Source organism: Sciurus carolinensis, chromosome 2, assembly GCF_902686445.1.
Source record: "Sciurus carolinensis chromosome 2, mSciCar1.2, whole genome shotgun sequence".
In the NCBI taxonomy this organism is placed as follows: domain Eukaryota; kingdom Metazoa; phylum Chordata; class Mammalia; order Rodentia; family Sciuridae; genus Sciurus; species Sciurus carolinensis.
Window position 1 is genome coordinate 167,993,260 of NC_062214.1, and position 144,179 is coordinate 168,137,438.

At 39.8% G+C, this 144,179-nt stretch overlaps 1 protein-coding gene and 1 non-coding gene across 3 annotated transcripts; both read right to left on the bottom strand.

Moving 5' to 3' along the window:
* Positions 1–19,032: 19,032 nt before the first annotated feature.
* On the bottom strand, positions 19,033–119,237 carry Dcaf5 (DDB1 and CUL4 associated factor 5). 2 transcript variants are annotated; one of them, XM_047539506.1, is made up of 9 exons: positions 119,125–119,237; positions 88,580–88,723; positions 86,379–86,415; positions 85,329–85,468; positions 83,031–83,160; positions 60,393–60,606; positions 39,650–39,716; positions 27,106–27,233; positions 19,033–20,838 (listed from the first exon to the last, which is right to left on the bottom strand). In XM_047539506.1, the coding sequence occupies exons 2-9, from the start codon at positions 88,689–88,691 to the stop codon at positions 19,072–19,074; spliced, it is 2,595 nt and encodes an 864-aa protein (XP_047395462.1). In that variant the 5' UTR covers positions 88,692–88,723; positions 119,125–119,237; the 3' UTR covers positions 19,033–19,071. The 2 variants fall into 2 exon arrangements, with proteins under 2 accessions (XP_047395462.1, XP_047395461.1); XM_047539505.1 differs by having other exon boundaries at positions 118,946–119,226.
* Positions 22,455–22,528, bottom strand: Trnam-cau (transfer RNA methionine (anticodon CAU)). Its single transcript has one exon. It is a non-coding gene; the product is annotated as a tRNA-Met (tRNA).
* Positions 119,238–144,179: the final 24,942 nt, after the last annotated feature.

Here is a 144,179-nt window from a genome sequence, read left to right on the forward strand (position 1 = left end):
CCTTCAGATACCAAAATTCACAGGTGCTCAAAATCCTTATGTAAAATGGTGTGCTACATGCATATATCTAGGGGCTGGGGAGATAGCTCAGTTGGTAAAGTGCTTGCCTTGCAAGCACAAGGCCGTGGGTTTGATTCCCAGCACCACAAAAAAAAAAAAAAAAAAAAAAAAAAAAAAAAAAAAAAAAAAAAAAAAATACATGCATATATCTGTGCACATTCTCCTCTATGGTTTATTTTTTAATGTTTATTTATTTTTGTAACACTAGGGTTTGAAACCCAGGGAACTCTACCACTGGGCTACACCCCCAATCCTTCTTTTCTTTTTTAAAATTCGAGATAGGGCCTCCCTAACTTGGTGAGGCTGGCCTACAACTTGGGATCCTCTGCCTCAGCCTCCTGAGTGGCTGGGATTACAGGCGTGTGTCACCGTGCCTGCCTCTCTTATATAGTTTAAATCATCTGCAGGCTACTTATAATACATAGTACAACATAAATGCTATGTAAATAGTTGTTATACTGTTTAGGGAATAATGACAAGAAAAAATATCTTACATATTTAGTGCAGGAGCAATTTTTTTAAGAAAAAAATTTTTTAAATATATTTCTTAGTTGTAGGGGGACACAATGCCTTTATTTTATTTTTATGTGGTGCTGAGGATGGAACCCAGGGCCTCATGCATGCTAAGTGGGCACTCTACCACTGAGCCACAACTCCAGCCCCAAGAAAATATTTTTTATCTGCCACTGATTCAATCAGAGGATGCAGAACCTGTGAATACTGGAATTAAGAAACAACCTAATACTCATATAGGAGAGGAAATCAAAACTAAAATTAAAATTTATCTAGAAAACAATCAATCAAGAAAAATATTTTAAAATGTTCAACATCTCTAGTAATTAGAGAAATGCAAATCAAAATTACTCTAAGATTTCATCTCACTCTAGTCAGAATGGCAATTTTCAAGAACACAAGCAACAATAAATGTCGGTGAGGATGTGGGGAAAAGGGAACACTCATACACTGCTGGTAGGACTGAAAATTGGTACAACCGTTATGGAAAGTAGTATGGTGATTCCTCAGAACACTAGGAATGGAACCACCATTTGACCCAGCTATCTCACTCCTGGGTTTATACCCAAAGGAGTTAAAATCAGCATACTATAGTGATGTAGTCACATCAATTCGTATAGCAGCTTAATGCACAATAACTGAACTAGAACCTACCTAGATGTTCTTCAACAGATGAATGAATAAAGAAAATGTGGTACATATACACAATGGAATATTACTCAGTCATAAAGAAGAATGAAATGATGGCATTTGCCAGTAAATGGATAGAGCTGGGAGAATATCATGCTAAGCAAAATAAGCCAATCCCCAAAAACCAAAGACCAAATATTTTCTCTGATATGAGGATGCTCATTCACAATAAGGGGGCGTGCCTAGGGGAAAATAGAGGTACTTTGGATTAGGCAGAGGGGAATGCAGGGAGGGGAGGGGGCATGGGGATAGGAATGATAGAATGAATCGGACATTATTAGCCTGTGTGCATATAGACTACACCTCTGCTGGGATTCTATATCATGTACAACTAGAAGGAGAAGTTATCCCCATCTATGTATGATGTGTCAAAGTGCATTCTACTGCCGTGTATAACTAATTAGACAGATTTTTAAAAAAGAAAAAATTATTTGGAAAACAATGAAAAAGGCTGTTTTTATTCATTCATTAATACGTCCCCTCGTTCGCTCATTCAGCATGCCTCTGTTCAGTGCTCGTGGTGCGCTGGGGACCACGGGAGGTGCAAGGCCTCGTCCATGTGGCCCTCACATTCTCATGACATGGGGCGACAAAATGCAAATCGGGGAACCTGCATTTAAAATCAAATGAATTTCTAAAAGTGGAAAGAACAAAGAAAGAAAGAAATCGGGGAGCCAGAAAAGCACCATGTGGCAGCGTGTGCCCCACAAACCAAGCGGCCTAAGGGAGCTGCTGTCGGATGGGGAGAATGGGGCGTGGTCAGTGGGGGCGGGCTAGCCAGCGCGAGGGCAGGAGGTCCTCCCAGAGAGGCTTTCGGGCAGATCTGACGGAGGCCGGCAGCCAGTCAGGAGAGCCAGGTTGGAGCCCTTGGAGGCGGGGTCGGTGTCCCCGCCGGTTTTGGCACCCGCGCCCAGGCCCACTGGTCTGAACCTGTGCTCAGGCCTGTCCCTCAGAAGCAGCCTGAGAGGAGGGACTTTGCCAGGGTGGGGGACAGTCCGTCTGGGGTGATAATCACCCTCGTTGATTCCGGTAGCAGGCTGGCTGCCTGGGAAGTGGGTGCATATTGCCTGGTGGAGTGGTGCAAGGGAGTCACTGGTCACTTCTCTCGGGTGGCAGTGATACCAGCACAGTGTCCAGCAGCCTCCTTCGCAGCTGCTGGGACGGCGCATGTGTGGTTTCACGTTACTTCACACGCTCATTCATTCTCTCATTGGCTATGTGCTGAGAACATGAGCTGCTTGGGGACAGGGACCTCAGGGGATGGCTCCCTGGAGCTGGTGGCTCCAGTGTGCATATGGCGAGCTAGCCAGCAAGCCATACCACTGGGAGCACTCGAAGATTCCCAGGAAGGAAGTCCAGGAGGAGCAGGTGAGGACCAGGTAAAGATGTGGTTCAGACTCTGGAAAAACACTGGAACCAGGGGTGAGTCATGATTCTTACCTCAGACTGAGATTAGCCAGGGGTGGTGGCACTCACCTATAATCCCAGTGACTCGGGAGGCTGAGTCAGGAGGATTGCACGTTGGAGGCTAGCCCTAGCAACTTAGTGAGACTGTCTGAAAACCAAAAATAAAAAGGCCTGGGGATGTAGCTCAGTGGTAGCAAGCCCTGAGTTCAGCCTCCAGCATGGCTGAGGGTGGTTGTACGTGTAGGGGGCAGAGGGACTGTAGTTTCAGTTATGTATTCTTTACTTGATTTTCAAGTAATTCTTTTTTTTAATTGAAGCATTTGGGTGTTTTTGGTTTTTGTTTTGTTTTCCTGTGGTGCCAGGGATTGAACCCACGGCCTGGAGCACGCTAGGCAAGCTCTCTACCACTGAGCTATACCCCCAGTCTTAAGTCATTCTTAACGTCTCTGTAGGGTAGATTATATTATCCCCATTTTCCAGATGAGGAAGCCTCAGCTCAGGGTTTAGGTAACTTGCCCAAAGTCACATGACTAATAGAGGACAAAGCTGCTCTCTCCAGGAGTCTCTGGCTTTCTTTCTGCCCTCTTACCTTCCAGGAGGCTCGACAGGCTGAGCTTTAGGATGCCTTTGTAGCCATGGACACTTGTTGGGGCCATGAGGCAGGATGGTGAAGAGCCCAGCAGGTGTACTGGGTGGCTGTGGACACTGGACGTCCTTGGGCAAGGAGGACATTTGGGCAGGGCCTTGCTCTAGAACATGGCTACTCTTTTGTGTGTGTGTGTGTGGTGCTGGGGATTGAACCCAGGGCCTTGTGCATGCCAGGCAAGACTCTACCAACTGAGCTACATCCCCAGCCCAGAGCATGGCTACGCTTGAGGACCACTCCAAAGCTGGCTAGAGTTCTCCTGCCCAAGGGCACATCCATTCAAATACAGGGAGGACCCTGTGAAAAGGGGACCATCAGCCAAGGGGAACAGTCCCAGACCTACCTGAACCGGAGGACCTGGGATAGCATACCTGGTGTGTCCCTGGATATTAAGACACCTTGCCTAGAGCGTGACACATAGTAGGCGCTCTATCACTGGTTGCTGTTATTATAATGAAGACTTAACTTGCTCATGCAGAAATTGAACTGGAAACTGAATTTCCTTCTAGGCTGAGACCAGGAGAGCTCTCTAGGGCCAGGGCTGTGGGAACCAGATGAATCTTCTAATGGGGGTTCTGTGGAAGCTCAGCCAGTAGTTCTATCAAATTAGCAGGTCCAGAGACACAAGGGAGCAGAGTTCTTCCTGAACCTGGACCCTGCCATCCCTCATCCCTTGGAAATCAGATTATGGGGAGGGCAGGGCCTGGGAGGACAGTGAGCTAACACAATTACCAACTCCTGCTTGTCCATCTCAGCCTGGGAGCAGAGCAGGGAGGAGAGCAGAGGGAAGGCCAGAGCTCTCTCAGGAAATGATGAATCCAAGAAAGTGGACAGGTTCCCTACAGGTGGGGCCCATTCCAGAATTGGTGGGCTCATCTCCATGGCGCTGCATGGAGTACCGAGTGAGGGGCCCCAGTCCTCCCCTGGAGATCAGTGTGGGCCTTCCTTCTATAGCCATGACGTCATCACCCCAGCCTCGGGCTCCCCAGGGATGGGGTGTTGGTTTCCATCAGGGCCTTGCCTTCTGCGTCATTATTGATTCAAAGGCAGCCAACTGACCTGCAGCCAAGACTGCTGATAGCTGGTCTTGGATTTGCCATAAACTGAACCCTGGCGGCGGGGAGATCCTTACACCCGTCTCCTCACCTGTGAACGAGGTTTATGATCCTGCCGTGGACACCGAGCTCCTGTTCTCAGCGTCTTTCCTTCTTTCCCCTTTGAGAGGCAGGTGGGGACCTTCCAGGTGGGCGCGGATGGATCCAAGTCCTCAGCCCAGCACCAGGCCTCCTGCCTTTGTGGCTTCTGGATCTGTAGGCCTGGTCCTGGCTGTGGCGGTCCAGGCAGAACCACCTTCAGGGGCTGCAGGAAGCTTTTCTTGCCTTATGCCCAAATGGGAACAAAACAGTGCGTTGCCTGAATGATGGCGACAACCACCATACCCTGGAGGAAGCCAGCCTGAGATGAAGCAGACACACTTGGACAGAGTCTAAAGAACTGCACAGAGAAAGACAGAGCCACCATAAATCTTTGGCCACCTTATCATGGCACTTTTCAGTTCTTCGGCAGCCAATGAGTCCTCATGGCAGTTTGAGTTGCATTTTCTTTCTTTCTTTTTTTTGGTACCAGGGATGGAACTCAGGGTCACTCCACCACTGAGCCTCATCCCCAGGCGTATTTTGTATTTTATTTAGAGACAGGGTCTCACCGAGTTGCTTAGCACCTCACTTTTGTTGAGGCTGGCTTTGAACTCATGATCCTCCTGCCTCTGCCTCCCAAGTCACCGGGATTACAGGTGTGTGCCACTGTGCCCTGCTTGAGTTGCATTTTATGTCACTTGCCACCACCAGTCTCCTTATGGACTGAGACTTTTTTCAGGCTTCAAAGTGCTGGGGCTCCTGGTGGGGAATTGTCTTCTGTCATTTCCACGCACCGACTGCGGTCATACCCTGTATGGCTCACTATGGACCCAGTCATTCTCTTTCCACAGGAAGGAAGACAGGGGATCAGTTTGGAGAATCCGCTCATTTTCCGATGATGTCAGTAACCTAAGGACCATCGGAACTTTTGCAGCTACACGACAAAAGCCCATCCACAGAGAACAGTGCAAACAATGCAAGCGGGTTCCCAGTTGACTCAGCTAGTGAGCCTCTGCATCCCCTTGGTGACTGCTACCAGTTTAAATTGGGTTTCTGTCACTTGCACCCAAGAGAGCTGACTCATAAAATCACTTTATTCACCTGTTTCCCAGCACCCAACACTGTCTGGCATGTAGCAGAATTTCAATCAGAATTATGATTACTTCCCACCATCTGAACCCTTTTACCAACCTCCCCAAACTCATGACTGTGTTAGCAGTTTTGGCTCTCTGGAGAAACAGGTTAGTATTTTGGGATTCAGCAAACATCTACCAGGTTCTACCTATTTAGGTTCAGTGCTAGGAGTTCATATATATATATATATATATATATATATATATATATATATATATTTCTTCATTTATTATCCAAAACTGCTCAAATTAATTTTACACCTACTTCCTAGAGAGAGAAACAGACTCAGAGTAGGAAGCATTTTAAAGCTGCACAGCTAACATGACAAAGTCAGGAAGAAAACACATGTTTTCCAGTCACACCATTGATCATAAACCTCTGGTCAGGTAACAGAACCCTGCAGGGCCTAAATGGCCCTCCCAGCTTCCACTGTGAGGAAAGTCTCAGTGGCAGTGTGGTGGCAGTTGTCTGTGCAGTGGAGAAAGCAGTCTGGAGACTGGCAGAAGGAGCATCCTGTCATTCTCCTCTGGAGTCAGCTCGGAGTCGGTTCCAGGACCCCCTGTGCAGTACTGGGTTTCAGACCTGAAGGGCCAGAGGCAAGCGTATGCCATTTGAGGGCAGTGGGCCATGAGCAGGGTCAGGTAGGTGAACCTCACCTAGTTCCTGTATGAAACCAGAAGCATAAAGAGGAAGTACCCAAGAGAAGCCATGTGAACATTCTCTCCCCTTCCTTTTAATCATCTTTATTGACATGTAGTTTGTGTATTGTAAAACCCGGGTGGATCATCTAAAGTATACAATTCCATGGTTTTTAGTTTATTTCCTCAGTTGTATAACCATTGCTACAATCTAAGTTTAGACCTCTCTTTTTAAAAAAAAATTTTTTTGGTACCAGGCACTCGACCACTGAGCCATATCCCCAGCCCTATGTTGTATTTTATTTAGAGACAGGGTCTCATTGAATTGCTTAGCACCTCACTTTTGCTGAGGCTGGCTTAGAACTTGCAATCCTCCTGCCTCAGCCTCCCAAATCACTGGGATTACAGGCGTGAGCCACTGTGCCCGGCTAGAACATTTTCATTAGCTCCCCAAACAAATCCCACATTCATTAGTGCTCACTCTCCATTCTTTCCCCAAATTCCCTTTTCTACCCAAGAAAACAATCTACTGTGTCTCCATAGATTTACCTATTCTGGACATTTCATATAAATGGAATCATATACTAAATAGTCCTTTGTGACTGGCTTCTTTCAGTTGGTGTAATGTTTTCAAAGTTCATCCACGTTGTAGCAGGAATCAGTACTTCATTCCTTTTTACGGCTTAATAATATCCCATTGTATGGAGGGACCACATTTTGTTTATCTATTTGTTAGTTGATGAGCACTTGGGCCACGTTCCACTTTCTGGGTATTCTGAATAGTTCTGCTGTGAACATTCATATAGAAGTTTTTGTGTGACCCTTTCTCTGATTTATGTGTTCACCCCTGTCTTTCTCATATAGGTGATAGCTCTGGTGTAAGTAGGAATATACACATTTTGTGTTTATGGAAAAAATGTGCATTCTTCTTTTGTGTGTGCCTTTTTCATTTACATGCATAATACTGTGTTTTCGTTCTTACTTTCATTACTGCCTTCATTTAGCAATGTGTTTTTAGGATCCATCCGTGGAATACCTCTGATCATGACTTCCAACAGCTACGTGGCCCCTGGAAGTGGGTCACTGCCACATTTTGCAATGTCTGTTTCCATGGGGGTGAATATCTTGTCTCCAATATCCAGTTCCTTGCTACCACTCCCAGATCCACAGTGGTCGCCCTAGTACATGTCCACCGCAGGACCCTGGTGGCAAAGCCTCGAAGGCATGTCCAGGAGTGGCTTGCTGGTTCATGGAATACGTGTGCACTTCCTGGGTAGCGCCGGCACGTGAACCCTCTTTCCCCTGCTGGCAGGTAACAAGACGAGGACCCCAGAAGTCGTCTTCATCTTTTCCCACACAGACGCTACAGCTTAGACGCACTCTTCATGCACCTTCAGGCCTTAGTGCAGAGATGCTCGCTGCCTGCCGAAGGTAAGAGGCAAACCCCGCTCTTCACTTCACGTCGCTCGGCACTTGCCGAGTGTCTAGCACATTGATTTCCTTTAAACATTCTGGTCTTACGAAGTGAAGTCATTGCTGTTGCACTGGGAATCGAACCCGGGGAGTTTCACCACTGAGCTACCTCCCCGAATGGGTTTTGTGTGCTGGGAATTGAACCAGGGCCTCGCGCACGCCAGGCAAGCATTTACCCCCAGCTACATCCCCAGTCCCTCTCCCCAGTCCTTTCCATTTTTTATTTTGAGACAGGGTGAAGTTGTTGAGGCTGGCGGTGAACTTGTCATCCTCCTGCCTCAGCCTCCCAAGCCACTGGGATTCCAGGTGGGTGCCACGGCTCCTGGCATCATAATTGGCTTTTCTTAAAGTGAAAGCCATACCCTACTGGACAGACCAAAGCTGAGAGTGAAGCCGGCAGTGCCTAGGCAGCGTTGGTACTGTCGCTGGGAGGGCTGGCTGGTGGTGGCGGGGAAGCAGTGACCGTGACTGCCCAGTGCTCCCTCCAGCTGCTGTCCCTTTGCTCCTCTCCCCAGCTTCTAGCGTTCAAGCTTAGCTCTGCAGAGAAGCTTCTGTGGCCGGCTTTACTTAGAAGTATTAAGGGAACCCTGCATTTCACAACACTAGCTGCATTTTTATGTATGTTCTCATAAATGCTGAGAGAAAATCGATTAGGAGAAGGAGATGACATTTTTTGGAGAAGTCACCAGGATCCCCAGTCTCTATCTGTCCCCTACATTTTGCTTAATAGAAGTATCATGAACAGTGGAGCCAAAGATCACTGGACTGGAAAGAAGACATGATTATGATGACAATAATAGCAGACTTGCCCCAATACTGGGGACGGAACCCGGGAATGCTCTACCACTGAGTTATGCACATCCTCAGCCCCTTTTATTTTATTTATTTATTTATTTATTTATTTATTTATTTATTTATTTATTTCAGCCCCTTTTATTTTGAGACAGTGTCTTGCTAAGTTGCTGAGGTTGACCTCACCTCAAATTTGTGATCCTCCTGCCTCAGCCTCCCTCCTCAGCTGGGATTACAGGCCTGTGCACCACACCCAGCCTAACAGACTCAGTGCCTTCTGCGTGTCAGTCAGTGTGCAAGGTACTTTATCTGTTTGTTTTCACAAATCCATACAATAACACTGAAAGGTAAGTCTCATCTCAACTTATGTGAGAAGAAATTTAGGTTCAGAAGAGTTAAGAAACTTGGTGCATGTCACAAAGCAGAGTTTCCCTAAGTCTTCTGTCTTTATTTTTGCAGATTGAATCCAGGACTTTGCACGAATCACTGAGCTACACCCCAGTCCCCCTCTGGCTTTAAAGACCATATTCTTTCTACCACCCCATTCTATCTGGGCCCCCCACCTTCCACCCGTCCAAGGCCCTTGTGTCTCCTCAACTTTTCTTCTGCTCTTCTGAGGTGGATGGACTCTGACTTCAAACATGAGGGAAGCAGGTTTCTGGAAACCAGGAAGGGGCTCAGGGATCAATGGGAGACAGTTCACGGAGTTGGACTAAGGTTGTTCGTTCCTCCCCTGCTGGGACTGAGGAGCAGAGCAGCTGGAGGTCAATACCCAGAAATAGGCACAGAGGATCTGGGGCACAAGGTCCAGGCCTGTGCAGAGCCGCTTCTTTATCTTGCTCTCTGAGTCAGGCCCCCAGTGTTGGCCCAGGGCAGGAAGTTTTAACAGCAGAAGCAGTCTGGGAAATCGGGCAGCTGAATCCCTCCTGAGCCCTAAAGTCATACTGAGGGCTGAGAGAAAGTCCCTGCGCTCTGGCCCGGCAAGTGTTCCCCCCACTCCAGTCTTGTGGCAATCTGGGCTCTTGAGCTGGCTGTCGTGGGGTTAGAAGAGAGGAAGCGCAGAAGGCTGAGTGGATAGTGAGAACACTCTGGAAGAACCCGGGTGCCCTCAGCCCGGCACTGGGGGACAGTGGCAGAACGCTTTGCTGCACTGGTACACACTCTGCAGCTCGCAGGACTTGGCAGCGGGGTGGCAGACCGCGCTCCCGCAGCCCCTGGGCTCAGGAACTACACAGGCTGGAGAAGCCCCCGACAGTCTCCTTCGGGCCTAGAGATCATCTTAGAGGTTTCCTGTTACCTAGGTTTTGAAGGTGGGAACCCTGGAGCTTGACAGAAGTGAAGACCTGGCACCAGGAACTCCAGGAACGGAACAGGCTTTCTCCCATCATGAGGTCACTCAAGCTAAGGACCTGGCCGGAGATCTCCATCCTACCTGTCAAGGTACAGTTCCTGGCCTTGGACAACTAAGGCGAGTCCTTGATCTTTCACTGAATTAGCAGACACAAGAGCCAGTTCCAATTAGAACAGAAAGTCTAAATATCTCTTCTGACACATGTGAGCTGCTCATCTTTTGTTGTTGTTGTTGTTTCAAATTTCTGTTTTTGTTGTTTGTTATTCTTTATTTAAACTCTGGGTTTTCATTTCCCAGAAGAAAAGAGTGGGGGGGGGGGAGAGAGAGAGAGAGAGAGAGAGAGAGAGAGGTGTTTGATCTCATGGAAAGAGTCTTGGGACTCACTCCTTTTATTCCATGTTTTCCTAGAAGATCCTTTAGAGATCCTCCACTGCAGGATGGACAGATGTGTCCTACTGCAGGTTTGATGGCCACTCAGGAGAAAAACGTTCCAGTTCTTCAACACCATCACGTGACCACATCGTGCCACCATCGTTTGAAGAAGGAAGGAGACCCGAATGTTCTGTAATTCCAGGCTGAGAAAGGAGGATCTCAATTGAGGGACAACCTCTTTAAAAGTCCCCTATTCCTGCTGGTAGGCAGAATAACAGTCCTTGGGACAAGAGTCCCCTGTGTTTCTCCTTTTTCTCAAAACCATGTCTTCCTTATTGGATCGGCATCAGGAACAAGGACCAAGGTTTTGGCAAGAGGAAGATGAGAAAGAGCAAGGTATGTTGGGGGAGAGCTCCCCCTGACCCAGAAAAAAAAAATAGCAAAGCAAAAGCCAAAGAAAGGAGGGAGGGAGGGAGACAAAGAGAAGGAGGAGGAGGAGGAGGAGGAGAAAGAGGAGAAGGAGAAGAGGAAGAGGAAGAGGAAGAAGAAGGAGGAGGAGGAGGAGGAGGAGGAAAAGGAGAAGGAGGAAGGAGAGGAGAGGGGAGGGAAGGGGAAGGGAAGCTCATCTTAAATGAAGATATGCTTGACTTCTTATGCCTATTGCCCCTGCAATTCAAGTTTGTCCCGTACGTTTGACTTTTTTTTTAACCTTGTACCCGGGATTGAAGTCAGGGGCACTCAACCACTGAGCCACATCCCCAGCCCTATTTTGTATTTTATTTAGAGACAGGGTCTCACTGAGTTGCTTAGTGCCTTGCTTTTGCTGAGGCTGGCTTTGAACTTGTGATCCTCCTGCCTCAGCCTCCAGAGCCACTGGGATTGCAGGCATATGCAATTGCATCTGGATTTTTTTTTTTTTTATTAAAAACAATTTTTTTAGTTGTCAATGTTCCTTTATTTAATTAATTAACTTATTTATATGTGGTGCTGAGACTCGAACCCAGTGCCTCACACATGCTGGGTAAGTGCTCTACCACCGTGCCACGACCCTGGCCCTTGATTTCTTTTTGAAGAGACCCCAGAGGCACACTCACCACTGGCCCTCTGCCTTTCCAGGGCTCCCATTCCTCCTCCCAGCTCGCCCCTCTTCTGCAGTCCAGTGCATCAACATCAGGAACCGCCTCCCCATCTTTCCTTCCTTCCAAGTGGAGCTCAAGAACTCACCTGTCCTGAATTCTTCACTTTGCGTCCATTAGCCTGGATGGTGAAGAGGTATAAGTGTAGTGTTTAGCAGGCGGAGGGTCGGAACGCTCACACCTCAGGGATAAAAAGTTACCTGCTGGTCTTAGGAAGTATTTGCCTACTGCACCCCAAATCAGGGGGGGAGAATCAGTAGGTTGAATGTAGCTGCTGACTACACTCAGGAGACCTCCTGAGGAACACAAGGAGTACCCCTGGTTTGGTGGAGGCCGAGGCCTGGGACATCGCCATGGGTCTCTCCATAGGAGAACCTTGGGGGAGTTGTGGGACATGGATACTAGGCTTTGTGCCCACTCTTGCCTCCAGTCAGCCAGACCTGAATGTTCACCTATGGGTGCTAACCCACCTTCCAACGAAGGCTAACCTTGATCAGCTCCTGACCATGGAATCCCAACCCAGACAACTGTTGGAGAAACAAAAGTCTGTGGCTCCCTCTCAGCAGGGATGTTTAATGCTGGGGTAAAGATAAGGAATATGAACTGCAAACTGCTTATCACTGTTAGTTTAGGAAAAAGATCTTACCAGGACCCAGAGAATATAGATCTGAACCAGTCTTCTTTGGGCCTGCAATTGGGCAGATTCTATTTTAAACTTGTCCTTCCTCTTGTTTTTTCTTTTCCTGAACAACTTGAAATATCTTTCATTCTTACACTCCCGCATACCTAAAACCTAAAGAAGTCAGCTCCCACTCTCTGATCCCTTTTATCTTTTCTTCCAGTCCCCAGCATGTTTATTGCTTTTCTCTCTGAAAGTCATCCAGAGGATTTATTTACATCTCCCAGATGCTGCAACATCAGGACAGCATTCAGCAACCCAAAGAGCTGGCAGAGGTACAGGACCTGAGCCGAGGCCCTTGTGTGGAGTTTCTAGGGGAAAGGGTGGTACCAGCTTGGTTGACTCTCTTTTATTTGCCAAAGGCTCTTCACAATTGAACCTGCCTCCTCATAGGCCATTTTCAATCTCTTGCTATTGCTGCATGTTGTAATCAAAGCCCCAGCCAGTCACACTGGGTGTGGGTGGGGAGATCAGGTAAGTCCCTTCCCCCACTAGGAACCACATCCAGGAGGCAGCAAGCTGTGAGGAGAGCACTAGCCTTGGAGGCCAGCCCACCACTAACTAGCCCTGGCCTCTCTATCTCCAAAATGAAGGAGTGGAACCAGAGGATGCAGCTAACCACCCTCTTCCCCCGCCTCCTCCAGGGCAAGCTCAAAAGGACTTCTTCAGGTCTTGGCTCTTCTATGCCTCTCTGCTTCCCCCGCCATGTGCTGGCTTCTTTTCTGGCTTATGGGTTTTATTTGAAAAACTTGTTCCCCTAAGTGTAATTCCACTGCTTCTTTCCCATTAGCAATGCAAAACCCTTCCCTCTTATTTCTCGGCCTGCCCTCTCCAAGTGCACGCCTGTGTTCCTGACCTCCAGCTCCAGCCTGAGGGTTAGGGGGTCAGTACTGAACTCTGACCCTTTCATCCCCTTGGCTTAGTCAGACTTCCCTATTGGCTTTTTATGGTTTAGCGTCTTCTAGAATCAGATGTACAGAGGATCACACACACACACACACACACACACCAATCTTGCATGGAAAACTCCGGTCAACACTCTCCTTTGGCACACACTGAACTTTTCCATGGCTTACCCCTTTCCTGATTCTCTTAGGACTGGCCCTGGGCCAGGTCAAAGCAAAGGCCAGAGTAGTTTGCTGTCCCAGCCGCTGAGGTCTGGGTCACCTCCAGCACCACCATATTAAGACTAGAGTTTAGTAAAATTTGTCGTTCCTCACCCCAACTCCTGCAGATTTGCTGTCATAAGCGAGGATTGATGAACCCTGTCATTTAAGCCTGGCTTTTTTTTTTTTTACTCTCCCAGCTCTCAGATGGAGTTGGCTCCCCAAATCGGAGGTAGTGCCAAAGGCCCCAAACTCAGCTTTGTCAGGTCCACTATAATGAAGATAATTTACTCTTTTTCTGTGGAAGTCTTGCTAATAAATATTAAGTTCTCTTTCTCTACTTTCCATGTTCCTTTACAGACCCCATACAAAAAAAGCCTTCTATGTGGGAGATACAGACAGCAGCAGGCAACAAGAGTGAAAAACGATGTGCTAATGATAGCCAACCCTTCAGTGCTTTTTATATAGCAGGGATTGTTCTAAGCTATTAAGTTATGTAGAATTTTAAATATATGTAGCTTTTTTGGGGGGGAGAATCTCATTATGTAGCCAGGCTTATACTCAAACTCTTGGGCTCGACTGAGTCTCCCACCCCCAGCTTCTCAGTAGCTGGGACAACAGGTGTGTGCCACTGCGCCCTGCTGTTGATTTTATAGTTTGTCTTCATTCAGTCCTCTGACAATGTGCTCCTGGTGTAGGCACTCTCCCCATTTTACAGATAAGTTTGCAACTCTGAGCAGTTGTGCACTTGCTAAAGATCTTGGTTTGCCAACTGGTTCTGGTGGGCACTATACAGATGTTTCAACTTGCTAGCAACCTATAATCCCAGAGGCTCAGGAGGCTGAGGCAGTAGGATTGCAAGTTCAAAGTCAGCCTCAGCAATTTGGCAAAGACCTAAGCAACTTAGTGAGACCCTGTCTCAAAGTGAAAAAATAAAAAGGGCTGGGGATGTGACCCAGTGGTTATGTTCCCCTGGGTTCAATCCCCCAATACCCACCCCCACCCAATAATAACTCATCAGAGTGGGATCTACAGAGCCCTTTGATCCCAGGGATTGTAATGGAAGAAGACAGATTTTAGAACTGAGAGGGATCTGTTTAGTTCCCAAAAGTTTGGGTGACTTGCCCAAGGACCACACAGACCGATTCATTGAAAAACAGGTCTAGGATTCTCTTGTTAGTTCAGGGCCATTCCCACTACATGGATGAGGCTCTTAGGGAAAGAAGTTAACCATAACTATCTAAGGTGGGGTCTTGGAGAGACTAGAAATATTAGAAAATACTGCCTCTGAGACATAAAGAGAAAATACAAAGTGAAAAAAAGAGATTGGGGCAGGTCCCCAAATTTTGTCACTGATCAGCCTAGGAATAATCAAGTAGGGAGATGTATGTTACCCTATGAAAGCCTATGCCAATCCCGTTGCCACACACTTGGTTTTCAGTGCATGTTTAAGTATGCTGTGTCTGGGCTGTTACACACTTTCCCGCCTCCCCCATGGTACTTATGCACCCTAGCAAAGAGGTCTGAGATAAATACTCCCGAACCAATACTGCATTTTTGTTGACCTCCATTATAAATTAGGGATATATTTGGGGATTTGGGTTGGAGAATCTTGATGACCACGAGTTTTAGACCAGTCCAAGTGTTTTAGACCATGCCAGTCCCAAGGCGTGCTGAATGCTAGTTAATATGAACCCAGGAAGCTCCCAAACCCACCCAGCTCTTCAGTTCTTCCATTGCAGTCTTCCCTCCTAACTTCCCTAGACCACAAGAGCTTATCTCATGCCTGAGGACTCTGCGAGGGCACCTGAGGCTCTTAGTGTTCTACTCTTTCCCTAGTTTTGGTAGGGTGCTGACAGAGGCAGATAAAGGCAGACTTGAAGTTGGCATTCTGTACTTCAGCTGGAGTCCATGAGTTTTCATGGGCTTTGGGCCCAGGAAAGGAATCATTTTCCAACTTGAGTAAATTTAAATAATTTTCTTACAACATGGTTTGCCTCTGAATGTCCATCTGGAGAAGCATCTTACTACCTTTGTATTAACAATAAAAGCAGTTAGGGTGCAGATAGATCAGATTTTTCATTTACATTTTATATAAGAAGCACTGATTCTTTTAACAAATTCAAAATTACTTTTATTTGAATTCATGTCATTTCATTCCAGCATGGGTGTGCTTAAGGACAAACGAGCACTATGACTGGAATACCCCACTGAGAGAACCACTGTCCTCTCCTGCTGCTGGGGGCAAGTCTGGGACTCACTGAGCCTCACTTCACCTTGGGTGTTTCCACCCTATTATAAGGCCTTGCTCAGGTCACGAGGGAAGAACAAAGTTCCTTTGGAAGTGTCTATTTTCCTGACAAGGGTATTAGTTGGCAAGAACTTTATGGTTAACCGCAGTAATCCACTTTACAGGCAGGGCACATAAGTTTTGCCACTTTTTTTTAAAAGGAAAAAAAGTCTGTGGGCTAGGGATGCAGCTCAGTGGCAAAGTGCTTGCATAGCGTGTGCAAGGCCCTGGGTTCAATTCTCAGTACTGCAAAAAGAGAAAAAAGAAAGAAAAAAGTTCACAATGCATGCCTAAGACAGGTCAGGGAAAGCAATTTGATATTTGGAAACATAAGAAATCATAATTGGGGTGAAGTGTTTGTTATGTCACTTTATTGCAATGCTCCCTAAGTTCTAATACAAGTGTAAAAAGCTGGGAATGTAGCTCAGTGGTAGAGCACCCCTGGGTTCAATTTCCAGCATCAAAAAAAAAAAAAAAAAAAAGTCAGTTCCAGATTTCACATCCTGAGTCCTGGTTAGCATGGTAAAGGAAACCAAATAGATACCCACCTTCCTACCCTACATTTTCTTGTCAGATGTGACCTTTGTCCAAATACCTAGAAGTGACAACCATTGTCATGGATGTGGAGTTTGTCTTTTTAGCCTTCATTAAGGTTTTGAATCAAATTTCCAACTGGGCAAAAATTAAAACAAGAATGAAAGGAAGAGGGGTGTCTAAGCAACCAAGTCTTCCCGGGAAGAGAAGAGGAAGACAAGAGAAGTGAGTAACAGGTTTATTTGCATATACATGAGAGAAGAGTTAACGCTGCTGGGTGAAGAGAGGCAGGGGTGAGGAGGTAAGGCTTCAGCAGAGGAAGGCACCTTGACAGACAACAAGACTCAGCTCATTAAATCAAGCACAGTTGCAAACTTCATTTGCCCCAAGCCAACAACTCATTTAACCCATTTACCTACTGTCCTCAAGAATCATTTACGAAACCAAATGGGAAATAAAGTGGAGAGACACAGTTTTACAAATTTGAACCTGCCACTTAAAACTTTATGTACAAGATGCAGAAAAAAACCCAAAAGGTACTTTCAAATAGTTCTTATTCTATTCAGTGCTATCTGTTCTGCTAGTAAAAATACCATTGTGAAAGAATTTGGGGATTAAATGCACCTCTAAATCTGGGGCCTTAATTCTACAACAGTTTAGGTAAAGGGAACCCAGAAAGTAGTTCCTGCCAGTAGTTTCTAGGACCACAACCACACATCATACAAGATCCCTGGGAGGAAAGGTGGAGTGGCCACAGAAACATCCATTTCTCAGCCTGCTCCAGTGGGTATGTCATGGGCCTGTCTCATGCAATGCTGGGAAGTCTCTCCCAAGGATGGCAGTCATCCCTCTAAAAGTGATCTTTCTTGGCTTCTAATATTAACCAAAATGAATTTAACTTCTCTTCTGAGTACCCAAATGAAAAAAAAAAAAAGACTTTTAATATGAAAGACCAAGTTCTGCATTTGGCAACTATAACTACCAATAGCTAGTTACAGGGGAGTTTTACTTCTTTTTCTCCAGGAATATATGTGGATTGTCTTTAGAGAACTCAGAAGAGGCTACTTGTTGATTAGATTAGAATCAAACAAAACATAAGGGCTGGGTGTGCTGACTAAGAAGGGGAAGAGAAACACACACCGAGTGGTTATATCTTTTTTTTTTTTTGTATATAAAGGATTAAAAATTTTCAATTTAATACATTTTGGAAAAGCAAATGTAAAATGACTTGGGCTTATAAAACCAGAATTTACAATTATTTGTGAATAGTCAAAGACAAATCATAGAACCATTTTGATTACAAATCCAAAGTAATTCTAATGTTGGTTACAGAATCACTGTCCCGCTCCCCCAGTAAGAGTCCGGCTGTTGAATCGCGTGTACCCTCACTCTGCTCACACTCCACCTCCCTCTCCTAAAACCGTGCTCGTGTGAACCCCAGTCACGTCACACATACATCAGGCACATCCGCCCTTCGTGAGGTTTAGTGACATGTCATCTCCTCTCGACTTGCCAACCACTCTCCTTTTCTGAAGAGCCATCTCCCCCAGAGCCTGATTTCATCCAAGTCTTCAGCCTCCACAGGTGGCCTCCCCTTGGTCCCAGTTCCATCACGACAGGTCCTCGTCTAAGGGGAATGCTGGGTCAGTGAGGCCACAGGAGTCTCCAGGTAGGTCCTTACGCCATTCTCAGCTGGTTCCTAGGTGTCTAGCACCTTAGTGCTCAAGAAAGTTACATGCTCTCTCTCCCTCATTTCTTGCCAGCATCCCACCCTTTGAGACACATATGCTAACAAGCATTTGGTCATTTCTAGGTCTTTCTGTCTCACACAGCCCTACCTTGATAACCAGGTGACTGTAACCACCACAATGCTGAGAACCTCTTGGACTTTCCCTCTCAATCATCATCTGCCTCCATGGAACTCAGTCCCTTCCGGGAGCCAGTTGTCAAACCAGAGGTTCCCCTCCCATACCCTATGCTTCCCAATGGACGTGCTGAATCTATCACCTTGAAATGCCTGCTGCCTGTGAAGTTCAGTCAGAACACCACAGTCTTTGTCAAGGGCAAGCCTGGGGAAAATGCCAGTCCCACCAATTCTGATGAATAGTTTTGGGTTGAATTAAAAGAACATAGTACCACATTCTGCTCTTCACTTCATTTACACACCTCTACCATCCACTTAAGTAGTTTGAGCACAAAGCTCTTGAGAGCTGTCTTTCCCCCTTCCTTCAATATGTCTTAACTCCATCACATGGGGCCAAGGAAGCACCTGCTGGCCTTTTGAGTGCCTCTTAGGAACTAGCACCTAGCTGGTTAATGTGTTATCCACAACTAGTCATATTTCATGGCCTCCATACAGTACATATTGCAGCATCGCTCGATTTGCAAACAGTGAAATTTATCAGGATCTCTATGCCCTTGAATCAGATCCTAAGTGCTAACCTCCATTAGCATTAAAAATGTTCCACTTTTAGTATGTCCACATTAAATGCTCAATGAAGAATGTTCTTAGAGAAAACATGGAAGATTTCTTTAAGAAAGGAACCATGCTTTCCTTTCCAGCACAGCCAGTGGGCTGGAGGCCTGCTCCACTCTCCTTTCCACACTCTCAGCTCAAGACTACAACTCACTGGCGGCACGATCTGATTGAACAGGTGCTTCTCGCTAAGACCAGAACACCTTCGACATGAGAACAGGGTGAGATGGCAAAAACTATAGACCCAGAGTTCCTTGTTGATGGACAACTAAAAGAAAGGTCTCATGAGACAATGAGCTCACACATGCCAGTGCACACACACGTCACACATCCCAACAAGGATTCACTTTCACAGAACCTTGCACAGGTACACTATGCTCACATCTCACTAGAAAAGGAATTATTTGGATTTCCCCCCTTTCTTTATACAGCACAAGCCAATGGCCAGTTGGACATTCAGACCCGTTGTTGAATGTTGAACAGAAGGGAGCAGCAGCAGAAACGAAATTTCAGGCCCTGGTTTTATGTGCCTTTAATACTTTTTTCCCTTTCCTCTGTGTTCACTAAACAAGATTTTTTTTTTTTTTTTTTTTTTTTTGTAAGGCTACTTTTTGTAGCTATTTTTCCCTTTGTATTTATCATGTTTTTAATTTCTTCTCTGAGGAGCAATTCTCTGAATCTGTGTCTTCCAATTCAACTCGGTGCCTTTTGAAGCCACTGTGGCCATGAACAGCCCTGCTGCTGTCTGTGGTGTCAGTGGGGTCCTCTCTTGTTCCAGCACTGGGAGTCTCACAGGTCATTTCAGACCCACAACAATCTTTGTGTAGGAGTGTCCCTGTCAGGGACGAGTTATCATGGTCAGTGTCTGAGTGTCCTGGGGAAGAGTAGGCCGCCACCACCTCTAGCTCCCCAAAGTTCTGCCCATTGTTATGGGGGTAAGGGGGCCGGGGGTGCAAGCGTCCATTGTTGTGGTTGGCACAGGTGGTTTCGAGGCTCCTCTCCTCACTGTCATCAGACTGGGTCCTCGGACAGTTTCCAGACCCACTGTTGAGAGTGGAGCCAGATGTCTTGGGTACAGGAGGAGAGGGTGGTTCCTCAGCCCGGCTGCTCAGGGCCTTGCTCAGGGCCTTTCCATTAAGCTTCTTGGTTTCAAAAGAGTGTTCTACAGAGCCACCATTGTTAGTGTCCTGAGAGGTACCCTCTGGTGCCTCGGTCCAAGGTTGGCTGCTGTGCTCATGGCCTGGGCCACTGCTGGGATTTCTAGTGGAAGTTCCTTCTTTAAAAGCATCCTTACTGCAGCCTTCAGGTGGCAGGTCCTGGTTCCTTGGGACCATGGCTGTGTTTAGACAGGCTTCCTTACTGGAGGAAGGTGCTGGGTTGTCTTTGTGACTGGTTCCTGCTCTCCCTTCATCTGCCTCTCCTGTCACCAGGGAAGTCTCTCCATCTTTGTTATTGGAGTAGGAGATATAGGAGTAGCGAAGCCATTTGTAAGCTTTATAAATCTTTCGCTCAACTGATTCTATGTCAGAAGTTGGTGAGGCCCGGCTTGGCTGAATCTCCAGAGTGGAAGCGCTCCGCTCAGGGGAGGAGGTAGGGGAGGAGGAAAGGTCATCCACTTTGATCTGAGGGTAATCACAGTTGTCTTCTCCAATGTAGGTGGTGGTGGGCTTGGTCGGGGCACTGGGCCTCTCTTCTCGGGGCATCTTTTGTCGCCGACGCATGGCGTTCCGCTGCCGGGTGGAGGTTCGGCGTTCATTCAGCTCCTCCTCATCCTCTGAGCTGCTGGAGCTGCTGGAACTGCTGGATTCCTCTTCAGGGCTAGGTGATCGTGGCCGGGGGAAGAGATCTGTGTCCAGTTCAACCTCACAGGCATTCTCTTCAGAATCAGACTCGTTGGACAGGGCCAGGAGGCGTTTGTCTTGGTAGCGCCGCAGAGCAGACAGGCGCTGTTGGCGAGAGGCTGCATCCTCACATGTGGGTGTTGGTGGGGTGGATGCCACTGCATTTGCAGTGGTGACCCTCAGGGGCCCCAGATGGAAGGCGTTGTCAGCAGACTCATCTACTGTGGGAGGTGGGGAGCGGGGCAGTGAGGCTGAGGACTCAGAGTCAGTGTAGCCCGAGCGCTCGCTGACCCCTGCGTGCAGCTGAAGGATGGTACTCTCACTGAGGTCGCTGTCTGAGTCAGAGCTCCAGCCCTCAATCTCTCGGCGTACCAGGGAGTCAAAGAAAGCCATCATCCGGGGGTCTTCTTGGACCGACTGGTTGGCATAGTCATGCGACAGGCCACTCCCGCTGTTCAGCACAAGGCTGATGTACTCTTCGTGGGTGTAGAGGCAGCGGGAATCATCCTCAATTCGGCCGTCCAGGTCTCCAGTACATCCTGGCTGCTTGTATGGGCTCCAGATCTGCATAGATGAAAAGCAAGATGATTTGAAGACTGGCAAGTGTGTTAAAAACTTTCAGCAGGTAGAAGCTGTGTACAGAGATACCACTTTTCCAAAGTGAAAACAAACCCAGCAGCCAGAACCGCTGTGACAGCTAACACATCAGCCTACAGTTCCACTTCTCAACTGCAGCATTTCCATTTTATTTTATTTTTTAGAGATGGGGTCTCGTTACATTGGCTCAGGCTAGCCTCAAGCACACAATTCTCCCACATCAGCCTCCCTAATAGCTGGGACTATAAGTGTGTGACACCATGCCCAGTATTGAACATTTCTATTTTTAGCTACTGGGAATTGCTTACTGGTGATTGATAAGAATAGCCAACTGCCAACACTGTAGCTCCTTCTCGGACATGCAGCCATCAGTTACCCAGAAAACTGGGTTCTCTTAGCCAGGGAGCTACTGCCTTTCTCCTCAGTTCTTCTGTTAGCTGCAAGAACAGGGGTGACTGCAGTCCTATCCCTTAACTCTTCCCACTCTATGGACAGGGACAAGGGCTCACAGTGAAAAGACAGCAGAACTGGGATTCCAACTCAGGACTGTCTGATTCAAAGACCTACCTTTACAAGCTGGATAAGTTATGCAAAAATCAAGTTCAAGGTAATTAAGCTGTCACTGCAAAGGAGAATGATTAGCTCCACCTGACTGCCAGACTGGTCCAAAAAGCGGCACAGAGAAGCTCAGTTACATCAGTATGTAGCCATGGCAACTCAATGAAATTCCAGGCGATTTTCTTGCCTGACAGGATGGTGTCTATCTTTAGATGGCATCCAACCTAGAGAACAGTGGTCTCTCATTTCCCATCTGCTATCAAGACAAAGGTTTTGTTTCCCTAAAGCTATCTAAGGACAAATTCACCTTCTTTTGGGAACTCTATGAGGCTAATTTCTGTTTTGCTTTACTTGGCAATTCCTGGGAGCTGGTGTATCTTTGGAGGATTCTCAGTTCAAAGGAGGCTGAAGAAACCTCCTAGAGTAGCTTCTCCCCACCAATTCCCAAATCAGATGAATTCTTCCTTCAGTTTATTCACAATTCCTCTTCCCAGGTATCTTCCTCTCTCTGGCTTCATAACCTCACACAGGAGTTTTAAGGTAGTAATTCTTAAACTTGAGTGCCCAAGGATCTCCTAAAGAATAATTACAAGGTTGACTCTGAAAGCCCTGCTCGTGGGAAACATTTAGACATGGTATCTAGCACAAGATATAGATGACTATTCTCTGCAGACAGGTGCCTAAGGGACTAACAGTTTAGTGGCTTAGAAAGGATGCAGAGGAGTCCAAAAGGTAAACTCCTTAGGATGTTTTTTGGTTCTTATTCTTAATTCTGAGCAAAGTCTCTCATCTCCACAATTTAAACATGGTAAAATGAGTCAGGCATGGTAGTGAATACCTGATATCCCAATGACTCAGGAGGCTGAAGCAGGAGGACCACAAGTTCCAAGTTAGCCTCAGCAATTTAGTGAAGCCCTAAGCAACTTAGTAAGGCCCCCCCTATCTCAAAATAAAAACTAAAAAGGGATGGGGATGTGGCTCAGTGGTTTAGCACCCCTAGGTTCAAACCCTGATTTTTTTTTTTTTTGCGGTGCTAGGGATTGAACCCAGGGCCTTGTGCTTATGAGGCAAGCACTCTACCAACTGAGCTACATCCCCAGCTCTCAAACCCTGATTAAAAAAAAAAAAAAAAAAAAAAAAAGGTAAAATGTTATTAACCATGTTCCCTAATATAAAGAGAAATCTAACAGAAGTGCAAAATAATAATGGTGAGATGTTGGCCTAATACTTGCAAATCAGTTTTAAGGTTCACATATACCTAGTCCCCTGTTCCAAAACTTCAGGAATGAAAATCATAAATAACACTTTTCACAAAATCAGCTTTTGTGTGGACCCTGGAATTAAATCAGCTGAGGCAGACAGTACATTTCTGAAGACTATGGTAATGGAACAAAACAGGATCAAGAGGTAAGAAACAAGTATAGGTTCCCTCAGTTGCTAGCTTAGCTGGTGATCTTGAGGGAGGCTCAGATCCTTCACCTCAACAGTGAATTAGATGGATTTTCACCTAATCCTGATTCAGAGTAAAACAAAACAGCCAGTCTTCATTAAGGAACTGGTGTTACAGAGCTGCAGGATGAGCAGGAAACTTAGCCCCATGGTCCTGAGCCAATGACTTCAGTCTTGGAAGTCTATTTCTCACCTATAGACATAATCTATACTAAAGCACCAACAGACATGGTGCTTCTTCTTTCATTTGGTGACTGAATACCACAACCACAAAGATTTAGACCCCCCTCAAGAGGGAGTTTTGTATATCAAAAATATTGACTGTTCCTATGATCTTGGTCTTCATCCTTAAAACATCAATTTCAACCATTTGTGAAATTATTCTTTTCTTTATCCTGAAAGTCAATAACTTAGAAATAAAGCAATGAAAAAAACAACTTCCTGTCCCCTATTAAATGTGGCTAGGCATGCCTCTTTGTGGGGTTACACAATGAGAAAAGGAGGAAGAACAACAGCTTTTTCTTTAAGCCTCGTGAAGAGTTTAGTTCAAGAGATGCTAAGGAAAAGGATGAAACTCAATTCTTATTCAGATATCATCCAAATGAAAAGCAACTGAGTGGCAATGAGCTACTAAGTGAGGACCACATGCTTGTAGCAACTCAAAGTCCTTTGTTCTCCTTGAGCAGTTACACTGAACTTAGAATTTGTCTACTACCAAGGAAATGTACAAAGATAAGGTCCTCAACTGCTATTCAAGGGCTTGCTATACTCAGTGTGGCTTCCAACCTGGTCCTGCCCACATTCTGCCTTCCTGGCCTAATCTCCTAGACCCACATTCTAGTCCTCTTCACTTTGGCCAAATGCAATCATTTATTCATAAGCACAATGCATAGTAGTTGATGAATAAATACTTGTTGGTCTAATGAAATAAATAAATATCCATGCCTTTTCTCAGAATGTTCTTCCCATTTTGCTTCTGTCTTTCCTTTTGAAATATCTATCTATTCTTCAAAATTTAGCTCAAATATTAACCTATACTGAGATTAACCCAGATGAGAAAAATCTATTCCTCCTCCCACAGAATTCGTTTACATGTCCTCTGCACACACTGCATTTCCCACTATCTTTATTTCTTGATTTTCCTACTGGGTCATTAATTCCTAGGGGGACCTCTACTACCATTTTGTGTTCTCCCTAAGACCTGGCACAAATGGCACACAATAGGTACATCACAAATATGGGATAAATATTGAGCTTCAAGGGGCAGGGAAGAAAGCCAGGATTTGCCTCATGTTTAACTATAAAATGAACCCCCTCTTTTGGCTTAGTGTGGGCATTCAGCGGGGTAGAAGGTCTGTTATTGGTGAGAACAAACTGACCTTGATAAGAGGGATTCTTCTCTAAACTAAAAAGGCAGCAGAGCAAAGGATAAGGGCAAGGAGAAGATAGAGAGGTGAGAGAGAAGCAGGTCTCAGGCTAGACTAGAACATGGTAGGTGAGAACTCTTGAGACTTCTGACCCTCTCAGAAGTAGCAAGCAATAGAGTGACATTCATTAAAACAGAAATTGTCATGCACAGGTCATTCCCAAGGCACTCCTGAGTGTCTGAGTGTCTCAAGTCCTCACTTTACAGAGGGAGACTGATCCAAGGGCACTGAGACTCGCTGGCCTTTCAGGGTAACGTAGGCATAGGCAAGGGTAGTGACTGTGAAGAGAGAGGAGGCCAGTATTGGGCTCGGTTTCATCCTTCTCCTTTTCACCTCTCCTCCTGCAATCCTTTAACCATCACACCATTTCCAACCAGATGGTGAACAGGGAAGACACTTGTGAGAGAGCAAAGCTGAGAAATTCAGAGCTTTCAGCTTTCCATCTCACTGTGGTCATCTGTGCATACTTAAAGGTTTCAAATGGCTAAACAACTCCTGGTTCCTATGGGAACCTGGAGCAGTGAGTTCTATACTCAGTCTGGATAACCTCACAGAGAAAACATTTTCTTCTCTCTCTTGAGAACTTGGCTAGTTTCCAATCTATGACCTTTAGGGTAAAGATTTCAATTGACTAAACAATAACTGGGGAGACTTAGCACAGAAGCATCCCAGAGTACACGGCCAAACAGGAATTCTCTTCTAAAGGAGATGCCCAAGCACAGAGCTCTGTGAAAAAGAGAATGACGTCAACAGGCCTAGAGAGGACATTACAGTGCCAACCCATTAGTCATAGGCCAAAGGAGAGGGGAAAGCAATGTAAGGGGCAGGGCCATTTCAATGACAGCCCCAGTGAAGGAATACTGAGATGATAAAATCAGGCTGCCTGCTGCCTTCTCTCAGCGTGATAAATGTGGTGGAATGAAGAACAGGGCTCTAGCATAGCTTTATCACTAATTATCTGTGTGACCTCAGACAGTTAATTTATAATTTAATTGTCATCACCTGTTAAAAGAAAAAGTTGGAGGAAATGACCTAAAAGACCCATCTATCTCTTTGGGAAAACAAGTGCAGACAAGAAAGTGAGCTTTAATTTCCAGGACTAACAAAGTCTATACAGAGGAAGTTGGACTAAGGGCAAATAAAAATATTGACCCGCACACCAATATAATATTCCTGATAGCTATCTCTTACAATCAAATACAACTTAGTTTTACAGATAGTTGACAATTTACTAAATCATCACAAATCAGTTTTTACTTTTTCTCTGAAACCTCTCACATATTTCAATATCATTTAAAAAAAATTAAGAACTTCAACTTTTGGGGGGAATATTATCTATCCTAATTTAACTCAAGTTATTTTACAGAGCTCTTAAAATTTTCTCATTTTCCCAGATATGGAAAAAGGTGCACTAGCAACTGGAATGTGAGTGATGGGCAGTGAGCTATCCTTTTGTGGACACAGGCCAGGCTGCATTCCTCTGTTGTTGAGATAAAAATATTTCTTGGTTGAGATGAGTTCATTCAAGCTGATGTGCAACTGATGTGTTTAATATTCACAAACAAGTAGCCTCAATCACAACCACACGCAGTAGTGTTTTTTTGTATCCTGAGACAACTTATGCTGGTTCTGACAATATCTGTGACATATAAGGACAGCAATTAATGCAAAGTGCTGCTGAGTAACTGAAGGGATAATGACTCTCCTAACTCCAGGTGAGGTTGTGAAAGCAGAATTCAAAATCAAAGGGAGGCTGAGGCAAGAAAGATTCCAAGTTCAAGACCAGCCTTGGCAACTTAGCCAGACCCTGTCTAAAAAAATGAAAAAGGGCTGAGGATACTTCTCGCTGTTCGAACACTCCTAGGTTTAATCCTCAGAACCCGCCTTCCCCAAAGAAAATATTCAAAGGTCATTGGAAATTCTAGCGGCATACAAGGTAGTGTCTAGAATACACCACTTGTTTTAAAGTTTAGTGGCCAGTTTTAAAAATGGTTCTGGAGTCATCCAAGACCACAGGGAAGTCAGGGGTCTTTGGATCAGCAGTTCTGGGAGGTGTGGAGATGTCTGTGAGGTCATCAATGCCAGGCTAAGGTCTGTATGGCCTCCTCCTAACAATAGCCATGTTTGAAAAACAGATAGCTATATATATATATATATATAAATATATATATATATATATATATATGCAAAGGGATATTTATGGAACATATATTAACATATACCTAACAATGTAAGTCCACATATATATAAAATATAGAAATTTATTCACATACATATATAGTTCTTCTCACTAGTCTGTGGTCCTTCACCAAAACATGAGAAAGAAAAGCCATCTTATATTTTTTATGTAATTATATTCATGCATAAGCATAAATATTTCTAATAAAAATAGATACATATAAATTATATTGATTTCTTAATACACATATTACAAATAGTTTTTGAAAGGAAGTTTTTTTTGGGGGGGTGAACTGAGGGGCACTCAACCACTAAGGCCCCAGCCTTATTTTGTACTTTATTTAGAGATAGTGTCTTAGTCTCGCTTTTTTGAGGTTGGCTTTGAACTCTCTATCCTTCTGCCTCAGTCTCCCGAGCTGCTGGGATTACAGGTGTGTACCACTGTGTCCAGCTTGAAAGGAGGGTTTTTAGCATCAACTTTCCAATATTTTATGTCAAATTGAAAATTTTGATAGATCTTTTAGTTTGTTTAGTTATGAGGTCCTGCATACATTGTTCCAGTGTCTTCTAATTATGAACTGTAATAATTTCTTCAAAAAGACAGAGGGGGAAGGTATCTCACCTTGATAATCTTTTCTACACCAGAAGAGCAGATCATGTAGGTGTGGGGATTAAATCGGACCTGGTTAACAATAGAACGATGCCCTTTCAGCACCATGAAGGCTCCATTGACCACCCTGCCAATGCCACCTGGGAAGACACAAGGAAACAAAAATCAAACAATGAGATGGATCAAAGTAAAAATGTTCCAGTAATGGCTGACAAACAGCTCTGAACAGGAGCAGATATTTTTTTGTTGTTGTTAACTATGCCACCAAGAGAAAGTTTAATCTTACAGATAAAGTTGCTATGGAAAGAGGTCTAAAACACCTCTCAGCATATGTGCTCTTACCAAGAGCCTTTATTTAGCTTGTAAGCATTGCCCACGCCCACCCACTGCAATTCCATTGTCAATGAAACCAAAGCTACTTAAAATGTTCCGCAAGTTTTTGATCCCCAAGTTGGAATAAAGTATACCCTAGAAAAGGCCAACTGAGCAAAATGAGACTGAACTGCTTGTACATATTTAGGCTGCTGAGGCAGGGACAGGCAGAACCTGAAGCATATTATGACTTAATGCATAAATGGCATCTTGGATTCATTTGCCCTCAAGTTCTATGATGAAAGATAGGAAACATGAAAATAAGGAAACAGCCCTCTGGGAAAATAATGGAGAGAATCCCCTTTACACCCTGATACCAGGGAGAACTAAAGATAAAGGAGATTTAGATCACTTCCATAATAAGTAAGGTCCAAGTATTAAGAATTTGAATTAGAGAGTAAGCTCTAAAAATACCATGTATAAGCTGGGCACTGTGGTACAGTCATTTAATCTCAGCTACTCAGGATGCTGAGGCAGGAGGATCACAAGTTTGAGACCACCTTGGAAATTTAGTGAAACCCTATCTCAAATTTAAAAAAAGGGGGGTGGGGCGGATATAGCTCAGTGGTAGAGCACTTGCCTAGCATGAGTGAGGTCCTTGGTTCAATCCCTAGTACTGTAAAAAACAAAGAAACCAAACCAAAACAAAACTATACAAAAACCTCCCACCACGAATGGATTAAATTCAACAGAACACAGATAGAAAGCTATATTTTAAGGACAAACTTAAAGGCTTTCTTTTAAGTGAATAAGAAAAGTACCAGAGACCTGGAACTTACAGTAGAATAAAGAGAGTTCATTTAATTAAGGACTACCTTCTTGTCCCTACCAGGAACATGGCACCACGAGGGTACAACATATGATTAGACAGTGTCTGCTCCATGCGTCTCCATACTACTCCCAGTTCTACTTTGTTCAAAGATTAATTCCAAAGATTTCTTGATGTCTCCATGTCTAAAGAAAAATGACTAAACAATGTCCCTTCCCCTGACATAATATGGTTGCAGAGGTGTCTTCTGCTTTTAACCTGCTGATATGATACAACTTCTTTTTTTGCCTTAGGGAAGAGATCCCCTTTAACTGCAATAGACATACCAAAAAAAAAAAAGTTTTGATAGCAAAATTCAGACTGTACTGATTTGCTTCTTGGTGCCAACTTAACCACTTCTAGGTGCTTACTCAATTTGATGGGTGACAAAACTGTTCTTTGACTTAATGTTTTCCCATGTTTGGCTTTATTAATATTTGAATTATCCAGGATGGAAAACGCATTTAAAGCTATTCATATCTAAGCCCAACTTCATCAGGTTTGCTAATCAACTACAAAGAGAAAAAAGAGTGACAAGGACACAGAACTGGAGGGTTTTTAATAGAGAAAAAGGATCAAGAAAGGTTAATCACTGAGGCAGGCTGCTACAGTGGGATCCCCTAGTTTGAAGGTTTTTAGGGTGTGGTGGGAAGAAAGAAGGTGACCAGGGCCTATCAAAATAAAAATAAACTTGAGAAAATGAGAGAAGAGGGATCCATTGAATTTAAAAACAGTCGTCTAGATATAGGGATCTCAGCATCACTTAAGGAACTCCTTGGGTCTCTTTCTTTTCTAGGTAAGGTTGATTTGACAAGGATCACTCCTGCTCAGAGTTCTCTGTATTCTACTTTTTTGATATCCTGCCTCTATGCCAACATTGGGACAGCAATAGCAAATAAACTTTAGGTTAAACCTAGTATCAATCTCTTGTTTAATCCTACTGTCTTCATAAAAAGGAATTTAAGTAACTCAAAGAATTTATCCTAAGTCATATAACTAGTAGGATTTAAACCACACTCTATTTGGCTAAAATGTCTAATATGCTTTTCTTTCCACCATAGCGACAACCTTTAGGAAGTATAGGATTTGAACAGAACTGGATTTAGAACCTTATAATAATTTTTACATCTTTCTGGCAGTTATCAAATAGGTTGGTTTTCATTTGAAGTCCTAAATAAAGGCAGGGGGTGTAGATTCTATCCAATGGTATTCTGAGCTGTAGAGGATCACCATGGGACATTTTGCTACACTGCCAACACTGAATACTCCATGAGAGTACAGCTGGATCTGTCTTATTTATTCTTGCACATCTAGAACCTTAGGTACAAGCCAAGCCCTAATGTAGAGCAGTTCCACAGTAAACACTTGCTGAATGGAGAGTGCAATTTTAGAATAAGTAACACCAAAGGAAGATGGATAGAGGATCTCATGACTGACAAAAGTGACCTTTCTATCAGAGGCTACTTGGAATGCAATCATACTTTCAAATGTAAAGAATAATTAGAGGGTATCAATGCCTGAAAATCTGGACCATGGAAAAGTTATTTGATGCACTGTGACCTCATCTCATTTTTCTTCTTGGCAGCAATTTTTTTTTTTTTTTCTTGAAATGGGATCTCATGATCTAGCCTTAAACTCATGGGCTCAAGTGCTTCTCCTGCCTCAGCCTTCTAAGTAGCTGTGACTATAGCTGTACACTGTGTCTGGCTTTAGGAGTGATTTTAATATGCTGGGTTTTCTCCTTCTTCCCACCTAAACTGGTACCACTGGATCTAGGGTGTCTAAAAGGAGGATGAAATCAATAGATCCAAGGCATTGATGGCTCTATAAAACAGGTACAGGAAGCATTATTGTTGCCATTTATTGCAGGTAACCAAGGCTCTGTATACAGAATCATAGAAGTGAATGGGCTTGAGGTTCTCTATAGTATCTCTCCTGGTTCTTGTGTTTCAAATGATTGAATTTAGCTGCTACTATGTACAGCTTAAATACAATGATTATTGAGAATAAATTTTTATTAGCCTTGGAGACATAGATAAACCAAAGACTTTCTGTTTTAATCAAGATGCCAATATTAGTAAGAACTTGAGATTTTTCCTCTATTACTTTGCTAGACTCTGATAAACAGCAGGGTCAAATTGGAAGGAGCTATGAATTTTTTTTCCTCCCACAAGAACTGTTATAATCTACATAAATTTCATCTGTAAGGTGAAGACCCAGGTGAAGATCAATCTCAGTTCATGTTGTTGAGTCATAACCTAATTACTAATAATGAGCACCAATGAATAAAATATCACATATTCAGGAAAAAAGGACCTCACTCATTCTTCATTTGTCATTTGTTTATGTAGTTCTGCATAATAGTCACTTTTTAGGGCCATCTATTCTGGCTAGTTTAGTCAAACATGCTGGTAATCTGTAGGTTTCATTCAAAAGTCAAAGCTGAAGTTCTCATATAGTCATCTTTCTATGGTTTAGAAGGTATGCTAGAGAGGTGGGGAAGGTTATAAGTCACCTTATCTATTCTATTTCAAGACCCCAGAAAAGAAAGTGAGAGCAGGCCATCTCATAGAATTCCAGCACCAGGCATTCACTCGCTACCTTAGGGGACCCCAGGATACAAACACCTTAGAGAAAGCACCTTGCTCAGAATCCCAAGGCTTTTCTAAAATGTTTTGGCCACTGGACACAGTGCTACACACCTGTAAGCCCAGTGACTCAGGAAGCTGAGGTAGGTGAGGTAGGAGGATTGAGGGCAGCCTGGACAACTTAGTAAGACCCTGTCTCAAAACATAAAAAGGGGGCGCTGGGGTTGTGGCTCAGTGGTAGAGTGCTTGCCTAGCATGTGTGGGGCACTGGGTTCAATTCTTAGCAATATATATATACATATAAAGAATAAAATCAAGGTCTATCAACATCTAAAAAAAAAAATATATATATATATATATATATAAAACATAAAAAAGGGCTGGGGATGTAGCTCATTGGTAGTGTGCTCTGGGTTCGACCTCCAGTAAAACATACATCTCTCTTCTCTATTTATTCTCTTTTTATCACATTCAGCCAGAGGTTTATCTTCTCAGGCTTCTCAAGGATCAGAACACCACTCCCATTTCTAAACAATGTCAGTAACTTCTTTCTTATAAATGCCACAGGTTTCACAAAGTCCTCCAAGAAAGACTAAAAGCTAAAAGCAATGTGGTCAAGATTTTTTGATGCCTTGGTCTAAAAGCAACATATCAATTATGCTGGGGAGTGGTCCTCAGTGGTGCTTGAGCTATAGAAGAAGGCACTTCAGTATTTTGTACTCAGTTCCAAATGCAACCTGGAAAAAATAGCATCACTGATTTTCTTACTGGAGATTTTGGCTAGTAATCCATTAATTAATTGATGTCCTTGGACAAACACCTTTGTGAGAATGGGAAGGAAAAAAGTATTGAGGGGAAAAAAAAAACTTCCCTGAGATCAGGGAAGGGAAAGTATGAAGTAGCAGCAAGGGACAGAAACCAGATGATTGGAAAGGGCTGATGGAAGACAAAAAACAAAACAGCAGAAGACAAAATTTGTATTTCCAAGTGAGAACACTGGTCATTGTGAAGAAGAAAATAATCTTTTTTTTTTTTTTTTTTTTTTTTTTTTTTGGTATTAGGGAAAACCCAGGGATGCTTAACCCCTGAGTTACAACCCCAATCCTTTTAAATATTTTATTTAGAGACAGGGTCTCGCTGAGTTGCTTAGGGTCTTGCTAGGTTGCTGAGGCTGGCTTTGAACTCGAGATTCTCCTGCCTCAGTCTCCTGTGCTGCTGGGAGGAAAATAACCTTGATCCTGGAAGATTTAGATGCTGACATATCAAGCAAGTAAGAAAAGAGTTAAGCATATAATAAGATGGACTTGACAAATGACTGCTAAGTGGAAATTAGTGAAGAACAACTGTTAGGAAGTGGTATAGAAAAATATACTCAGATAAAAGAGACAGACTGTGATGTAGGAAATATTTTCAGTATTTTATGGAAGAATCTTATTTGGTAGCTCTACATTGAAGCATATGGAAAATCCTGTAAAACATTAATAAAGCAAAACTGTGAGCGAATAAGTAAAATGTGGTACAACTGTATAGGAGAAGTTGAAAAAATCAGTTAGTAGTAATTATTCAAATGATACAATGGACATCAAATTTCTAGTTACCTTCTTAGGCTTCAAAAAATTCAGCATACTATAGTATGTGATACTTGCCAAAGAATCCAATGGTCAATTTCAGTCTTCTGACTCATTTTTCTTGACCTATACAAGATTCAACATAGTTGCTTCCTTCATGGATTTCCTAGTACCTCATTGGTCACCCCTTCTTGATCTTCTCCTGACTTCTATTGGAACGCTTTAGGGTATGTCCTTGTCTCCGTCTCTTGATCAGTTACACTCACTTGCTTGGACTCGTCCAGTCTATAGTTTTAATGACTACCTCTGTGGTACCAAAACTTGCATTTCTGTTTCCAGTCCAGACCTTTGTTTGTTTGGTACTAGGGATTGAACCCGGGGTGCCGTACCACTCAGCTACATGCCCAGCCTGTCCACATTTTTTGTTGTTGTTGTTTGAGACAGGTTCTTGGCTAAGTTGCCAGGGCTGGCCTTGAACTTGTGATATTCCTGCCTCAGTCTTCCAAGTTGCTGGGATTACAGGTATGTGCCACCAAGCCTGGCTTTAGTCCAGACCTTTCTCTTTCCAGACCTCCAAATTATTCATTCAGATCTCTATCTGAATGTTTAAAGAAACATCTCAAACTATGTGACCCTCACCCACTGCCCATCTTTCAGGAAATCCTGATGGTTTTAATTCCCAAATGCATCTTGACTCTAACCCCTAGTTTGTTGGTTCAAGCCACCACCACTCACCTGTATCATGAGACTCCTAGTGTTCTCCCCATTTCTGTCTTTGGCAGCCCTACTCCTATATCCATCCTCAACCTCAATTATAGCCAGAGTGATCCTCTTGAAATAGGTCAGATCATGTCATTTCTCTGGTCAATATTCTCTAATGGATCCCCATCTAATTTCCCCATTTACTCAGTACAAGTAAATGAAGAACCATTAGTAGAGTAAATGGTGGGATACTCACTGCACCACACTTCCCTTGAACTTCATCTCCTATCATTCACCCTAGGATCACTCTGCCTTAATACATTGGTCTCTATATAATTTATCAAACAGACCAGGCACTCTTAATTCAGGACTTTCATGCAGGCTCTCTGTGAAATGCTCTTCCTCTAGATTGCTGCATGGTTCTCTCTTTTTCCCTCTGGGGATTTTGCTCAAATGAGATCTTCTCAATGAGGCCTATATTGAACATTCTAGCAAAAATTACATACCCTTGACCTCCTCCAACACCATTTCTTATACTCCTTACTCTATTTTACTTTTTTCCATCACACATCCAACTTGTAAACATATTATTTATTTTGTCTATTTTAATTGTCTGTTCCCCTAGCTAGAAGGTAAACTCCATGATAGCAGGATTCCTTTGTTTCTACTGTATCCCAAATCTCTAGAACAGTACCTGGCATTTAGGTCTTCAATAAATACCTGATGAACGAATGAAAAGATCTAAGTGTATGAGACTATGAAATTTGAACATGCAGGGGAAAAAAAACAACTCTTATTTGTAGGTTTTATTACCCAACATGTAGATTTCCAAATGTGTTTCTCTGTCTGTATTTTCCTGTTGTCAATTTCAGATGTTTCTTTTATAGCACTTTTACTGTAGTATGAGCAGAGAAATGAAGCAATTGAAACTCTACCTGTTGTTCAGGGTCCTTTAAAATGCTGATTCCATGAAAACTTAGCCAATCTTCCAAAAATATCTTCTGACCCCCCTTAATTTTATCTTTTTTATGGACTTTGGAATTCACTTTTAAATTGAGTGTTATAATGGAAATTCTTTGAAGAAAGTGTTTATCTTTTGATGGCCCACATAGCTTTGCATGATGTCTTATCTAAAGATATTCAGTAAGTGAGCAAACTGAAGTAAACCATTCACCATTTTCTCTGGAAGGAAGCTTGAGGGAAAAGGCTAAAGCTACCCCTTGGTAAAATGAGGGTTTTTTTTTTTTTTTTTTTTTTTTTTTTTTTTTTTTTGGGAGCGGGTAACTAGGGATTGAACTCAGGGGCACTCAACCACTGAGCCACATCCCCAGCCCTATTTTGTATTTTATTTAGAGATAGGGTCTCACTGAGTTGTTTGGCGCCTTGCTTTTTGCTGAGGCTGGCTTTGAGTTCATGATCCTCCTGCCTCAGCCTCCCGAGCTGCTGGGATTCCAGGCTTGTACTACCGTGCCCAGTTAGAATGAGGTTTTTTAAGAAGCTGTTGAAACAATCTATTTCATTCCTGACTCTACCGGTAGAATTAAAAGCTTACTGGTATGAGGAGCAAAAAACGACTCTATTCTTCTTGGTACATAAGGTGCCCAAACTATCTCTTAGTATTTCCAAAAGGCCTGAGAACAGTTTCAGTGTCTTCAAGTTTCAAACCACAAAGAGAAATACAATCAAGAGTACTGACAACACAGAGCAGTGGCTGCTTCTTGGGGACCATGTAACCACTTAAGAGATGAGAAAGTCAGATGGGGGCAGCCAGTGCTGTCAGGAAAGCTCAAAGAGCTCCACATGCAGCAATGCTTAGCTGGACAAAAAAGTCAATTATATTGCATTCTTTCATCATATGTACTTCACATGTGTTTGCAACCAACTACTTGTGACCGATTAAAAACACTTGTTTTCTAATTACATGGGAGAAAAAAATAGATGCCTAGCTTAATTCACTTGAGAGTGAATACATGTCTAGAAAAAAGAAGAGGGACAGAGCATACACACATACTCCAGCCCACGAATACACATTTACAGCTGTTTTCAGCCTACTTCCTCAGCCTACTGCCAGTGGGGGAGGCTGCAGTGACTCGACAGTGAAGATGCATGTTTCTCTCTTCCATTCAGGGAAAATTTGTCAAATAAGGGAACCATTTAAACTAGTGATGAGTCAAAAGCAGTCTCCATGTAAGAACAACTCAACCAGCCATTCACCAGGGCACCAAAGGACAATGTTTTGTTCTCTAAGGAGTTTTTAAAAGGAGTGTTAAAAAACAGAGAAAGATTTCTTAATGAGGAATAATAATCACTGGGTAGCCTACTAAGTACTCTCGCAGTAACTCTAAGAAGGTAGTTATTATTGCTGTTGATGATGTTATTATCTTTATGTTACAGATGAAGAAACAAAGTTTGGCAAGATTAGGCAATTTTTCAAAGCCTACAACTGGCAGATGAATGGATTAGGAATTGAAAATCAGGTCTACTAGTTCTTATAACATTAGACTTCTTTCCATAAATAGTAAGGTCTTTTAGAGTACAGGCCTATCTCAGGGAAAGTCACTCTATCTGTAAAAACCTTAAAACCCTTTCTAACAAGAATCAGGGGAAAGTAAAGGGAAATATAAATGTTTTCTTTTCTTTTTTTTAATATTTTTATTTGTAGATGGACACAATACCTTTATTTTGTCTATTTAGTTTTTCAATGTGGTGCTGGGGAATGAAATACAAATGTTTTCAAGGGACACCCAGCTCCTCCACTTTGTTAACTCCATCATTTCTATACCTAAGTTACTAGGGAAAAGTATTTTGTAAATCATGGAGCTATACTAATCCTACCATTCCTAGTAATAACATGTTTTACATTTGAGTGCACATAGTTTTCAGAAAGCTTCCAAAACTATGAAATCATCACAGAATATAAGGCAAGTGTGGGGACAATTTACAGAAGAAACTGAGATTCAGTCAACCTACTTCAGAGGTTCAAAACATTCTAATGGACTTTTTATTTGCCACAGCAAAAGTTCCAGTTCTATTCCTTCCTCTGATTTTTAAAAGGGCTTTCAGAAATGAGCTATGTAGGGGCTGGGGAGATAGCTCAGTTGGTAAAGTGCTTGCCTTGCAAGCACAGGGCCCTGGGTTCGATCCCCAGCACCGCCAAAAAAAAAAAAAAGAAAAGAAAAGAAATGAGCTATTTATTTGACATCAACTGAAAACTAGAATCCAAGGTAGCAAGTTTTATTTTGGGTATAGGTCTTCTATCTAGAAATTTTCTCTTCAGCCCACTAGAGAGTCCCTGTATGAAATACTTTTACCAACTCTTTAAGTTAGAACTGTTCATATAATAAATAAATTTTATCTCTTTGGAGTCTGTGTAGTATTGAAAAAAAGAAAGAAAGAAAAGAAAGACTCATTAAGTTTTTCTGAAGAGGAGAGTAGAGAAGAAAAAGAGGCCCTTGCTTTTGGCTTACTCTCAGGACTCTCTCAGCATCTGACCCACACTGTGAAGCACACAGCAGGCATTCAATAAATGCTGAATGCTTGACATCTACAGTCAAGTACTGATTATACTATTAAGGTATGTAATAACAAGCCAGCTTCCCCTCACTGGCCTGCCTTAGCATCTTATATTCAATAAGGAGAGAGACAGCAAGCACATGTGAGCATACACACACATGCTTGTCCTCATCTGTAATTGTTTAAGTCACAGAGGCAATAGCTTGGATTAAGAGCTTCCTGAAGGATCATCTTCCTCAAAGCATTCAAAACTAGAACTCAAGGGTCACATATAGCTCTCTGTTGTTTTATTTGGCTTGTTGAACCTTGTTGAATATTTTTGTAAACTATAAATTGATTGCTAACACTTGAAAACAGAGATATCACATACAAAAACGAAAGGTAGAAGTATCCCTGAAGATGGGATGAAGAGAGGGGCTAAAAACATGTACAAAGAGCAGCTGCACCATCAATTTCTTCCCAGGAGCCCACCTGGCTAGGAAATTGTACTTTCCCTATACAAGCAGAGGCCCAAGGGTTGCCAACTGAAGTTGACCTAAGATTGGGACATGAGCCACACGTGGTGGTGCACACCTGTAATCCCAGTGACTCAGGAGACTGAAGCAGGAGGATCACAAATTCGAGGTCAGCCTCAGCAACTTAGGAAGACCCTAAGCAACTTAGCAAGACCCTGTCTCAAAATGTTAAAAAAAGGGTTGGGGATGTTGCTCAGTAGTTAAGCACCCCTGGGCTCACTCTCCAATACCAAACTAAGAAGGAAAAGAAGAGGGGGTGGCATGAGACACAGGGGTTGGGGTATGACTACACAAAAATCTGTATATAGATCTATGAGACCCACTGCTCCATTCCCCTATTTGGCTCTTAAGAAAATAGTTTAACTGCCAGGCAAATACTCTTCACATAGGAGAATGAAGATTCTCTTCTGGGAAACTAACTGATTTCAATAGTAGAAAATCAAGAGAACATCCAAAATTAAAAATTTGGAAAAATATTATGAGTATGTTATGTATAAAGATAGACTGTTACGTTGTTGCTGTTGTTTTTTAAAGCTTTATAATATTGATTTTAAAACTACATCTCTGTATTACTTGGAAAGAAGTACTTAATTACAACAATAGTAGAAGAAAAAAAGACCAAGAAAGTGCATAGTGCATAGAAAGTGTAAAGATTTGTGAATAAGAAACGAATGTGGGTGGGTTCTGTTAGAATAGTAGCAGGAAGGCTGAATCCCCAAATGAGCTGAGGTTTGCTAAAAATAACTAAAATGATGTTTCTGTTACATGGAGAGCAAGATGACGATAAAAGGAACAGACTTTCTGTGATTGATGATGTAATGTTGAAGAAAGACCCAAGAGAAAACAAGCCCTTCAACTACCAGTTAGTGAATCCAACAAGAGGGATAATCATGAAGTTCTGTCCTTGTGTACAGAGAAACCACAGCACCAGGACCAGCCACAGCCTGTGTGGAAACAACAGGCTTCTAGCCAACTCTAAGTATAATTTAAGTAGATCCCAGCTTAAGTGATACTGGGTGTACTTTCTGAAATACCATGTAGCACACTTTAGAATTAATGAGCCAGAGATTTTTCTCTAGTCAGTCAGATTACATCTACTGAATTCATTCAGTTAATCCTTAACTGAGGTAGGACAAATTCAGAGGAGAGAAATCAAAACAGCAGAATATTATTTCTTTGAGGAACTACCAAACAAATGTGAGGGTACTATCTCTGAAAAAATATCCAGAAGAGGACATGAGAGCTATATTTTAAGAAGAGAAAGGGACACCAGGATGCACATGCCCATAGACAAATGAGGACACTGCAAGAAAGTGGCCATCTTCAAGTCAAGGAGAGGGGCCTCAGGAGAAACCAAATCTGTTGACTCCTTGATCTTGGACTTCTAGCCTCCAGACTTGTGAGAAAATAAATTTCTGATTTTTAAGCCACCCTGTCTACGGCATTCCGATATTACAGCTCTGGTCAACTAGGTGGCCCCTCCCCTAAAGTGGTACAGAAATGACCAGGGAGAGGAAAAAACCTATTGTTAATTCTTTCTCATTCTTTCATTATACAAATGTGAAAAAGATTCCAGAGAATAGTACCAGAAAGAAGAGGTGATTTATCCGATTTCTATTTAAAAAGTCACATTGACTTAATAATCGAGAGCTTTTCAAGATCAGGTAAAAGTTAAAATTAAGCCCAAAGATTACATTTAAGCTAATCAGTTGAGGATTTACAAGGGTGGGGGACTTAATCCAGAATGACACTTAGTGTGAGAGCATCACCTTTTGTTCAGGTAGACTGCTGCTGTCCTGTCTGGAAAACTTCACTCATGCTTTCCAAATTCTAGAAGGGGAAAAGCTCTTCTATAACTTGTTTAGTAGTTAGGACATAGCGACTGGATAGTTAGCCAAAAGCAGGCCTCAACAGGTTTTGAAAGGCAGAGGTTTGGTAACAATATGGTTAATTCAGCACAAGGCAGTCAAAAACTTCCCTCAACTCTGAGCACTAGACACATTTTGTGTCATGCACTTGGCATAGTCCTCTTTTCTGTTTCTAATGGCTGCTTTCCAGTCTGATGCTATGCATTGCCCAGAGCAGAAGGCTGTATTGAGCTGTCCTTGGTATAAAAAATAAGTTTAAAATAAGTTTCTACCAGTAACTCATTCAGCACATGAAGACATTATTACCAAAAATGAAGAAAGATGATCTATACTATTTGAAAACTCAGATGGCTTAGATCCAAATTCACAGAAAGCTATAGACTTTTCTCAGAATATATCTAGAGTAAATGTAGAAATATTTGTTTCTTGTCTGGAGTTACAAAATCCCAGGAAGTATACCTGTCTGTCAACAGAGAACTCCCTTTAGTTAACTTCACTAGGGAGGCCAAAAGAAGGGAAAAGTCTTAACAACAGTTGATACATACATCCTCTCACGGCACTGTAATGACAAAGATCAATAGAACCAACCATAACAGTGGGTTCATTCTGGTGAGATACTCACCTGCTTCTGGATCTGCAGGAATTCTCCACATGTACAGGTTGAAGTCATCAGAGCCTGAAAGGATATACTGTTGGGGCAAAAAATATATTTTAATATATTATTTTATAATTGGATAGGTAATTATTCAACTATAGTATACAATAATTTAAAAATATACATGTAGATTTATAATATGTATCTATTTGTATAGAAAGAAGCTTTTAAAAATAGACAAACAAGATAAATGGGCATATATTTATAAAGCATCACACAGCAAACATACTCATTAAAATACCTCAAAATCAAAAGGCCTGTGATTAAAACTTAGCAACAAAGACACAATCCAATTCAAAAATGGGCAAAGGACTTGAACAAAAAGTACAAGTCAAGATGTTCAATATTGCTAACAATCAGGGAAATGCAAATCAAACCCAACATGAAATACCACTGCATGCCTATTAGAAAGGCTATTACAAAAAGAGACAGCAAATATTGGCTAGGATGTGGACAAAAATGGAACCCTTGTTACTAGTATTGCTAGTGGGAATGTAAATTTTTGAGCCATTGAAGAAAATAGAATTCCTCAAAAAGTTAAATGTAGAGCTATGATATTACTCAGCAAATTCAAAGGTATACATTCAAGAATTGAAGCAAAGATTCCAACAAATATCTGTACAGAACTCTAACAAATATCTCCACATGTACAGACTGAAGTCATCAAAGCCTGAAAGGATATACTGCTGCAGTCATAGCAGCATTACTCATAATAGCCAAAGGTGAAAGCAACCCAAATGTCCACTGATAAATGGGAAAACGAAATGTGATAATACCAAATACAATGGAATATTATTCAGCATTTAAAAGGGAGGGAATTCTAACTCATAATACAACAGGGATGAACCTTGAGGACATTATAATAAGTGAAATAAGGAAGACACAAAGACACAAATATTAAATGATTCCATTTATATGAGGCACTTAGGGTAGTAAAATTAATAAAAAACAGTGAGTAGATTGGTGGTTGCCAAGGGTTGGGGGAGTTGGTGTTTAATGGGTATCGAATTTCAGTTTAGAATAATAAACTGCTGGAGCTGGACGGTAGTGATGGGTCCACACAACAAAGTAGATACATTCAGTGCCACTGACTACACGTTTTCATTATTGTTCAATTAATTGCTTATTTTTTGGTGTTAGGGTTTGAACCCAAGGCCTCATAAGTGCTAAGCACACTCTATCACTGAGTTACACCTCCAGCCCCTGAACTGTACATTTTTAAATGGTTAACATAGCAAACTTCATGTTATGCTTATTTTACCACAATTTGAAAAAAAAAAAAAAGAATTTAATTCAGAAAATAAAGAAGTAAGAGCTTCCCAGATCTTTCACATAAGGTCAAGCATCCTATACTTCCCTCATGCCAGGACATCTTTGAGTCAGAAGCCATTGCCAACACAGCCACAAATTAGTGCCACAGGCATAAGCAATCTCCTTTTAGGTAACAGCTTCAAATTGCTTATCTTAAAAAGGACACTATACCAGATTTATTCTAATTCAGATTCATAAAAGTACTGTCTAACATTGCCTAACAGCAACAAGTGAACAATTCTGGAGAGTTCATTTATTTCCACGCATTAACACAACTGTTTTAAGTTAAAGGTCAATATTACTTCCTGCCTTTTGGTCCCATCTTGCTTATTTCACTAGAAAAAGAAAGGCCTACAATTTCTTAAGAAACAAAAACAAACAAACAAAAAAAACACTTCTTAATCAAGCTGTGCTTGATGGCACATGCCTGTAGTCTCAGCTATTTGGGAAGCTGAAGCAAGAGGATTCCAACTTTGAGGCCAATCACAGCAACTTAAGACCCTGTCTCAAAATAAAACAGGGGACTGGAAATATAGCTCAGTGGTAGGGTGCCACTGGTTTCAATCCCCAGCAAGCCACACCCCCCACCAGCATACACAAAAGCAAAACCAAGAAAATCTCTTACTCCAAAAGGTTGTTGTGGATATATCTCCACCAAAAGGTAAATTCAATATATGTATATAACCTCATGCTTAACATAAATACTTTATTATCTACTTGGCAATCATTTAAAAATCAACTTATTAGTCTTCAAAAAAATTTGTAGAAATATGAGAAAAGACACAAAGGCAGGTAGGTTTAAAGATGAAGCAAACGCTATACATAAGGGCTGGTGATTAAGCCAAGATACAGTGGGAAAAGTTCAGTTTCCTCATCTGCAAAATGAGAGAAATGAACTGGTTGCTCTGGGGCACTATGGTGCTTTCAAAAGCATGTAAGGTAATGCCTGGGTTTCTAAGAAGCTTAAATCAGGTAGAAAATAGAAAACGTTAGATATTTGACAACATGTTGAAGTTGCAGAAATTCAAGTTGAAGGAGAAGCCGCTACATGCCATTATGAGGAATGAGGCCTGGTGACTCTTAGAAGAGACACAAGATAGATTTGAGCACTGAGCCAGGTTCAGAGAAAGATGTAGTTTAAAAGTTGAAGGGATGGAAGGAGCAAAAAAAAAAGCAATAGCTCCCTTGAAGTCTATAGCTTTAACACAAACAGAAAGCCAGGTACAGTTCCCTCCTCCACGCTCTTTCATACCCCTCAGGCCTTACTGCTTTGCATACTTTGCCTGATCTTTAACTGCCAGGTATCCACATTTCTTCCCAAGGGCACTCTCCAAAGCCTGTTAGTCCGCTTTGGGGACTGAACACTCCTTCCAAGCAGCCTTCAACCAATGACCCAATGACACAAGTTGGTGTATCAACAGTCCAGCTTCCCTGGCCCCAGACAGAAGAACTCTGATGTTTATGTTCTATGCCCTCTCCTTCTCAGGGTCAAACTTCATTGCCCACAGTTGTAGCTGGCTCACGAAATCTTCCTTCTTTTCCTTGTCTTACTTCTCTAGTCCTCTGCTAGAGGTTTACTGCACTTCCAAATAAACCAGTTGCACCTGAAACTTGAACCCAAATAAAGATAAATGGGGTGGGATTGCAGAACACAAAAGAACTGCCCATTAATTATTTTTATATGTGATACAGAAATTATTTATTATTCAGCATCTCATCATTTCACGCTTAGGTTAAGAGGAGTGACAACTTTCATATTCAATTCCTGTTATTTTGCCTCCCTACTCACATCTTCACAAACCAAAGGAACAAAAAATAAATTTTAAAAAAGAGTGAACTGAAGTTTTACTACTTTATTGCAAAGGATCAGAGCTTTCCTATTTGTTCAGCTATTCACCAGGCAGAGGCCTGAAAAGGCAAAAGGGACTTCCAGAGAGACTGCTGACTCAGAAGACTGCCTTAGAAGGAAGAAAACTCTCCCACAGAGTAATATGACAGATCCTAAAATATGTAGAAAATGCACAGAATGTCCAAGCTTTCTCTCAGGAATAAAGGCAACTCCTGACCTCTCTCTCTCTCTCTTAAAACTACTCTTCTACCTACCACAATAGAACTGCTCAGGATGATTTCCAAGGAGGGGGTCTTGACCCACTATGTCTAGTCAGACTGTTTAAGTATTCACACACATTAGAATCACAAAATACCCTGAGGAATTTGTTTATGGCATTTTGTGGTTGTCTGCTGGACCCCTGCCAGCATTAAAAGTTGGCTGTCTAGGATAATGCTGACTGTGAGAGACTGAAATAAAAGTGAGTTCATTCCTTTATTTACTGAACAAATATATACAGAATGTCTACTATGTACTAGGTACTGTTCCAGGGAAGGGAATACATAATTGATCAAAAGAGACCCTGTTCTTGCCCTTATGAAGCTTACTTTCTACTGAATGGAAGAATAAGAAAAAAAAAATACACACATACAATGTCAATAAAAGGAAAAAATTCAACAATGACAAAAACATATATATAGTGTGTCTGGTGGTGGAAGTACTAAAGAGAAAAACTAAACAGCAGGTTAAGGCCTACTAGCTACGGTGGGGGTGGTTAGGTTCCGTTTTATACAGGGTGGTCACAGCAGGCCTCTCTGATAAAATGGCATTTTGAGCACAGCCCTGAAGGAAATGAGGGAGCAAGTTATATGCATATCTGGGAGACCAGTACTCTATAAGAGGCACAGAGTTCTCGTTTATTTAAAAATATAAGATAGGGGCTGAGGTTGTGGCTCAGTGGTAGAGCGCTTGCCTGTCGTGTGTGAGGCACTGGGTTCAATTCTCAGCACCACATATAAAGAAATGAATAAAATAAAGGTCCATCAACAACTAAAAAAAATTAAAAAAAAAATAAGATAGCCATTAAGAGCTCTTTGATCTTTTTTTTTTTTTAATTTTTTTATACCTATGGGAAAGTGAAGATTATTCCAAGTGGGTTTGATGCAGATTTGACATCAGAGTACGCAGAAAGATTCCTTTCTTTTAGCTGGGCAGTGGTGCCTGCCTGTAATACCAGTGACTCAGAGGCTGAGGTAGGAGGATCCCAAGAGTTTGAGGCCAGCCTCAGCAATTTACCAAGGCCCTAAACAATTTAGTGAGACCTATCTCAAATTTTAAAAATAAAAAAAAGAGTCTGGGGATGTAGTTCAGTGGTTAAGTGCCCCTGGGTTCAATCCCCAGTACATTAAAAAAAAAGAAAGAAAGAGGCCTTTCTTCTAAAGTTGTGCTGGAACAGTCATTACCTCCTGGACACTGGCTGGTTAGAGCCTCAGACTGAGGCCTGCTAATGGCTAGTGCTCAAGAGGGACCAATAGGGCACTGCAAGTCTTGGTGGGCTATCTCACAAATATTTGCTATGGGATTCCAGGGAACATAAGCAAGAAAACAAAGACTAAATAGTTCCAATGCAAACCACTAATAAAAGAAATTCAAAGTATAAAAGTTATATTAAAACATATAAAACACACTAATTATCTGACTTAACCATAAGATTGAACTTTACCTCAAGTGGTAAGAATGGAGATAAAGGGTTTTTTTCCTCTCTATTTTCCTTTCTTGTATGTGTGTGGAGTGGGGGAAGGGGAGCAAGGGGATTGCTGGGTTGAACCCAGGGCCCTGCCCATGGAAGGCAAGTGCTCTACCACTGAGCTCCTCTTTTCACACCTAGCCCCTTTCTTTTCCTTTATATCTTTATATCTAATTTCAAACAGTAAGAGAACACTCTTAACCAAGGTATCTGGTGTTTGGGGCTTGAAGCTCACTCAAAGTAAAGGGCTTCTGGTCTAAATAACAGAAAAGTTTGGCACCAGATAGCCCTCTATAAATAGGCAAACTATAGAAAGATGAGAAAAAATGGTTGCTGTGATTTCCTATGTTTAACATTTTCATTTCCTTTTGTGATGCAGGACTTCACAATCAATGTTTGCATTTAAAACATCAAAAAGCCTAATGATGGCTATTCAGTTTTAGAAAAGGCAAAAACTAAATTAAGGTGGTATTAAATTTATGGCTGAATGGGGCACAAGTATGAAGAATTCATTTCACTTATCTAAGTTTTAAGTGTACCTCTAAATTCTAAACAGTGCAGGGTAAACCACAATAAAAAAAACTCACTTTACATGAGTCTTTACCTTGTATCCTGACTGAGAACAACAGTGAGGTCTCTAAAGAAGGAGAAAAAATGTTTTAAATATTCTGCAATGGAGTCCCCATTTCCCAAAATGTTCTGAGTTGAGGGAGGAGGTAGAAGATCCATAGGCTACGCCAGACAATTTTAATTTGGGTTTGTGGGTAACATGGGTGATACCAAAGTAAAAATGAGACTGGGTAGTTGTGTGGATCCCTATTAACCATTATCCTGTCCAGCTGGCCACAGAGATTAACGGTTGGTCACACTCTGACCCACACCCCACTGTTCATTCATTCTGTGACCCAAGAGGACAACCTGTTTACTAATCTAAAAGCAGTCTAGTCATTTTAAGTAGTTAATTTGAGTCCAAAGAATGGAAGGCTTTTAGTTAATCCACTGTCAGTATAAAGATATAACTTGCTCAAGCATAGGGAGAGATAACAGCAGCTCCTTCTTAATAGATTTCAAGAAGGAACACATCATGGCCACCACCAAAAACACTAAAAAAAAAAAAAAAAAAAAAAAATTACTGAATTAGCACTGTCACTGCCTCATTTGCCCAAATGTCTTCTGTTAATCCACTAACCTTTATAGAAAACAGCTACTCAAGTAATACTCCCTACTCTCTAGTTTTGTTGTAATGTCCAATGTTGAGGTTTAGATATGAGGTGTCCCCCAAAAGTTCTTAAGCTCATGTATGAGACAATGCAAGCATTTCAGAGGTGAGATGATTAGATTATTATTGATGCAGCCTAATCAGTATATCAATCACTGATATGGATTAACTGGGTGGTAACTGTAGGCAGATAGAGTGTGGTTACAGGAAGTAGGTTGCCGGGGGCATGCCTTTGGGGTTTATACTTTTCTCTGGTGAATGCAACTCTCCCTCAGCTTCCTGGTTGCTTTGTTCTGAGTTGCTTTCCTCCGCTATACCCTTCTGCCTCATGGAGATCCAGAGCTATGGAGTCTGCTGACCATGAGCTGAACCTCTGAAACTGTGAGCTACAATAAAAATTTCCTCTTCTAACCTTGTTCTTGTCAGGTCTTTTAGTCACAGCAGTGAAAAAGCTGACTAAAACATCTTTCTTTATCTCTTAAATTATACATGTTCTCTAGAAAGATTCTTTCTATTTGCAGGGTATTTTGCTAGCTGGGATACCCAGAGAAGCTCATAGAGTCACCCAAGACACAAAAAAATTTTAGTGATTTGTAGGTTTAAAAAAGGATCAAATGTGGTCTGTCGCAGAAAAATTATTAAACAGAAGCTTCCTGGGGGGAAAAATCAAATTAATTAGTACCCTCAAGCAATGCAACTATTTGTCTCTACTTAACACCTTCAATTAAACATCTGTGGTTAAACAAACAAAACCCCAAATTTGGAATACAGATAACTTCCTACTATTACATTATTATAGCCTTTGTAGGTTTAGAAATATGAATATAGACAAAATGCCCAACCCAATCTGAGTTATGAAGAAGAAAATTTCAGAAGGGATAAGCCATCTACCTGATATGCAGAATATGACTCAACAGAACCTTTGGAAACAAAAATCTCTCACAGCTCTCTTAGATAGATGGGATGGATGCGTGGACAGAGAGATACATAAATGTGTATGTGTGTGTGTGTGTGTGTGTGTGTGTGTGCGCGCGTGTGCGTGCGCGCGCGCGAGCGTGCGTGCGCATGTCTGCATTTGATACTCTGAAACGTCTGCTGAAGGAGGTATTGTCCCTGAATACTGGTCAGCTTACATAGTTCCCTCCAAAGACTCTTTCCATAATAATTGATTAATTATCCTCCAATAAATGACATGCCTGTCTGATTAACTATATTGACAAGGACAGAAAAACCAGATGGCTCTGTAATAAATGGATTAGTAACAGAAGAGAGATTGCTATTTAACATTTAAATCAAATACAGTTCTTATTTCCCCTGACCTTTTATCAGAAGGGGAAAAATCTGATGGAAGAACTTTGAGATATGCTCTATAGAAGGCCATTTCCACGAAAAGGTTTGATGATTGGTATAAAATACACCTCTGATCATATCATTTATACCAAGAGCCTGCCACAAATATCCAAAGAAATTTGCACATATTTTCTTTGGAAAGGGGCAAAGCCACAGATTTATTTTATTTGTGATAAGAGAAATAATTGGCTCCCAATAAAAGCATATAAATATGCATACTTATAACATTAAAACTATTTTTACATGTAAAGTTATATTATTCTTGCTTCTTTGGATCACTTGCCATTTCATCTCCATTAGGCTCCTGGAATCCTTTGGTTCATTAAAATAACCAACGTTTATGGGTTCTGAGTAGGAAAAATTCTATTAATAAAGAAATATTCCATAATGGCAGCCAATAATAGTCAAATACTCAGTAGGAAAGAAACTTAAAATGCTTTAAATTACCAACAGCTGTTGTAACAAAGTAGCGCACATTACTTAAAGATGAATCTTTATTTAGCAAAACTCATTTTGGAAACCTAGACTTGGATTGAGAGGCCATTAATCAAATGGTACCCAGTCTCCCCTCTGTGGGCCTCCATTTTGGTATGTGGGGACTGGGAAGTGGGGAGATTGCATCACTTACTTCAGTCCATCTGTATTTATAGTCTTCATTCAAGCAAAGGTCTCCAAGCATTCCAAGGAAGGAATATTATTTTACTTTGTTTCTCCAAAGCTTAAAAATACCAGAAAAAGAGGTGAAGGTACTGAGAATCATATCTCTAAGAGGGCTGGACAGGTACAGTAGGAGAGGTTCTATCTGTCCAACTTCATTAATATCAACCAGGGTTTCCTAGTAGGGCTTACACGCTTAGTCAGGAGCTATACATTGGAAAAAAAAAAAAAAAAAAAGGATCATGTCATGTCACTAGATTACATCAATTTCACTTGTTCCTAAGAAGAAATCAAGGTTGCCAAGAATTCCTTTTCAACTGAACAATTATAAACCAGACCATCTCTAACAGACTGTACACATTCCAAAATCCTTTAAATTTTTAATTTTAATCTGTCAGTAAGTGGGCAAAAGATGATTTTATCCAAGGGAAAAATCTTAAGGTTAATAATACTTGAGCTTTTAAGGTTCCCAGAGTCCCATAAATCCCTTAATTATTATATGTAAAACTATATGGATATGTGCATTTTTTTGAGATGAATGTTTATAGCTTTTGTTCTTTCAAAAAGTTCCAGGGTTCAGAAAGAGTTAAAAATGGATGCTTTAATAAAAAATTTTTGTTCTACCTTTTCTCTATAAAACAAAAAGTCTCCTAAAATATTCACTCCCTAAACAATACATAGAAGGAATTCCTCTTCCACAACATTCTGTGTTTGGCTCTTCCCCATTGACCCATAGAAGACAATATCGCCAACTTGATCTCAGTAACACAGGTGGCAGCAGGCCTATGAGGAAGAGGGCACACTCGTGAGCAAGATTAAGCCTGAGTTTAGTTCTAGTTTGGTCCTGTTACCGATTAGATCAATCATTTCAAATTATGCTGGGCCTGTCTCACATGGAGATGAAACCTATCCAATTATTCCGAAAGGTCTGTAGGAGAATTCAAATATAACAGTGGAAAAGAAAGGCAAGGAGATGAAAATAAATTAGTCTAAAAGACACAATACAAATCGAAGGATGGAACCCAAGTTGAATTTTCCTTTATTAAAAGTGTATTTTAGTTCATATCTATATGGCATACCAGGCCCCCACCGGGGCATCATCAGGACTGCATGAAGTTATGAAAAAAAAAAAAAAAAAAAAATTATAACTTTACGAGGCACTTCTCTGGCCTGGAGAGCACCTCTGCTCTATCCAGGTATCATCAACACAGAAGTTGGGTGGTGAACTGTCTGAGACCAGGCCACATATTCAAGGTCATTTTGTTGGAGTTACAGGGTACAAGTAAGCTCTAAGGGCAATGGGGCAGGATGATTTTGTTATGATTTGGGGGGCAGGGGAGCGTGACAGAGGCAACCATCTGAAATTAAAAACAAAGACCTGTGTAGATCTCAGTGCTCAGATGCTCCAGGGCTCAATCCTTTCAAGAAAACTTAGTTTTACTATTCTTTCCTTCCAGATTCCTCTTTCAGCCAGATGTACAGACTATCAGGCCTACCAGTAGATGAGACTAATGCAAGAGAAATTTTTTAAATGATAAGACTGTCTGTCCACTTCCAGACACACATGCCTCTAGCCTGAAAGAATGACTTCCTAGAAGCCTACTCTGCTCTGCTGGACTCACAATCTAGGACAAGAGCCATTTAAGGAACTGAAAGAAAGGGAACAAAAGCTGAGTGCTGCCTTACAAGTATGTGCCAAAAAGCTAGCAGGTGGAAACATTCTTTTTTAACCCTGTTAAAGAAACCTGACTCACTGAAGACACAGAGGGGAATGTGAAACTAGGGAAATAGAAAGAACATACCCAGCCAGGCTTCAGGGAGGAGGAGGAAAAAAATATATAAGTAGGATGTGAAAGCAAAGAGAACACCTTGGTTCAGGAAACATCCAGGGGAAGGAATACTACATTACTGCAAGATTCCTCACTATATTGCAAGATTAGAAGATCACCTGGATTTAAAAAAAAAAAAAAAAAAAAAAAAAAAAAGTCAAGGAACTAGATGTGATATATACCTACAGTCTCTGATGCTCAGAAGACTAAGAGGAGAACCTGGAGTTAGGGGCCAGCCTGATCAACATAGTGACATTCAGTTCCAAAAGTTCAAGTGTTTAGTTGGGGTTTCTGTTGATACCCAGACAATCTGATGTTACGCCTATCACCTAATTCAATGGTGTAAGTTATTAAACTTGAATAATTAAAATGCTAAACTAGAAATAAGCCATGTATTTATAGCCACAAGTAAGAAAGACAGATTGAATATATAGCTCTGAATAAAAATCTCAAAGAAGGAAGGTCATGTGACTGTCTACCACAGCATCTGGCACACAATAAATGCTCAGTAAAGAACTGCTTTCACCGTTAGCTGTGTTGTCAACTTTAGAAAAAATATCCCAATTTACTGTGTTGAGTTGGCATTATACAGAAATCAACAGTCATATTGGTCTACAAATGTTAATCTTATACTTAATTTATGTAAGAGTCTTATATACATGGGTTTGATTACACGAACTAATTAAGTAATCTCTAAATAATTAAAAAAAAAAAGAACTCCTTTCATATTTAAAAGATGGAGGATAAGACAGACACAAAGTTGGGAAGCATTCAGTAGGAGCCAGGAAAAAAGAACTTGTCTTCATTCATCCATAATTGATGACAAATCATGGAGCTAAACATGGCGCTAAACATTAAAGAAGCACAGAGGCTTCAACTGGTGGTTCTAGAGCAGAACATGTATAGTATGTAGGTTTGTGTAATCCATACAATGAAGTTTGAATTTGTTGCAATAATTAAAAAATGAGGCCTCCTGCAGGTATCGCAGTCAGAGCTGCCTTCTCTCTCTGCTGCTCTGGAGCCAAGCTCTGTGCTCACAGCTGCTAAGCCGGGGTAGGATGAGCTCTCCTGTGCTGTCAAAACCCGAGCCCTTTCCCACTGGGGCCTGATGTGGGACGAGAGGAATAAGGGGTCTGGAAGATGAACAGACCAGCCACTTTCCACTGACCGGCAGCGAGGGTGTGCAATGAAAGAGTCAAAAGCAGTGGCAGCAGGTGAGGTACTGAAAGCCTTCGGGACACTATAAGACTACAGGGTAGAATCTGTACTGCCTCAGCTCCATGCTGCTAGATGAGAAGACACACTAACAACATGTGCAAACAAGGGGGAAAAGTGCCTCAAAACCAAGATGGTCCAACAACAGAATCCATAGACGACACAGTAGAAGAAATGTCAGAGATGGAGTTTGGAAAATATATAGTTAGACTGATCTTCAAAATAAAGGATGGTATTAAAGAGAAAATACAGGAAGTGAAAGATCACTTCAATAAAGAGGCAGAGATTATTAAAAAAATCAAGCAGAAATCCTTGAAATGAAGGAAACAATAAACCAAATCAAAAGTTCAATGGAAAGTATCACCAACAGACTAGACCACTTGGAAGACAGAACCTCAGGCAATGAAGACAAAATATATACTCTTGAAAATAAAGCTGACCGCACAGAGGAGATGATTAAGAAACCTGAACAGAATTATGGGATAACATGAAAAGACCAAATTTAAGATTTATCAGAATAGAGGAAGGCATAGAGATACAAACCGAAGGAATGCACAATCTTTTCAATGACATATCAGAAAAATTCCCAAATCTAAAGAATCAAAAGGAAAATCAACTACAAGAGGCTTACAGGACCCCAAATGGAAAATTATAGCAGACCCACACCAAGGCACATTATAATGAGAATGACTAACATACAGAATAAAGATAGAATTTTAAAGGCTGTGAGAGACAAAAAAAAATCAAATTACAAATGGGGGAACCAATTTGGTTCTCAGCTGATTTCTCAATGCAGACCCTCAATGCCAGGAGGTCCTGGAATAACATATATCAAGTTTTGAAAGAAAATTTTATATCCAGCAAAACGAAGCTTCATATTTGAAGATGAAATAAAAACCTTCTATGATAAACAAGAGTTAAAAGAATTCACAACTAGAAAGCCTGTACTACAGAACATTCTCAGCAAAATATTTCATTAGGAGGAAATGAGAGAAACAAAGTCAAGTTAAAAAACCAAAAATAAACCAAAATGACTGGGAATACAAATCAAATCTCAATAACCCTGAATGTTAATGGCCCAAACTCATCAATCAAAAGACATGGACTGGCAGATTGGATTAAAAAAAAAAAAAAAAAAAAAAAAAAAAAAGACCCAACAATATGCTGTTTTCAAGAAACTTACCTCCTAGGAAAAGACATCCACAGACTGAAGGTGAAAGGTTGGGAAAAAACATATCATTTACATGGACTGAGTAAATGAGAAGGGGTTTCCATCCTCATATCAAAGTGAACTTCAAAGTTAGTCAGAAGGAATAAAGAAGGTCATTTCACACTGCTTAAAGGAATCATATACCAACAATACATAACAATCGTAAACATGTATTTCCAAATAATGGAGCATCTACGTATATCAAACAACCCTTCTCAATTTCAAGAACCAAATAGACCACAACACAATAATACTGGGTGACTTTAATACACCTCTATCACCACTGGATAGATCTTCCAAACAAAAATTAAACAAAAAAACTATAGAATTAAATGATACAACCAATGATTTAGACTTAATAGACATATACAGAGTATTTCATCTATCACCAAGAGAAAACACTTTCTTCTTAGCAGTACATGGGTCCTTCTCTAAAATAGACCATATGTTATGCCACAAAGCAACTCTCAGCAAATGCAAAAAAAATAAACATATTACCCTGCATTCTATCAGATCATACTGGAATGAAACTAGAAATCAATGATAAAATAGAAAATAGAAGCTACTCCAACACCTAGAGACTAAATACCATGCTATTGAATGATGAATGGATAAAAGAAGAAATCAAGGAGGAAATAAAAAAATACTTAGAGGTAAATGAGAACACCGATACAACATACCAAAATCTCTGGGACACTATGGAGACAGTGTTAAGAGGAAAGTTCATTGCATTGAGCTCATACATTAAAAGAACAAATAAATGACCTAGCATTACATCTCAAAACCCTAGAAAAAGAAGAACAAATCAACACCAAAAGCAGCAGACCACGGGAAAGAATTAAAATCCTTAGCCACACTAACAAAGAGAAAGAGAGAGAAAACTCAAATTACTAAAATTCATGACAAAAAAGGAAATATCACGATGGGTACTACTGAAATACAGAAGATAATTAGAAATCATTTTGAAAATTTATACTCAAATAAAATAGAAAAACTGGAAGACACTGTCAAATTTCTAGAGACATATGATCTACCCAAACTGATGCAAGAGGACAAACGCAATTTAAACAGATCAATTTCAAGCAATGAAATAGAAGATGCCATCAAAAGTCTATCAACCAAGAAAAGCCCAAGACCAGATGGATTCTTGGCCGAGTTCTACAAGACCTTCAGAGAAGAATTAACACCACTACTCCTCAAATTATTCCACGAAATACGAAAGGAGGGGACACTTCCAAACTCATTATATGAGATTAGTATCACACTTACAGCAAAACCAGAAAAAGACATATCAAGGAAAGAAAACTTCAGACCAACATCCCTCATGAACATAGATGCAAAAATTCTCAATAAAATTCCAGTAAATTGCATACAAAAATGTATTAAAAAGGTAGTGCACCACGATCAAGTGGGATTCACCCCGGCATGCAAGGTTGGTTCAACACAAGGAAATCAATAAACATAAAACATGACATCAACAGACTTAAAGACAAGAATCATATGATTATCTCAATAGATGCAGAGAAAGCATTTGAAAAAATACAGCACCATGTCTTCATGTTCAAAACACTAAAAAAAACTAGGGATAGTAGGAACTTAACTCAACATTGTAAAAACTATCTATGCTAAGCCCAGGGTCAACATCAATCTAAATGGAGAAAAATTGAAAGCATTCCCCCTAAAAACTGGAACAAGACAGGGATGCCCTCTTTCACCACTTCTATTCAACATCATCCTTGAAACCCTAGCCAGAGCAATCAGACAGATGAAAGAAATTAAAGGAATATGAGTAGGAAAAGGAGAACTCAAACTATCACTATTTGCCAATGACACAATTCTATATTTAGAAGATCCAAAATATTCCACCAGAAAAACTTCTAAAACTCATAAATGAATTCAGCCAAGTAGCAGGATATAAAATCAATACCCATAAATAAAGTGTATTTCTATATATAAGCGACAAATCCACTGCAAGAGAAATTAGGAAAACTATCCCATTCAAAATAGCCTCAAAAAAAAAAAAAAAAAAAAAAAAAAAAAACCTTGGGAAGCAATCTAACAAAGGAGATGAAAGACCTCTACAATGAAAACTACAGAACACAAAAGAAAGAAATTGAAGATATCTCTCTCTCTCTTTCTCCCTTCTCTCTCTCTCTCTCTCTCTGTGTGTCTCTTTCTGTTTGGCTGCCATGAGCTAACAGCCTTCCTCTGTCATGTCCTTTGACCATGATGTTCTGCCCTCCTCAGGCCCAGAGCAATGGGGCCATTCCATCATGGACTGAAACCTATGTAACTGTGAGTCAAAATAAATCATTCCTCTTTTAAAAAAAGAAAAGAAAAGAAAAGAAAGAAAAGAAATTGAAGAAGACCTCAGAAGATGGAAAAATCTCCCATGCTCTTGGGTAGGCAGAATTAATATTGTCAATATGGCCATACTACCAAAAGTGTTATACACATTCAATGCAATTCCTACTAAAATCCCAATGATATTCTTCATAAAAAGAAAAAATCAATCATGAAATTCATTTAGAAAAGTAAGAGAGCCAGAATAGCCAAAGCAATCCTTAGCAAGAAGAGTGAAGCAGGAGACATCACACTACTAGACCTTAAACTATACTACAGAGCAACAGTAACAAAAATGGCATGGTACTGGCACCAAAATAGACATGTAGACCAATGGAACAAAACAGGAGACACAGAGACAAACCAACATAAATACTGCTATCTCACACTAGACAAAGGTGCCAAAAATAAACACTGAAGAAAAGATAGCCTCTTCAACAAATGGTGCTGGGAAAACTGGAAATCCATATGTAACAAAATGAAATTAAACCTCTATCTCTCACCCTGCACAAAGATCAACTCAAAGTGAATCAAGGACTTAGGCTCTAAAACAGAGATCCTGTTCCTAATAGGAGAAAAAGTAGAACCAAATCTTCATCATGTCGACCTAGGACCTGACTTCCTTAACATGACTCCTAAAGAGCACGAAATAAAATTAAGAATCAATAAATGGGATGGATTCAAACTAAAAAGCTTATTCTCAGCAAAGGAAACTATCAATAATTTGAAGAGAGCCTACAGAATAGGAGAAAATCTTTACCACATGCACATCAGATAGAGCACCAATCTCCAAGATATATAAAAAACTAAAAAAACTCTGAAAAACAAATAACCCAAATCAATAAATGGGCTAAGGAACTGAACGCACACTTCACAGAAGAAGAAATACAACTGATCTACAAACATGAAAAAATGTTCATCATCTCTTGCAATTAGAGAAACACAAATCAAAACTACTCTAAGATTTCATCTCGTTCCACTCAGAATGGCAATTATCAAACATACAAGCAATAATAAGTGTTGGCGAGGATGTGGGGAAAAAGGTACACTCAAACACTGTTGGTGGGACTGCAGATTGGTGCAACCACTCTGGAAAGCAGTATGGAGATTCCTCAGAAAACTTGGAATGGAACCACCATTTGACCCAGCTATCCCACTCCTAGGTTTGTACCCAAAGGACTTAGAATCAGCATACTACAGTGATGCAGCCACATCAGTGTTTATAGCAGCTCATTTCACAATAGCTAAACTATGAACAAACCTAGATGGCCTTCAACAGATGAATGGATAAAGAAAATGTGGTACATATACACAATAGAATATTACTCAGCCTTAAGGAAGAATGAAATTATGGCATTTGCTGATAAACGGATGGGACTGGAGAATATCATTCTAAGTAAAATAAGACAATCCCAAAAAACCAAAGGGTGAATGTTTTCTCTGGTAAGTGGATGCTGATCCATAGTGGGGGTGGGTAGGGAAGAATGAAGGAACTCTGGATTATGCAGAAGGGAGTGAGGGGAGGGGTGGGGATGGGAAGCACAGTAGAATGAGACAGACATTATTACCCTATATACATGTATGATTAGGGAACAATGAAGGAACTTTGGGTTGTGCAGAGGGGAGTGAGAGGAGGGGTGGGGCGTGTGGGAATGGGAAGAACAGCAGATTGTGAGACAGACATTATTACCCTATATACATGTATGAAAAGAACTTTTAAAAAAAAATTTATCACTCAAAAAAAGATAATGAAAAAAATAAAAGTAAAAAAATAAAATAATTAAAAAATCAGAGTTTACATAAAATCTATCTTCCACTTTAAGAAAATCAGAGCCCTAGCAAAATGGAAGTGCACATGGCAACAGTGGGCTTAAACTGAATAGAAGCTCTCCCACTTTGATGAAATGTGGGCTGTCCAGTTGGCCAGTTTCCACCACTCCTTACTGTAGACTCCCAGTCTAATTCACTCATTTTGGCAGCCTGCCTTGCTACTAGTGGCATCAAGTTGTGACCACTTATACAGTGAAAAATGGTCTCTACTGAGAGCTCAAAAATATGGGTTCTAGTCCTGACTCAGCTACAAACTTGTATAGTGGTTACTTATGTTACCTAACCTTTGTAAGTCTCAGTATTCTGATGTTGAAAGGAAGAGTTTGTACAAACTGCTCTCTAATAGCTCTATGATTAGAATTCATCTATAATGGGAACAATAAAAATGAAGAAGACACAAAGTAGGTTCAACATATTTTGTACTTTATTCTGAATCCAATTTCTTGAAATTTCAATTTCATTTTGAGGTTAATGAATTACCCAGCAAACCTAGGATAGTCTAAAAAGGAGCACAGGCCCTCTGGCATAATACCTGGATCCATTTGTGTGGCCTGATTAATCTCTCTGTAATTAAAAGCCAGAAGGCTATCTCAAATAAATAGGATCACTTATTGCTTTTCCCATTCATGTTCATTCCCAGTATGGAAATTCTCAAGATTCCTCTCTGGAATGGTTACCTAGCCTTTGACTAAATGAAGAGTTTCAGAGCACAGTCTCAGGCTGGAGGCATTCCTAGTCTATATATGAATGAGGTGGCACTTTGTAATTCCAGCTACTTGGGAGGCTGAGGCAGGAAGATCACAGTTTCAAGACTAGCAAGCTCCCATCTAAAAATACATACATACTCACACCACTCACACCAATAAAAGGAAAGGATAGACTTTGAAATCTTAAATCAGCTAAAAGGATCCTGTCTAAACTAGTCAAATACACATGTCAGTCGTGCAGATCATACCGAACTGTGGCAGCTGCTGTTTAGCCTAGAGTGTGGAATGTCAGGGTCTATAAATCACCCATAAGAGACATTTTCCAGGACTGGGACATGTTTGGTCTCTTGTGCAGCACTTAAAAACTATGAGCTCAATTGACAGCTTCACTGTAAACCCATTATTAATTTATTCTACCAAAAGTCCCTGAAAGTTGAACAGGAAATATGATACTTATCAATACTGATTTACAGCTAGAGGAACCTTAAGCCCAGAAAGCTAAATACCACACATCGACCAAAGTACAGAGTCACTTCAACAAAGATTTATCATGCTTTCAATATATACCAGGATTTGGAGACAAGACAATAATGAATTAGCTACACTTCTTGGTCTCTTAAGGAATGAATAGACCAGCCAAGTTCAAATTTCTACATTTCCTATTCCCTTAGATGCCTCTGATGATCTACATGGGGGGATAAGAAGAGATCTAAGATTAACTGACTGATTCAAAGTCAGAGTCAAAGGCTGCATTCTCCATCATCCAAGAAAAACCATTTACCCCAACCAAAGAGGAGTGCATTCTATCAGAAAGAATACGGTACCCATAAACTCTCCCCTTAGGGCAAAAAGTCATAAATAACAAACTAGTCAAAAAAAAAAAAAAAATCTGAATAGAGAAAATCAAATGGCACTCAATGTTTTTATCATTAGATATAATGTGCAATGCAAAACTAACTATAACCTCAATGAACATACCCAGAACCATCACAAAATACTTTGCCTGGCTCTGCTTCTGCAATGCCTGCCCTAATGCTTTCTGAGCATTAATTCATTGGTAAATATAATTTAGATCAGAGGTTTTCAATCAGGGGTAATATTCCCTCCAATGGTCAACTGGAAATATCTAGAGACATTTTTGGTTGTATGGAGAACAAAAGAGGATGATATTATTAACCTCTAGCAAGGAAAGGCTAGGAATGCTATCACCCACCCTATATTGCACAGGACAACCCCACACCACAAAGACATTCAGTCAAAAAGTCAACAGGGCTAAGGTTGAGAAACAATGATCTAGGTGCTGCTCTACATTTTGGCCAGAGAAATTTGATCTGGGTCTTTTGAGGATTCAATGAAGACAGGCTTTGGCTGCTAAAATACAATCTGAAGAAAACACAATATCCATATTCCTTCAACTCTTGTCTTTCTCTCAGCCAGAGTTCATGGCAATAAAGTCTAAAAAACTATTATATGATGCATACCTTTTATTATTTAATGAAATAAGAATTACATGCATAGTAAATTGACAGAAGATGGAAGAATCAACAGAAGCAAAGATCAAAGGAAAAAACAAAGGTAGTAATGGGGGACTATGTTGCTATTTCCACAGCCATATGAAGTTAAATCAACCATTCTTCACAGCAGACAATTCTCTGTTCTATTGAGAATCTGATCATCTTTCCTCTAGAAACTGATTCTTCCCACCTAAGAAACAAATTGCCTACAATACCACATAAGCAAATAAAAACTAAGTCATTTAGGTGCTGTGGCCTCCTCTGAAGATAACATTTATATAACTGAGGCCATCTAGTGGCCTCCAGTGTGGATCTCAGCTAAGTAGCCCTAGGACTTCAACTTGAGTTTAAATTCTGAATTTGGCTGGGTATGTAGCACATACCTATAATCCCAGCTACTTGGGAGGCTGATTCAGGAGGATTGGAATTTCAAGGTCATCTTAGCAACTTAGTGAGAACCTATTTCAAGAATGAAAAATTAAGCCAGGTGGTGTACCAGGTGCTGTAAATCCCAGCAACGCAGGAAGCTTGACACAGGAGGATTGTAAATCTGAGGCCACCCTCAGCAACTTAGTGAGATTATCTCAAAATAAAAAATAAAAAGGGCAGAGGATGTAGCCAAATGGTAAGAAGTGCCCCTGGGTTCAATTCCCAGTACCCCCCACCCACCCAAAAGAAGAAATATTTTTAAAGGGGTGCAGGGTGGATGTTAGGATATTGCTCAGTGATAGAACACTCATGGGTTAATTCCCCTGTACAGCAAAATAAATACATTATTTATAAAAGAGGAAGCCTCTATCTTGGAAAACTTGAATATTCTTATCTACCCACATTCAACTCAATTCAGCAAGTGTTTATTTTACTTCTACTACATCTACTAATCTTTAAACTACAACATTAGGGAAAGAGTTTCTAGCAACCTCAGCCTAAAGAGAAAAATCCTAGCCTTTAAAAAGTGGGGTCTTGAAAGGTTCTCAAAGAATTGTTTCTTTTGCCAGGCACGGTGGCACATGCCTATAATCCCAGCAACTCAGGAGGCTGAGGCAGAAAGATGATATTTGAGGCCAACCTGGGCCTCAAAATAGAAAATAAAACAGGTAGGGCTGTAACTCAGTGATAGAGCACCCCTGGGTTCAATCTATAATACTAAAAAAAAAGCACCAGCAAGAGACTAAGGTTTCTTTTCTTTTTTTTTTTTTTTTTTTACAACCTGAATGTAAAGTAGCAATAAGACAGGTCATCCTTGAGAAGAAAATAAATTGTTTGATTTTTCTTTACTCAGATCAGTTGCTCAGATCAGTACAACTGGTCACTAACACCCATTTCAGAATTTCTGTGGCCAAGAGAGATAAGCACCAAGAATGCCATGTACGTTTTTAAACTGCCAGCTTTAAATCAACATCAGAATCTCTATTCCCAGGGCCACTGAAAAAAAGGATGGAAACTCACAGCATGGGCTCTCCAGTCCCAGTTGTGATGCAGCGGTAAAAACAGATTCAGCATCTGGCTGCCTCAAACAAATTTGCTCAGCCCATTTCCCAACAAAAAGATACCATCTCAAGAAGTCATTCAAGATGCATGTATCTTGGAAGATACTTAAGATGTTTGATTCTCACTGTGTTTTACTGATACAAGAAAACTAAAACTTTCTCTTATCATCAAGCTAATTTTCCAAGAACTCCTTCCTTTCTTTGGAAATGGCACATTCTTGGAATTTTAAAATCTGTTCATAAATGTAACAGGACTGGTCACTTAGAACCATGTTGGAGCCAGCCTTGGTTTATGATGTGTGTCTCATAATACCCACTGGCAGCTTATATGAAGAAACTCACTAGGAAACTAGAATGTCTGTAGACTCTCACAGTTCTCAATTGTTTCTAGCTGACCAGGTGCTAAAGAAAAGAGACCAGTACACAAAGACACAGGATGCAGGAGGCAAAAGGTACTTACCTGGTCACGATCTCCAGCAAAACAGCAGCTTTTCATGGTGCATGAGTTGAAGTAACCCTGATTGTCAAACTGGAACACCGGCAGGCGGGAGTGGATGTCATAAAGCACAGGGGGCAGGCGTCGACGCAGGGCCAGGAGCTGGGTCCCATTGCTATTGAATCGCACACTCATGGCACTTTGGAGGGATAGGTTGCCACCATAACGCAGGAGAGAGCTGGAAAGCAGAAAACACAGGGATTAGACACGAGGCAGGCTGGACAAGAGTCTGCAAAACACATTGAATTTATTTCTTCGCGTGTGTCCAAGACCTCTTTCAGGATTACAAATTGGAATTTCAAGCAAAAGGATATTTCTATAAAGCAGTTAGAAGGTTATAATGAGAATAAGAATTGTTCTTTGGTTACATTAAAACAAAGTACTTAAAATGTCAAGTCTCTTCAATCTTCAAAAGGTAAATTTCTAGTAAAATTTATAAGAAAAGGGATAATAAAACATCTTGAAAAAAGAGAAATATTAAAATCATTAGATATTTTGTTTACCCAAGCTAAGTGCATACCCTAAGAGATATTCATCAAGACCCTGGAAAGGGAGTCATGTCCACCTCAATGGATAAATCATGGATGGTAAAATGACATATTTATACTTTGTATTAGCGACACAAGAACCATCAGCAAGAACAATAGATACTTTATTCTATTCTGGATATTTTTTTCAATAATAATAATACTTAAGCATAACAATCATTTATTTTTTAATTTTAAGTCTGTTCACAGAATTTTTAATTCCATATGGCATAACCAGACCGCGAATATTAAAGAAAATTTTTTATTTTTTATTTTTTTAGATGTTGCTAGATCTTTATTTTACTCATTTATTTTTATGTGGTGCTAAGACTCGAACCCAGTGCATCACACAGGCTAGGCAGGTACTCTACCACTGAGCCACAACCCAGTCCCAAAGAAAAATTTTAAATTTAGATGCAGTACAAGTAGTACAACAATTGAAAAAGGAATTTGTCTTGTTTCCCTTTATAATTCCCATGTTTACATTTAACTTTGAAATATACTTTGATAAATGCACACAATTTCATTTATCTTGCTTCACTAGGGAATGGTATGTTCTGGTTCACCTAAAATTCTTCTGTAGTTTCATGATGTTCATAACATTTTTTTAAAAGTCACATAGTATGATTCTCAATAATTTCTTAGGATGATTCAGAAGATACTTTCAATATTACAGTGAACCACATGGCTAAGAACTTTAAAAATAAATTATATAGTACTCTTATGATATTGGTTTTGATATACACATGTCTGTGTATGTTTTATCTTTCTGGCAGTGATACAGTAATATAGCATCCAGGTATATTACTGAGGGATGACTGCCTGCCATCCATGCCATAACCAAGTTCTTTTTTGTACTTCATGTTCACTTCCTGGAGCACTGAATTACTGGGAGGAAAGTGAGGCTAAGTATGTATGTCAGGGATACTGCAGGTATGGAGTGCCACGTCAGAGCTAATAACCTGTTCTGCCTCACACGGACATTTTTGTCATGGAAAAGAAGTGACCCCAGTAGTTTTAGAGAAAAAGGCTTATAAATTCTAGAAATTACAGCAATGGAAAGGGCATCAAGATATCTAAACTAGAGTCTAACAGATTTGAAATTCTTTTGTGTGTATACTACAGATTGAACTAGCAGTGCTCTACCACTAGCTACATCCCTAATTTTTTTAATATTTTTATTTTGAGACAGGTCTCACTAAGTTGCCAAGGTTGGCCTCACACTTAAGATTCTCCTGCCTCAGTCTCTTGAGTAGCTGGGATTATAGAAGTGTACCACCATGCCCTGCAGATTTGAAGCATTTTTAAGAAGTTTTAGAAGCATTTAACCAGAGAAAACCTAAACAGCTATTTGTTACTAGAAGAAATAACACATTTTCTTTTTGGCAAGAGAGTGATGGGACAGATTAAGGGGACAAGAAAGGAGAGATTTTATGGAAGCTTTAAGAGCTAGCAAGGTCATAAAAACAGCCTGTACTACCACCACAGTCAATCCCAAGTCCCCCACCCAGCCAGAACAGTCTTCTCACCAAACGGAGAAATGCTCTGGTGCTGCGGCTCTGTAGAAACAGGGCTGGGTAAAACAGCCTGTAACCCTCTTATGAGTGAAATGAAAGGGAAGAAAGAAGAGACAGAAAACTTAGACATCAAGGAGCAGCCAGGTACCCCTAAGGTCCCCAAGTAATAATCCCTGCAGAGAAATGCTTTTACAATGATCCTAAACACAGACCACACTCACACACACAGAAAGAACGAATGACTGAGGCTGTTAGAATCCAGGCATTTCCTTTACAGGGTGCCCTGGTTGCCACAGGCATGTGGTGTTATCTAAACACTGAGCTCAAAAACAATGAGAGCCTTTCAATCCAAGATCAGCTTGGAGTGTGCAAATAAACCAGAATCCTAAACTGGGGGAGGGGAGTAGAAACAAGACTCAACAGAAAGAAACTTGGCCTGCCTCACTAGCTGTAGCAGCAGGATTTGCAACAGTCCAAGCACCGTGACAGGAAGCTGGAGAGACTAGCAAATGCCCTTCCCATCTGTTAACAGGAACTTTCTTTGCCCATTCTAGTCAGGACTGTAGAAGAATCTGCCCAGAATAGGCCTATGGACCCACTTCACTTCAGTCTAAGCTACTTGCTTGACCCACCATTTGCAACATGACCACACTACAGGGCTGTTTGTGGACTCCAGGGTGGTTACTTTTCTCTTGCCTACACTTCTAGGCAGGGAACCTGACTCATACAAAGAGGGTGCATAGGAATCTTGCTTCTAGAATGTTCGGGAGTGCTATCTACAGAGCAGCAGTTACCAATATTGAATCTTTCATATTTGGGTACAAAATTTGATTTCTTCCAGAGGAATGGAATGATACCTGAAATTCAGAAAGTGATTAACTGTAGTTATCATTAACTATATCTTCTCAGCAGGGGTGCTGAGCTGGCCATTCCTGGTGAAAATAAGGATGCTTTAGTTAATTAGGGAGAAAAAGCTTAAAAGTAGTTTTTCCTCACAGTCAGGACACATAATGTCAAAGATTCTATAGTTCATGGTTCCAAGTGTAATATGCATAAGAAATCATCTAGAATTTTTTTTAAAATGTAGGTTCTCAGCATCCACCCCCAGATATTCTAATTCAGTCTGGGAAGTGGGCCCAGGTATTTGAATTTAACAGGGAACCCCAGTTCATTCTGATGCAGGTGATTCTCTAATGACACTTTGAGAAATGTGATCCTATTTTGGAATTGGGGTGGGGGGGGCAAGATGGAAAGATGGAGAAGTGAGAGATTACCAGTGTCTCAGTGAAAAGCTAGCCACACAATATGGCAATTTTAACAGTCCCAAGTCTATTAGCAATGACTCCAATTCCTTTTAAGATCAGAGTTCCTCTCTAACTACAAAGCTTAATTTTTTTTCCTATCTTCAACACATTCCCTGAAGAAGAAATTTCTCATTTCCTCTGGAGAACCAACAGTGCTTCTATGCAACAAAAATCCTCCAATCTTAATTTGCTTTCTGGATGCTGATCTTGATGACAGAGATGCTACTGTCTCCACTCCTCTAGAGAAATGGCTGCTACCACACACCCTGAGGACATGAGCAGTATCTTGGAAGTACTAGCCAAGCAAGTTAAAATGACTAAATAAAAAAACATTCCTATAGGACAAATAAAAGAAATACATTATTCTCAGTCCATCTTTGACCAAGGATTTTTCTGTAAAATGCAACAGGAATGCAGTAGGAGGTGATCCAAAGGTCAGCATGCAAAAGACCCGGGGGAAAATGCAAGAGTACCTCTGAATATCAGGAAAACAGTCCTTTCTGCGTTTTGTTGTTGTCTATTTAAGATACAAAACAAACAAACAATAATAACAACAACAAAAACTCAACTGCAATTCTTAATTGTTCTTGCAGGGTAAAAATACTTGATTAACGTCAAAGGCCTTGAAACAGAAGAGAAACAGGTGGAGGCTGCTTCCAGGAAAAGTGACTGACTAGTACGTCCAGCACAATATAGGGAATTGAAAAATCTTCCAAGTCTATGAATTTAGATCACCATAAGTCCACAGTTAAGTAGTTTATCTGATGCTGCCTGATAGTGCCTACAAGATTTTCCAAAGCCCACTGGCATGAATTTCCCCACATTTTCTATGTGAAAGTTCCATAAGACTTGTGCAACATGTGCAATCAAAGGCAGTATTCCAACTCAGGCACCAGAGCTGGTTCATACCACATGCAAAGAGGCAGAAGTGAGGTCTTCCAGATCGGGGAAAAAATCCCTCATTAGTTTCTGCTTTAAGACAGGATGACCTATAAAGGACATGAAGTATTCTATACTTCCTGTAACACAACAAATCCTAGAAGATACTAGAATTAGGTAAAAGTGAGCAAATTCAGGGAGTCACAATCCATCACTTATTTCATTCAAATGTGTTTAAGGTCCCAATAATCCCTTAGTCATTTCTTTTTTATAAGCTGGAAAGGGGCTGAAGAATCTGGGTGTGCATGTGGGGTCTCCCTGCTTTTTGTTTGGTTAGTTGTTGCTGTTTTTATTTTTGAGATGTTGCTAAGACTGGGCTAAACTTCTAGGCTCAAGAATTCCTCTTGTCTCAGCCTCCGAAGTAACTGGGAGTACAGGCATGTGCCACCATGCCCAACTTTTTGTTTTTCTAAAATAGTACAATCTTCAGTCCCAAGACTAGAATTTCTTTAAAGGAAACCAAAAGTTGTTGGGCAACTAGCCCAAGAAAAACTCACGGGGATCTGTGACTAAACAAATTTATTGTTCTCTGAATATGATTCACCACTAAGCTTCTCTGGCTTAAAATATATTTATGGGTTCAGTGTATTTGTTGAGTATCCAGAAATTTAAGTCTGACTGAGTATGGCAGAAGAATTTGACTGAATTTCTGATAAGGAGGTCTTTATATAATAAGCGGCATATGTGGCCCATTCAAGAAGCAAAAAGGATGGCAGGCAATGCAATATTTTTAATCATCATCTTCCAGAACCAGAACATGCCCAGGGCATTCTAGAGGCAAGGTTATTGTTTTTGGCCCAGAGATCCCAAGTCACACAGAATCAACCCAGATATTAAAGTTCATTAAAAGGCAGCACCATAACAGCTATCTTCTAGGATACTTACAACTTTCTCACAGGATCAAGAACTAAATATTTAATCATTAGAGTTCATCGGATGGCCTGGCTTATTAAAAACAAAAACAAAACCCTTTTACCATAAGCTTTGTGAAACAGACAGGAGTTTGGTAAGTAGCCACTTTATCTTCATCTTACATATCATCAGCCCTGACCTCTCCATATATAAAACTGAGGAGAGAGTTCAATGAACAGTGGTTGTTAGGAAGAAGAAAAAAGCAAGGAGAAGGAGGTAGATTAAGATGGCAGTTGCTACAGCAACAGTAACAGTGCAGGAGTGGGTGGCAAGACATGCAGATAAATAGGCAGTCCCTAATGGCAGAAGAAACTGGATGGATTCACTGAGTGCTAGGTGACAAGGCCACAAAGCTAGAGGAATGTTAAAAAGGAAAGAAGCAAAGTCTTGGGTGGGGTGGTAGATCCTAAGCAGATGAGGGTCAGAAAACAAAAATTACAATTTTGTACTTCATAAAATTAACTCTTTTTTTTTTTTTTTTTTTTTTTTTTTTTGTGGAGCTGGGGATTGAACCCAGGGCTTTGTGCATGTGAGGTAAGCACTCTATCAACTGAGCTATATCCCCAGTGCTGTAAAATTAACTCTTATGCAAAGAGTTGAAACAAAAGAAGAGAGGAAGATCAAGGAAAGCACTCTGTCTTCAAACTGCTGATTGATGAGACAGGATAATATATAAAAACAACTTCTTTCCTACAGAAACCATTTGCTGAGCATACATACATCTGAAAGTCAAAGTCACTCCTGGTTGGCAATAATATGAATGTCTCAGAACAATAGCTTTTAAATGTTTTTATAGTAATCCTTTGTACTAAATACATTTTACATAGCATCCCATAAAACCCACATTTGTTTAATATAAATTTGTTAAAGATGCTTACTACCTACTATATGCAATGCAGTATTTTTCTTTTTTTTGTATTTAATAAATATTTGTGACCACCTAAACTGACTTCTTGACCCACCAGATTACCGAAAGAGCTTGCTACCTAGTCTTCTTGCTTCCATTCTTCCTGAATCCCATCACATTATTACTTTGCTGAAAACTCTCTAGTGACTCCCCATTTCAACCAAAGTAAAAACCAAATTTCTTACAATGTGAATAAGGCTCTAGATAATACCACCACCTACCCTAATCCCTATGTCTCTGACCCTAGCACTCTCTTCTTACATTATTCCACTTTAATAACATGGTGCCCCTTTTACTGTTCCTATAACTTTAATAACATGGTGCCCCTTTTACTGTTCCTAGAACAGTCCAGGCTGCTCCTGCTGTAGGGCATCTGCACTTATAGATTCTGTACCCTGGAATATTCCTTCTCAAATACAAGTTATCTTTTTCATGTGCATCTGAAAGCTTGAATAGTATTAGGTATATAATAGGCATTTAATAAATACATTTTGAGTAAATAATTAAATAGATCATGAGCAGCAATATGAAAAACTCTTGACTTACAAATAAAAATGCTCCATCAAGGTTCACACAGCTCCTGACATTTGTCTGCCCACAAAACCCAATCTTGAGAAGCAAGGAACAGAGCAGCATAAAGTTAGAGAAATAGGAGTCCTTACTCCTACGTACAAAATTATGGCCCTCGACAATAATTTGCCAATGACCATTTAGGTCTCCTTCTCTTCACATGACACCACCATACATCCTTCAAGAGAGTTAAACGCACCCATTTGCTAAACACTTCAGTGACCAACAAAAAGTAAGAATTTAAGTAAGCCTCGCTGGGCATGGTGGTGCACGCCTGTAATTCCAGTGGCTCAGGAGGCTGAGGTAGGAGAATCATGAATTCAAAGTCAGCCTTGGCAACTTAGCAAGGCCCTAAGCAACTCAGTGAGACCCTGTCTCAAAAAAAAAAAAAAACCACAAAAAGGGGTGGGGAGGTGCCTCAGTGGTTGAGTCCCCCTGGGTCCAATCCCCAGTATCAAAAAAAAAAAAAAAAGAAGAAGAAAAACAAATTTAAGCAAGTTTATAACCTCAGGAGGCAAAGGCAGGAGAATCACAAGTGCGAGGCTAGATTCAGCAAATTGGTGAGTTCCTAAGCAACCTTAGCAAAACCCTGTATCAGGATTTTTAAAAAAGGTGGGGAGTGGGGTTAGGGATGTACCTCAGTAGTAAGGTACTCCTGGATCAGTAGTAAGGTACTCCTGGATCAATCCCTAGCACCATAAAAAAAAAAAAAAAAAAAAAGAATTTAACAGGTCAAAGGTATCTTTGTTTCTTATAATTTAGAGTAAGTTTCTAATATTCACAGAAAAGAAATTCAAAAGAAAAAATAAGTTTTAGGAAACAAACCATAAATTTAAAAATAGATTCATTTAAATCCACTGCAAGAGAAATTAGGAAAACTACCCATTCACAATAGCCTCAAAAAAACAAAAACAAAAACAAAATTTGCAAATCAATCTAACAAAAGAGGTGAAAGACCTCTGCGATGAAAGCTACAGAACCCTAAAGAAAGAAATTGAAGAAGACCTTAGAAGATGGAAATCTCTTCGGTGCTTTTGGACAGGCAGAATTAATATTGTCAATATGGTCATACTACCAAAAGTGTTATACACATTTAATGCAATTCCTACTAAAATCCAATGACATTCTTCATAAAAAGAAAAAAATCAATCATGAAATTCATTTGGAAAAGTAAGAGAGCCAGAATAGCCAAAGCAAAACTTGGCAAGAAGAGTGAAGCAGGAGACATCACACTACCAGAACTTAAACTATACTACAAAGCAATAGTAACAAAATGGCATGGTATTGGCACCAAAATAGAAAGGTAGATCAATGGTACAGAATAGAGGACACAGACACAAACCCTAATAAAGTTTCTCATACTAGACAAAGGTGACAAAAACATACAATGGAGAAATGATAGCCTCTTCAACAAATGGTGCTGGGAAAACTGGAAATCCATGTGTAGCAGAATGAAATTAAACTCCTATCTCTCACCCTGCACAAAACTCAACTCAAAATGAATCAAGGACCTTGGAATCAGGCCAGAGACCCTGCATCTTATAGAAGAAAAAGTAGGTCCAAATCTTCAACATGTCAGCTTAAGATCACACTTCCTTAACATGACTCCCATAGCACAAGAAATAAAAGCAAGAATCAATAACTAAGATAGATTCAAACTAAAAAGCTTTCTCTCAGCAAAGGAAACTATCAGGAATGTGAAGAGAGAACCTACACAGTGGGAGAAAATTTTTGCCACTCATACTTCAGATAGAGCACTAATTTCCAGAATATATAAAGAACTCAAAAAACTCTACACCAAGGATAGGCAGAATTAGTATTGTCAATATGGCCATACTACCAAAAGTGTTATACACATTCAATGCAATTCCTACTAAAATTCCAATGACATTCTTCATAAAAAGAAAAAAATCAATCATGAAATTCATTTAGAAAAGTAAGAGAGCCAGAATAGCCAAAGCAATCCTTAGCAAGAAGAGTGAAGCAGGAGACATCACACTACCAGACCTTAAACTATACTATAGAGCAACAGTAACAAAAATGGCATGGTACTGGCACCAAAATAGACATGTAGACCAATGGAACAAAACAGGAGACACAGAGACAAACCAACATAAATACTGCTATCTCACACTAGACAAAGGTGCCAAAAATAAACACTGAAGAAAAGATAGCCTCTTCAACAAATGGTGCTGGGAAAACTGGAAATCCATATGTAACAAAATGAAATTAAACCTCTATCTCTCACCCTGCACAAAGATCAACTCAAAGTGGATCAAGGACTTAGGCTCTAAAACAGAGATCCTGTTCCTAATAGGAGAAAAAGTAGAACCAAATCTTCATCATGTTGACCTAGGACCTGACTTCCTTAACATGACTCCTAAAGAGCACGAAATAAAATTAAGAATCAATAAATGGGATGGATTCAAACTAAAAAGCTTATTCTCAGCAAAGGAAACTATCAATAATTTGAAGAGAGCCTACAGAATAGGAGAAAATCTTTACCACATGCACATCAGATAGAGCACCAATCTCCAAGATATATAAAAAACTAAAAAAACTCTGAAAAACAAATAACCCAAATCAATAAATGGGCTAAGGAACTGAACGCACACTTCACAGAAGAAGAAATACAACTGATCTACAAACATATGAAAAAATGTTCATCATCTCTTGCAATTAGAGAAACACAAATCAAAACTACTCTAAGATTTCATCTCGTTCCACTCAGAATGGCAATTATCAAACATACAAGCAATAATAAGTGTTGGCGAGGATGTGGGGAAAAAGGTACACTCATACACTGTTGGTGGGACTGCAGATTGGTGCAACCACTCTGGAAAGCAGTATGGAGATTCCTCAGAAAACTTGGAATGGAACCACCATTTGACCCAGCTATCCCACTCCTAGGTTTGTACCCAAAGGACTTAGAATCAGCATACTACAGTGATGCAGCCACATCAGTGTTTATAGCAGCTCATTTCACAATAGCTAAACTATGAAACAAACCTAGATGGCCTTCAACAGATGAATGGATAAAGAAAATGTGGTACATATACACAATAGAATATTACTCAGCCTTAAGGAAGAATGAAATTATGGCATTTGCTGATAAACGGATGGGACTGGAGAATATCATTCTAAGTAAAATAAGACAATCCCAAAAAACCAAAGGGTGAATGTTTTCTCTGGTAAGTGGATGCTGATCCAAAGTGGGGGTGGGTAGAGAAGAATGAAGGAACTCTGGATTATGTAGAAGGGAGTGAGGGGAGGGGTGGGGATGGGAAGCACAGTAGAATGAGACAGACATTATTACCCTATATACATGTGTGATTACACTACTGGTGTGACTCAGCACCATGTACAGTCAGAGGAATGAGAAGTAACTTTGCATCTGTGTACAATGTGTCATTCTACTGTCATGTATAACCAATAGAACAAGTAAAAAAAATTTAAGAAAAATTTAAAAAGAAAATATACACATAAAATAGTTTCACCTATCTGATTTTAGAAAGTAACCAATGAATTCTGTAGGTACTGAATAAATGTCCTACCCAATTATATTTAAAAGTAGTGAAGAATATAAAGATTGATGGATATACTGAAACCATTAAGAAGATAAATTAACTAGACAATAGGATTTAGGTTATTTTTATTTTCCACATAGCTTTTATTTTATTTCCCAAGTTTTTCTAAAGTGAACACGAACTTGTCTTATAACCTTTAAAAGAGTGACCATGGAAAATAGTTTTGAGAAAAGTATGAGATAGGGAATTTAAAAGAGCCTCTTAAGGGAAATTTCATATAATAAACTGCCACACAGGGATCTGGTACAAATGCTAAATTTGAAATTAAGTCATTATTTTAAATTCATACAACAGTCAAATAAAAATTCTCAAAGGACTCTGAAAACTGTAATGTCCTTGTTCAGTGTCCCTGGGTTCAATCCCTAGTACTAAAATACATGATATGATGTATCAAAGTGCATTCTACTGTAATGTATAGCTAATTAAATTTAAAAAATTTTTTAAATCTTCTTGAGTTCACTGAAGTTATTGCTTATGTCAATAGTTCTTTTTTTAATCATTGAGTAGTACTATGGTATGAATGTATCACAGTGTGTTTAGCTATTTATTCATTGAAGGATATGTGCATAGTATCCTGCTTTTGAGTCATTCTAATTAAATCTACTAAAAACAATCATGTATGAGCTTCTGTATGAAAATAAGTGCTCTTCTCTTAGATAAATGCCCAAGAATATAATTGCTGGATTGTAAGTTCATCTTTAATTTATAAAAGAACCACCAACCTATTTTCCAGAATGTCTGTACCATTATACATTCCCATCAGCAATATATGAAGGAACCAATTTCTCTACATCATCACCAGCATTACTTGTATTTAAAAAGCTAAACTAAAAAGTCTATCAAAAGTATTTTAAGGGGCTGGGGAGATAGCTCAGCTGGTAGAGTGCTTGCCTCGAAAGCACAAGGCCCTGAGTTTGATCCCCAGTACTGCAAAAAAAAAAAAAAAAAAAAAAAGTATTTTAAAACAAAAGGAGAGATAGCTAGAAACTTTTAGTTTCCTTACAGATATACATAATTACGTTTAGGAAATACTTTTGAAACTATTCTTAAAAAATCAAGGACTAGGCACAGTGGCATGCACCTGCAGTCCCAAATACTTGAGAAGCTGAGGTGGGAGAATCACTTGAGTCCAGGAGTTTGAGACCAGCCTGAGCAACATAGCAAGACCCCACCTCAAAAAAAGAAGAAAGAAAAAAAAAAAATCTGAATTTGTTTAAGCCCCTAGATCTAATACCGATATCTGGAAAAAACAGAGTCAGAGAAACATTTTAAATGATAATTCACGAATACAAATCAGCATCAACAGGAATGTAAGACATTCCATGAGACAAATAATCTAGTTTCTTTAATCAATAGCAAGGAACAAAGTGAGAGGCTGGAATACCTATTTGCTAAGAGAAACTTAGAAGCCATGTCAACCAATTGCTTTGTTTGGACCTTATTTGAAAGTTGATTCATGAAAACCAATTGTAACAATATATGTGATGGTATGAAGGAATTATGGTCAATTTTTTAGGTGGGATAATAATATTGTGGTTATGTTTTAAGAATATATGTATCTTGGGGCTGGGGAGATAGCTCAGTCGGTAGAGTGCTTGCCTTGTAAGCACAAGGCCCTGGGTTCGATCCCCAGCACCCAAAAAAAAAAAAAAAAAAAAAAAGAAAAAAAAAAAAAGAATATATGTATCTTTTTGCAAGAGCCAGGCATAGTGCTGCACACTTGTAATACCAGCAACTCAGGAAGCTGAAGTAGGAGGATCACAAGTTCAAGGCCAGCCTCAACAACTTAGTGAAACTCTGTCTCAAAATAAAAGATAAAAAGGGCTAGGACATGACTCAGTGGTTAAGTACCCCTAGGTTCAATCCCCAGTACCAAAATAATGAAGGAAGAAGAAAGAAGAAAGAAGAAAGAAGAGGGGGAGGGGAGTTGGAAGGGGGAGGGGGGTGGAGGAGGAGGGGAAGAAGAAGAATCTTTTTGCAGAAAAGTAGTTTGGTAGTTCCTCAAAACGGTATTATTCTATTATTCATCTTCTACTACTAGGTATATATCCATTAACAAACTGAAAATAGGTACTCAAACATTTGCTAACAAATGTTAGTGTTATTCACAATAGCCAAAGATGAGTCAACCCTGATGTCCATCAGTGGATGAATGGATAAACAGCATGTGCATACACATATGATGAAATATCGCTCGTCCATGAAAAGTAATGAAGTACTGATACAAGTCATAATGTGGATGAATCTCAAATGGAATAATACTCAGCCATAAAGAAGAATAAAATTATAGCATTTGCTGGTAAATGGCTGGAGCTGGAGAATATCATGTTAAGTAAAATAAGTCAAGCCCAAAAAACCAAAGGCTGAATGTTTTCTCTGACAAGTGGATGATGATACATAATGAGGAGGGGTGGCAAGGGGGTCAAGAGCAGAACGGAGGAAATCTGGATTGCATAGAGGGAAATGGGGCGGAGGGGGTGGGGGAAGGAAAGATAGTGGACTGAGACAGACATTATTACCCTATGTACATGTATGATTACACGAATGGTGTGAATCTACATTGTGCACAACCATAGAAATGAAAAAGTTGCACCCCATTTGTGTACAATGAATCAAAATGCAGTATGTAAAAATAAAAATTAAAAAATTAAAATTAAAAAAACAAAACAAGTTAAATGAGGACTGGAAATGTAACTCAGTGGCAAAGCACCCACCTAACAAGCCCTAAGTTCAATTCCCAGTGCTAAAAAACATGTTAAGTGATACAAGAATGTTCAAAAATGCCACTGAATTGTTCACTTTATTTTATTTATTTATTTATTTATTTATTTGCAGTACAGGGGATCAAACTCAGGGCCTTGTGGAATTGTTCACTTTAAAATGATAATTACATGTTACTATGAATTCTACCTTAGAAAAATTTTAATACTACCTTACAGGAATGTAAGACATTCCATGAGACAAATAATCTAGTTTCTTTAATCAATAGCAAGGAACAAAGTGAGAGGCTGGAATACCTATTTGCTAAGAGAAACTTAGAAGCCATGTCAACCAATTGCTTTGTTTGGACCTTATTTGAAAGTTGATTCATGAAAACCAATTGTAACAATATATGTGATGGTATGAAGGAATTATGGTCAATTTTTTAGGTGGGATAATAATATTGTGGTTATGTTTTAAGAATATATGTATCTTTTTGCAAGAGCCAGGCATAGTGCTGCACACTTGTAATACCAGCAACTGAGTTGCCATATGAAAATTAATTCGAAATAATTAGTAGGAGGTGTTGCAGATGAGGAATAAATTAAACAAGTTCATCGACTAAAACAAGGTTGACAATGAAGCTGGGTGATAGGTATAGGAGTTCATTTTACTATCCTACTTTTATAAATATTTGAAAATAATTTTACAAAATGTTTTAAAAAGAAAAGATAAACATTTGATTTTAAAATAACAAAGTTCACTTGATTCAGGGTTCTGATATCACCTCTTCCTGAATAACTAGATTTAAGAGTTCTTATAGGATGCACAAGAAATGGTACATGCTTCTAAATCTCCTGTCCATGCACTAAATAGTCCCCTGATGCTGTGATCTGAAGCTAAGGTTTTCAAGGAACATCTGTGTTTGGTATGAAGGACACAGGAAGGCTCTGGCCTAAAGCCCAAAAACCCTGAGTCTAGCTGAACTTGGTAGCAAATTCACCAAACTTCTCTGCTTCCATCATGTAAGACAAGTTGTGAAATCACCTGGGTCGTGTTTTTAAAAATGGCAGATTCATAAGCCCCACTCTTGACCAACAATTCAATCTCTAGTTATGGGCTTCAGAATGGAGCGCTTTAACAAGCTCACCGGTGATTCTGATGTTCCTTTAAGTTTGAGAATCACTAGGTTAGGATACCAGGGCCTGGAGTCGCGAATGGGCAAAATTGATTCTCTAGCTCCATCTTGTGGCCTAAAAACTAGAAAACAATTTCACTAGAACACTTGGCTTTCTCTCACAAAATTGACAAGGCATTCAAAGCCCAGCAAGAACCCCTACACATCCACTAAGGAGTCATTTCTCAGAAACAACATCTTGATCCATGGCATTATACTCAGGGATTTCAGGTGCAGAAACATTACAGAAAGTTACCTTTGAAAATACAGACTATTTTTCATTTTTATTTTGTTCTTTTTAGTTACACGTCAGTAGAGTGTATTTTGACATATTTATACAACCATGACGTAAATCTTATTCTAATTAGGATCCCAGTCTTGTGGACGTACACAACACTGTGATTACTGTGGTATTATTCACATATGTACATAGGAAAGTTATGTCCGATCCATTCCAATGTCTTTCCTATTCCTATCCCCACCACCTTGTGTGTTAGCATCCACATATCAGACATTGACCTTTGGTTTTTTAGGGATTTGGGATGAGTATAATACTATGTATTCATCCAACATATAGTAAGCTTCCATAGTACTTCAAGAACTACTAGGGACTAGAGATTAAAGATGAATGAAACATGGTCCTGTCCTTTAAATTTCACAGAAAAACACAAGTAATAACACTGATTAGCACAAGTACCTCCTTTCTGAGAAGCAATCACTGAGTACTGGGAAGGCTATCCTTAGGTTAGGATTAGAGATAGCCTTCTAATCTAAGATAGCTTTCCCAGTACTCAGCTGGAGATAAAACAGAGTCATTTAACAATTAATAATGGTAAGTGTAGTGACTAACAAAGGAAACATGAATGCCACAAACCATAAAGACTTTATAGAAGTTGTGAATAGAGAAATCCCTTCCCCTACTAGGGATGTTTTATTCACTAGAAACTTAACTCTGTACCAAAATTGCTGGGTCCTGGGGACACAGTGAGTAGAGGAAGAATGTGTAATAGGGAGGTCTAGCAAAAAGTTCTCCCTGATGGGTTATCACTTGACCTCAGTAACTAGGAACTGAGTGGGTAAAGAAAAATCAAGAGAGAAGCAAAAATTCTCCTCTGTGTGCATTTGTATGTGTGGGAGTAGTACAAGGGGAGAAGGGAGGCTGCATGGAGAAAGGGCAGACTGCTTAAGGAATTTTGATTTTATCCAGTAAAGTAGGTCATACATTCATTCCAAAAAAATTTTTTTTTTTCTTAGAGCATCTTATAAGTTCTGGACATGGATGCAGATTAAACAAAAATAATAAGAAGTCACTAAAGTTTCTGGGTAGGGCAATAGCAAAAATTATGTTTAAGGATGTGTGCTTTTAGAAACAGGCAAGCCAGGCACAGTGGTGCACTCCTGTAATCCCAGAGATTTGGGAGGCTGAGGCAGGAGGATTGAAAGTTCAAGACTAGCCTCAGCAATTTAGGCCCTAAACAACTTAGTGAGACCCTGTCTCAAAATAAAAAATAAAAAGGGCTGGGGATGTAGCTTGGGTTAAGTGCCCCTGGGTTCAATCCCCAGTACCTGCCCCCCCCACACAAAAAAAATAAACAAACAGGCAAGTTAAGGAGCCAGTGCTGTCGACACCTTATGCAAAGTCTGATATGGATAGGATGTGACAGTGGGTGACAGCTTTATGAACCAAAATAATATCCAGGCTCTAACAGAGCAAGGCTGGTCACAGCAGAGGGAGAGACAGAAGAGTTACACAGGACTGAAATTTCAGCCAGAATGATTAAAGAGTGATGATGACATTGATAAAAACAAGTTAAGAAAGGAATATAGTGCTAGGGAGAAAACAAAGCTTTTATTAACGCTTTCAGTAGATGGAACACTTGCATGAGTATTGTATGAAGGTAAAGATGAGCAAGTGGGAGAAGAAAGAAAGAAAAAGAGTAGCTAACTAAAAGGCAAATCCTCTGACTAGAGTTCATCATTCTGAAAATCAAACTTTGTATAGCATTTTATTGTATGGCTATTCCACAGTTTATTTGTTCATTTTCCTTTAAGTGACATTTCGGTTGTTTCCAGCTTTTGGCTATTATGAATAAAGTAGCTGAAATATTCTTGTGTATGTCTTTGATGCAAATATGTGTTCATTTCTCTTAGGTATTCCTAAGAGTGAGTCTGTGGAGCGAAATGTTTAGCTTTTGTGGACGATGACAACTAGCTTTCCCTAATTTACACTTACCTAAAATGTATGAGAGTTTCTTTTGCTCCATACCCTTGTCAACACAATTCGTATTTTAAAAATTTTAACTGTTCTGGACATAGAGTGGTGATTCATAATGATTTTAATTTTCAGTTACCTCTTAAGTAACAAAGTTGAGTACCTTTCAAACACTTATTAGTTATGTGGATATCTTGTTTGGTGAAGCACTGTTCAACATTTCTGCTCATTTAAAAAACTGAATTTAGGGGCTAGGGATGTAGCTTAGTGGTACTGCACTTGCCTAGTGTATGTGTGAGACCTTGTGTTCTATCCCAAGCACTGCAAAAACAGCAAAAAACCCCTGAGAATTTTGTCTTTGATTTGTAGTTCTTTATATACTCTGGATAGGAATTCTTGTTCAATATATGTATTAAAAATATATTATTATCCTTAGTTCATCTATTAACTTAATGATGTCTTTGATGAATACAAGTTCTTAATTTGAATGTAATCCAATTTATCAATTTTTTTTCTTTCATATATACTGCTTTTGGGGTCTTTTTGAAAAAATTTAAGAAATCTATCTACTCTGATAGTTCTATATTCTGAAAAGAAGGAGGTCAAAGTCAAGAAAGTCTCATTCTTTAAATTTTAAACAATATCAAAGTATGAGGCACCTTTTCCAGCGTTTGATGTTTGAACCATTAGCTCCATTTTCCCATAATAGTATGAGCAACCCTCAAATGCAAAACGGTAGAGATTGTCTGGCTTGTTCAGAAGGCAAAAATCTACATTTAATATGATCTCTACAGAAGCAGGATTGGCACAGGCCCTAATGAGAGCAAGAGAACTCTTTAACCTAGAGATCCCCAAAGACATACAAGGTTCTAAGAACAATTTCTTCTGAAAGTAGGAATTTGCACCCACTGTCCATTTTCTGATATATACAACATCTAAAAACACTATCTTATAAGGTAAGTCTTTGTATGGATTCCCGGCTTGCCCTAGTTTTATTGAGTGGAAAAGAACCACGCTTCTATTATCCTTGTCAAAGCAAGACACTGTTACCTGTCACAGAACTAACAGTTCCTGACAGAAACTAAAAAGATCAGAAGGGAAAGAGGTGGTGGGTGAGCAGACAGCTAAAACAGGCAATAAAAAGGGTGAAACAAGCAAAGTGACAGCAGGGGGAATTTTCCTGTTTCCTGATTCTTTCCTCATTAGAAGATCTCAGTTCTGAAAACTGTTCAAGGGCCACTGCAACAGTCTAAGCAAGACATAAGTGGGATGTTGGCAGTGACAAAGGACGATGGTTGTGAAAGACATCAGCAGAAATAATCTAAACAAAATAAATGAAACCTTGTTCAAATATGTAGTGTATTCTTATATATGTCAAGTTTTCTCCTATTCAGTCAATTATACTCATCACCTTTGAAATCCCTAAAATTGACCTTTCCAACTCCATATCTACAGGGCCAGGCAAGTAATGTAAATGAGAGGTTTTATCTGTATCAAGACATAAAGAAGTAGTGGGACCCTGAACACATCGTAAAATTTAAAGGAGAATGTGACTAACTTTGGGCTGACTACTAACCAAATGAGAAACAAGTCTGAGAATATTAGATCTTTTGAATTTTTCAAAAGATGTGAGAAACTGCCATTTTTCTGTGTAATATTCCAATCTCTATTATACCATGTAGACCAAACAAATTGAGTGGGTTGAATCTGGTCTATAGGCAGGGGGTTTCCAATTTCTGATCTAAAGTTTCACAGCAAAATAAATAGTACATGCAGGTTTCCAGGATTAGAAAAACAAGAATCTTGGAAAGTCAGCATTTAGACAGAGGCTGGGTCAATGAGTCAGTGAAAGGGGTTAATTTTTAGGAGTAGACAGTCTGAATGAAGGACTCAAGACTGCAGAGTTGGAAGAGTCTATCAAAAAAATCTGACAGGAATTCTGGAAAAGTTCTACTGCAAGGAGGCATAGGTGAAGGAAAACTAGAATGTGTAGGGATCCTATCTGATTTAGAAAAAAAGATAAAGTGGGTTATGATATATCTGTATATAAACACACAGGTTATTTTACCTCTTTATGCCTAAATTTCCTTATAATTAAAATAATAACAGAGTGTCAGGTCCAGTGGCACATGCCTACAATCCCAGCAGCTCAGAGGCTGAGGTAGGAGGATCACAAGTTCAAAGTCAGCCTAAGAAACTTAGTAAGACCCTGTCTCAAAATAAAAACTAAAAAATTGGCTGGGGATGTAGCTCAGTGGTTGAATGCCCCTGGGTTTAACCCCTGGTACAATCAATCAATCAATCAATCAACCAGAACCTATTTCATACGGCTATCAGAAGGATTAAATAAGGTGGTTATTCAGATAACTGTCATTACTCCTGGCATGTGTAATGTTTAATAAATGCTAGCTGTTATTTAAGATTACAAGGCATTGAGAGGTAAAGTAGTTTGCTAAGGATCATGTGGCTATTAAGGTGTACTGCCTGTCTATACCCAGGGGTGTGGCTTGTACACTCTATAAGCCATTAAGCTCTTCTGCCTCCCCCTACCTTGCTAGGCTAGTTTCTTAATCTGTACAATGAGGAAATCAGATGATGTAATAACTAAATTCTTTTCTACAACTGACATTTTATTCTTCCAGTTAGCCCTCTAATTAGTTTATTTCAGGGCAGCAGTTGGACAAAAATGTTTGTTCACACATCTACAGGCTATCAAACTAAAGTAGAGCAGTACTGCATAGGCTAGGAACAAGTTAGAGAAACCACCTAAAAATTGAATAACCCATAGGTTAAGCCAGAAAGGAAAGGGTGCTAAATATGAGGTCTCCCTCATTGCTTCAAGGAAATTATATTTGTTTCCAGAAGGCCAGTAGCCCTTCTGAGTAGGCCCTGAATTCACCCACCTATATTATAAGCTATATAAGCTATTCACCCACCTATTATAAGCTGGAAGTTACTAATAAGGCTGACAAGGAACCAAAATAGGCTCTAAACCTAAAATGGTCAGATCACCAAACAACTCATCCTTTTGAGGTCACAGGTCTCTGAGAACCTGCAAAAAGCTCTTATCCCAAGGGGGAAAAAATATACATATGCTTCCTCAGATAGACACACACAATTTTACCTGTAATTTTAAGGGGTTCACAAATATCCTAAAATCTCTCCCTATACCTTATTCCTAAAGTACACCTATCTCGTTCCAGGCTTGTCCTCCCAAAGGACTCAGAATTGCACCAAGATCTTGGTTAGGGTTTCTAGGTAACTGTGCTCAAGAGACAAATTATCTACTGCAACTCAGCATAATTAAATCCTATATGGAAAAGACAAAGCACCTTTTCTCCCTCCTCCACACCAACTTGCATTGAGGGAATCTGAACAGATAAGATCTATAATTTAATTCCCAAACTCCCGTGGATATGAAGTTAAGAAGTAGTCTAAGAATATTTCATGCTCTTTTCCACCTGATGCCCATAAAACCTCATAGAATATTAGAACAACACCATCCTAGTTCCCTTGGCACTGTGCTCTTTAATTTATAAAAAAAATAAAATAAAAATCAGTCAAGATTACCAAATAGCTTTATTGGGTGACTTTTCTCCCTCATGGGCTTTCAAAATTATATATTACCAAAGAAACCACAAAATCTCAGCCACAGCTAAAGAAGAAATCAAAACAAGAAGATATAACCACCACCACCACCACCCACAGAACACTAGCAACAGTTTAAATGTTGGTGAGGGTCTGGAGAAACACATAGTCTCAAACCCAGTAGGTTTGTAAGTCAATGCAACTTTGGTGATGGGGGCACAGTTGACAATTTTTATGAAAAATGTAAAACCATACAATATTGAACAATTCCTATTTTGCAAAAGCAGGCCAAAACAGATGTGCAAACATTTCGACATAGCCTTGTTTATAGTGACCCCAAATTGGAAACAAGTCCTGGTTTTTACGTACATTACATTAATGGAATATCACAGTTATTAAAAGAATGAGCCAGGGGCTGGGGTTGTAACTCAGTGGTAGAGAGATTGCCTAGCATGTGTGAGGCACTGGGTTCGATTCTCAGCACCACATATAAATAAATGAATAAACTAAAGGTCTATCAACATCTAAAAAATTTTTAAAAAGAAAAAAGAAAAAAAGAATGAGCCAGATCTATAAGTGCTGATATGAAAAGATCTCCAGGACATGTTAATTGGGGTTTGGGGACGTTGAGAATAGGGGTCTTACATTGTTCCTTCAGTTTCTTTTCTTTCTTTCTTTCTTTTTTTTTTTTTGGTGGTATTAGAAATTGAACCCAGAGGAGTTCTGCACTGAGTCACAACCCTAACCTTTTTTATTTTGAAACAGGGTCTAAGTTGCTGAGGCTGGCTTCAAACTTGTGATCCTCCTTCCTCGGCCTCCTGAGTTGCTGGGATTGCAGATGTGTGCCACCATGGCCAGCGATCTAAATTTTTTAAAGGATGCATATACATGCTAGTAACTGCATTAAATTATGTCCTAGAAAGATACATAAAGAAACTTTTCATTATTGTTACCTTTGAAGAGAATAAGTGACTAAAGACCAGGAAGTAGAAGAAGAATCTTAAAATATAAAAATTCAAAAAGCATCTCAGAGTTCTTCTTTCTTCCTTTTCTCTCTTTTTTGTTTTTTGTTTACTTGGTTTTGTTTCTCTTTACACTTTTCTGTATAAAACTCTAAATCTAATGTTACTATAAAAATAATAATCACCACTTAGAAATTTTACTAAAAAAGAAACCCCTTATAAGTTTAATGAGGAAAGGGGAAAAGGGCCCACATAATGCACAGCAAGAAACTAGTGGAGGAGATTGGAAGAGAATCAAAGGAGAATTAAAACACTCCTTTCCCTGCTCTTCTCTCAAGACACTACTGACATTATGAATTACTCAAGCTTTCCACTGGAGATGAATAGCTCAGTGCCCCACTCCTGTTGCCAACTATTCATTGCAATTTTAAGTGAAGGAGATAGTACATTAGGAGAAAGCTGGCATAGTTAGTCCAAACCCTGCCTTTTGTAGTATGAATGAGGCAGAACAGTTGTTCCTAAAGAGCCTGACATGGTAGAATACTCTGCTGCTGAAATCAGAGCTTGTCTGTCTTCCTTGCAGACAACAGATCTCCTTAAGCACACAGTGTAAAGGCATATTAGGGGCCTGCCATTACATGCACTGGAAAAGCAAGAGCCAGGTGTATATATGACAGAAAGGTCCAGAGAAAGCTCTGCTCTCCTTTGGTACCTCAGGGAGCCCTGCTCAACACTAGGGACACCCCCTGCCTACACAGATCTGCTGTTAATAGTTCCAACTCCCTTTGACTATCCCATAGAAGAGAATCAACTAAGGTTAAAAGGATAATCCTCTATACTTAAATGCCCTTTCATCTGAGGCCCATGAAATAAAGTATAACCTTGCTTACTTTCCATGACATTCTTCTACAATATTGCTTTACAAATGAAACTGCCTCCCCATAGGATTTCCAGAAAAGCTAGCTGTCTTTTATAAAGCAAGGTCAGCTTTATGCACAGGTGCCCTAAAAGGTTATCCTTCCCTCATAGGATTTTCATGATGCTTGAAACTCCCATTAGTGATTTATACCACTAGGTCAGGATTGTCTAAGATGTGCTTATTTAATAATGAAAGCAGAAGGACAAATATATTAGTAACACAAAACTACAGTGCACTAGCTCTTAACATTTTGTGGTCACTGGTCCTTTTGAGAAACTGATATAGCAAACGAATTTCCTTCTCAGAAAAATACACTTACATGAATCACAATATATAATTTTTTACACAATTTGGGGCCTCACAATTTAGAGGAACTCCTTCTAGCCTAGAATTAAGATCCCCCAGTTCAACAGCAATGAGTTTGGCAAACCCCTCTCCCCCTGGAAGAGTTCCTGTGCATGTAGGGAATTCCAGGCCTCAAGAGAAAAGGCAGGACTAAAGGGAGGCTGCTCTCAATACTTTATGTAACTGCCTAGAATTGACCCCATCTAGGATCCAGATTACAACTTAAAACTTCTCATCAGAAGGACTATGGATTTCTCATTCTGTTGGCTCCTTGGAAATAGGCTTTCTTGGCTTCAGAAACACCAAAGCATGTTAAGAGATGCCCAATTGAGACCAGCTGTCAAACAAGTTCTGACAATATTTGCAGGATGATCACTTTACCTGAGAAACAAGGGAGGAGAAAGTGTGAACAACTTATGAATCAAGGGGGGCTCACCTTTGAGGTTTTCGAATATCCCAGAGTCCCACTCCTTCCTTTGAATTGGCTGTGGCCAATAATCTGGGCTCCACAGGGTTAAACATGACACTGTGAAAGGCTGATGGGTAGTTTGCCAGGCAAAAGGGCTCTGTGAAAAGAGAAATTATGGTTATCCCTGGGTCAATGACAGTCAGATGAATAAGAACATGAATCCAAGTAGGAGCATACTTTTTAATAATCATACCCAAACAACCAGAACCCCAACATAGTACACATCACCACACCAGGCACCTTCCAAGATCCCCCAAGTCCTTTAAACACTTTTTCATGCAGAAAGTAGGACAACAGCAATCTAAATACATTTAACTAAATTTTAAGCCACAATATTTGGAAATCTATACAGTACCTGAAAAGGGGAAGGTAAGCTGTTTTACAGTTAGTAAACTGAATTCCACAAGAGCTGAAAAAATTCATGATCAATTTCTGGTACAATTATTACAACTTTAATCCAAATTTATTAGTCTAAAAATTAATAAAAGTTTTAAAACTGCAATAGATTCAGTGATGACAAAGCAAAGCACTGAAAAAATTAAGATAAGGCAAAACAATAGCACAGGTTTCTTTCTTTCTTTTTCTTTTTTTTTTTTTTTTTGTTCACAATACCACCTAAATGGTTCAGTGTATATTTTTATGATTTGACTTCCAGTATTAGAACATATGTGGACTGGGTTGATACTGTGGATTCTACCCAGGGCCTCATGACCATACACTCTCCACTGAGCTACACCCCAGTTCTTTTCTTAGTTTATTTATTTATTCATTTACTTACTTTTTTTTTTTTTAGTACTAGGGATTGAACCCAGAAGCGTTCCACCACTGAGCTACATCTCCAGCCCTTTTTATTCTTTATTTTGAGACAGAGTCTTGTTTTAAGTTGCTCAGGCTGTTCTCAAACTTGAGATCCTCCTGCCTCAGCTTCCTGAGTTGCAGGGATTATAGGCATTCATCCACACCAGGATTCTTATATTATTTTGAGGCAGGGTCTCCCTAAGTTGCTAAGGCTGGCCTTGAACTTGGTATCCTCCTACCTCAGTCTCCCAAGTAGCTGGGATTATAGGTATGTGCCACCATGCTCCATCAGAAATATTTTTTTAAAAACCTAATACTTGAACGTCTTTTGCATTCAGTCAGTTCCTAGTCAACTTCACCTAGAACCTCTGTATCCATCAGAATTAATTATTAGGCTCCACATGAGGAAGGAATTACTCTGGTACTTAGAAGAATATACTCTTATGGAACTGTTAGAGTGAAAGACAGAAAGCACTTTTCAGTCTGTGATTTCCAAATGCATTACTGCATAAGTCTCTGAGCAGGTAAACTGTTCAGTCTTTGCAATCATCAGGCAGTGCAAACAAAGGAAAATCTCACCTACTAATCACATAGAGATTGAGCCATCAGTGCTTCTCTTGCTGCAACTTGACCTGCCTAACCCTAAGGACAAGCTTCTATGATAGCCTGAACCTCAATAACAAGTACGACCTAGCATGTTATATGTTTGAAATATAGAAAAATAAAAAGACCCTGCCAGACAAAAGACAAAAGAGGAAGGCTTGAACGGTGTACACAGGTGTGCTCATTACAGAGTCAAACTAAGGGGCGGGGACGGAGATGAGCATGGTAGTGGCACTGGAGGAAGGGGCTGAAGACAGAAAGAAATCCCTCTGTAGGAAAGGAACTAAAAAGATGCGTTTCCTGAAGAACTTCAGAGAAAGTCATCAAATCAAGTTCTTCATTCACACATCAGAGGCTGAAAGAGCACATTTGGAGGCACTCACAATTCCATTATGGAACGTATTTGCCATCATTTACGATCCCACATGCAGGTAAGGTGAGGTTCTGTGATTTTCTTCAACAAAAGAACAAGCCTGCAACTAGGGTTGCAAAAACTGCACAGCATCCCCATTCTCAGTAAACATCTAAGGATGTATGCATGTCAGCACCACACATAACTGGCCTTTGGTGGTTACCCTCCACAATGAGATGCCACATCTTGTGCTTCTTGGAGTCATTAACCATCAATGTGCAAGGGTGCATGGAGATTCCCAGGTGGGTGGAGTAGGGCTGGCCAAGGTGCCCTACTTCTGACTGCTTATGTCAGAACAGGACCTCCAAAGACATTGTGCTGCCATGTGGACTCACATTTCCTCTCCCTTGACAACATTCACACTCAGATACTCAGGTCATATATTGAATCTGCAAAGAACTTGACATCAAACTGTACACACAATCCAACAGTCTTTTGTCCAGTGACCCTACCTCCATGGGGAGACTCCCGGATGTCCCAAATGAGAACCCGACCATCATCTGAAGAGCTGGCAAAAATGTTGTCATTTACTGGGCTCACTGATAAGCCATATACTGCATCTTCATGAGCAAACACATCCAAGGTCTCGCTGCTGAGAAACAGAGAGCAAGAGAGAGGCACACAGGCACACACATACACACAAACATAGCACAGAGTCCCAGCTCTCTGGCACCTAGGATGCAGTCTCTCTCATTCTTAGTAGAAAGTTAATCTCGTTAAACCTAAAGGATATTGTATTTCCTAAAAGGTAAATATTCAACTTTCAAATGAAAAAAAAAAAAAATACTATCAAAGGCACTATATTTTTGGATTTCATAATAAGTATTTTAAAAGTGACTCAATAGCTGAGTTTTGTGTTTTCATTTATTACAGAATGCATTTGTTTATGTCCAGATCTGACAGTGGTATTTGATTTCCAAAAGGCAAACAAAAGTTTTACAGCAGGCAGAACTGATATAGCAGGAGTGGGAGAGGCTCTTTTAGCAGTCTGGCATGATGATTAAGAGCACAGCTCTAACCCAGACTGCCTTAGATCCTAGCATCACTTGACTTTAAGTTACCTAACATTTCTGTGCCTGTTTTCACTTCTGTAATGCAGATCACACTATCCTTCATAAAATGATTAGGGTTAAATGAATTAATACTTACAAAGCACCTAGAATGATGTCTGGCACATGAAAGTAAGAACTCAATAAATATTAGCTGTGATGATTTTTTTGCGCTAAACATTTCTTTTTAGCTCTGATTATTATTGATTATTTCTCTTCCTCTTTCAATCACTCCCTTTAAATTTTCACCTAAAAACTATAATTTCATACCAACTTTCCTTTTTTCTTTTATAAATCAAAATTTTATTTCAAAACTATTACAGAAATGTTTTTAGAAAAGGACCAATGTTATATGTTATTCAAAAGATAAAAATGATTTGGGTCTAAAGAGATATTTTCCTCTCTTCCTGTGAAAAATAGTCAATCACCTTCACACACCAACAACATATTTACCTTTCAACATCATGGAGGATAACTTGCTCATCATTTCCTGTAAAGTAAAAAAAGCAGTCATTTGTTAATTCCTGCAAGTTGTTCCCTGTCCACATTACATAAAGTATTTTAAAAGTTCTCAGGGTAAAAATATGGTCAGTGTTAATACAAGTTAGGAATGTTTATTAGGAAAAGGTTATAATAATTTAAGGACAGGACATTTTTATGGAGATTTTTTAAAAACTTAAGAGCAATAAGGGATAACATAATAACAGTTCCCAAAAGGGATAACATAATAACAGTTCTAGTGGATTAGGCAAAAACTTCAAGGAAATAAGTAAAATGATCTAAAAATTCATTCATCCAAACTAGCTTCCTGTCCATCACCAGCAAAACACTCATTAACTGTGAACTTGGAATAAAATCTCTAATATTTCTATGCCTCAGCTGTTTATCTGAAAATAGAGTTAATAATTGCTTCTACTTCATAGGGCTATTGTGAGCATATGAGTCTGTGAAAGCATTCAAAATAGGGCGGAACACTTGAAAAGTCCTCAATAAATGTCTGCTGCTATTCCTATCCTCTTTATCTTTTATGGCAATAAAATTAGATGGTCATGTAATTCTAAATGATGGGAAAGTTTTTCTCCACAACATTTTTCTTTTGCAACTGTCTTATTCCATTAAGTGATCAAAAAACAATACATTTATTATACAACTTCAAATGGTTTATACAGCTAAAATATAAATATCTGAATATGAAAAGGCAGAGAGTAAAAAAAAAAAAATCCCACTGTATGCTTAAATAAACAACCAAGAGTCACTTAAACAGAAAGGCACAAATAGCAGTAAAGATGTGGCCCAGGTCATCTTAAATTTCAATGCCTTTGCTGTAAATTCTACCATGAAATCAATAACCCCATACTCATACCTTCTTGGTTTCAGGCACAATGCTAGGTATTGGGAGCATGATAAGATTAACATTCTGTCCAGTCCTTGAGGAACTGATAGTCCAATTGCACAATTAAGGTGGAAGAACAGCATGAACAAAAGATACAAGGGTAAAATATTACAGCTCAGTGCATACATAAGATGTTAAGTGGTTTAGTGGACTGGAGTACATGTCATGGGCAAGGGAAATAGGCTAGAGGTAGATTGGGGTTTAGACTGCATATGGTAGGCACTGTAGGTCAAGAATTCACATGGTCAATTTTTTTTATAATAGAAATGCATTAGGAAGGAGGGTTACAGATTGGCGGCAAAAATCACACAAGACCAATGCAATAGTTGAGGGCAGAGATGACAACCTAAATCATGGCAGTCAATATAAAAAAACAGAAACTAGAGGACGAATAAAAGAGGCTTTCAAGATAGAACTGACAGGACTATATGATTAACTATATGTGTAAATGAAAGAAAGGCAGGTTTGAGGATGACTTTCACATGAACCATGTAAAATTGCCATTTGTATAAGGTCATTTTTATAATGACCAAATGTCAGCGATTTCTTCTCTCTTGGTTTTCTGTTGCTTCCCCCCCCCCTCCCCCAGTGCTGGAGATTGAACCCAGGCTTCAACATGATAAGCAAGCTTGAATTATATCTCCAGTCCAGTACTTAAGTTGCTTTTAGAAAATAGGTAGATATCTAATGGGAAAATATGCATCTCCAAATGGAGGTCAGGGCTAAAATCTGATGGTCAGAGAAGGGGTTGTTGATGGAAGCCATCACCAAGAAGTTGACTTTAACACCAGTCATTTCAATTGTTTCCTAACACAATGCTTTTCAAACAAGAGTCATCCATGAGTGATGACATCAAATTAAGTCACAGCCAACATTTTTTAAAATAAAATAGAATAAAAAATTAAATTAGGGTATACCACATGTAGTAAGGTTAAGTATTGTTTCAAATGTGTGTGTGCGTGTGTATGTGGTATGAGTTCCTACGTACCAGAGCACAACCTGAAAGTTTTCTGCCAAAAAGAAAGGTAGGAAGGAAGGGAAGGGGGAGGGAAAGGAAGGGCATGTGGGAAAGAGAGAAGAAAGGAGGGAGAGAGAAAGACAACCCTAATTCACATGTCTAAACTGCTAAAAAGAAACTATGGCAAACTAGTAACACCACAGTTCATTTAAGATATAGGAAGTAAAATAAGAACTTATTTTAATTCTTTTCTCTAAAATTCCAACCACAGTGAATTTCCCAAGGTAGAATCCCCCTTCTCACCTCCAGAGAACACTTTGGTATTTCCACTGTTGAAAGCCAGGCAAAAAATGTTAGAATGGTGTTCTCCTTTCAGTTGTATGGGTTTGACCCTGGAGTGGATAGCTTGTTCCATATGCCATAGCAGAACCCGGCGGTCGTCTCCTCCTTGAGAGGGAAGTTAAGAGTCTAAGGTTAAAAGAGCTGACATTGTGAGGCTGGCATTTGGCTTTGCCAGGCTCAAATCTCATCCTTTTCAAAACTACCTCCCCAACTCCGTAAGATTCTGATGTACACCTACACCCAGCATTCTCCCCACTTAACCATGGGATACATGACCTCTAGGCCACTTACTCTCTCCCATGAATCAAATCTTAAATAGATAATATAGACATTGAAAGAGATAAACGCTGATGTTGAAACTCACCCTGAAAGCAACCCTGTTTCTGTCTTTCCGGAGACCCAGTTATTTAAATTGCTACCTAGAATCTTTCTAATTAAGTCCTTTTTTTTTCTTGGTCTAACAGAACTAACGTTGATTTTTATTACTTGCAACCAAAGAACTCTGAAGGAATATTTCTAGCATAATAGGCCTTCAAAGCAATCTCTTTGATATGCTTTAACTGCAAAAGGACAGTGTACAAATGACAACTAAGGAATTGCCTGGCTCCAGTAGGAGACAGACAAAACCCAGTTCTCATGATCCTTAGACCAGCTCTTACCTTCACATAATTTTCAATAGTCTGAACTAAATAAGCAATATTAAAATGCATGAAATACCTCCTAGAGAATGAGAACACACACACACACACAAAAAAAAAAATACACAAAATATATATATATTTTGTGTGTGTGTGTGTGTGTGTGTGTGTGTGTGTGTGTATTTTTTTTTGGGGGGGGGCAGTACTAGGGAACAAATCCAGGGCCTCCCATATTTAGGCAAGCACTCTACCACTAAGTTACATTCTCCCACTATACATTCTTTATATTTGAAGATGTGTTAAAAATGTCTGGAAGGATTAATAGATTTAACAATGGTTACTTCTAAGGAATAGGATCAGAAAGTAGAAGAAAGTTTGGTTTTAAAAATTTGGCATTGTTTGACTTTTTATAATAAGCTAAAATTATATTATTTTCCCAATAAAAATGTAAATGTCAACAGCAGCAATTCATAGCAAGCTCTGTACCTTTGCCTCTCCACTTCTATTCAATTAAAAAAAAAAAAAAAAAAAGTAGGACAGCCAGGCTGGGTATGTAGCTCTGTAATAAAGCATGTGCTTAGCACACACAAGGGCCTAGGTCCATATTTTGCATGTATATGTGAAGTACTGGGGATTGAACCACAGGGTACTCTACCACTGAGCTACACTCCAGCCCTTTTTAATTGTCATTTTGAAACAGGGTCTCAGTTGCTGAGGCTGGCCTCAAACTTGTTATCCTCCTGCCTCAGACTCCCAAGTACTGGGATTACTGGTGTGTACCACTGTACCCAGCCCTGGAACCACATTAAAAAAATAAATACAATAGCCACAAACTACAGTACATCCACACAAGGATAAACCATGAAGCATTAAGTCAGTAGATATATGTAAGAGCTAATGTGGAGAGATGACCAAAGATCTTTAAGAGGAAAAAATAAGTATAATTAGTATGTGTACCAACATCTATTTTTGTAAAACAAATTTTTAAAAAGCAGGAACCTCATCAGTTTTGTTCACTGTGGAATCTCCAGTGCCTAAATTAGTGCACCAAAGAATAGACACTGAATGAAGGGGCTTACACTGACATATCTATGCTTAGATTTATATAGCCATATCTAGATAGTTATAAAAGAAATTGTTTATAGTAACCACTATAACTGTGAGGCCAGAATTGGGAGACTTTTTTGGTGGTCAAATATATATAATATGAAATTTACATTTTTTAACCATTTTTAAATGCACAATTCAGTGGCACTAAGTACATTTGTGTTGTTGCACAATCATTACAACTATCCACCTCCAGAAGTCTTTTATCATCACAAACTGAAACCTTAAGGAAAATTAATTTCTCCTAGCCCCTAGTAACCACTATTCCACTTTCTGTCTCTATGAATTTGACTACTCTAGTACCTAATATGTGTAAGCCAGACCCAAAAGGACAAAACAATGTTTTATAGATTCATCCATATTGTAGTATGCATCAGAATTTTATTCCTTTATAAAACTGAATAGTTTCTGAGTTTTATATACTTTTATAGTATATGTTTATTCATTCATCCACTGATGCACATTTGGGCTGTTTCCATATTTTGGCTACTGTGACTAATGTTACTAAGAATATGAGTGTACAAATATCTACTTATGACCTTGCTTTCAATTATTTTGAATATGTACTGTTAAGGAATTTTTTGTTTTATTTAGTATTATAGATTGACCCTAGGCAATGCTAAGCAAGTTGTCATGGAGCTATATCCCTAGCCCTTTTTTTATTTTGAGATGGTCTAAGTTGCTCAGGCTGGCCTCACACTTCAATTCTACTGCCTCAGCCTCCCAAGTAGCTGGGATTACATAATGGGAAATTTTTATGTTTTAATTTTTACATTATTTCATCCTATGCTAAGACTTGACCTTGTTCTTAGACATATTTTCTTTTACAATTAAAATTAATAGAGGGTATAGTAGTCAAGACATACTCATTACACACACACACACACACACACACACACACACCCAAGAAGATACATTGTTGACAGGACTGCAAATTGGTGCAACCACTCTGGAAAGCTGTATGGAGATTTTTCAAAAAACTAAGAATAGAACCACCATTTGATCATTATCCCACTCCTTCGTATATATCCAAAGGAGTTAAAATCAGCATACTACAGTAATGCAGCCACATCAATGTTTATAGTAGCTCAATTCACAATAGCTAAGCTATGAAACCAACCTAGGCGTCCTTTAACAGATGAATGGATAAAGAAATTGCGGAATATATACACAATGAAATATGACTCAGCTCCAAAGAAGAATGATTTTATGACATTTTTCAGTAAATGGATGGATTTGGAGACTATCATGCTAAGTGAAATAAGACAAACCCAAAAAGCCAAAGGTTAATGTTTTCTCTGATATGTGGAAGCTGATCCATAATAAGTCGTTGGGGGGTGGGGACTAAGTGGAGTACACAAAGGGTAATGAAGGAAAGGAAGGAGGGATGGGATAAAGAAAGACAGTAGAATGAATCTGACATAACATTCCTATGTACAAATATGGATACACCACAGTGAATCTCACCATCATGTACATCCACAAAAAATTAATTAAAAAAAAACTATGGGTAAATGGCAGAAAGATCAGTAGAGCAGAGGGAAGAGAGCGAGGTGTGGGAAGAGGGGAGGGGAAGGAGAGGTACTGGGGACTGAATTAAAACAAGATATATTCCATACGCTTATAATTATGTCAAAATGGACTCTACTGTCATGTATAACTAAAAAGAACCAATAAAAATTTAAAAATTTTAAAACAGAAGTTATCTTTGTACCTTGAGTTCCTTTGTTTCATGAGTTTTTTTCTTCTTTCCACTGTCAGACAAGATCAAGTTCTACGTTCTCTTCTGAAGTATCACTGGCTACCAGATTCATGCTTCAAGTGTGGCCCACAGCATTCTATTTATGACTTATATACTTCAACTATAAATTCTCTGGCCTGGGATAGAATCTAAATTCTTTACCTCTTACAAATTTACCACTGTGTAAAATATCAAGTTAATGTTATGAAAATAATGGTTTATGATTTTATTGTTTTATTTTATTTTAATGAAAAATTACAGATCTAATAACAAACTAAACATGCTGTGGACACTTTAGTTTTCATAGGCTACATTCCTATTGTTTGCCCCCAACAACATAGCTAAGAGTCAGGGACTTATCACTGCTTCTGCTACCGTGTTTTGTATATTAAAGAAATATTTATTATACCCATTTTTCTTATCAAAAATGGAAAATTAAAAGAGAGGTCACATGTTTCTTCTATTTGCTCATGTTTCTAATCTAATCTCCCTGCACCTCAGTTTCATGAAATATAAAGTGATGACGATAATAGTTCTTATACTGTTATAGATTTTATAGATTGAAAGTAACTTGTCAAGATCATCTAGTAAGGAAAGTGAGCACTATTCTATTAACTACCTTACAGAACAAAAAATGAATCCTAAATGACAAAGAAAATTCATCTGATGGACAACTGAAGGAATTCTCTGCCATGGTAGCATAACTCAAAAATGTCTAGTATTTAAAGTCAAGAATCACATGATTATTTCAATAGATGCAGAAAAAGCATTCGATAAAATACAGCACCCCTTCATGCTCAAAACACTAGAAAAAATAGGGATAGTGGGAACATTCCTTAACATTGTAAAGGCCACCTATGCTAAGCCCATGGCTAATATCATTCTAAATGGTGAAAAACTGAAAGCATTCCCCCTTAAAACTGGAACAAGGGAGGATGCCCTCTTTCACCACTTCTTTTCAATATGGTCCCTGAAACTCTAGCCAGAGCAATTAGACAGACCAAAGAAATTAAAGGGATACGAATAGGAAAAGAAGAACTCAAACTATCCCTGTTTGCTGATGATACGATTATATACTTAGAGGAACCAGGAAATTCCACCAGAAAACTTTTAGATCTCATAAGTGAATTCAGTAAAGTAGCGGGATATAAGATCAATGCACATAAATCTAAGGCATTTTTATACATAAGTGATGAATCTTCAGAAAGAGAAATTAGGAAAACTACCCCATTCACAATAGCATCGAAAAAAATAAAATACTTGGAAATCAATCTCACAAAAGAGGTGAAAGACCTCTACAGTGAGAACTACAGAACACTAAAGAAAGAAATTAAAGAAAACCTCAGAAGATGGAAAGATCTCCCATGTTCTTGGATAGGAAGAATTAATATTGTCAAAATGGCCATACTACCAAAAGTGCTATACAGATTCAATGCAATTCCAATTAAAATCCCAAGGATGTACCTTACAGAAATAGAGCAAGAAATTATGAAATTCATCTGGAAGAATAAAAAACCCAGAATATCTAAAGCAATCCTCAGTAGAAAGAGTGAAGCAGGGGGTATTGCAATACCAGATCTTCAACTCTACTACAAAGCAATAGTAACAAAAACGGCATGGTATTGGTACCAAAATAGAAAGGTGGATCAATGGTACAGAATAGAGGACACGGACACAAACCCAAATAAATACAATTTTCTCATACTAGACAAAGGGGCCAAAAATACGCAATGGAGAAAAGATAGCCTCTTCAACAAATGGTGATGGGAGAATTGGAAATCCATATGCAACAGAATGAAACTAAACCCATATCTCTCACCATGCACGAAACTAAACTCAAAATGGATTAAGGACCTCGGAATCAGACCAGAGACTTTGCATCTTATACAAGAAAAAGTAGGTCCAGAGCTTCAACATGTCGGCTTAGGACCAGACTTCCTCAACAGGACTCCCATAGCACAAGAAATAAAAGCAAGAATCAATAACTGGGATAGATTCAAACTAAAAAGCTTTCTCTCAGCAAAGGAAACTATCAGCAATGCAAAGAAAGAGCCTACAGAGTGGGAGAAAATCTTTGCCAATCATACTTCAGATAGAGCACTAATCTCCAGAATCTATAAAGAACTCAAAAAACTCTACACCAAGAATGCAAATAATCCAATCGACAAATGGGCTAAGGAAATGAATAGACACTTCACAGAAGATCTAAAAGCAATCAACAAACATATGGAAAAATGTTCAACATCTCTAGTAATAAGAGAAATGCAAATCAAAACCACCCTAAGATTCCATCTCACCCCAATTAGAATGGCGATTATCAAGAATACAAGCAACAACAGGTGTTGGCGAGGATGTGGGGAGAAAGGTACACTCATACATTGCTGGTGGGGTTGCAAATTAGTGCAGCCACTCTGGAAAGCAGTGTGGAGGCTCCTTAGAAAACTTGGAATGGGAACCACCATTTGACCCAGCTATCCCACTCCTTGGCCTATACCCAAAGGACTTAAAATCAGCATATTACAGAGATACAGCCACATCAATGTTCATAGCTGCTCAATTCACAATAGCCAGATTGTGGAACCAACCTAGATGTCCTTCAATTGATGAATGGATAAAGAAACTGTGGTATATATATACAATGGAATATTACTCAGCCATAAAGAATGATAAAATTATGGCATTTGCAGGCAAATGGATGAAATTGGAGAATATCATGCTAAGTGAGATAAGCCAATCTCAAAAAAACAAAGGACGAATGATATCGCTAATAAGTGGATGATGACACATTAATGGGGGTTGGGAGGGGTTAGTGTTAGGGTTAGAGTTAGGGTTAGGGAGGGGGGCAAGAATGGAGGAAGGAAGGACTGTATAGAGGGAAAAGAGGGGTGGGAGGGGTGGGGGGAAGGGAAAAAAATAACAAAATTAATCAAACAGCATTACTCTATGTAAATTTATGATTACACAAATGGTATGCCTTTACGCCATGTACAAACAGAGAAACAACATGTATCCCATTTGTTTACAATTAAAAAAAAATGTCTAGGTATGACTGAAAAAGCAAAGGAGTAAAATCTGCAGAAGCAGACTTAACTGGAGTAAACTAAGGGGCCAGAATGGAACTGCCTGAAATTATAAGGGTGCTGGCAATGGTTTATTTAGAATATATAAAGAATTCCTACCAACCATTTTATTTATCTTTTTATTTATTTATCAGTACTGGGTATTGAACCCAGGGGCACTTTACCACAGAACTACATTCCCAGGTCTTTTTTTGTTTTGTTTTGTTTTGTTATAGGGATTGAACCCAGTGGTGCTTAACCACTGAATCACACCCCTAGCCCTTTTTTGTATTTTATTTAGAGACAGGGTCTTGCTGAGTTGCTTAGGGTCTCACTAAGTTGCTGAAGCTAGCTTTGAACCCCTGATCCTCCTGACTCAGGCTCCCAAGCTGCTGGGATTACAGGCATGTGCCACCACCACCCCTGGCTCTCTAACTTGATTTTGGATCCAATACAATCCCAGAGAAATTCCCCAAAACCTATTTCATGAATATTGACAAACTGATTCTAAAATGTATATGGAGAGACAAAAGACCCAGAATAGACTGCACAATATGGAAGGAGAACAACAAATTTGGAGGGTTGACACTACCTGACTTCAACACTTGAGAGGGCAAAAGTAGCCAGCATAAATATCATCAACTGGTTTTTGACAAAGGAACAAAGGCAAAATAGTAGAGCGAATTTCTCTCAACAAATGTGTTGGAACAAATGAACATTCACAAGTAAAAAATTAAATCTAAACACAGATCTTACAACCTTCATAAAATTCAAAATGGATCATGGAACCAAGTATAAAATGCAAAACTACAAAACTCCTAGAAGATAATAGGAGAAAATCTTAATGACCTTGGGTATGATGGTGACTTTTTTAGATATAACATCAAAGGCATTATTCATGTAAGAATGAATAAACTAAACTTATTCAAAATTAAAAACTTCTACTTTATAAAAGACAATGTTGAAAGAAGGAGAAAACAAGTCACAGAGCAGGGGAAAATATTTGCAGACATATCTGACAAAGGTCTGATATCCAAAATATACAAAAAACTTATAAAACTAAACAATAAGAAACAAACAACTGGATTAAAAAATGGCCCCAAGACCTAAACAAACACCTCACACCAAAGAAGATATACAGAAGGGAAATAACCACAAGAAAATATGTTCCACACCATGTGTCATCAGAGAAATGCAAATTAAAACAATGAGATACTACTATATACCTTTTAGAATGGTCTAAACCTGGAACGCAGATAACACCAAATGTTGACAGGGATCTGGAGCAATAGGTACTTCTCATTATTGCAGGTGGGAATATAAAATGGTACAGCCACTTGGAAGACAGGTTGTTTCTTACAAAACTTAGACATACTCTTACTATATAATCCAGTAATCACACTTCTTGGTATTTACCCAAAGAAGTTAAAAACTTATGTCTACACAAAGACCTGTGTATGAATGTTTATGGCAGTTTTATTCATAATTGCTAAAACCTGGAAGTAATAAACATGTCCTTCAATAACTAAGTGAGTAAGTGAATAAACTATGGTACATCCAGACAATGGAATACTTTTCAGTATTAAAAAGAAATGAGCCCAGTGTGATGGCACATACTATAACCCCAACAACTCAGGAGGCTGAGGCAGGAAAGTCAAGTTAGAGGCCAGCCTCAGCAACTTAGTGAGACCCTCAGCAATCTGGCAAGACCCCATTTCAGAATAAAAAGTAAAAAGGACTCAGGGTGGGGGAGGATAAAGTATCCCTGGATTCAGTCCCCAGAACACACATACACACACAAAAAGGAAGAAGAAAGAAATAAACTATTATCAAACTATGAAAAGACATGAAGAACCTTAAAAGCCTATTACTTAGTGAAAAAAGTCACTACAGAACATTCTGGAAAAGGAAAAATTATGGAGACAGCAAAAAGATCAGCAAGTACTAGATGGGGAAGGGTGTGAATATGTAGCACACAGAATTTTTAAGGAAATGAAAATCCTCTAATTACAATGGTGGATACATGTCATTATCACAGAACACACAACACTAGGAATAAACCCTGATGTAAAGTATGGACACTGGGTGATTATGGTTTGCCAATGTAGGTTAAATCTTAAGAAATATATCACTATGTTAGAGAATGTTGATAATGAGGGAGACTATGTATGTATGGAGGTAAAAGAGAAATAGAAAAATCACTGTATATTTTAATTTTGCTGAGAACCTAAATCCACTTTAAAAATATATATAATAAAAAAGTGGTAGATTGGAAGTAAATTTAACAAATGAACAACATTTGGTCAAATCTGACCGATATCTCTCTATACTTCTCTACATTTAAACATTTCATATTAGGGAAATATCACTATATTTCTGAGATATAATAATGGCATTGTGGTTAAGTAAGGAAAAAAGTCCCTATCAGTTAGTGATGTATATGGAGGTGGGTGATATTGTATATACTTAGAATTTCTTTTAAAAGGTGCCAAAAAGAAAGAAAGTAAAGAGGAATAGGTGATTAACACAAATGTACACAACTGTGTATGCTTCAAGATTTCCATAATAAAATATTTTGAATATTTTTAATGTTCATGATAGAAAAATAAAATAAGGCTCTGCAAAATGGGCTTTGGATACCCATGGAAAAGAATAACAAAGAACATCTCTATATTTATTCACTAAAACTTCTGACAGCACAATTTTTCTTGAATTGGAGGAGCTTAAGAAAAAATGCTCAGCAGGGCACAGTGGCACATGCCTATAATCCCAGCAGCTCAGGAGGCTGAGGCAGGAGGATTACAAATTCAAAGGCAGGGGGCTGGGGAGATAGCTCAGTTGGTAAAGTGCTTGCCTTACAAGCATAAGGCCCTGGGTTCGATCCCCAGCACCGCAAAAAAAAAAAAAAAAAAAAAAAAAAAAAAAAAAAAAAAAAAAAAAAAATTCAAAGGCAGTCTCAGAAACTTTAGTGAGATTGTCTCAAAAATAAAAAATGAAAAGGGCTGGGGATGTGGCTCAATGGTTAAGTGCCCTAGGTTCAATGCCTGGGGCTGGGGGGAGTTCAATTAAAAACAGGGCCTAGGGTGCTGGGGTTGTGGCTCAGTAGTAGAGCACTTGCCTAGCATGTGTGAGGCACTGGGTTCAATTCTCAACACTGCATATAAATAAATGAATAAAATAAAGGTCCATCGAAAACTAAGTGTGTGTATATATATATATATATGTGTGTATATATATGTATATGTACATATGTATATATATATGCACACACACGTGTGTATACACACACACACGCATACGTATAAATTAAAAAAAAAAAAAAAAAAAAGGCTAGGCACAGAGATGCATTCCTATAATCCCAGTTACTTGGGAGGCTTAAGCAAGGGGATTGTGAGTTTGGGGCCAGTTGGGGCAACTTAGTGAAACCCTACTGCAAAATATAAAAAAAGGCTGGGGATGTAGCTCAGTGACACAGTGCTTGCCTAGTATGTGCAAGGCCCTGGGTTCAATCCCTAGTACCACAGGGGTGGGGGGCAGGGGAAAGCATCTATCCCTTTGAACTCAAAAGTTGTAGTTTAAGGTCTTCCTCCATAACCTAGACAGCACTATCTTTAATGTTCATTCCAGGGATTTATAGGATGATTTACTTTTACCAAGTACTTAGTAATTCCAAATGTACAGCTATTTGTTGAATGCCTTGGGATCATTTACAGTGACAGGTTCTTAGTATTACAAGATGATGACAGCCCAAGTCCATGGAAGATTGGAATCACCTCAGCAAAAATTATCACTGTGGCAGGGCCCACCTCTTTACTTTGTCCTCAAAGTAAGTATAAGAAGACAAAATGCATCTCCCCATATCCCTCCCACATTTCCTTAGGCAAGATATTAAGAGCCCTGGGCAAAGACAATCATTTTTAATCACACGATGGCAATAAAACTCAGTGAGTGCAAAGTGAGACCTAGACTAAAACTATTGGGCTGCTTCTAAGCCAGCAGAAGGAGCAGGACAGTTGAGTCCAAGTCTCTGACTCCACAAAGCAAAGGAGGGCAGGTGAAGTACAGATAAGTCATTACTTCTGTTCTATAGTTCTCCTGCCCTCTGAATCACTAGTCAATTAGAAAAGAAGAGATTTATTATAAAGGTCCACAAAGAGACTGTGACCTGCAAATAGCACAAGTGAAGAATACGATAATTTAAGGCAGCTCTTGAGCCTGGCAGTAGGTACTTATGGGGTCATCCTCAGTAAAGACAGCTCAGCCCAGACTCTCCAGGGCACCTGAGTACATCAGAGACCTACCAGGAAGGATAGGTCTTTCAGCTCTATGCTGTTGCTAGTGCTAGTGCCAGTGCTGGTGCCAGTGCCGGTGCCAGTACCAGGCAAGGGACAAACAAAGGCTTGTCTTTCAGAGCTGATTTTCTCACAATTCTTTAGCTTCAATTTATCTGGGTACTCCAAGAAAAAGCAGTTACTCTGATTCTGATTAATTTCATTGTGCACTAGAATCACTAATTCATCAAAAACTAGTACTATAATCACATGTGGTAGCAGTTTTGTAGTTACAAAAACATATATATAGCCAGGTATGGTGGTATACACCTGTAATCCCAGCTATTTGGGAGGCTGAGGCAGGAGAAACCCAAATTCAAGACTGACCTCAGCAACTTACCAAGACCCCGTACCAAAGTAGAAAAATAAATGGGGGGTGCTAGCTCAGTGTTAAAGCAGCTCTAGGTTCAATCCCGAATAGGGGGGGGGGGTCCTGAGTTCTAAGTACAAACTATGAAAGTCCTTATACCACACTGTAACAAAAGAATTAGCATTCTTCTTATTTTATAGCTGGAAAAGCTGAGGCACAGAAGGATTTGAGTTTCCTCAGTTAGTCAAGCCGGGTACAGTGGCAGACACACCCGTGATCCTAGCTATTTGGAAAGCTGAGGCAAAGGATTACAAGTTTGAGGTCAGCCTGTGCTCATTCCAAATGAGGATATTCTGCAGCTTTACATAAGAAAGAAAAGTGTTTTCCATTTTTTATACATTTTTTTTTCTAGAAATGCCTAGCACTTCCCTGGTTTTTTAAAAATTTTAGCCACTTTTAAGCATAGAGTTTGTAGAATGAACTACATTCACATTAGCACATTGTTATCCAACCATCACGATATTTGTCTCCAGGACTTTTTCATCTTTCCAAACTGAAATTCTGTAAACATTAAATAATCACTTCACATCTCCACCTGACAACCACCATTCTTCCTCTACAAACACCATTTCTTTCTCCATACTTTACTATTCTCAGTACATCAAATACATATATGTCCTTTTTGTGACTGGTTTATTTAGCTTGGCACAGTATCTTCAGAATTCACCCATGTTGCAGCATGTGTCAGAGTTTCGTTCCTTTTTAAGGGTTAAATAACATTCCATTGTATGTATAGACTATATTTTGTTTACTCATTCATTCACAGATGGGCACTTGAGTTGCTTCTATCTTCAGGTTACTGTGCATAGTGCTGATATGAATATAGATCTACAAATACCTATTTAAGTGCCTGATTTCCATTTCTTTGGGCATATATCCAGACATAAAATTGTTGGATCGTACAGTAATAATTCTATGGTAGGGTTTGTTTGGGTTTTTGTTGCAGTACTAAGGATTCAACCCAGGGGCATTCTACCACTGAGCTGTATCTCAGTCCTTTTTATTTTGGCATAGTCTCGCTAAACTAATGAAGCTGGCTTGAACTTGTAATCCTCCTGCTTCCCTAGACACCAGGATTACAAATGTGCGCCACCATGTGGCTGTGCTTTTCTTGTGGTACTGGGGATTGTGCATGCGGGACAAGCACTCTACCAACTGAGCTATATTCCCAGCCTGCTGTGTTTGTTTTTGAGGAACTGCCATAGGGTTTTCTATGGTGACTGCATCATTTTACATTTCCACTAGCAATGCACAATGGTTTACCTCCTCAGCAACACTTGTTTCTTTTCTTTTTTCTTTTGTAATTGTCATCCTAGTGGGTATAAAATGTTTGCTGGCCTTTTTGACCTTCAAATAAATAGCCTGACCAGGAGTAGTGGTACCCACCTGTAATGCCAGCTATTTGGGAACCTGAGGCAAAAGAATTTGTTCAAGGTCAGCCTTAGCAACTTAGCTAGACCCTGTCTCAAAATAAAAAATAAAAAGGCTATAGATGTAACTTCAGTGGTAAAGTGCCCTGGGTTCAATCCCCAGCACTTCAAAAACAAATACATAAATAATCTAAGTAACTATCAGGTCCTTATTGAACATCTTAGAGTGTATCATTTTATAAGGACTTAGAGTCATTTTTCTTTACTACTTGTAAAGAAAATGCCAACAACTAGGGTTGTTGTATTAAGTGAGATAAGCCCAATGTGACCTATATTACCTATACACACCCCTCAAAACATCCCAGTTTCTCTGAAGTATCATCTATGAATTTATCTGAATCTTCCAAACTCTTGTTTTACATCACATAAGAGTATGAACAGCATGCTATATTTTAATGAAAATATACACAAATTTATGCATGGTAGGACAGATGCAATATGGTTAACAGACTCCCAGGAATAGCAAACTTTACTTAATACCCTTTTATGTTGTTAAAGATTTTTTCTTCCCCCTAACCTGTAAAAGCCCAAACAAAAAGTTACCTGCAGTTTATCCACACTGTAAGCATTTCACTACCTGAAGGAACTAACTTCATATGTAAATTTGGGAAATTTTATATACATCCTGTCCTCAAATCACTTACAAAAACAATAAAGAGCACTAATCTCTATTTACCCAAGTCTGGCACTTCTGTAATTCAACCTGATTTAGAGACGAGTGTAACAGCACAGCATTCAAAACCACAGGCTTAGGATAGAAGTATACAGATTGACTTTTCAATGATGCTACCACTTACTATCTGTGTACCTTTAGGCAAGTTCCTTAACCTCTCTAAAATGTAGTCTTCTCACCTGTAAAACAGAGAAAACTCTATCTATAGGATTAGTGAGATAGATCTGTGTAAAAACTTGGCTGGTTGCCCGGACAATATTAAGAGCAAGGATAAACCAGGCACTATTGCACATGCCAGCAATCCCAGTAAAACAGGAGGCTAAGGCAGGAGGATCACAAGTTTGAGGCCAGCCTTGGCAACTTAGTGAGATCCTGTCTCAAAAAATAAAAGGGCTAGGGGACTGGGGTTGTGACTCAGTGGTAGAGCGCTTGCCTAGCATGTGTAGGCACTGAGTTCAATTCTCAGCACCACATATAAACAAATAACATAAAGGTCCATCAACATCTAAAAATAATTTTTAAAAAATAAAAAATAAAAGGGCTGGGGATGTAGCTCAGTGGTAGAGCAAACTTGGGTTCAGTTCCCAATACAGGGGTGGAGGGGGAGTAAGGCTCAGACTTCTGAAATTTGGAGAACAGATTATCAGGCACCTTTATTACCTCTTTAAGAAAGGGTCTCTAATCTAATGCAGAGATACAGGGAAACTAGGGAATAATCTCAGAAGGCATTAGGAGAATGTGATTATTTTAACAAAGAAAGTTACAAACTAATAAATTACACAATAATCAGCCTAAAGACTGTAAAATGGCCAAAACTTAAGATAAAAATATTCAGCTTCACTGGTAATCAAGGTCAGTTATATAAAAACTTAAGTAATAATAAATTTATTAAGTGACACTATTTTTCATATACTGACTGATCTGGGAAATACAAAATAACATCTAGCAATTGATGATGCGGTCATAATAAACTGGTACAAGTGTAAATAAATTGGTTCAACCATTTGGAGGGACATTTGGTAATAGATATCAAATATTTTTTGTTTTTATTAGTGCATTATAGTTATACATAATAGTGGGGTTAATTTTGACATATTCATAAATGCATAAACAAAATTTGCTCCATTTCAACCACTGGTACTTTCCCTTTCCCTCCTCTCTTCCCCTGATCTCTTTCCTCTGCTCTACTGGTCTTTTACTGTTTTTTTTTTTTTTTTTAGTTGGTGCATTATACATAAAGGTGAAACTCAATGAGACATTCAAGCATGCATATAGCATAATTTGGTCAATTTCCTTCCACACTTCCTTTCACACCCTCCTCCTTCCTTCTTTATCCCATTCCATTTCTCCTATTTCATGATATCCCCTGCCTTTAATTCCTTATTTCTCTCTAGCTTCCATGCAAGAGAAAATATTTGACCCTTGACTTTCTGAGTCTGGTGTATTTCACTCAACATGATATTCTTCAGTTCCACCACTTATTGGCAAATGAAAAATTTCAGTCTTCTTTATGGCTGAGTAGAACTCCGTGGATATATATCACATTTTCTTTATCCATTCATCCATTGACAGACACCTAAACTGGTTTCATAACTTGGTAATTATGACTGCACTGCTATAAACATTGGAATGCAGGTATAACTACAGTATGTTGAGTTCAGCTCCTTTGGATAAACACAAAGGAGTGGAATAGCTAGGTCACTCCTAGCCTTTTGAGGAATCTTCGTACTGCTTTTCAAAATGGTTGTACTAATTTGCAGTCCCACCAACAATGTATAAGTGTTTTTTTCTCCACACTTTCTCCCCAGAATTATTTATATTTTTTATACTTGCCATTTTAACCAAAGTGAAATGAAAACTCAGTGTGGTTTTGATTTGCATTTCCTTGATTGCTAAGAACATTGAACTTTTTTTTCATATATCTGTTGGCCATTTATATATATATATATATATATATATATATATATATATATATATATTTTTTTTTTTTTTTTTTTTTTTTTTTTTTTTTTTTTTTGGTGCTGGGGATTGAACCCAGGGTTTTGTGCTTGCAAGGCAAGCACTCTATCAACTGAGCTATCCCCAGCCCCCATTTATATTTCTTTAAGAAATGTCTGTTTAGTTCATTTGCCCATTTATTGATTGGTCTATTTGGTTTTTGGGTAGTGTTTTGTTGTTTTCTTAGATCTTATTCTTTTTTTTTTATTTTTATAGACTGCATTTTGATTCATTGTAAACAAATGGGGTACAACTTTTCATTTCTATGGTTGCACACAATGTAGAGTCACACCATTCATGTAATCATACATATGCAGAGAGTAATAAGGTTTGTCTCATTCTACTATCTTTCCTTCCCCCAGCCCCTCCCACCCCATTTTCCTCTACACCATCCAAAGTTCCTTCATTCTTCTCTTCCCCCACCCATGCCACCCGCCTCGTAATGTACTGTCATCCACTTATCAGAGAAAATATTTGGCCTTTGTTTTTTTTTTGGGGGGGGGAGGGGGGCTTGGCCTATTTCACTTAGCATGATATTTTCCAATTGCATCCATTTACCAGCAAATGCCATAATTTTATTCTTCTTTATGGCTGAGTAATATTCCAATGTGTATATATACACCACAGTTTCTTTATCCATTCATCAATTGAGGGCATCTTGGTTGGTTCCACAATCTAGCTCCCAGTGCCTCACATGTGATAAGCAAGCACTGTACCACTGAGCCACAACCCCAGTCCCAGTTTTTTTTTTATTTTGAGACACAGTCTTGCTAGTTGCTGAGTCTGGCCTCAAACTTTCCATCTTCTTTGTCTCAGCTTCCCAAGTCACTAGGATTAGAGGTGTATGGCACTGCACCTGGCTTGGTGGTAAGTTTTTTGAATTCTTTATATATTCTGAATATCAATCCTCTGTTGGAAGGAAGAGTAGCTGACAAAAATTTTCTCCTATTCTGTAGGTTCTCTTTTCATGGTTGTTTCCTTTGCTGTGCAGAAGTCTTTTAATTTGATTCCATTCCACTGATTTTTTTTTAATATTTTCAGTTCGTTATAGATGGAACAATACCTTTATTTTATTTACTTATTATGTGGTACTGAGGCTTGAACCCAGTGCCTCACATGTGCTAGGCAAGCACACTACCACTGAGCTACAACCCCAGCCCATTATTCTTAATGTTATCTAACGAGTTTTAGAAGTCCTACTGAGGAAGTCATTGTTTGGATCTGTATGTTGGAATGTCAACCCTGTTTTCTTCTAGCAACTCCAAAGATTCTGGTCTAATTTCTAGGTCTTTGATCCACTTTGAGTTTATTTTTGTGCAGGGTGAGAGATGGGGATCTACACTTATTCTTCTACATATAGATATCCAGTTTTCCCAGTACCATCTGTTTAAAAGGCTCTTTTTTCTCCAGCACATATTTTTGGCACTTTTGTCAAAGGTCAGATGATTCTATCTGTGTGTGCTTGTCTCTGTGTCTTCTATTCTCTTCCACTGGCCTATGTATCTATTTTTATGATGGTACCATGCAGTTTTTGTTACTAAAGCTCTGTAGTACAATTTGAAATCAGATATTGTGATGCTTCCAGCAGCTCAGGTGGCTGAGGCAGGAGGAACGGAAGTTCAGAGTCAGCCTCAGCAACCTAGTGAGGTCCTAAGCAACTTAAGAGAGACCCTGTCTCAAAATTAAAAATAGAAAGGGCAGTGGATGAGGCTCAGTGGTTAAGCAATTCTGGGTTCAATCCCCAATACCAAGAAATTTTTAAAAAAAAGAATTATTTTGGCTATTCTGGATCTTTTATGATTCCAATTGAATTTTAGGATGTTTGATTGTTTGGTTTTGGTATGGGGGATTTATCTAAGGCATTAAAATAATCTTCCCTTTTCTAACTACATATCTGTTTAAAGCTAAATTTTCTCCATATATTTTGACTAAGTCTCTATTTCATGACAGATTAATATATGAATGTTTTCTATTATGACAGACATCAAAGAGATTTGGGAAATTTAGCAATGGCATTGTTTTCATTGTTATTTTATTTTGGAAAAATATTTTTTTCATTAAAATATTGTCTTTTAAAGTTCATTATTATTAGCATTAAATAAGTGAATTTTAACCATTCTCAGTTTTAATACTAATACAATAAAAACCATAGATATAACTCCCATAAACTAAAGTTCTTTGAGGTCTTTAATGATTTTTAAGAGTATGAAGATGTCTGACTGTCTTGACTTCTTCAGTTTGGAGGCTGTTGCTTTAAAACAGTGGTTTTCAACCCAGATGATTTTACTGCCCAGTGAACATTTGGCATACCAGGAGGCATTTTTGGCTGTCACAACTGGGGAGATGCTACTGGCAAACTGAGTAAAAGACAGTGATGCTGCTAAACATCCTACAATGCACTGGACAGCCCACTTGAACAAAGATCTATCCAGCCCCAAACGTCAATACTGTAGAAGTTGAAAAACTTGATTTAGAAGAACACCTATGATATGAAAAAAATAATAATAAATTCAACAAGTTTCAAAATAGCTGAAATGGTCTAATTCCAATTTCATTTTTAAAATACATATATCTGCATATTTAAAGAGGCTTAACATGGGTCCCAAATGTTAACAATGGTCATCATAAACAGACAAAATTACTTCTTTAATCTTTTAAAATTTCCTATTATTATCACATTTTTTAAAATTATGAATGGATAGAGGAGCCTATCTTCTAAGTGTCATATTTTGATGATTTGTATGATTCAACAGTACATTTGCAGAAGTATAGAATTAGTAACACGTCAAGGAACAAAAGCTCCTCCAACAGAGCTAAGAAGACACTAAGAACAGGTTCTTAAGGTCTCAACAACAGTAAGGATCCACAGGAAATTATTCCAATAGGGATGTGGCTGAGGGTGTAGCCCAGTGGTACAGCACTTGCCTGGCATATGCAAGGCCCAGGTTTAATCTCCAACACCACACACACACACACACACACACACACAGAGATGGCAGATGCACTGTAAGGTATTCTCAGACCACAGGTTGTCTTCATCTCTAGTCTTACTTCTGACACAGGAAACTAACCTATACAATATACTCTACTAATTATATCAGATGTTCTTCATTTATTCTGAGAAGTTTCTAAATTTTTTGTTTTTGTATATAAGAACACTGCCTTTGCACACCTGTAATCCCAGCAACTTGGGAGGCTGAGGCAATAGTCTGTGAGGCACAAGTTTGTGGACAGCATCTTAAGCAAGACCCTGTCTCAAAATAAAAATGGGGGGGGGGGATGTAGCTCAGTGGTAGAGCTACATAGTAACATAGTGCCCCCATATGTTTAATTCCCAGTACAAGGGGAAGGGAAAAAAAAATACTGCCTACCTAGACTTTTGTAGAATTCTTAATATAAACAAAATTAACAATTATTATTACTAATTATTATTAAATTAACAATTATTATTAACATAATAATAAAGCTTTCTTTTCTCTTTTTGGGCAATTCTAAAAAGACTGAATCAATGCAGGCCCTAATGCTTTCACAGTCCCCTGGGACAACACACTGTACCTACCCCACCCACTGGCAGGTATAAAGAGATGTCACTCTAGAGACTAAATCAAGGGCTGCTTGAAGCTACCTGCCAAATACCGAAATTTCATTAGTTTCTTGCCAGCATATCTAAAGCAAATTATATGCCTCAGCCATCTATGGCAGCAAGTAATGAAGTATCTGCACTAAGCCATCAAATTTAGTTAACATATTTATTTAAAAAAAAAACTTCAAAGTTTCCAATTAGTAGCAAGTACTAAGTACTACTTTTAAATAGTAAAGCCAAGAGATAGGACTGGAATTTAAATACAAGAATTGAATGGCAATTCAGGACAAGAAAAGTTGTGTAACAAGATTTTGACAGGCATATGGATTTGTAAAGAATCCCTCCTCCTGAGTAACATTCTTGGAAGGAAACAAAGATTCTGCAAAGTAAGAAACAGAATTTAGCAGGCTAAGAATTAAAACTGGAGGCTTGGCCAGAGTGACAGTCTGCCTCCACCCTGGAAATATTTATTCATCTGTAAAATAATGGGGCACCATGAATTTAATCAAAACAATTATGTTTAGGGACAATAAACAGAATAGAATGTACAGGCAAAGTAAGCCACTTAAAAGAGTTTAACACTTTACTTGAGCAAATTCTTTATAAATGTAGAACCTAAAACCAGCTGGGTGTGGTGTGGTAGTGCAGGCCTATAATCCCAGTAGTTCTGGAGGCTGAGGCAGGAGGATCACAAGTTCCAGGCCAGCCTCAGCAACTTAGAGAGGCCCTAAGCAATTAGGGAGATCCTGTCTCAAAATAAAAAATAAAAAAATGCCCCTGGGTTCAATCCCAGTACAGTCAAAAATAAAATAAATAAATAAATAAATAAATAAAATGCAGAATCTCACGGACTTTTTCTATGGAGGGAACAGGTCAGAAGACCCCAATTTTAATCCTGATTGTACTATGTATTAATTATGAACTACGTGGCAAATCATTTATTTCCTGCACCTTTGTTTCCTTAACCAAGTTGAAAAATCCTTACACAAAATGCTTGGGACCAGAAGTGTTCTGGATTTTAGATTTTTTTTCCAGATTCTGGAAAATTTGCATACAATGAGATATCTTGGGGATGAAATCCAAGTCTAAACAAGTCGTGTATGTTTCATATGCATCTAAGATACAGAGCCTAAAGGTAATAGCAGACAACATTTTTAGCATACTTACATCTTCTTTTCCTCCTCCCTGAACTGGGGATTAAATCTAGTGGTACTTTTCCTCTGAGTCACATCCCCAGTAGTATACCTACATTTTTTTTTTTTTCCTGGTACTGGGTCTTGAACCAGGGGTGCTTTATCAATGAGCTACACCCTCAGTCATTCTTCCTTTTCTGACACAAGGTCTCTCTAAATTGCCAAGATTAGCCTCAAACTGCATCAGCCTCCTCAGTTGCTGGGATTGCAAGAGTACACCACCACATCTAGCATGCATCTGCGTATTGACTGTGACTTGTCACATGAGGGCACATGTAATTTCCTACTTGTGACATAGGTTTGCTCTCAAAAATTTTTAGATTTTGGAGCATTTCAGATTCCAGGTTTTTGGTTTAGGGACACTTAATTTGTATGCAAAAGTACAGAATTCAGGTACCTGATCATTCATCCTTTCCAACAATGAAATTCTATGATTCTATAAAGACAGAATATCAGAAGCATAAGTTCACAAGTGAGAATGGTAACATCAGAACTCTAACCAGATCTCTTTAAATTTATTTAATCATGACATTTTACAACATGAAAAACAGTCTATCGTCAACTGGCTGTATACCTGAAAAGTACAATTCCTGAAAACCCTTTACAGGGATAATCTATACGTTTGAGGGTTTTTATTCCAAATGTACCCTAGTCCTGGACAGATGCTTTATAAAATTAAGCCTGTAGTATGACTTTAATATCTACTTTTGGTTCAAAACTCCTCAGGGGGGAAAAAAATCAACTCAGGGGAGCGTAATTTCTCAAAATCAACACAGGTAAGAGCAACAACTCAGAGGAAGACTTAAAGAGAGGGAAAAGTAGCACAAATGAACAAGACATATAAGAGGATGTATATAGAAAGGAATGGGAAACTTAATCTGAACTAGTAATGAAAAGATCAAGAGAGCACAAATTGTTAACCAATGACTGTGCCTCTCAAGCTCTGTATTGCACCTGAAAAATGGCAGTTGAAAGACCTGAGGTGTGGAGAATGGTGGCTTGGAGGATTATCTACCAGAGGCATTCATTGGTGAATGCAAAGATTTAAAGAGACTACAGCTTTGGTTACTTGAATACCAGACAACTCAGATAATTAAGTAGGTGGCCATATAACTTGTCACCCAAACTTTTTAAGAATGAGAGAAATTTCTTCCTTATTAAAAAAATAAAAATGATGAAAAAAAGAGTTTAACAATTACACCAGGGCAATGGAGAATTTAGGACAGTCCCAAGTAATCAGGATATATGGTAATCTTAATTATAAAGGACCCCAGCACAAGGTAATCAAGGGAACTCAAGTTACTTTATCACCCTTATAAGGTAATCTTACCTCACCTTATCATTGGGCAGGAGCTCAAGCAGAGGCAGAAGGAAAGGTGGGGATCCACAGGTGACCACTACTACTCTCAAGTCATTCCCTAAATCCCTGATCAAGAAAACTGATATGAAGACCAGACTGAGACCAACACCAGAACCTACAGAGCAACCCTCCTCACCCACCCACTCAATGACTGACCCTAGAAATGAAATGCTTTTTCAGAGAAATAGAACAGTTGCTACTGATAGAAGTAAACTTCACTGCAAGAACACTATGCTTCAAGTTCATCTGGCCTAGGAGTCACACTTCCCTTTTTGATGCTTTATCTGTGGAAAAGTACTTCCAAATGACTTACCATTACTCTCTGAGCAAAGGAGGTCTTGTTTCATGTTTATACTTTTTAAAACAGCAAAACAGCACTTTATTCTGAAGCACATAATTCATCTAAGTCCTAAGCAAAAGATATTTTCTTCTCCTCCATATGATCATATGAAGGAAAGACACCTATTTTTGTTGGTTGAAATTCAGTTAAATGTAATAAATCAATCACATACTTTCTGCAGATGTCAATCTTCAATTACAGGCTCAGCCAGGTGTGGTAGTATGTGCCTCAAATCCCAGTGGTTTGTGAGGTTGAGGCAGGAATATCCCAAGTTCAAGGTCAGTCTGGGCAACTTAGCAAGAACCTGTCTCAAAATAAAACTTTTAAAAAGGCTGGGTCTTGGCATGGTAGTGCAAGCCTATAATCCCAGCAACTCAGGAGGCTGAAGTAGAAGGATCAAAACTTCAAGCTTGGGCAATATAGTAAGACCCTGTCTCAAAATTTTAAAAAAGCAGGGATGTAGCTCAGAGGTAGAACACCCTGGGTTCAATCTCCAGTACCAAAAAAAAAAACAAAAAACACCAAAATACCCATTTTTTTTATAAAGGCTGGGAATATCTTAGTGGTAGAGCACTCGCCTAGTATGCCTGGAGTTCCGTTCTCAGTAGGGGTGGGGGGGATTTGCCATGTGCACCAGCCGTTGGAAGCGCTGTTATAAAGATGCTCTTAGTGGGGTGCTGTGGCACATACCTGTAATCCCAGAGATGAGGATTGCTGGTCTGCCTCAGCAATTTAGCAAGACTCTTAGCAACTTATAGAGACTGTATCTCAAAATAAACAATAAAAAGGGCTAGGGACGTAACCTAATGGTAAAGTGCCCCTGGGTTCAACTCCCAGTACCAAAAACAAACAAACAAACATGCTCTTTGTCTCACCAAACATATAAGAAAATAAATATACTAATTTCTTAACTTGGAATTCAGAGAGCAGTACCCATATGTGCATCAAGTTTTACTGGTCACTGAAGTTTCCCTTATCTAAATGATTCCAATGGTACTTTACAACCAAATCTATCAATATTAAGTGAACGGGGCAGGGGGCATGTAGTTCAGAGATAGAGTAGATACTTATCGTAGGAGAGGTCCTGAGTTCAATCCGCAGCACCAAAATTATAATACTAACAATCATTATCATCATCATCATCATCATCATAATCAGTGAATGATCACACTTGTGTACCTGGGCTGGCACCTCCATTCAGTGTAGTAGTATACAGGATACATTACTGAGGGTGACTGCTCTCCTTAGAAGCTCTTAGCAATCAAAAATGCACTAGTAACAACCAAATCCACAATAATCCTTTGAACAATACTAAACACAAAGACAACTTTTTGATGTTAATAATGTCTAAGCAGGGCATGCTGACACACTCCTGTAATCCCAGTGGCTAAGAATGCTAAGGCAAGAGGATTGAGAATTCAAAGCCAGCAAAAGCAAGGCACTAAGCAACTCAGTGAGACCCTGTCTCTAAATAAAATATAAAATAGGGCTGGGGATGTGGCTCAATGGTCAAATGCCCCTGAGTTCAATCCCCAGTACCAAAAAAGAAAAAAGAATAATGTCTAACAAGACTAACAGTCATCAGTTAAATCTCACTAGGTTATGTTAAAATAGAAGTGAAATAGAGTGCTTGCCTTACAAGCATAAGGCCCTGGGTTCAATCCCCAGCACTGCAAAAAAAAAAAAAAAAAAAAGTAGAAGTGAAAGACCCTGATATAATTCTAAATTTAGCAATCTTTGAAGAACAAGTGGAACAAATAATATGTATCTATGATCATTCACATTACCCTTATGACGTGATTCCTTTGATTTATCATAGCAAAGAACCCAAGGCCATCTCTTTGGGCCTTCTTTCATTCCCACCAAATTCCACAGGAAAGAGCATTTTTCCTGTATTAAGTATTGCAAACCAGAGAAAAAAATCAAATAGCTATTAAAGTACCACAAGGCAGAGGGAAAAAAATTAAAAAGACTCATGCACTATTAAAAATGAGAACTAAACACTCCTAAAAGAAAACCGTCTTGAGAACATAATTTCTACTAAGGTTGTTATTACTATTACTTGTTGTTATTTGTATTAGGTATTAAACTCAGGGGTACTCTACCATTGAGTTACATCCCCAATCCTTTTTTTTTTTTGAGCCAGAGTCTTCCTAAGTTGCTGAAACTAGCCTCAAACTTGCAATCCTCCTGCCTCAGCCTCCCAAATTGCAGGCCTGCATGTGTTACCATATCTGGTTTGAAAGCATAATTTACATCTGATTCATCATCTTTCTTCTTCCCAAGGCTCCAATCTCACAAACTCCAAAGTTATTTGCTGAACTAACAAACAGATCAAAGAATAAAATATAACACCTTCACAGCAATGGGTTATCAGTAAATAGAAAAGTCCAGAAGAAAACTCAAGAATCAATTGCCCAATCGCCTTGTCAAAATGTATATACTAGGACAGCTTTTCAAAGGCAGAAATCTGCTCCATCTCAGGTCATATATTTCCTGATAGCTAATCACTGGACCTGAACAGTTTTAATATCCACATTAGGGCCAATTTAGTGAGGCCCTAAGCAATTCAGTGAGATTGTCTCAAAATAAAAAATAAAAAGGGGGCTGGGTTGTACCTCAGTGGTAAAGCGCTTGCCTAGACATGTGAGGCACTGGGTTCGATTCTCAGCACTGCATATAAATAAATAAAATAAAGGTCTAATCAACAAAAATAAAATTTTTTAAAAAAATAAAAACGGCTGGGGATGTGGCTCAGTGCTAAAGCACCCCTAGGTTAAATACCTAGTACCAAAAAATAAAATTAAAAAATAAATAAACTAATTCATCTACCCAACTCCCAAAAATAAAATAGATTCCAAAAAATATGATGTAACTAGTGACTGGACAACAGGAAATGACTATTAATTAATAGGTCAAATTAAGCATATAATTATAATCATTGCTACTACTTGATCCTTCAGAATGCTCTTTGATGACTTTATGGTGAAGCATATTCACAAAGCATTTTTAACAGTTCTCCTCATGGAGATCTTTCTCAATTTGTCACATTGTACTATGTGCTATGTGCAATAAATGTTAGATACTGATGGCAATTTCCTAAAAGCTTCTTGTGATGTTCCACTGAAACAACAATAACAGACGCAGTAGCACCCAGAGTAATAGCACAAACTACGTCCATGTGTTATTTCATTCACTATTCACTACAACCCTGTGAGGAACTGTCCTTATTATATGGATACAGACACAAAGGATAAGTGACTTGTCAAAGGTAACCCAGTTACCAAGCAAGTAGTTGAGTGGGGTATTCAACCCTGCAGTCTGACTCCAGGGTTTATACTTTTAATCTCTACATAATTATGGATACCTATTATGATCAATAAAGTTAGAGGCCCATGTGAGACAGAGGCTTAATAGTTATCTTCATTTATAAACATTATGACCATGCAACTAAATGTCTCTCCCCATTCACAATTCCTACTTAATTAACACTTTGAAACAGCACAGTTGCTGAAACAGCATAGCTGCTATTGAAAAGCTTCTGAAGGTACTTTTCCTACATTTAGTCATAGGCACAAAAAAGAGATCATAATCTCTCACTGTAATTCAAAACTTCATACTTATGGGCTATTAATTTGCTAGCTCTACAGGTTCTAATGCCTTAAGCCTCAATGAAGGGGAAATAATATAGCAACTCTCATCAACAAAGAGCAGAATCTTTATTTTTATTTGCCACTAAGACTGTTTGTGCAAACCCTTTACAAAATGTAGGAAGGCAGTTTATATTCCAAATCATATACACAAAGAGCTACTTTCTGACTGGTCTTCCAATCAAATCCCCCCAAAACGTTCATTCTCCTCAAACTTAAAAAGCAAACATAAGCTGAGTCCAGTAGTCATTCCAGAGACTCGGGAGGTTGAGGCAGAAAGATTGAATGTTCCAGGCCATCCTTGACAATTTAGTTTAAGACCCTATCTCAAAATAAAAAATAAAAAGGGGCTGAGGATGTGGCTCAGTGGTAGTGCACCCCTGGGTTCAATTCACAGTACCACACACACAGACAAGAAAAAATAAATAAATAAAAGAAAGAAAGAAAGAAGAAAGAAAGAAAAAGAAAGAAAGAAAGAAAGAAAGGAAAATATATAAAGGACCCCATTGTAGGGAAAAGAAAAGAGGAGACAATGAAAGTGATTTAAAGTACATACTAGGAGCTAGGGATGTGGTTCCATGATAGAAAATGTGCTTAGCATGTTCAAGACCCTGGGTTCAATTCCCAGCACAATAATAAAGCACATTCTAAATGCAACCAAAGACCTATAAGGTAAACCAAAATATTCCCTAAATATGTGAAGTATCCCAACTCCTTAATATTGTTAAGATCTCTTGTAAAAAGCACTTCAACAATGTTGTTCCCCCATTCTTTAAAGGACTAACACTCATATAGTCTTAAGAAAAGATTATGATCATCAAGCACAACTCAGACTTATAAAATAACACTCATTCACTACACCAAGTAGTTTATAAAGCATTTTCACATATAACATTCACTGACCACTTACAACCATCCTGTCAAGTAGTTAGGGCAATCTGTTAAATCCATTTTATGGATGAGAAATGAAGTGGCTTGCCTAAATTCATACAATCTGTGACCGGAAGAACCTCCAACTCAAATCAAGTAACATCAAATCCCAGGTGCTTTCCACACCACATTGTGCCTCTTTATTTCTCATCTAAAAGTCACAAAACTATCCAGTTTGCACAGGTTTATTACCAATACTCCAAGAACAAGTGTCAACCACGAATGACACCACACATCATAAGCACAAAAGGGAAAGAAAAACTCAGCTTTGCTCTGAAAGGCCTGGCACTGTTCAACACCCAATCTATACTGTACCTAATACAGCTCTAACGGCAGCCGACCAGGTAGGCCCTGGAATTCCCACTGTACACCTCAGGAAACAGGAAACGGCTCAGAGAGGCTTAAGGACTCAACTAAGGTCAAACTACAGAAGACAACAATGATTTCAATGACATGTCCACTACATCACACTGCCTTAACATGGTATCATAGTGCCACCCTTTTCTGCTCAACAACAAAGAAAAACACTTTTTAGATTAAAACATTTTAATGTTTTCCAGTGTCAAATACCCATTCTCCTACTTGTCACTGCCATAATCTTACTTCCTAATAAAACACCTTTTCCGGGTCCTGATTTTCTCTGGTTTAGTCTTAATACTGCTAGTCTCATGAAATTCTTAATAGCATTTTATATGGCCACAGAATCATACAAATATTATTTTTGCCCTGGGTCTAAGTTAATTCTATCAAATACTATGTGTCAGTTACAAAAAAATGTGAGCTACCCAATTAATAAGTGAAAACAATGAACAAACTATGAACAATCTATCATTTTAACTGCCCCCCTCAAAGGGCTTTAACCAATCCAGAGAAGATGAGACACAGAACAACAAAATGCACAAAAGACATCTTATAACCTCCCAGAATGTGGTATCCCACCATTCTATTGTGAATTATTGGGGATAGATAGAATTAACTTCAACATACTATGTGTTCCCTCCTCGGGTGATAAGTGTTAGTGACAATGATAGATTAAAATATATATATATATATATATATATATATATATATATATATATATATAAACATGATTGGTAAAATAGTTTTAAACTTGGAAAGATTATTGAAGGACTTCTCAGGAAAAAAACATAATAATAATTACCTTTAACAAGTTAAGGTGTATTACAACTCCCAAAGGGGGATTCCTTATCTGAAGCAAGCAGGAGGAACTTCCTGTTAACACAAGCTGTACTCATAATGGAAGGTGAATGGCTAAGAAGGCTTTAAACAAAACTCCATGTTCTTTGGAGCCAAACTTGAGGGTTCAGTGGAAAAGCCTGCTGGAAGGACCAAGAACTAGGGCAGAAGTAGATAAAAAGGAAACAGGAAGAACTGAGTGGGGAGTGGGGCGGGTGGGGGGAGGAAAGGGGAGGAGCCATGGGCAAAGAAGACTGGAACCCAGGAAACACTGATGGAAATGGGTAGCTCAGACCAAAAAAGTAAGGAAAAGAATACCTAGTACAAGAGCCTGCCCTATGCAAAGGACCCTCTCTTCTACAGACTAATTGTAAGCTAAAGGAAGTTAACTAGCCAAGACTAGAAAATAAAGGTTCATTTAAGACGGGGAAAGATCCTGCATAAGGATAACAGGAGTGAGGCTACGGGTATCGCATGCGCCAGGCCCTGGGTTTGATGGCCAGCAGCACTCCCCCCCCACACACATACACACATACACACACACACACACACAGATAAAGGGAGAAATAACTGGTGGAAAATGGAGAGAACTTTTTTTTGGGGGGGGGAGGTGTGTAACATCCCGGCGCCCCACCTTTTTTTTTTTTTGGAAGACAGGGTCTTGTAAATTGCTGAGGCTGGCTTTGAACTTGTGATCCTACTGCCTCAGCCTTCTGTGTCGTTGGGACTACAGGTCGCCACAGTGCCCCACTACTGAAGATAACTTTTTAGTGCTTTTTAAAATGTATCAATTTTTTTAAATGGGTAAATTTTGTTATGTAAATTTCCCTCAATAAATCTATTTTTTAAATGTGTTAAACCGGGCAATGTGTGAGTATTATGATTTAATTACCATGATTAGACGACTGTGAAAGAGTACCCTGATATTGCCTCACTCAGTAGGAAAGTTGACTTGTGTCTGGGAACACTTCTGTTGGAATATATCGGTCTGAGAAGACATGAGTATTATGAATACAAAAGAAGCAATTGGGGAAAAACTCCAAACTTCCTCTTTTAATAAAGAGGTTTTTCTCCATTTGTACCCTTGAAATTAGATAAAAATTTATAAGTGTGGTGTATGGGAAGGAAGCTTTTGTACGGGGAGGTGTGGGGGGGGGTCTGTTTGAAGCGTAATATCAGGTTTCTTCCGCTGATGATATGGGGCCAAAGTCTATCTAGTCAAAGAGAAAACGATCTGGGGTGGAAAAGCAGGTTAGTTTTGGAGAAATTCCAGGTTTGCCGTGAAATGATCACATCACAGAAGTCTTATCTCTGCTATCCTCAAACTGGACCGTACGCCCCCATGTCACTTCCGACTGTTACTTGCTAAGACAGATGCTCAGCCATGATCCCAGAAGTTTCTGGTGAGCTGCCTACTGACGCAAATTAGAAAGCCATTCGAGGATCGACCTGGGTGCAGCTAAGCGCCACGTCCAGCGTTGGGCTCCCCCTGCATCCCTCCCAACGTAGGAAAAGGGACGGAAGAGGACAGAAGGCGAGCGGGAACGCCCGTTCGCCCTCCTCCCCTCAGCCGGGTTTCGGGGAGTCGCCCCCTCCCCCTGCGTATGCTCATCCCCACCCGCCTTGCCTCGGGCCACGACCCCCAGGGGGAGGGGACGGTGTCGGCGAGCGCCCCCAACGGCGGCAAGCGCACCTCGCCCGGGGCAGCGGTCGCCGCCGCCCGCCCGGCCGGGGCCTCCCCGGGAGCAATAGGCTATCGATTCAGCTGCCTGTCGCTAGGAGCCCCGGGAGAGCGAGGCCTACACGGTCCGGCCGGAGCCCCGGTCTCGATTTCGCCACTTTCCCCACACCGGAGGGGGAGCCTGGGGGCAACCAGGCCCAGCTGGGCAGGAGGGAGGAGAAGCGCAGACCACCTGCAAGGGCAGCCGCAGGGAAAAGGGATGCGGGTGCCTGGCTCCCGCCAACAAGCCTCCCGGGGTCGCTCAGCGACCCCCTGCCGAGCGAGTTGCGCATTCAAGTTCAGGCTGGGGTCCCTCAGCCTCCAGAGTCCTCGCCACTCTCGCGACCATAATAAAAACAAGTCGCGGAAGAGGCCACCACACCACCAAAGGGGATGGAGCTGGGCCCTAAGAGCACTGGGGGCGGCTAACAGGAACCCGCCAGTCACCTCCCCTCCGCCGACCCCACCAGACCCCGGGTCGCAGCCCCTGGACCCTCGGCGTCCGGCCCTGTAACCGCCTGGCCCTCGGTCCCTTCTCCATGACACCGGCGACGGGGGCTCCAGCACCCCCTTGCCCCCGGCGCACCTCGGCCTCCTCCCCTTCCAAATCCCAAAAATGCCCCCCGCACCATTTAAAGTACGCGGAGGAAGAGTTTGCCATCAAACTTTGTCAAGCGGTAACCTCGCACCCCTCCGCGACCCACACTCTGGCGGCAGTCGTCAGGGGAGATCACTTTGCACTTGGGATAAAGCGAATTAAAGACCTGTCAACCATTTTAGGTCTTTTATATAGAGAGAGGGAGAAGACATCCTCTCCTTTCCCTTCCTCCCGCCCTCCCTCCCTCCCCCTGCAATGGTTTTAATTTGACACCAAATCTGCCCACCGCTGGAGAGGGGCTGGAGGGGAGGGGGTGGGGACGGAGGGCAGGAGGAGGGTGGCGAGGAGAGCGAAAGGGGAGGCTGGAAGGGGGCCGGGAGGCGCGGGGAGGGGAAGGGGGTTGATTTACCTGAGACCAGCCACTGGCCTCCATTGTTGGAGAATTCAATGGCATTGACACAGCCGAAGTGGCCGAGGAGGTCCTTCTTGTAGAGGTTTCTGCAGCCCCGCAGGCGTCTCCTCTGAAAGTCCTGAGTGAGCAGGGGGTCCCCATGCAAGCCCCGCTGGGACAAGAAGCCCACCACTGACCTCATGCTGCCCCCCAGGCCAGCTCTCCTCTTCATGCTGGAACCGCCGCCGCCGCCGCTCGCGCCGCCGCCCCTCCCTCGGCCTCACGCGCGGCCGCCGCTCCCCCCGCCCGGCCCTCCCCCCGCGCTGCGATCCGGATGGTTCTTTAACCAGCCATGGCAGACAGAGCGAGGTGTGCAGACACTCGGTGGCGTTCGCGGCTTCCTGACGGTCCCGTCCCTCCCTCCCCTTCCCCCCTAGGCTCCTCCCTCTGCTTCTCCGCCTCCCTCAGCAGCTGATCTTCAGCTGCGGTCGCGCTTCCGCGACGCGCGGCCCTTCCGCCGGCCGCCGGGGCCGGGAGAACGCGGGCGCCGCTGCCCCTCCCCCACCGCGGGCGGCTGCCGGAAGAACGCGGGCGGCTGCCTGGAGACCGCGGGCGGCGGCTGCGCCTTGCTCGCCTCTGCGCCTTCCCGCGCGGGGACCCGGGCGGCGCTGGGCGGCGGCCTCGGGCACTCTGTGAAGTTGAATGAGCGTAACAATCAAAGTGGCCGCCGCCCCGAGGCCCAGCGCCGCGACGAGTTCGGGGGTGAAAATGAGGCCCGAGGTGCGAGGAGAGCAGCGGGCAGAGGATCAGGTCGTCCTCGCTCGGTTCGCCTCCTCCCGGGATTGCGGTAGCCCGGTCCAGGCGACGAGAACGGAGTTGGGATTGAACGTCGGCAGGAAGGTTGCTGGGGAGCTCGTTCGTGCACCTGCCCCTTCTCCCCGCAGCCCAGGACGATTTGAACTCTGCCTCGTCCCCGCAGTTCGGTTCTCTAATTCTCCCTTCCTCCAGCCCTTCAGGAAAAAAGGATAAATTGTTCGGTCTCTTAGGTAATGGAGTGGTATATGAGAAAAAGAGGGTGAAAGGGATTAAGAAGTGAGAAGGGGCTGGGGATGTCGCTCAGGAGTAGAGCACTTGCCCAGCATGCGCGAACCCCCGGGACTCAATCCCCAGCTCTGGGCGGGTGGGGAGAATAAGAAGTAAGGAGAAAATTGCCAAAATCGGACGGAGAAAGTCCTATGAAGTAGAAAGCACTCTGTCCATTAGTCCCAGATACATTTGTAAGACAAGAAGCCGTGTTGGAACATAACGATACTGGTTACTTAATTGGGAGCAGTGAGCTCCTCATGAAAGTGTGGAACTCTGGGGTTGTACAGCTGTTAACCAGCAGCTGCAGTCCAGGCAAAAGTGACTGTCCTTCAACAGGATGGGACTCAAGGGGTTGACCCCAGTGAGGAAACTGGCTAAGTGCTGTGGAACTCTTCCAGATAGTTAAAAGTCCCTTTTTCATTATTATACTTTTCCTAGAAGTGATCCTCCATCATTAAATAGAAGTAAGCTATTGAAGTAGGTGTCAGTTTTGCCCTTTCAACTTCTCAGGACCTCTGGACCAGAGATGGCCCAGGAGCAGTTGAGTACAATCACCATTGAAAAATGGACTGAAGAAAAGCTTAAAGAAAAAAAAAGATGGACTGAACATGGAAGAGGTTTACCTGTCAAGCAAAATTATCTACTTGTATTTTTTTTGCACAATAATAAGTAAGATTACTCATAACAAATACATAAATGTTGAATTTGAAAGTCCATATTATAATAAACACTGCTAAACTTAATAGAAATTCACCACATTCCAGAAATTAGAGTTTAAATGAACTGTTGGGCCCCTAAATAGAAAAATGTGTAGTGCTTTCTTTTAAAAAGTTTTATTCCTAGGATATTTTAATAATAGTGTCTAATCATTATGATTGTCATGTAGAGACCAGTATTAGTATGTCAGCTTGATCAAAGATTTATAGCATCAAACATCTTTCCTTCATAATAATATTATAATGTGTAATTAATCTTTTTGTGATTGTATGATAGTCTCGCCCACTCTGCTGGAAGCCCTCTGAGAGCAGGGACCATGTCTGTTCTGCTCAAGGGTGTATATCAAGAGCCAGCACATAAGCTGGGCATAATCCCAGCAACTTGGGAGGCTGAGACAGGAAGGTTGCCAAGTTCTAGGCCAGTCTAGCTAACCTAGCATGACCCTGTCTCAAAAAAAAATAAAAAGGTGCTACCAAACACCCTTGGCTTCCATCCCCAGTTCTGAGAAAAAAACATAAAGAGCCAACACATACTGGCAATTAGTGACCACTTCATTATTTACTGAATACATGAATGAACTTAGGAAGCAGGGAGGAATTCCGAGAAGGTGATGATTTGAGTTTTGGATGTGCTGAGTCTGAGGTATCTGTGCTTCACTCCAACGAACCCATTCTTTGCAAGGTCAGTTTCCCATCTCACTGTTCCTTCACTTGACATACTTAACCCACACATGCAAAAACAGGGAGCCCTCTGGCCTTTCCCATTTAATAGGCCATCATATATACCTACCTTATTTCCCTGGGGTGGGAGAAATGAGTATAATAATGAGGTATGTGAAGTGGCAACATATGTCACACCCTCTTCTCCCTCCTAAATAAACACAACTCTTTTTCCCAATCCTTGGAAAACTCATCCCATTTACCTTAGCCTAAAAATAGCCTAGGACCTAGTCACTTGGCAGCCCAGTTTTAGGACTTTGTTGGAAACTTCCTTAACTGTTCAATGACCAACCAAGACAAAAATGTAGGACCTCCAGTCTGTTTATATTCTACTGATATTCTGAGCAGCTTTTTGAAGAAGAATGGATAAAATCTCTCTTCCGATTTCTATAATTAAGATTACCAGATAAATACAGTAATGTCAGTATGAATTTCAGATAATTACCTTCTAATCCAAGTATGTCTCATGCAGTATTTGAGATATACTAAAATACTTGCTGTTTATTGGAAATTCAAATTGTGTTGGCCTTCCTGTATTTTTATTTGCTAAATCTGGCAACCCTACCTATAATATAACCAACTTCAGAAGATCAAGCAAACCACTATAGTATCTATTTACCTTTATTACGATTTTAACATGGGCTGGTTGCGGTGGTGCAGGCCTGTAATCCCAGCAGCTCCAGAGACTGAGGCAGGAGGATTCAAATTCAAAGCCAGCAAAAGCAGCAAAAGCAAGGCGCTGACCAACTGAGCAAGACCCTGTCTCTAAAATAAAATATACAATAGGGCTGGAGATGTAGCTCAGTGGTACAGTGCCCCTTTAGTTCAATTCCCAGGATCCACCCCCTCCAAAAAAAAAAAAATTGTAACATGGTTCACTGTATTATTTATTGCTAATTAATAATATATATGAATATATGACAATTATTTATTCATCTTTAATAATAGCTACATGAACTTTGCCTTTTTTTTTTTTTTGAATACTGGAGATTTAACTTAAGGGTGCTTAACCACTGAGCCACATCCCCAACCCGTTTTCATTTTCTATTTTGAGACAGGATCTTGCTAAATTGCTGAGGCTGACCTTGAATTTTCAGTCCTCCTGTCTCAGCCTCCTGAACCACTGGGATTACAGGTGTGCACCACAGTGCCCATCAGAACATTTTTTAAAATAATGACTTCATTGAAATACAATTGGTGTGCCATAAGATTCACTCTATTTTAGGTGTGTAATTTAGTATATTCACTAACTGATAGAACCATCACCACTATCTAATTGCAGAAGATTTTTGTCATTAAAAAAGAAGCCCCATAAACATTAGCAATCTCTCTAATCAATATCTCTCTCTCTCTCTCTCTCTCTCTCCTTTTTACCCCCCCAGTGGTACTGGGGATTGAACCCAGGGACTCTCTACCCAGTTCCTTTTATTTTTTAGTTTGAGACAAAATTGTCAAGACTAGGCTTGAACTTGAAATCTTTTTGCCTCAGCCTCCCAAATCACGGGTATTACAGGCATGCACCACCACACCTAGTCCTCTTGATTCATTTTTATGTTAAGCCAGTCTCACACTTGGATTACATTTGACCTTAGTATGTATTCCATATTGTATGTTGCTAGATATGCCTTGATAATATTTTGTTAAAGGTTTTGTGACTATATTCCCAAGGGGTTTTGGGCTTTAGTTTTATTTCTTGTAATAACTTCGGTTTTATGATAGCTTTGTCTAGTTTTGGTATCATAGAATGGGTTGGGAAGTCCAGGTGTGTCTGTGTTTTTGCAAGAGTTTGTGAAGGATTAGGGTTAATTCTTTTTTGGGTACTTGGTAAAATTCACTAGGGAAGCCATCTAGCCTGGGATTTTCTGAGTGAGAAAGTGTTTGATTACTGATCCAATCTCTTGAATAATTCCATTCAGATTTTCTATTTCATATTGATTCAGTTTGGAGAGTTTGTGTGTTTCTAGGAATTTGTCCATTTCATCCAGGTTACCTAATTTGTTGGTAGGTTTACAGTTCACAGTTTTCCAATTTTTTTTTTTTTTTTTTTTGCTGCTACTGGGAATTCAGCCAGAGGGGTGTGGGGTGTGCTTTACCACTGAGCTCCATCTCCTATCCTCTTTATTTTTTATTTTGAGACAGTCTCTATAAATTGCTTAGGGCCTCACTAAATTGCTGAGGTTGGCCTTGCAATCCTCCTGCCTCAGCCTCTCTAGTCATTAGGATTATAGGTATGTGCCACCACACCCAGCTTCTATAATCCTTTTTATTTCTATAATGTTGGTAATGATGTCCTCTCCCTCTCTCTCTCGCCCTACTTCCCTTCCTCCCTCCCTCCCTCTTTTTCCCCCTTGGTCAGTTTGTTGACTTTGTTGATATTTTGAAAAAATCAACTTTTGGTTTTATTGATCCTATTTTTCTCTTCTCTAAAGAAGAAAACTTCTTTCTGCTCTAGTTTTTTTTAATTTCCTTCCTTTTGCTTGCTTTGAATTTAAATCATCTTTTTCCAATGATCTGAGGTCTTTCTCCCTTTTTAAGATAGATGTTTTCTGGGAAAAGGAGGAACTGCTAGAATTAAATTGACCAAATTATGCTATATGTATATATGACTATGTCACAATGAATTCCACTTCTAAGTATAACTATAATATACCAATTAAATAATAAATTATTAGGGCTGGGCTTGTGGCTCAGTGGCAGAGCACTTGCCTAGCACGTGTGAGGCACTGGGTTCAATCCTCAGCACCACATAAAAATAAATCAATAAATAAAATAAAGGTATTGTGTCCATCTACAATTTTTAAAAAAGTTTACTTTTCTATAATTAAAACAAAATTATTAGAAGGAATACCAGTAAAGGAGAGGAAGGGGATCAGGGAGAGGAGGAGGGGAAGGGAGGGAGTACTAGGAATTAAAATGCAACAAATTATGTTATATGCATTTATTAATATGTCAAATGAACCTCACAATTATATAAAACTTTAAGTCACTACCAAAAACAAATTTAAAGATGTTTATTATTATTTGTTTATTTTCATTCAATCATCTTATTCTTTAATTTCTTGTGATTTCCTCCTTCGTTCATTAGTTCATTTAAATATGTACTAATTTCCCCATATTTCTGAATTTCCCAAATCTCTGCCTGTTGTTGATTTTTAATTTATTTTTTAAAGGAGGCATTTTTCACAAGCCTGGAAATGCATTCTCACGCTATGAAGTAGTAGGATTCAGTTATTATTTGCTACCAGAATTTTCTAATCACATTTCAACTTACTTTTCAGACATTTGGTTCAAGTTTGTCATGCATATTTCTTCATGATGAATGAAGAAATCTGCTTTAAAATAATCTTCATGGAATGAAAGTGGGCAGAAATTCTCAGTGGCCAGGATTATTCATTTGATATTTATTCAGTGCTATTTACCTTTGCTATTCAATGCCAACCATCTGGGTTTTGTATATTTGAAGTTTTCTTTGCAAAATCATCATGAGCCAGCTGTTTTTATTTATTTTTAATTTTAGGATTCCACATGAATAACAAACTGTTTAAAAGAGTTAGTGTTTATTGCACTGGGTGTATGGTCATTTAGGTAAAAATCTTTTTCCAGAGACTGTCCCATGCATATATAATGCATCTTCAGTGTCCTAAATACCTTTTAAAAAAATAAATTGGATAATGCCACTCCCCAAAGTAAAATATGACCAAGGAGAAGCAAACAGATCTGTTTTACTGAGGTAAATGTATATTGTCTTTATGGGCTCAGTGATCATTAAGGACAGGCTCCTGGAATGTGAACTGAACACAATTTTTTTTTGTCTTTTGTTTTTGTGTGTGTAGGAGTTTTTCTGGGTTTTGTTTTTGTTTTTCCAGTGCTGGGCTTGGAACCCAGGCCTTGCACAAGTTAGGCAAGGGCTCTACACCTGAGCTATATCACCAGCCACACCATACATATGTATAAACTTGTTCCCCCTTCTTTCTGAATAAACTACATGAATTCACAATGAAAACCAATAGCACATTTGACTATGGATGTCCCTTAAGTTGGGGCTGGTGATGTAACTATCTATGGTGTAGCTGACTATCTACGAGTTTGCTAGAAGGTGCTCATTCAGATCACAAAGTGATGTAACCCAGAAGAATCTTAGAAATCGCCTGGTCAAACCCCTTCACTATTCATGATCTGTTTTGAGCAGCACTGCGCCTCCACCATCAAGCAGAATTCCTGGGACATGCTATGTGACTCTCATTGTTGGGTGAATATGTCTTCCTAAAATACCCCTGTTCAAGACTCTTCCTTTTTGTGTCATGTCAGGTCCAGACTCCTTTACCTGCCTATGCTGTCCCTACATGCTTTGTCTCCACTGGGTCTAAACTTAAACATTTCCTACTACTCTCTGTCACACCCACCAAGAAGGCTGGTGGCCATTTTTACCTGCAGACCCCTATGCTCACACTAGTTTCCCAGCTCAGAATGTACTTTCCTTCCATCCATCCAAATCCTACACATCCTTTGAGATCCACTGCTTCCATGAACCCCTTCTTTAACAAATCTAGATCACATCAGTTTTCCTTTCCCAGGATTCCTGTCATGCTTATGGTTAGCATCATAGTTTATCACTTAAATATTTAACATTTCTATATCCCCATGTGGTTTTAATATGCACAGTCTTGTCAGGTTGGACGTAGTAATGGAAAAAACGAACTTTTTTCTCTTTATTCTCACACTCAACACAGAACACTTCTTGTGATCAGATGTGTAAATGTTTTTTCCCACATACATCAAGTTCTCTAGGGAACACCAAGTAGGTGTCCTCTAATTCAATTCAATTCTGTTACTATCTTCTTGGAGATGGCATTAGATCCTACAGGTTAAGGGCCAGTCCCACAACACTGTGCTTCTGACCAACTGACTTTAAATTAAGTTTACTGTAACCATACCACTCCCTAAATTCAATCATTTTCTAGGATGGTTGCCAGAACTCTGGTAAACACTTTACTTCCATTTATTGGCTTATTAGAGAGGATATCACAAAGGATACAGATGAACAGCTAGATGTAGAGATGCCTGGGCAAGGTGTGGGGGTGCGAGCTCCCACTCTGCTCACACCACCCTCCGGCACCTCCACGTGCCTGCTCAGCAACCTGGGAGCTCATCAAATGTGGTGTTAACCTAGGCCTGGTGACCCACACCTGCAATCCCAGAGCTTTGGGAAGCTGAGACTGGAAGGTTGTAAATTCAAGGCCAACTTCAGAAACTTAGCACTTCATGGTCTGTCTCAAAAATTTTTTTTGAAATTTTAAAAAATTTTGGGACGTAGCTCTATGGTAGAGCACCTCTAAATTCAATCCCCAGTACCACCTCCCCCACCAAAAATATCTGTTGTTCAAGAGTTTTTATAGAGCTTCTTCTCCAGCCTTGCTTCACCCCTCTTTCCTGAAGGTGAGTGTGGGCTGAAAGTTCCAGTCCTCTAATATCTCATCATTGGTCTTTGTGGTGACTAGTCCCATCCCAAGGCTATCTAGGGTCCCCAACGTCCATCACCTCAACAGTGTAAACTCAGGTGGGATCGAAAGGGACTCATTACTGGCCAGGCCCAGTGCCACACACCTGTAATCCCAGTGACTCAGGAGGCTGAGGCAGAAGGATCGAGAGTTCAATGCCTGCTTCAGCAACTTGGCAAGGCAGTTAGCAAATCAGCAAGACCCTGTCTCTAAATAAAATACAAAAAAGGACTGGGGATGTGGCGCACTGGTTAAACACCCCTGGGTTTAATCCCTGGTACCAAAAAAAAAAAAAAAAAAAAAGACCCATTTATTGAGCTGAGGGTGGCAGCTCAGTGATAAGAGTGCTTGCCCAGCATGAACAAGTCCCTGGGTCAATCCCCAGAAGCACATGTACACACACACAACAGACTCATTGGGAGTGACAAAAGACACTCCTAGCACTCAGGAATTTGTTGAGTTTTAGGAGCTGTCTGACCAGTACCAGGAACAAAGGCAAGTATATTTCCTATTATACCCACAGACATGAATTGTCATTAATTCAACAGATGTTTGTTGAGCATATACTATGTGTAACTGCACTCATTAAACACAAGAGAGATAGATAGAGGTTTATTTGTATATGTGTTTTTTCCCCCCACCTCAAGGTACTGGGATTGAAACCAGGGGCACCTTACCACTGAACTACATCCCTAGTGCTCCTCCTTCATTTGTAAAAATTTTGAGTGAAGGTTTTTTTTAATTGCCAAAGCCTCAAATTTGTAATCCTCCTGCCTCAGCCTCCCAAGATTATGGGCATGCACCACCACACCCAGCATTTACTATTTTATTTTGAGGTATGGGGGATGGAACTGAAGACTCCATGCATGCTAGGCAAACACTCTCCCACTTAACTACATCCCAGCCGTTTTTTTTTTTTTTTTTTTTTTTTATGGTGCTGGGAATTGAACCCAGGGTCTTGTGTGAGACACGTGCTCTACCACAGGGCAATGTTCCCAGTCCCACACAATAGGGATATAAAAGTGAGAAGAAAATTAAAAAGACACTAAAAGAGTTCGAGGTGATTATTTTATTTATTTTACTTTATTTGGTACAGGGATTGAAACCAGCAGTGCTTAACTACTGAATTATATCCCCAGCCCTTTTTAATTTAATTTTGAGAAAGGATCTCACTATGTTGCTGAGACCAGCCTTGAACTGAGGATACTCCTGTCTCAGCCTCCCAAGTTTCTGGGATTACAGGCATGTGCTACCACACCCAGCTTCATGGTGTTTATAATAGACAGTGACAGAGACAGATTTTAATCGAAGATTCACACAGTAAATATAAGATTACTATAACTGCTATCACTTAATTAGTAATTGCTGCAAGACTAGCTCTGTTTCAAGTCCTTTACGGATATTATCTATGAGTTAATTATGAAGAACCTCATGAAAAGGTGATTATTATCCCATTTTGCAGGTGATAAAAATAGCAGTTGTGGTACATAGAAATGTGTGATGTCTCCATTTCCATTTCCATTGAATGGAGTTGTCATGATAAATTAATGAATTCTCACTGTCAGAGCCCTTGGATCAGGCCTGATTTGTAGGTCAGCGTCAGCTGTTTGGTTTTCTTCCCAGTACTGGGTTTGAATCCACAGCTCTTACCACTGAAAGCACCCAGGCCTTTTTATTTTGACACACGGTCTCTCTGAGTTGCTCAAGTAGCCTTGAATTTGTGATCCTCCTGCCTCTGCTTCTCATATCACTGAGATGACAGGCATGCACCACCGTGCCCATACCTGGCTAGGCATTTTAGTCTTTACCTAAGAGTCCCTGAAGGGTTTTGAACTGAGGGCATGCATGATCAGATACACATCTTAAAAGATTATTTTGGCTCCTTCAAAGAGAATGGATTGGAGCGGGCTGAGAGTGCATTTGGGTAGATGATTGGAAGTTTTGCAGTAGTACAGTGAAGAGTAGGTTAGATGAGGTTAAAGACAGTGGAGTTCAGAGTAGATGGGGGCTGGGGCTGGGGCTGGGACTCAGTGGTAGAGCGCTTGCCTAGCATGTGTGAGGCACTGGGTTTGATCCTCAGCACCACACAAAAATAAATAAAGGTCTAAAAAAAGAGTAGATGGATTTAAGACTTTAAAAAAGTAGAATTTGGTGGTGTATTAAAGAGAGTGGCAGACGAAAGACGAAATGCCAGGTTTCTGATTCATACTGCCATTCACTGAGGTAGGCCCTCACTGAGGTAGGCCCAGCATTGAAAGAGTCAAACCATGAATTCAGTTAACACATACATTGAGTTTGAGGTTCCCCTCTGACTTACAAAAAAATGGACTGGTAGCCTGAGTTCAGATTCATGGCTGGGGCTGGAGTCATTGATACTGAAAAAAGAAAAATTCTAAGATGTCCTCAATTTAATTGCAAGGTCTGAGAGTGCAGGGGAGGAGAGATACTGGAAAATGAGCAGTTAACAGTTGTGGGCTGCACCAACAAAAGACTATTCCTGTTCCACATTCCTGAAGGTATGTTGAAACCTTGACTTCTAACCCCAGGCTGTAGACACCCAGGTGCCACCGCATCCAGCTTATGAATGGACTATTGACCCCAACTAATCCAAAACAAGAAGCATTTTTTCTTTTGGGCAGTCCTAGTCCCAAACTTTCCTCTCTCCACATTATCCCATTCTTCTTATCTACAACCAATGTAGACTTCATGTAAATAATTTGCTCTTTCCTAAGTTTTCCTTATAAAATGTTTCTGGCATTTAGATTTGGAGGACATATTTCTGAGTCATGAAACTTGTCCCAGGACCCAATTAGCATCTGTAATGGCTCAATAAGCCTTTTTATTTCAGAGTTCCCTTGGTCAAGGAGTTTTGGTTTAATAATACAGAGATAGTTGGTGAAGTCTCAGGCATGAATAAGAATATTCAGGGGAAGCATCTCGTGGGACGAAAGAGAAGCAAGCCTGGAATTAAGCTTTGAGGGATGTTTAGGGTTGATCCTGGGGTGCAGGAGGACACACCAACAAGTCAGGAGAAGAACAATGTACTGAATGAAAAAAAAATTGGTAAACCATTGTGTCGTGGAAACTGAAAACATGAGTATTTCAAGAAGGCAGAAATAGTTAATTATGTCAATTGTTGCTGAAAAGTTGGTAAAATGAGCCAGGCATGGTGGCGCGCGCCTGCAATCCCAGCAGCTGAAGAGGCTGACAGGAGCATCGCAAGTTCAAAACCAGCCTCAGCAATTTAGCAAGGCCCTGAGCAACTCAGTGAGACCCTGTCTCTAAATAAAATACAAAAAGGGCTGTAGGATGTGGCTCAGTGGTGAAGTGCCACTGGGTTCAGTTCCTGGTGCCAAAAAAAAAAAAAGAGTTGGTAAGATGACTTAAAAGTGTTGGATTTATTGACACCAAAATCAGTGAAGCACCAGTGATCTCAATCACAGCTCTTTTAAGAGTGTAATAAGAGCTGGACATGGTGGTGTACACCTGTAATCCCAGCGTCTTAAGAGGCTGAAGCAGGAGGACCACAAATTCAAGATCAGCCTCAACAAACTCAACAAATTAGCAAGACCCTAAGAACTTAGTGAGATCCTTTCTCAAAATAAAACATAAAAAAGGGTTGGGAACGTGGTTCAGAGGTTAAGTGCCCCTGGGTTCAATCCCTGATTAAAAAAAAAAAAATGTGGTAGGGAAGGATCCCAAAGGGCAATGGGCTCAACAGTGAGTGGAAGGAAAGGGAGAGAGTAAAATGAATACCTGGAAGAGGGGATCCCATTCAGGAAGGTTCTGGTTTGTTAACAGCAAAAAAAAAAAATGAAACAGTTTAAAAACCATTGAGAAGGACTCCATTCAGAAGAAAAAGTTGAAAAAATATAAATGAAACTAGACTGAGGCGGGAGGATCACAAGTTCCAAGTCAGTCTCAGCGATTTAGCAAGGCCCTAACCAAGTTAGCGAGACCGTCTCGAAATTAAAAAATAGGACTGGAGATGTGGCTCAGTGGTTAAGCGCTCCTGGGTTCAATGCCCAGTAGCAAAAAAAAAAAAAAAAAAAAAAATTAAAAAAGAACTCATCAGAGTGGGATCTAGAAATTTCTTTGATCCCAGGGATTGTAATGGGAGAAGTCAAATTTTAGAACTGAGTGAGTTCTCTGCAAATTAGTGAGACCCTATCTCAAAATAAAAAAAATAAAAAGGGCTGGGGAAGGGCTGGGGGTTGTAGCTCAGTGATAAAGTGCCCCTGGGTTCAATCCACAGTCCCCAAAAACAAACAAACAAAAAAGGAGGCAGACTAATAGGTGCCATTAAGTGCGGGGCAGGGGGGTGTTCTAGGTGAATAAAGTAAGAGGAAAAAATGGAAGCACCATTGAATTTAGGCCCTGGGCAAAAGACTGAACTCATAGGCCATGAAATCTAAGTTGGATCAGGAAGGGAAATAAGAGAGAAATTAAAGGAAAAGTGATGAAGGTCAACAAATGAAGGTTCCCATGAGGTAGCAGTCAATAAAAGTTGTTGCAGGAGTAAGTTAACAGGTGCAGGGGAGGGAAAAGATCTTTCCCTCTGTTGTCTTAAGCTGAGGTCTCATAACCAGAGACAGACTGACAAGGCAAGAGGCACACAGAATGAAGTAACCCAGAGAAACAGTTAAACCTGTGTGTTTTGTTCTATTTTCTTCCTCCTTCTGTACTTAGGATTGAACCCAGGGTACTTTACCACTAAGCTACATCCAAGCCCTTTTTTATTTATTTATTTATTTATTTATTTATTTTTGAGACAAGTTCTCACTAAGTTCCTCAGGGCCTCACTAAGTTTCTGAGACTGACTTTGAACTTGCAGTCCTTCTGCCTCAACCTCCTGAGCCTCTGGGATAGTCTTTTGCTTTTTAAGTACATGTGAAAGAATAATTATCTGGAATCAGCAGATGGAGGTCAAAGAATAGCAACCGATCGCTGATAAAATAAAAGATTTAAAGGTAAAATCATATCTGTCACTCAGATACACAATGAAATGTGATAAAGATGTTAGTGAACTCATTATTAATGGTAGAACCAGTAACATGTCCAAAGGCGAATCGACATTTAGAGATAAGAAATACTGAGTAGCGCATGCCTGTAATCCCAGAAGACTCTAGAGGCTGAGACAGGAGGATCACAAGTTCTGCCTCTTAGTAGCTTTAGAACTCTGGGAAGGTTACTACCATACCCAACTCCTGTTTCCTTTTCCTTTAACATAGATTGTTGAGCAGATTAGCTGAAATGACACCTGGCCCAGAGCGCCAAGATCTCTGAGCATCTGCAGGATCTGATTCCCCCTTCTTCCCTCCCCTTGGGGCTCCTGAGGTTCACATTGGCTTCAGTGCCAATATTTTTTTTTTGGTCCTGGGGATTGAGCACTGAGGCAATTTTCCACACCCAGCATGAAAGTAAGTTTAAAGATAGGGGCACTAAACCAGGCATGGTGGCACACTCTGGTAATCTCAGAGACTGGGGAGGCTGAAGCAGGAGGATCACAAGTTTGAGGGGCAGCCTCAGCAATTTAGCAAGGTCCTTAGTCTCAAAATAAAAAAATAGAAAGGGCTGAAAATGTAGCGCATGGTAAAGTGTACCTGGGTTCAATCTCCAGTGCCTAAAACAGAAAAAAGAAAGAATGAAAAAGAAATATTGAAACAAATTTGCAATTGCAGGTAAATTTTGGTTTCTTTCCATCATGGGGAAACAAATCAATTGAACTTTTAATGGACAGAATTTATTAGCATGTCTATGAACAAGAATAATTTTGCACTGCTATCAATTATCCACAATTTACAGAGTTGTAAAACATCTCAAAAGCAATAAAAGACTAGAATCCGAAACCATGGAAAGGTCTGCTCTAAAGAATTTATGAATTTCCACTGGAAATACGAGTTACATTTTTCACTTATTCTCAATTTCCTTATACTTCTCATCCCCGAGGTATATGGAACCTGACAGCATAAACAGCCACCAATTTGGATGGGTGTTTTGTTGCTGTCACCAAAATACCCGAATCAAAGATGAAGGTAGAACATCATGGGGGCAGGGTGCGGTGTAGGAATGCTGCTGGGTTTTTGGCAGCCAGGAAGCAGAGAGGGCCACAGGGAAGATGCACCCTTCCAGGGCTCACCTGCAGTGACCCCCTCCTCCAGCCACACCCCACCTCCCTACAGTTACCACCTGGACTGATTAGGTTACAGCTCTCACAGATCCAGTCATTTCGCCTCTGCCCATTTCTGCATTAACTCAGGAGCTTTCAGGGGACACCTCATATTCACACTGTATAACATATGGGCAAAGGAAACACGGTCTTAAAGAGACAGATTTTAATAAAGATAAGAAATTGGAGCTGGGCACGGTTGCACACACCTGTTATTCCAGCGGCTCCAGAGGCTGAGGCAGGAGGATTGCAAGTTTAAAGCCAGCCTCAGCAACTTAGTGAGGCCCTAAGCAACTCAGCAAGACCCTGTCTCTAAATAAGATATAAAAACAGGCTGTGGATGTGGCTCAGTGATTGAGTGCTGCAGGGTTCAATCCCTGGTCCCCGCTCCCCCGAGACCAAAAAAAGAAAGAAAGAAATTAGAGAAATGCTCGTGAACAGCAGGGATTTTGTTGCAGATTTGGGATCACTATGCCCCTCTCTTAGTGTTGCCAGATAAAACATAGAACACCCAGCTAAATTTGAATTTCAGATCATTTATTTTTATGTTTGTCTTTTTTGTTTATTATTTCTGTTTTGTTTTGCTAAACCTGACATCCCCACCCTAAGGGACATTTGTCAACGTCTGGAGACATTTTTTATTTTCACGATGTGTTATGGGGCATCTACTGGCATCTAGTGGGTTGAGGCCTGGTGTACAGCTCAACATCTTACAATGCACAGGACAGTTAACTCTTCACAACAAAGAATTATCCAGCCCAAAATGTGAATAGTGCTCAGGTTGAGAAATCCTGCATTTGAAAGGATTTTTATTCCAAACCATTTTTAAAATATTTCTTATCATGCACCCCATGTTTCTTACTTGTTATAAACATGTCACACAGCCCCAATACATTATGTACTTTGTGCATGTGTGTGTGTGGTATGGGAATTGAACCCAGGGGCGCTCTACCACTGAGCTACATCCCTAGTCACTTTTATTCTTTATTTTGAGACAGGGTCTAATAAGTTGCCCAGTCTGCCTTTAATCCTGCAAACCTCAGCTTCCCAAGGTTCCAAGGTTGAAGTGTGTGCCACTGCATCTGGTTCATGCATATTTTAAAGTCACAAAAATGTTTAGAAATTAAAATGAGAAGATGAGATAATGCTGAAATAAACACAATATGTAAGAAGCTTTTATTTTATTGTGTGTACAAAAAAACTACCTTTTTTTTTGTTCCCACTTTTTTTAAAAGCAATTTGATTGGCTATGCTTTATTTTTGAAATAATAGTTTAATATGCTATGATACTGTGATTTCAAATGTTTGGTTCTATGATCTGTTTACTTCATAAATAAACCTGACAAAAATATAAGGGATCCAAATGTAAGATCAGTTGGCTGGCCCCTTTCACCACTTCTATCCAACATAGTCCTTGACAATCTAGACAGAGCAATTAGGTGAAAGAAAAAAATTAAAGGGATACAAATAGAAGAAGAACTCAAACTGTCTGTTTGCCAACAACATGATCCTATGTTTAGAAGACCCAAAAACTCCACCAAAAAACTTGTAGAACACATAAATGAATTTAGCAAAGTAGCAGGACTCCAAATTAATACCCATAAATCATTTGCAATCCTATACAGCAAGGATGAATCAGCTGAAAGAGAAATTAGGAAAACTATTCCATTCACAATAGCCTAATAAAAAGAATAAAATACTTGGGAATCAATCTAACAAAAGATTCATTTCTACAATGAAAACCACAGAACACTAAAAAAAGAAATTGAAGAAGACCTTAGAAGATAGAAACACCTCCCATGTTCTTTGATAGACAAGACACCTCCCATGGTTCCTGGCAGCATAATTCACAATAGCTAAGCTAGGGAATCAACCTAGATGCCTATCATGGGTTTCAAGAAATTGTGGTATATATGCACAATGGAATATTACACAGCTGTAAAGAAGAATGACTTTATGTCATTCACCAATAAATAGATGAATCTGGAGACTAACATGATAAGTGAAATAATATTGTCAAAATGACCACACTACCAAGAGCACAATATAGATTTAATGAAATTCCTATTAAAATCCCAATGATGTTCTTCACAGAAACAGAAAAAGCAGTCATGAAACTCATTTGGAAAAATAAGAGACCCAGAGTAGACAAAGCAATCTTTAGCAAGAAAAGCGAAGCAGGAGGCATCACAATACCAGACCTTAAATTATACTACAGAGCTTTAGTAACAAAAACAGCATGGCACTGGCACCAAAACAGACATGAAGACCAATGGAATAGAATAGAAGACACAGAGGCAAACCCACGTAAATACAGATATCTCATATTAGACAAAGGTGCCAAAATTATACATTTGAGAAAAGATAGTATCTTCAACAAATAATGCTGGGAAAAGTGGAAATAAATATGTATCTCTCACCCTGCCCAAAACTCAACTTGAAGTGGATCATAGACCTAGGAAATTAGACCAGAAACCCTGCACCTACTAGAAGAAAATGTAGGCCCAACACTCCAACATACCGGCTTAGGAACTGACTTCCTTAACAAGACTTTTAAAGCACAAGAAGTAAAATCAAAAATCAATTAATGGGATTGTATCAAACTAAAAACTTCACAGCAAAGGAAACAATATGAGATGAAGACAGTGTCCACAGAATGGGAAAAATTCTTTAACACTTGCATCTCAGGGCATAAATTTCCAAGATATACAAAGAACTTAACACCAACAAAACAAAACAAAACAAAGCCCAACCAATGGGCACAGAAACTAAACAGACACTTCTCGAAAGAAATATACATGGTCAACAAATATATGAAAAAATGTTCAACATCTCTAGCAATTAGAGAAATGCAAATTAAAACTACACTGAAATTTTATCTCATTCCAACCAGAATGACAATTATCAAGAATACAAGTAACAGGGTTGGGGATATAGCTCAGTTGGTTAAGTGCTTGCCTCGCAGGCACAGGGCCCTGGGTTCGATCCCCAGCACCGCAAAAAAAAAAAAAAAAAAAAAAAAAAAGAATACAAGTAACAATAAATGTTGGGTGAGGATGTGGGGGAAACGGTATACTCATACCTTGTTGGTGGGACTGTAAATTAGTGCAACTACTCTGGAAAAGAAGTATGGAGATTCCTCAAAAAACTAGCAATGAGACCACCAATTCGACCCATTTATTCCACTCCTAGGTATAGCCAAAGGAGTTAAAATCAGCATACTACAGTAAAGCAGTCACATCAATGTTTATAGCAGCACAATTTACAATAGCTAAGCTATGGAATCAACCTAGATGCCCATCATGGGTATCAAGAAATTGTGGTATATATACACAATGGAATATAACACAGCTATAAAGAAGAATGACTTTATGTCATTCACCAATAAATGGGTGAATCTGGAGACTATCATGCTAAGTGAAATAAGCCAATTCCAAAAAACCAAAGATATTCTCTGATATGTAGATGCTAATCCACAATAAGGAGGGGAGGGGAGGAATAGAAGTTCAGAGGATTAGACAAAGATGAATGAAGGGAAGGGAGGGAATATAGGAATAGGAAAGACAGTGGAATGAATCTGACATAACTTTCCCCTATGTTCATGTTCACACCACAGTGAATATCCACATGATTTACATTCACAAGACTGAGATCATATTAGAGTGCAATATATTCCATTCTTATATAAATATGCCAGAATAGATTCCACTGTCATGTATAACTAAAAATAACCAATTAAATAAAAAGAAGAGTTGACTGGGTTTACTCAGTAATGAAATTAATTTTTTGATCTCATTCAACAATTTTGTGAAGGCTTTCACTGAACTTCATTTGTGTTTTTTTTTTTTTTTTTTCCCATACCAAACAACTGCATTTGCAATCAGAAGATTTTACATTTATCCATTGTTTTTATTGCAGCACTGGGGACTGAACCCAGGGCCTTATGCATGCTAGTGCTCCATTTCTGAGATACATCCCCAGTCCTTTCTATATTATTTTGAGATAGGGTTTCTCTAAGTTGTTGAGGCTGGACTCAAACTTGCAATCCTCCTTCTCAGCCTCCCAAGTGGCTGAGATTACAGATGTGTGCCACCAAGTCCAGCTATTGTTGCATTTTTAACAAACACATTTAAAATCCACTGAATCAATCTCTCTCTCTCTTTCTCTCCCCTCCCGCAACTTTTCATCACTATCACTATAACAAATACCTGAGATAATTAACTTATCAAGAGCAAAGTTTGTCTCAGTTTCAGAGTTTTCAGTTCATGGCCAAACATCCCAGTGGGAGCTTGTGGTGAATTTCATGATTGGGAAGCAAAAAAGAGACAAAGAGCAAGTATTATGATTTGAATATGAGCCGTCCCCCCAAAAATCTCCATGTTAATGCTGGAAAGTTTGGAGGTGAAATGATTAGATTGTGAGAGCTGTAACCTAATTGGTCCATCCTAGTTTGACTGACTGGGCGGTAACCATAGGCAACTGGGCGTGGCTAGAGGAGGTGGGCCCCTGGGGGCCGCCAGAGAAGATAGCATCTTCCCTGCAGTTTTCTCCCAAGCTTCTCCTGGGGCCCTTCCCGCGTGATGTGATGTTCTGCCTCACCTGGGGCCCATAGCAATGGGGTTGGCCCTTGGCCCTCCAGTGGACTGACTCTCTAAAACCATGAGCCAAAATAAATTTTCTGTCCTCTAAGTTGCCCTCGGCAGGCATTTTGGGCACAGCAAGACAAACCTAACTAACCGAGAAAGGGGCTGGGGTTCTGCTGTCTCTTTGAAGAGCATGTCCCCAGTGGCTAGGAAACATTCCTGAAGCCCCATTTCTTAAAGTTTCTGTATTGCCACTCCGACGAACAAACCTTTACCACATGGGCGTTTGGAGGAATATTTAAGATGGGAACAATAGCACTCTGGCTCAGGGATGGGCTGGGGGAGATCCTTAAACACTGGTGAAAATCATTCCCAGGGGTTTATATGTGCAAACATAAGGATGTGTGTGTGTGTGTGTGTGTGTGTGTGTGTGTATGCACAACGCCCGCCTGCATGCTGGAGGTTACACCCAGAGTCCTGAGCATGCTAAGCAGGTGCTCTACCACTGAGCCTCAGCTCCAAATAAGAGCATTTTTATAAATGACATTTATATTTTTGTTAAAAAAAATCACACCATCATGGAAACACTCTGAACATCATTTTTCAAAATATTCTTTTGGAATAATCTTCAAGAAGCAGTTGTTTTCTTGCTTGTCAAAATACCAATTCTACCCTGAAAGAACAGAATTTTAGAATATTGTTAGCATCTATAAAGTAGCATACTGCTGTCAGCTGCCTTATTATCATTGAAAAAGTCAGCAAAGTTCAAATGTTTGTCTTTTTGTAAAAGAAAAGTGCAAGTTATTTATGAATTCTGACAACAACTGTAATACTCTGATTAAAAAAATAAAATAAAAACACCCAGTAAACCTCTGAGTGCAGCCAAGTATCTTCATCATCAGTCACTGTCACCTCACGGATGGCTGCTGTATCAAAAAGATTCTGTGCTGGACTGCATGACCCATGTCTGTAATCCCAGTGACTCAGGAGACCGAGGCAGGAGGATCACAAGTTCAAGGTCAGCCTTAGCAATTTTATGAAACCCTGTTCCCAAATAAAAAATTAAAAGGGCTGGGGATGTAGCTCAGAGGTAAGCACTCCTGGGTTCAATCCCTAGTACTTCCTCTCACCAAAAAAAAAAAAAAAGAAAAAAGAAAAAAAGAAAAAAAAATTCCACTATGTAAAGCTCTTGTTTCTACAAAAATTAACATCTCGATATCATTTCTTAGGCAAACAAAGTTTAACATGGGAAGCACTCTCATCATTCCATCTGTGCCAGGGAACTCCTATCTTTCTCAAGACATCAAAATGACTCATAACCAGTTGGCATCTAGCTGTATATTAAGTATTAGCAAAGCAGAGTTACTTTCTTTTTTTAGATTTATAAAAAATATAAATAGAAATCTAACATTGTCTTCCAACACACCAATGGATCATCAGGCACACGTTGGATGTGCCCTTCCCATGCCACCTTGAGACCAGTGTATCAGAGGATCCAGTAGCTTGGGACAATTTCCATTTTGTTGTAAAGGAATGTGAGATCTAGACAGTCAGTAAATTGACATCAAAGAGACCTGGGCTAGAAATTCCAAAAATGGCTTTGTCATTCATCAGCTATGCAGTTCTTGTGCAAATGAGATAGCAGCTGTGCTTCTGTGTCATATTTAAGACGGAATACTATTGTAACATGGAGAAGATATAACATCTCATGGGAGAAAACTAGGATTTTTTTTCCTTTTTTTTTTTTTTTTGGTGGTACTTGGGTGAACTCAGGGGCATTCTACCACCAAGATACATCCCCCGTCCTTTTTTTTTTTTTTTTTTTTTTAAAGACAGGGTCTCACTAAATTGTTGAGTTGCGATCCTCTTGCCTCAGACTGTAATCTCATTTGCTGGGATTACAGGCATGAGCCACCATGCCAGGCGAGCTAGGACTAAATAAGACAGTTTTGCTAATATGACCATAACTTCTTTTCTAAACTGTCACAAATTGAACAAAGCCCCAAAGCCCTTCTCCCTCAGCCTTGACCTCCCATTAGTTTCACAAGGATCACTGGGGGCCGTCATTGAGAACTCTCTCAGCTTCCGGTCTTCCCACTGCAAACCTCCTCTTACCCAAACTGTCAAGTCCAGTAACCACCCTGTTCTATCTCCTGGCAGGCCTGGTTCCATCGACCTTCCCCTCTTTCTCCTATATGTTAATCCTCTCCTCTGCTCTATTGGCCTTTCTCCCTAAGTTGATAATATATTCAAATGTCTCCCAATATTAAAAAAAATTAAATAAGTAATAAGTTAAAGTTCATATTTATCCCTTTGTCCAATCTCTCTTAACCTCTAAGAGGATATCATGATTAACAATTTGATTAATATTTATAGAATCCCTTCATTATTTTAAATTTCTTCATGGCATAATGTTCCATAGTCCACAAATATTTTCTGAATGTCTATACCATTCTACTCTCTGAGGATAGAGCAGTGAACAAGATGGATATTTTCTCCCATTAAGGAACTTACTATCCAAAATGAGAGGTCACAGAAAGTAACTAAGGTAAACAAGTAAAATATACAATATATTGGATGTTGATAAGTACTAAGGAATTTAAGTAGAGCGGTCATGGAATGTATCACTGGAAAAGATGACTTTTGAATAAGATTTAAAGAAGGTGAGGGAGAAGCCCTTTTGGATAACTAAGAAACAGCAAATGCAAATGCCCTGAGACTGCAGTATTCGAATATGGACAATGGTAAGTACTTCTCAATTTAGTCAAGTGAGTATATTGAAACTTAAAGACAAATTGTCAACCATCACCAGCAATCCTCTCTTTAAAATAATAAGGGAAGCTGGATGCAATGGTACATGCCTATAATCCCAGTGATTCAGAACACTGAGATAGGAAGATTGCAAATTCAAGAATAGCCTCAGCAATTTAGCAACGGAGGGAGATCCTGTCTCAAAATTAAAAAAATAAAGAGGGATAGGAAGATAACTCAGTGGTAAAGCATCCTTGGGTTCAATCCCCAGTGCTCCCTCCAAAAACCCCAAATCAATAAATAATAAAAACAAATAAAATAAGGAGAATTAGCAGAGCAATTCTTTTTTGCTCTCCATGCACAGAAAATGTCAGAAGCACGCATTACTGTTGATGTGCTCATTTCTGTAAGAAGTTAGAAGATCAAAGTTGTATTTATAACTTTTTTACCACTCATTATTTCCTTATCTTTAAAAAATATTTTATTTTGATACAGGGTCTTGCTAAGTTGCTTAGGGCCTCACTAAGTTGTTGAGTGCTGGTCTCGAATTTGTGATCCTCCTGCCTCAGCCTCCCTAGTCACTGGCATGTGCCACTTTGTCTGGCCACTCATTATTTGTTTTGTTCACTATAATATCTTCTTCTGGCCTAGGTTATATGAACCAAACACTTATTTTTGAAGGACCTAAATTCCTTTTAGCATTCTTCCTTTTCTGGTCACTTTAATTCTCCATTAATCTCTTCTGTTAAACATATAAATGCTCAGAGGCTTCCCAGAGATGTCTTTGATCCCAGAGAAACTCTTGGCTACCAGTTATACCTTGTGTAACAAAAACTGAATTGAAATCAATCACCCTCAGCCAGTTGAACAATTTCTTCTTGGGTATAGGTACAGTGGAATCATGAACCCAAAATAGCCAGGTAGCATCTTGACTTCCCCTTCAATGAAACTATTATTGTATTTCATGTTTGAAGCATTTCTCTGTTGAGAACTAAAACCTTCAAACCAGCAGATCTCAAAGTTACAGCAATGAAAAATAAGAATCCTGAAAGTAGGTTGTTGGATATAAGAATAAGAAATCCCATTTCTGCTTCCAACCTTTGATTCCTGGATCCATGTCATCCGTGGGAGAAACAACAGCATATATGGAAATATATATTGAATTTTGTAAGAAAGAATCCTAGTCTTTCAGGATGGCACTGGTGCTGAAACCAAGCTACCAGTAGGCTATTTTCATTCCATCAGGCCAGTGGCTTCTGGGTAATGAGATATGTGTGAAGATCAATGAATTGCCCAGACACAAGCCCATTGTAACATTTTTGATGGCAAGCAGCACCAAATGAAATACCATCACAGAAAATAAGGCAGTCCAGCTGGGCATGGTGACCCACACCTATAATTCCAGAGATTCTAGAGACTGACAGGAAGATTGCAAGTTTGAGGCCCTGCTGGGCAACTTAGTGAGCTACTGTCTCAAAATAAAAACTATTAGGAACTGGGGTTGGGGCTCAGTGGTAGAGCACTCGCCTCACACGTGTGAGGCACTGGGTTCGATCCTCAGCACCACATACAAAAATAAGCAAATAAAATAGAGGCGTGCTGTCTATCTACAATTATAAAAAAAAAATTTAAATAAATAAATAAAAAATAAAAAAAGAGGGTGGGGACAGGTGCAGTGGCACACACCTGTAATCCCAGCAACTAAAGAGGCTGAGGCAGGGGATCACAAACGAGTTCAAGGCTAGTCTTGGCCTTGGCAACTTTGTGAGACCCTGTATCAAAATAAAATAAAATAAAAATAAAAGGACTGGAGATGTAATTCAGTGATAGAATACCTGTACCCCCCCCCAAAAAAAAGTGGGGATTGGAAATGTAACTCAATGGTAGAGTGCCCCTGGTTTCCATTCCCAGTACTACAAAATTAATAAAAAGAAAAAAATGAATAAATAAAGATTAAGCCCACTGATGTTACTGCTGACAGAAATATACTATAGGAGCTGGACGGCAAATTCTCATCCATAATTTTGTGTATCCCAGTAAGGACCAGTTGTTAACTTTGTGATGTAAGAGGTCTGGGGTGAACAATTTGCTAGCAAATTGGCCAACGGATTTCCTCAGGAAATGACAAACTGAGGGTTCAACCTGAGCTTTGTTGTAGTCCACCTGGCAGTACATGTGACCATCTGTATCCACAGTTTCCACAAATTCCACATCCATAGATTCAACCAAATAAAGATAAAAAATATTTGGGAAAGCTGGCTCATGACTGTAATAATCCCAGTGACTCAGGAGGCTGAGGCAGGAGGACCACCAGTTCAAAGCGAGCCTCAGCAACTTAGCAAGGACCTAAGCAACTTAGTGAGACCCTGTCTCTAAATAAAATATATATGGCTGGGGATGTGGCTCAGTGGTTAAGTGCCCCTGGATTCAATCCCCAGAACCAAAACCCAAAAAACAACTAAACAAAAACAAAACCGAAAAATCCCCACGGCCTCAGCAACTTAGTGAGGCCCTAAGTAACTTGGTAAGACCTTATCTCAAAAATAAAAAATAAAAAGGCCTGGGGGTGGGCTCAGTGATAAAGCACCACTGGGTTAAATCCCCAGTGCCCCCAAAAATTTTGGGAAAAAAATAATGTACCAACATATACAGAATTTTTGCTTGTCATTAGTCCCTAAACAATATAGTATAAGAATTATTTACTTAGCCTTTATACTGTAGCTATTACAAGTAATCTAGACATGATTTAAAGTATGCAGGACAATGTACCGAGGTTTTATACAAATGTAACATTTTATATACAAGACTTGGCAAGTCATGGAATTTACTATGGGAAGATCCTGGAAGAAATTCCCCATGGATATGGAGGGACACCTGCGTACTCTTAGCCAGTTCAGCCTTATTGAGGGGAAGTCCACATTGCTGAGTCTATGCTTAGTCTCCAACCCTGCAACACAGCCACCTCGCGCTTGGGCTTGTTGAGCAAACACTATTGTGTCTGGAGAGAGAGGCAGAGTGACATTCATACTCTATGTCATCTTGTCCACCTGATTAATTGAGAGCCTCCTCTGCAGTGGATGCCTTTTGAAAGCATTTTAATGGACTCAAACGTTATTACATTCTGCCAATTTGAGAGGTCCAGCCATATACCTTTTCCCCAGACCTCCTTTCTGCTGATCTTCTGATGTTGCCTTTCTTTCAGACTCCCTGAAGATACAATGAAACTGTTAGCACCTGCCCAGTGATCAGTTAGATCTGTTCTTCTGGCAGCTTCTCAATCTAGAAAAAAATGGATAATAATTTTGGAGATGGCCACATTCTCCCTTTAATGTGTATTCCTTGGTATTCTCACTCTTGAGATAGCCCGAATTCTCCCTTGAATGTGTATCTACTTTAAAACTTCTGTCTGCCTTTGGGGGCAGGGATGGAGTAGGCAACAACTTTATTTCTTGGAGATCTGCCTGCTGGGAACTCTTTGCTTCACACTGTCTTTAAATGATATCCCTGATTGGGCTGTAATGCTGCAGTAGTTTTATCTGGTTGTTGCAAAATCATCTGTAAATCATATATGATACACAGGAATTACACTGGTTGATTTTCTTGTTTCTTTCTTTTTTTTTTTTTTTTTTTTTTTGCGGTGCTGGGGATTGAACTCAGGGCATTGTGCTTGGGAGGCAAGCACTCTACCAACTGAGCTATCTCCCCAGCCCTCGTTTCTTTATTTTTAAG

Excerpts from the sequence above, each read along its gene's own strand:
- Dcaf5 (XM_047539505.1), bottom strand. The coding sequence starts at position 119,159 with ATGAAGAGGAGAGCTGGCCTGGGGGGCAGCATGAGGTCAGTGGTGGGC. Across the intron at positions 60,607-83,030 it reads GATATTCGAAAACCTCAAAG|CTCTCTCCTGCGTTATGGTG; the intron begins GTGAGCCCCCCT and ends TCTGCTTTCCAG. Across the intron at positions 39,717-60,392 it reads TTGCTGGAGATCGTGACCAG|TATATCCTTTCAGGCTCTGA; the intron begins GTAAGTACCTTT and ends TTGCCCCAACAG.